This window comes from Notamacropus eugenii, chromosome 1, assembly GCF_028372415.1.
Source record: "Notamacropus eugenii isolate mMacEug1 chromosome 1, mMacEug1.pri_v2, whole genome shotgun sequence".
Classification (NCBI taxonomy): domain Eukaryota; kingdom Metazoa; phylum Chordata; class Mammalia; order Diprotodontia; family Macropodidae; genus Notamacropus; species Notamacropus eugenii.
The window spans coordinates 383,169,303-383,305,246 of NC_092872.1; the positions used below are offsets into that span (position 1 = coordinate 383,169,303).

Consider the following 135,944-nt stretch of genomic DNA (forward strand, 5'->3'; position numbering starts at 1 on the left):
TGCCCTCTTTGGTCTCCCTAACTCCTGACAAGGGACTTCCTAAAAGAATGTTCTCTGGGTGGGTATGTCAGCACTACATCTCAGCTCACAGGTGGGAGGGTGGGGGGAATTTTTTTTTAATGTTTTAGGGATTAATGTTTCAAAGAGTAGTTTACATCTAAACTTTCTGAAGACACTTGAATCTAGGACCGACTTATCTGTGACAAGCATGCCAGGGTGGGCTAGGACCTCCAGGCCTGCCCTTCTGTCTCCCTTCAAGGACCCCCAGACCTGAGTCACAAAGCAGCTCTTCGTTTCCTTCACAGCCCCCACCTGCCCCATCCTCCACCCTATACAAAACAAAGAGTCGTTCCACGTCCTGGATGGTTTCACTTTTCCCTGGGTTGGCTTGTTCCAGTCAGAACTTCGGTATTAGCCTCTGAGTAGTGCCTCTTGTCCACTCCCGCCCTCTGCTCTAGTCCTGGTTTGTCTCGGCAGGAAGATGCACTACCAATTCAGATATTCCCCCATCCCCAGCCTGGGCAACTGTGACTCAGACATGGATTGGTGCTGAGCCCTCTTGGGAAAATTTTGTTTCATTACATTATAACTTTCCCTCTTTTGAAATTTTGCTTTTGCAACAGGAAAAAAAGCCCTGGCTGCTCAGAGAAGGGGAAGCCAGCCCACCTGAGGCCAGGGACATAGGGGTAGAGGGGATGAGCAGGGGCCAATGATAGAGCTACACATGTATAATACCAAAACTTGGGCAAGAGCTTCAATAGTCTGGCTCCTCCCAAATTGGAATCCATTGTCCCAGGTCAGAAGGGGATTACTCGGCTTCCCCCTTAAAAAAAAAACTGCACCCCTCTTCAGCCATGTTGATGGTGAAAGGCATAACTTAATAGCCTGTTTCCCCACCAGAGAGGAAAACGTTGTCCAGCTTTGCTGTAAAGGACCCACCTTTCCCTGATAGGACATAATCTTACCATGTGCTAGAACATCACATTTAAAAGGACAAAAAAAATGTAAGATACTTGAATGAGCTTGTATTATAACATTAATATTATTCAGAGTATCTGCTTTCCAGGCTGATGTGATTCATTCATTATTCTAGTAACGCTTTAGTCCTTTGTAATTTGTGGTAATTATGCTTTTTCCTTTTTAATACAAAAAAATGTATAAAAATAAAAATTTCAAAAGACCATCATGGTGGCTGCTTTCTCCCACCCCAGAATGGGAGCAGGGATTGGATTGGGGTTGATAGAAAGGATGGAGAACTGTTCCTAAGTTGGAGAAAGCTAACCACAGAGCAGGAGCTAGGAAAATTGTTAAAGCAGAGACTTGAATACAAAAGATGGGTTTTGCAGGCAGCTTGAGTATACCTTTGACAGCAGGGGTCAGGGAAGTGTCCCGATGTTTTATATGGTCATGTAAGATGCTCTGTAATGTGCAGTGGCTGAGTTGGGGGAGTGAAACACTGGGGAAAAGGGTGTTTCTGCCCTCACATCCACTTTCTTCAGTACCCTTTGGTTCTGACATCCAAGCATCTTAAACCTGCCTGTGCCTTTATTTCTGTGCCATGAGAGTTGGGTTGGCTAATGTACCTGTTAGAGTAACAGTAACCCCAGAAGGGATATTCGTGATTACTTCTGTAGTCTGTTTGAATTAGTTGGCATAGTAGAATGGGTACCCTTTTTCTTTCATAACATGGACCCATTGACTTTTCAAAGGCTCCAGTGATAACCTTATGGCAGTAATCCAGGAGCTAGAAGGACATTTAGACGTTCTATCCAGCCTCCCTACCTTCTGACCAATTAGTGCCCAAACCACAGGTCAGCGATTTCACTGGTGTTACTGGCAGCCTTGAGTGAGGGCAGAGAAGAATCAAGCCAGGGAGAGGGGTTACAAGACATATCAGACAGTCTCATTCGTGTTTAGAAGATGGAAAAAGGTGAGCAAAGTGACAGTACAGTTAGATGAGTTAGCACCTGGATGGATAATCAGTGTTAGAATAGGTTTTATTTCAACTCATGGGAGACCTTCAGAAGTGTCCCAGTGGACTTTTTTTGGTGGTTGTCTTTAATATTGTTGATCAGTGACAACAATGAAGTACAGGTGTTTATCAAACAGGAATGATGGAAGGATAGCTACAGTGCTGGATGACAGAATCAAGATCCAAAGTAATCTTGATATGCTAGATGGGTAGGCAAAATCTGATATAGGGACGGGTAAATGTAAAGTTGGTTTAAAAATAACAAGTTGGTAGTGGCATGTAAGCTTCTTGAGGGCAGGAATGGTTTTATTTTTGCTCCCCACCCCACCATGTACTATATGGTACCTTCCTTAATTTTTTGTTGTTGAATGGAGGGGGGAGGGGGGAAAGACCATGGAGTCTTAGTGGACCTGAGAGTATTGTATTCCCTTCTTAGTGCCATATATTAGGAAAGGCATTGATTGGTGCAAGAGATCCAGGCTGGTGAAGGCTTGAAATAGAACTGTTCAAATACTATTCAAATTCAAAAATGAATGAACTGGGAACTGCCTTAGCTTGGAGAATGATTTTGGTTTATAGCTATCTTCACATATTGAAAAGACTGGGAATGAAACTTGTTTTAGGTGGGTTCATAGAGTAAAACTAGGAACAGGTGAAAATTACTCAAACTACCTAACCACTATGGTTGTTCAAAGGGGCATGGACTGTTTAGAAAGATAATGAGCTGCCTGTTAATGTGAAATTCTCAAAAAGAGGCTAAGTGGTTATTTTAGGAGAGGATATGATAGAGGGGAGGCAACTAGGTAGCTCGCTGAGCTTGGAATCAGGAAGACTCATCTTCATAAGTTCAAATCTAGCCTCAGACACATTGGCTATGAAACCTTGTTTGCCTCAGTTCCTCATCGGTAAAATGAACCAGAAAAGGAAATTGCAAACCGCTCCGGTATCTTTGCCAAAAAAAATTCAAATAGGGTCACCTAGAGTTGGATGCAACTGAACAACAACACAGAGAGGATTCCTGTAGTTAGGGTTTGGAATGAATGATTTAGAAGGGACAAGAAGAGAGAGCCACATATTGGATAATCTGCTGACAAGGCCATAGTTGGCCTGCTCCCTGATGGTCTACATCAGTGGTGTCAAACTCAAATAGAAAACAGGGGCCACTAAACTGTACAAAGCCCCTGCCAGTGCGTGTTGACTTAGAAAACCACATATTAACATTTGTGTTCTTTTGTATCTATTTTGTTAAAACATTTCCCAATTTAATTTTAATCTGCTGCCAGCAACATTGAGTATTTTCCACAGTTTAACATACCTGATCCACATCGGTCTTTTTCTTAGCATGGTTCAGAAGGGAATTAAAATGTGGGGCGAATAATACGACATCTGAACTTTGGTTTCTAGTATGAACAATGGCTACCCCTGAGCCTCACTCCGTATACCAGATAAATTTTTCAAAAAAAATTTTAAGACATTACTTTGAAAGTATTTTAATGGAAATAAGATTTATATCCCGATCACTCTCTTTTGATGTGAGTTTAACATCATTGCAGGCATCTCTCAGGTTTTACTAAAGGCAGATTTTGGGAATGGGGAACAGTCTGTGGTAGGTTTCAGGTGGTGTTAAAATTCAGTAGTTCTGATTTAAGTGCATTGTCTTGTAAAGTTCAATGTGGCATACTGGAAGACACTTGAATTTGGAGTTAGAAGAGGTGGATCTGAGTCCCAGCTCTGCCACTTCTTAAATGTATGACAAGCAATGTCCTTCCCTTTTCTGATTCTGTTTCATCATCTGTAAAATGAACATACTACCACTTACCAGAGGGCTGGGGCCTACTGTGAGGAAAACTTATCATCTGTGATCTAAAATTAGGTCAGTCTTGCTGGTCATCGTAGAGAGAGAGGCTGAGTGTTCTGTGGGTGTGGTGTATCAGAGTAATCAATAGGAAAAAAAAGTTTGTCAACTTGGTTGAAACCACTGCAAGCTAAACTGAACTTTGGGGATGCCTAGGTGTAATGTATTATGTATTGAAGCATGTTCTTAGTGGCCTGGATTTCTTCTCTTCCCATGCCAGTTTGTAGCCTTGATAATGGAGTATAATTTCAGGGGCTTATAGGGGAGAGGACAGGAAGATGTGGGCTAGGGTTGGGGAATTTCCTGGCTTTCCTCCCATCTTATCTATGGGCTTCTGAACTCATTAAGGCTATTATGTGGAGTGAGGATAGCACCATACCTATGTAGTCATGGGTGGCTAGCATAATAACCCTGCAAGTCATTAACACCACACTGACATCTAGGTAAGGGGCAGCAAGGGGAGGGAAAAGGAGGGAGCCTCCATAGTACCTTCTCCCCTTTTTTCATTAAGGTGTTGAGGTTTACCTTAGAAATCCAAGAAACTGGGCTGGGCTAGGAAGTAGGGTAGGGGTGGAAATTCTCTATGTACTCACCCCTATGTATTCGCTTTCCCTCACACTTCAACCACCACCTCTATTATGTATTTTGAAGGCCAGGATTGGTATAATTTAAAAGAATAAAAATACTGGTCTTAAGAATCACTAGACCTAGCTTTCAGTTATAGCTTTTACATTTTGTGACCCTGTGCAAGTCACTTTTTACCCGAGCCTCAGTTACTCCAGTTATAAAATGGGGATAATTCTTGTATTGCAACTCACAGGTTTGTTGTGAGGAAGGAAGGCACTTTGTAAACATTAATGCACTAACTATTTAAATGTGAACTTTTTTGCACACAGGTGCTTAATAAATGTTGGTTGAATTCTTGAACTGAACTGAAAGTACCTCTGAATTTTTTTTTAATTGTTTTTATTTGCAGGCATAGATTACAGGGGAAGGAAGCCAGTAGAACCAAGCTCAGAGCTTTTAGCTGAGGGTACTTTGAGATGTTCTTGAAAGGGTCCTTGGGAGACAGCTGAAGAGAACTTTCTCTAACCATGATAAGCAAAGGACTTAGGACAGTGGGAGAATAGAAAAGGCAATGAACTTTTGAGAAATTTGAAACAGCATGGTACAGTGTAATGAGCCCTGGATTTGGAGTTAGAGCACCTGGGTTCAAATCCCAGCTCTGCCAATTACCACTCTTAAGACTTTGGGCAACTCATTTTTTCTGGATCTGTTTTTTTTATCTGTAAAATGAGGGAACTGGGCTCAATAATATCTAAGCCCTTCCAACTCAATCTTACCATTGCATAGGGTCCCCCTGCTAATGACCCACCTATAGTGTGAGAGGCAAGAGACCTGGGTGTCAAGCTGGTTCCTATATTAAGTTCACTTCAGCAGCTGCAGGGTGCTCTGGGGCTGGTGCAGGGGCCCCTTTTTGGATCCTTTTGGGCCTATAGGGAAGGCGATGAGAGGGGTTTCTGCTTAGGATTTAAGCTACTTCCTTCCTGTTCTAGGGGTTCAGTGAAATGCCTCCAGGAACTAAGGGGAAACAACATAGTATTTAGGGCCCTGGCTGCCTGTGCATCAAGGACTAAAACCTTTGGATACTATCCCCTTCAAAGTATCATATCAGGGGCACTATGACCAGGGCATATTTGGGGCTCTCTTCTGTTACTCAGCTGGGCAGCCAGGGCTTAATGCCGGGGTTTACTGAAGTTTCTTTGCTATTTTGGGTCAAGAACCCAGGGGGTGCTCTTTGGGTCAGAGTTTTGAGATTGCTCAGGACCTGAACTAGAGGCTTTGTTCTCCTAAATGAGAGAATATCTTAGCCAGCAGGTTGGGGGAAAGAATCTTTGGCAAGAACCTGATCTCTTGGCATCCATCCTTGATGTAGTGGCTCTCCCATTTACTTAACCTGTGGGATCTTGGCCAAGTACTTCTCTCTAGGCCATAGTTTATTTATAAAATGAGGGAGCTGGACTAATGTCCTTTCTCTAAATCCCATGTGTTTGAGTCTATTGAGGGCTAAGAGAGAAGAGGTAAAAATCAGTCACGTCACTGACTTAGAACCTGGAGAATAAGAAGGCATGATGGCCATCTCTTTTCCCCCCTTTTCCTCCCTTCCCCCTTTCCTGTCTTCTACCATACCAGTGGAAAGGCTTCCCATGGCAGTTTCTGGCAGCTAAGAGTAATTGCTGTAATATCTGACTGCAATAAGCCTTTCATCCAGTCTTGATGAAAACTGTTAGGTTAACAAAATTTCCCCATAAATTGGAGTTTAGGGGCATACCTTCTTCTCCCTCCTCAGCTCTGCTCTCAGAATCTGAAGGAAACTCTTGAGGGCATCTAGGCCATATGTAAGCAAAAGTTGTTCCCCGCGTAGTTACCTAGCCTACACCTGAAGACTTTAGGGCTGAGGAATTAACTAGTTCCTAAGGCAGTTTATTCCACTTTTGAATAGCTCTAATTGTTAGGAAGCATTTCCTTACATTAAGCCTGAATCTGCCTCTCTGCATCTTCCATCCACTGCTCCTGATTCTAGCATGACAAACCTAATCTAATCACTCTTTCATATGATAGCCCTTAAAATATAACTAGGACATCTTTTCTCATCTTCTCTCCTCTGGACTCAATATTCCTTGTTCCTTCAACCAGTTCTCATCCAACATGGCCTATAGTCCTCTAATACTCCACTCCAGTCAATTCATAGCTGAACCCCATCAATGGGGTTGGGAGCCCAATCCATTGCCTTTTCGCTCTCCAGACTCTAGTGTTTCTCCTACATGATAGTACTTCATGTCCTTCACCCCATCATACTATGGCTGATAGAGGATGTTCACTATGGCACAGCTCTGGGAAGAGAATTGGGGTTGGTACTGTCTCTGGCCCCTTTCTTCTGTTTCTCTAGGAAGCCATGTTCCTTTCCCCCACTCTATCAGGCAGTCATCAGGGAATCTATCTGTCTCATTAGAATGTCGTTTGGCAGAATTATTAGCTCTGGTTTGTCAAGGGAGATATCCTAGGTCTAATGGGGACTGCCCCTGCTGGGAGCAGTTGGGATGGGGGTTTGTGGCCTGTGTCACCTCACTCTATCTTCTTGGGTGGGTCGGGGATGCTTTCAGAAAGAGGAGTAAGGTTCAGCAGCAGCACATGTCTTTCATAGGCCTTCGTCTGCTTGAACATGGTATCAGTCCCATGAAGATGGTCAAGGACACCCAGCACTCCATAGCACTGGTTGAATCTGCCAAGGGAACAGAAACAGGGCTGCAGTTCCTATATCCAAATAATAATAGCTCTCATTCTATAACATCTTATGGCTTATAAAGCACTTTCCTCAAAGTAACTGTAAAAGATAGGGAACACAATTCTTGTCCTCATTTTATAGAAGAGGCTCAAAAAATGAAGTGACCTCTCCAAAGGCACAAGGCTGGTAAAGTCACAGAATTCAAGAATTGAAAGGGTCTCCAGCAGGCGTCTCATACAATCTTGTGCAATCTTCAGCGAAGTTCCTTCTGTGTTGGAAGAGACCTCAGAGAGTATCTAGTCCAGTGCATACCCAAAGCATGAATCTCCTCTTGCTGAAAACCTCCAGGAAGTTAGGGGACTCATTCATTCACTCCCAAAGCAGTGCCATTTTTGGACAGGCTTGCATTGTGAGGATTTCATGAGATAACAGAACTTTGTCAGTGTTATCACTCTTATTTACCTTAATACTTCTCTGAAGAGTCAAAATTGTGGGTAACCCATGATGGGAGATAGCTTATGAATAGGATATTGCATATTTTTAAAAATGACTTGCACCAAAGGAGTGCCATAAAAGACGTTAGCTCATATAGACATGGCTGGAATAAAAGTGAGCCAGAGTAAGGACTGGACAGTCTAGGTTTCTCATTGATGCCTATGAAATGTGTAAAAAGACCTTGAAGGATGATGCTGGCTTGTTAGTGGATCTTGCTATGAGTGAAGTACTTAGGAAAATACAAAGATGAGTTGTTGATATCCAATTAAACCATTGGTATTTAACAACCACTTACTCAATGCAAGGTACTGTGCTGGGCACCAGGGAATCTTGTGATACATACAGCTTTCCCAGCTCTGATTGTCTGCCACTTGGATGGTAAACAGCATGATTTAGTGGAAACAGTAATAGGGTCCTAGTCCTGGCTCTGACACAAAATAATTTTCTGTCTTTGGGCAAATTACTTGACCTCTCTATATTTCAATTTCCACAAGCTGGGGGTTAGATTAGGTGGTTATCTAAGGTTCCTCTCTCCTCCAAATAAATCATATGCTATTTTTCTTCTTCTTTTCCTGTTTCAAATCAAAACTCCATTTTGTGCCCCAATTAGTGCCATGTTGCCAGCCATTCAGGCTGGCTGCACAAGGTAAGGGAGTAGAAAGTTCATATAGTTCAGATCTGACCCCCAGATCATGACGAGGGCTGATCCTGAGGAGGACCTTACTTGAGGTGATGGTAGTCATGGAATTCTGGTGAAGGCAGAAAAGGCAGGTGGTAACCGCAGTGAGATATGGTGGTGATGATGAGAGCCAAGGAAAACCACATGGTGATGGAAGACAGGTGAGAGCCCATTACCATTGGACCCACCATGGCTGGCAGCATGTTGGAGACCTGTAGTTAGGAGACAGCTTTTTTTTGAGGTGCAAGGAAGATGATGCAGTGGGCTGCCATTATGAGAGGGGATAGTGGGGGCTAAAAGGAGGGACTTAAAGAGGTCTATGTGAGGAATATTTGAAGGCCAGTGGTGTGGAGGGTGTATGCTGGGGAAGCTAGGCACTGACTCTTTCCTCTCTCTTCAATCAGCCCCTTAGGACTATGATGGGCCTATGTTGTTCATAAGAGGATCCTAGGACACCAGTGGATCTTCAGAGACTTAGGGTCTGCTTGGATGATAATTCTGGAGGAGGAGGGAGGGTGGTTTAGAAATGAAGTGGTTTTCTGATGCATCCTGGACTAAGGAACAAAACAAGACTAAAGTCAGTCTGCCTGAGAAGTAAATAAGGGTTTCTGTCTCTGTCCCTCCCCTAGGCTAGGTGGGAAAGGAGTAACAGCCTGAGTCTCTGCTTACCGCATGCTCTATCGGGTGAGCATAGAGAGAGACCACACCGATGGGGGCAGTCCACTCATGGTGTTTCTTGTGAAATCGCTTATAAAACATGGGGTGATGAAGAAGCCTGTAGCGAAAAGCAAAAAAAAAATCATCATTCCCCTGCTTGATAAATAGCTTGGAGGGATAGTAATAAGCCAAAGGATGAGAACTATTTCTGGAGGCACACTTGATCTTTGTTTCATAATTCACAAGTGAGGGACTCAAGAATGTTCCTGAAGCCAATGTAGGTCAGTGAGTTGAAGGTGGTGGGGTCCTCATCTAGCATATAACAATAACCTGTACCTCTTTATTCTTAAGGTTTACAAATACTCTTGGATTAGTAGCCCCAATTTTATGGATGGGGAAACAGACTCAGATAGGTGAAGTAACTTTCCCAGGATCAATATGAAGTGTGAGAGATGAGATTCAAATCTAGGTCCTTCTTGGTCCAAATTCCAGAACTCTTTCTAGTCACAGTGATCCCAAGATGCTTAGATCAGAGAGAGGTTGGTCCTAGACATTTGGTCTCCTGAGTTTTGGCCTTGAGTTCTGAATTTTAGTTTCTTAATGTGTGAAATGTGGCCCAGACCATGTTGAAGAAGTCTGCTCTTCTCCCTTCCCAACCCAGCTCACCGGTGTGAATAGTAGAACATGACTTCTTCTATCAGTATGAAGACAGACAGCTCCAAGAGGAACCAGTGAAACGTGGGCAGCTCAGGGTGGCAGGGATCTTCTCGCCACTTGAGGAAGAGATAGAAGAATACCAGCATAGGGGAGGAGATGATGTACTGGTTGTAGAAGACTGTAACAAGGGCCTGGCGGAGTTTCATGGGGTCCACCTGTACCAGGAAAGGAATACTAATAAGCCAAAGGAGGTTGTGATTTTTGGGGTTGGGCCAGTCCAGTCTGGCATAAGGCAGTGGGGACCCTGTCCTACCCTGCTAACATAGCACACAATACCCTACAGATACTAAGCACTCATTAACTATTTGGTGGTGGTAATAATAATACTAGTTTATGTATGTGTATCTTTATAGTCTGAGGATTACAAAATGCTTTTTTCATTACAACTCTGTGACAGAGGGTAAGCATTCCTGGCCCTTTTTGAGGGCAGAGATGCAGACAGGCAGAGTGACTTGCCCAGACTGATCATAAGGTTCATCTGTAAGTGCTAGAGCTGGGACTCAAAGCCTCGTCTTCTGACTACTACTATTTTGCCATGAAAATCATGAAGATCCAAAAACATCACTTCCAGATCTATGGTTCTATGATGGTTTCACCTAGGAACTTGCTGGCATATATTTAACAACTGGTTCTCCAGGGGGAAAAAAAGTAGGCATAAAACATTTTTTAAGTTTAATCTGCATTATTAATCTTTTTTCCATTACTTACTTAAGTCTAAACCAGAGATGTCAAACTCAAATAGAAAGGATTCCCGGCAGTCACTTACTGAATTAGAAAATCACAAATTAACCTCATCTATGTTGTAATGCATTTTAATTTTGTTAAACATTTCCCAATTACATTGTAGGTAGGGTATTCTATTGGTCCCTTGCTGTCTGCAGGCCACAAGTTTGATACCTTTGGGACTATAGGCCAACAACAAAACAATATATTGAGTCCTGACTTGTAGCAGTGTAAATACTCACACGGAAAATTTAACAGTTTGCCTACACATGTATAACCTATATCAAATTGCTTGCCTTCCCAGTGGGGGGTGGGGGGAGGGCAAAAGGGAATTTGGAACTCAAAGTTTTAAAAACAAATGTTAAAAAGTGTTTTTTTATGCAGCTGGGGAAAAAATAAAATACTAAATTTATATTTTAAAAAATTAACAGTCTGCTCTCAAAAGCAGCTGGCTCCAGCACAACCCTGGTTTCACTCATGGATGTACATATAACTGATAGGCTTCTCATAGCCTCAGCCTGCTTTCCCCTATCAATGCCACCAAGGCTTAAACAGCTGGCAGTATACTGCCAGGATGGTTTACTGGTAAGACTCCTTTCCCTGACTAGAAGCTAGTACACCCAAAAAACTTCTAATATCTTCAGTCCCTGTACAAACCTAGTTTTCCCCAAGCAGACCTTTTTTGGTCTGAGAACTCTCTGGATTTCAGACTATATCTTTGTCAAAGAGGAGGAGAAACAGGTATGTAGCACCCCACCTAGAAGGGAAGACAGATCTGAGGAGGCCCCAACTAGCTCCCTCCTGCCAGCAGTTCTCACCATAACATTCTACTGAGAAAAGACTCAAGGTCCCAGAGCAATGCTTCTTCTTTACCTCTGTGAGCCTCACCTCTGGTGGCCCAGTAGGGTCTTTGCCCTCTATATCCAGGGGCTGTGTTCTTGGTGGAGTCCAAAATAGGTTAAAAAGAAAGTCAGGGGATGTCTTGTCCAAATGAGGATGAATCACTCTAGAAACTAGATTCTCATCACAGCTGTACTATCAAGCAAAAGGCACTGGACTATTTTCTTTCACTTAGAGCCTCATATGTTTTATTAGTCTGACACCACACACTCCCCGTGTTCTTGCTCTTCCCCTGGCACTAGGGAACTAAGTAACTGTGGAATTTGCTTAAAGTCCAGAGGCCACCAGCTTTTCAACCCCCAACTAGTAAATATTGTTTATTCTGATTCCTATGTTCTATCTGGGGATAAGAGTCAGGAGGGCTGAAGCATTGTGGAAAAACCAATGGTCTGGGAGTCAGTGGACCTAGCTTCAAATCCTACCACTCCTGTTTTCTGCCTGTGTGACCTTTGGCAAGTCATTTCTTTCTGATCCTCAGTTTCCTCATCTATAAAATAAGGAGTTGTATTAAATAACCTTTAACATCCCTTCTAACTCTAAATCTTATGATCCAATCCTGTTTTGAAACAAAAGGTCTGGTCATTAACAATTTATGGTAGTTGTATGGTAGTTGTTTATATGTGGGTCTCAGCTTGTCTTTTTTTTGCAACTCCACCATGCTTCTATCCTGTCCTGCCTCTCCCCACCCCCAAAATGACATGAAGACTTCAAATAGTCAAAGTGCTACTAGAAAGACTTACGGGATCATTCTTGCCATCTTGAATTCGGTAGCGGGAGATAAAATGTGGCTTCCCAGTGGTGTCCACCACCAGAAGAAAGGCATTAAAACTCCAAAATATTATGGTAGGAATAAGAACTGTACCTATAGGGAGGGAGACAAAATAAGTGCTAGTCAAAGCCAGCCCTACCTTATCTATCTCTCCACTCCCTCCCGCCCAACTCTGGCCCTTACGGAGTTGGAGTATCTTTGAAGAAATGGGCTGAATTTTCTGACTAACCAAAGAGGACAAGAGGCCTTTTAAGCCTATTAGACTAACACAGGGTCTGTAATGATTGAAGGAAGTTGTACTTCAGTTCCTTTGGGAAATATATCACTAAAGAGCTCTCCAGAAAGATTCTGACATGAAGGAATGAAATGTCCCTTTTCTTGGAAAATGTCTTCATCTGTAAACTAAACTGCTGAACTCAGTGCTTCCCTTTTTAGCCCACATTAAGAGATGTGGTGGCATAGAGAAAAAGAATACTTGGCCAGGAAAATTTGGACAAATCATTCTACATCTGAGCCTTTTTTTCCCTATCTGTTAAGTGAGGACCCAACTAAACTTCCTAAGATTTTTGAGGATCATGTGGGATAATATATCACATGTGAAAGTAATTTAATTCAACTCAACAATCATTTATTGAGTCATATGTGTAAGGATTTAAAGTGTAAATAAAGCATGATGTGACTCTAACAGGTTATCACAAATGGCTTTTTTTGCAGTCTGCAAATCCTACACCCATTGTCCAAGAGTGCCTTCAAGGTCATACCAATAATTGATAGCAGAGCTGGATTAGAAATAATTTGCTTCTCTAAAGAGGCCTTCTACAGTCTTCTACAAGGCTGTCCTGTTCTACCCAAAGACACAATGATTTCTCCTTTTTCTGAATATGGGCCTGCAGGTTTAAGAGAGGCACATGAGTACTGTCTTTCTCCTGCCAACTGACAGTGATCCTAGTGCCATGCAGTGTGGTCTAGCAGAAAAACTCTGGGAAACCTGTGTTCTAATCCACACTGCTCCATTTCCTTTGTATTACCAAGGAAAAGTCACTTGAATCTCTGGTAAGTATTGGTTTCCTCATTTGTAAAATGGGGGGAGTAAACTATTACATGACCTACTTCAACTGAACTCTTGTATGAAAAATGTTTTCTAAATGAAAGTACTTAGAAATGTGAGCTCTGAATCTCAGTTTCCTCTTTTATCAAATGGGGATAATCTCTCACTGTGCTCTTAAGACTCACTAACATAATAAGTGTGAGTACACTTAAGTGATACATTTCTGAGTGGCTATGAAGTACAGTTTCTATCTTCATGTAATTTCCATTTGAAATTTCCTAATTTGCTTTGGCCCTTACATGTGTCCACCTTATAATTATAAGAGTTCACAAGAGTTCTACAGTTTACAAAGCTTATATCTCACAACAGTCCCAGAAAGTAGGTAGGAAATATCTTATTATCCTCCTTTTTCAGATAAGGAAATTGAGACTCTGTACTTGCCCCAAGGTCCTGTAGCTGATAAGTGAAGGAGTCTAGGACTCAAACCTAGATATCTTGAGTTCAATACCAGTGGTTTTTCCACTCCAACAAGTGGTCCCTCACTCTAATGATTTCTGTATTCCTTTAAACTCCAGGCCTTGAACACAAGAGATATTCAATAAACATTTGTTGGGCAGATAGGCAACACTTAGTGGGATTTTTATTTCCCTCCTTTGAGCCACTTATTTCTCCATGTTCCTCATCTTTCCCTGTTCAATATATCAGTTTCCTCCTAAGTATCACTATTTTTTTAAGTTGCTGAGCCTTTGAGGCACAAAGTAGAAGGAAAAACCGAGGTCATATCCCCACACCCAGGAGACTGCCCTGTGGAATGGGACCACTGGGTAAGGACTGTACCTAGAGAGAAGAGGATCCACTCCTTTCCTGCAAAAGTAGAAAGTAGCTTCTCCCACTGAGCTTGCCAGAAGTAGCCTGAGGCACCCCAAAATTTCTGTAAATGCCTTCAAAGAGAGAACCCCCCCCCGTAGGGAAGAAAGAGAGTTTGGGGTATGGAGGAAGGTTTCATTTTACCTCTCCATCCCCATACACACACAGATACACAGACACACACAGACACACAGACACACAGACACACACACACACACACACACACACACACACACACACACACACACACACACATCCTGGTTAAGTTCAAGCTAACTTACCAGGTGACAGAGTTCCAAAAAGCCACAAACAAAAGCAGACCAGAGCCCAGAATGAAGGCTGTCCTCTTCATGGAGCCCCAGATATGACCCTCCTGCAGATGGGATAGGAAAATCAAGCAGAGAAAGGATGGGATCCCTCTTAGCTCAGTCACTACTGAGGGGTATGATAGATAGTAGGGAGAGGTAATGATTAGTTCCTGTGTGCTCTTGTACTTCCCCAAGTAGAATTTGACAGCATGAGTTCTGGGGGGAGCGGGTGGGGACATCAGAATGTCCTAGCTCCAGGGGTGGACTGCATTGTCATCCAGTCAGAGGCATCCCCTACTCTGCCCTCCTGCTTTCCCGTCAATTCAAACTTGCTCTTCAGCTGATCTTTCTCAATATCAAAAAAAAAAAAAAAAAAGCTTAAGGAATCAATAGAGTTGCCATGTTTTGTTATCTCTCTACCTATCCTTTCTCTGGGGTAATAAGCCTGAGTAAGGAGAACCAGCTGATTCCAGAAAATAAAGGTGTTGACTGAAGAGCAGAATGCTAGAGGAGGAAAGCCCAGGACGCTGAAAGTTCTAAGTTGAAATAATCTCTGAACAAAGTCTATCAAGGTGGAAAGAATTCTATTGAGTTCAGAATTGTGTTCTTTTACTGAAATGTAAATTAAGGCCCAAAAGTGTGAAATGAGTTGTCAGTGTTGTCCAATTAGCTAGTGGGTGGCAGAGGGGGTTTCCTGTGCTGATGCTATTATTATACTTCAATGCCTTTTGCTCTGGTATGGTTTCAGTTTTTGTACAGGAAAGATGGGATGGGGAATTAAAGATCCTGTCCAGGAGACAGCCTGATTCAGGGGGAACTGACCAAAAGCTGACACTCACGTCACACTGAAGCTCATCCAGTTGGCACAAGTTCAGATGAGTTTGTATCCTTCTCTATACTTCAATTCTATTCTCTGAGATCTAAAGCTGGTGGCCACTGTAGTTTTATGATTCCACAGCTATGTTTGTCATCACCATCAAGCTAAAGAGGTATGTGACTGATTACTAATTGTCTTATAGAGCCACTGGTTGCTTAAGAAAGAGCTATATGTAATTCTGGTGCCATGGCCCAAGTACTAATCACAGATCTCTGTATCATTTCAGTCTTAGGCTGCCCTTGCACTCAATTCTGTGATATCCTCCACTCCACAATTAACTCCATTATTGATGGAGAGGTGTTTTGCTGTATGCATGTCTCTTTCTCCTTCTGTTTTTTTGTGTCTGCCTGCCTGCATGTTCATCTCTCTGTCTCTTAAAAACTGCAAAATCAATATGAGTTGACAAAAGGATATGATAACCAAAAGACTTAATATGATTTTAGGCTACATTAACAAAAGTCTAGTGTCTTGAGCAAGGGATGTGATACTCCTACTGTGCTCTGCCCTAGTCATACCACATCTGGAGGGATGCTGACAAACTAGAATACAAATGGAGAAAATAGTCAGGATGGCTAAGGGACTATATAAGCTTAGATGAAGGAACTTGGATTTTTTACCTGGAGAGAAGACTTAAGAGATACATGAGCATTGCCTGCAAAATATACAAAAAATATGTGATGTAGAAGGGAGAATACACTTATTCTGCTCCTCCCTAAAGGGCAGAACCAGAAGAAATGGGAGAAAATTTAAGAAAATCTTCTAAACAGGTCATACCAAGTGAAATGACCTGCCAAAGGTAACAAGTCATTTAGGCTTTGGCTCCTGACATGATAGGCTTGGTTCCAATTTTGGAGGCCTTTTACAAAATCTCCTTCATACCAACACCTAGGGAACCAGTAGGAGCTGAGGCAAAATCTTTCTGGTGGCTGCCTTAGCCAACAGGAGGCTAGGAAGGGGGTGAGAACTTCCATCAACAATCCGCTTTTTTCTGGAGCAGTAAACAGGCTCTCAGCTCTCTCGCATCACGCAGGTTAACAAGACAAAGAATCCAGCCAAGCGTTTATTTACATTACAAAAACACAAAGTACCTGTCACAGGAAGGGCTCATGCATGGGCTGTTTGCCTGTTGGGAACTCTGTAACACTATTTCAGGTATGGGGTGGCCTAGATGAAATCTGAAATCCTTTTTGAGTCTAACATTGGGAGTACATGCTGCTTCTTGTTTTCATTAACAGGGTGGCACAATGGTTGGAGCTTACTTTTTAAATGGGCCAGTTAAAAGGCAGCCCCAAGCTTGTTGAACTGGTTGGTTTGGGCTTTGATAATTACGCATTTTTCAGGGACTATGAAACAGAGGAAGGCTACTCTTTTCAAATTGTTTCTTCTTGGCTGCTGACCTCACCTTTAATTCATAACCTTCCAGCTTTCAATCCTGGGGTGGTTAATAAAATAGCTATGGACTGATGTTTGTCAATATGCTTTGAGAACTCCGTAAAGAAGATATATGAATTGGAGGGAAGGGTGTTTTGTGGCTGGCATTATTTGGAGCTGAGGTAAAATCTTGCTGGTGGCTGTCTTAGCCAAGAGAAGACTAAGGAGAAGGTGAAAACTAACTTCCATCCCCACTCTGTTTGTTCCAAGAGGCCTCTTACAGTAGGAGAAGAGTATATGGTATGGAATTTGACACTTGGTTACTGAAAAGACAGCAGGTGCTTTACCATATAGTAGTCGCACAGCCTACTGTCAGTCAATAAATATCAAGCACCTACTGTGCTAAGCACTGGAGATACAAATAAAGGCAAAAGACAATCCTTGTGCTCAAAGAGCTCACAAATGAATGTTGTGGTGATGCTCAATTGCTATGAACAGGTAATAAGGGTGGTAACATAGGCATCCCACTTTCCAAGTACAAATTTCATTTTGCAAACTTGTGTGAGAGACAGCAAAGTTTCCACATAACTTATTAGTTGATGGAGTCATTGAGAATAAGTCAGATAATAAGAAAGCTAGCTGACTGCAGGTGGACTTAACCAATCAGGAGACAGAAAATGGCCTTCAGAAAGTTACAAAATTTTTTATAAGAAGGTCCACAACTGAAACTGGTCTGAACCAGTCGGGAAAAATGACCTAGAATAACCTGGAGAAGGCTTTTCTTCACTGTGCTTGCTTAATGAGCCTCATGCATATATGCAGACACACCCCACGTAAAATTATCCCTCCATTTTCTGATCATGGGTCCTATGTTAAAGCATGTTTGGGAGGGGCGAATCCCCTCCCATCCACCAAGGATGGTTACATTATGGGCATGTAGAGAAGATGGTGACCTAATGGAGAATGGACCAATCCGTTTCCTGGTGGGAGGATCTGTCTTGGACTAACAGTATATATAGCTCATCCTGCTTCTGTATCCAGTGCTCTTCCTTCCTAAGGGGGGTAGGGGTTGAGCCTACTTTTGGCCAAAGGTGTTCAATTCCTCTGAACTCTACTGTAATAAATTTCCCTTGACACCTTATTAGTGTCAAGCATGTCTCTAATGTGTACTGGTGGATGATGTGTTACTTCATCTTTATGCTGGAGGTCCTGGGTGAATGAAGCTGGTCTTATCTCAGTTATTATAACACGTTAGGTCAACATGTGTTGTCCATATCCCTAAACTAAGTGCCCCATCTTAAAGGAAAAATTTCCATTGTCTGAATTCTTGCTAGTTGTACCTCTTTTTATATCTTCAGTCAGATTGGAGATATAGCGCAGTGTAGGAGAGAAAAAAGCAACAGGTTGAGAGTCAAGGAGATCTAAGTTCCAGGCCCAGCTCTGTCACTATCTACCTAACAAGGTTCTCATCAAAAAAGCAATTTGTAATCGGTAAAGTGCTATAAAAATATGAGCAGCTCTGATGGGATCTTGTTCTTACCTGCTTTGGCCTCTCACATGGTAGTGGGTCCCCAACTTTTCCCTTCATCTAGAAGAAAACACAAATGAATGTTTCTTGTAATTATTCTCTCAGGTAACACACAGAATGGATAAAGGCAAGAGAATAGCTAAATGATAGTCATAGAACACAGAAATCTGGAGTTGGCAAGGGAGCTTCAAATATAAAATATTAGAATGAGAACGTGCTTTAAAATATAACATAGACTGTCAGAGCTAGAAGAGACCAGAAAAGCAAAGTGACACACTTTACTCAAGGTCACACAACTAGTCTAGTCTGTGGCAGAACTAGGACTCCAACTCAAGTTTACTGACCCAGTGTTCTTTTGACAATATAGAGCCTATGCTGAACTAGACTTTTTACCCCCAAAGGAACTGATTACCTAAGGTGGCCTGTGGTCCTGTGATCATGGTGGACTAACTGAATAAGCAGCCAAGACGACTTTTTTTTTAGTTTTTTTTGTTAAGATTATTTAGTATTTTATTTTTCCCTAGTACATGTAAAAACAATTTTTAACATTAGTTTTTAAAACTTTGAGTTCCAAATTTTTTCTCTTCTTCTCTCCCCACATCCTCTCATTAAGAAGGCAAATAATTCAATAAAGGCACATACATGTGTAGTCATGCAATATATATACATAGTAGTCATGTTATGAAAGAAAACAGACCAAAAACCTCAAGAAAGATAAAGCAAAAAAAGTATGCTTCAATCTATACTCAGATATCAGTTCTTTCTCTGAGGATAAATAATATTTTTCATCATAAGTCCTTCAGAATTGTCTTAGATCACTGTATTGCTGAGAACAGCAAAGTCATTCACAGCTGATCATCTTACAATATTGCTGTTACTTTGTATAGAGTACATTTTACTCTGCATCAGCCCATGCAAGTCTTTTAGGTTTTTCTGAGAGCATGCTGCTCATCATTTCTTATAATAATATTCCATCATAATCACATACCACAACTTGTTCAGCCATTCCCCAATTGATGGGCTTCCCCTCAACTTCTAATTCTTTACCCTCAGAAAAGGGCTGCTATAAATATTTTTGTCAATTACCTTTTCTGTCCTATTAACCAATCTAAATGGTATGAGGTAGTACCTCAAAATTGTTGTAATTTGCATTTCTCCAATCAATGGTGAGTTAGAGTATTTTTTTCATATGCCTTTAGAGGGTTTTGATTATTTCATGTGAGAACTAATCATATCTTTTGATCATTTATCAACTGGGGAATGGCTCTTATTTTTCTAAATTTAACTCAGTTCTCTGAGTTTGAGAAATGAGGCCTTTATCAGAGAAACTTGCTTCAAAGTTCTTTTTCACAGTTTCTAATGCTAGCTGTATTTTCCTCCATCCTATTCCCCTCCACTTGTTTTATTCTCTCAAAGAGTTCTGCTTCTGACTACCCCCTTCCCCAATCTGCCCTTTCTTCTAACACACACCTCCTTTCTCTTATCCCATTCCTGTAGGGTAAGACAGATTTCTATACCCATTTGAGTGTGTATGTTATTCCCTCTTTCAGCCAATTCTGATGAGAGTAAGGTTCACTCACTTCCCCTCACATCCCTCCTCTTCCCCTCCACTGTAAAAGCTTTTTCTTGTTTCTTTTATGAGAGATAACTTACCCCATTCTACCTCTCTCTTTCTCTTTCTCCCAGTATACTCCTCTCTCATTCCTTAATTTTATTTTTTAAGATACTTCTTTATATTCAACTCACACTTGTGCCCTCTATCTCTATATGTTCTAACTACTCTAATAATGAGAAAGGTCTTATGAGTTACAAATTATCATCTTCCCATGTAGGAATGAATATAAACAGTTTAACCTTGTTAACTCCCTTATGATTTTCCTTTCCTGTTCGCCTTTTTATGCTTCCCTTGAATATTGCATTTGAAAGTCTCATTTTCTATTCACTCTGGTCTTTTCATCAAGAATTCTTAGAAGTCCTCTATCTTTGAACGTCCATTTTTTTTTCCCACAGAAGGACTATACTCAGTTTTGCTGGATAGGTGATTCTTGGCTATAATCCTAGCTCCTTTGCCCTCTAGAATATCTCATATTCCAAGTCCCTTCTCCAATCCTTTAATGTAGAAGTTGCTAAATCTTGTGTTATCCTGACTGTGGCTCTACCACACTTGAAATGTTTCCTTCCAGCTACTTGAAATATTTTCTCCTTGACCAGGAAACTCTGGAATTTGGCTATAATATTCCTGGCAGTTTTCATTTTGATATTTCTTTCAGGAGGTGATTGGTGGATTTTTTCAATTTCTATTTTACCCTCTGGTTTTAGACTATTGGGGCAGTTTTCCTTGTTAATTTCTTGAAAGATGATGTCTAGGTTCTGTTTTTGATGATGGCTGTCAGGTAGTCTAATAATTTTAAAATTATTTCTCCTGGATCTGTTTTCCAGGTCAATTGTTTTTCCAATGAGCTATTTCATATTGTCTTCTATTTTTTCATTCTTTTGGTTTTGTTTTATTGTTTTTATTTGATTTCTCATAAAGTCATTAGCTTCCATTTGCACCATTTTAAGTTTCAAAGATTTATTTTATTGAGTGAGCTTCTCGACCTCCTTTTCCCTTTGGCCAATTCTGGTTTTCAGGGCATTCTTCTCCTCATTGGCTTTATAAACCTCTTTTGTCATTTGGGTTAGTCTATTTTTTAAAGTGTTATTTTCTTCAGCATTTTTTTGGGTCTCCTTTAGCAAGCAGTTGACTCGTTTTTCATGATTTTCTTGCATCACTCTCATTTCTCTTCCCAATTTTCTTCTATGTCTCTTACTTGATTTTCAAAATCCTTTTTTGAGCTCTTCCATGATCTGAGACCAATTCATATTTTTCTTGGAGGCTTTGAATGTAGGAACTTTGACTTTGTTGTCTTCTTCTGAATGTGTTTTGATCTTCCTTGTCACCACAGTAATTGTCAATATTTTTTTCTATTGTTTGCTCATTTTCCCAGCTTATTTGAACTCTTTGCTAAAGTAGGGCTCTGCTTCCAGGGTGGAAGGCACATTGTCCCAAGCTTCAGGGGTTTTGTGCAGTTATTTTTAGAGATAATTCTAGGGACCTATAAATTTTCAGTTCTTCTAGGGTGGTATAATTTAAGGAGAGAGGTTTACTAATCTTCTGACCTGTGCTCTTGTCTGTGAGCAACCACAAATTCTTTTCTGTCCTGGAACTGTGAGAAAGGTACTGCCTTCCACTGCTGCTGCAAGCTCTGCTATGCTAGTACTCCTCCTTGCCCCAGGACTGCCACCCAGGACTGTGGTCCAAATCTGAGCATGGGCAAAGCAACAGAGTCGTGCCTCAGTACTAGCAAAAGAGCCTTATAATCTCCTTTTGATCAGTTTGACTCCCTTACTGTCTAGAGGCTGAGAGTTCCAGAAGCAGCCACTGCACTGCTACTGATTCAGTCAGTTCCAAGTCTGCTCCTGGTTTGCCGGGGTTGGGGCTGTGCTAGTGTGGCTTGCAATGGACTGCACTCCACTCTCATTCAGGTGTGATAGACCTTTCCTGCGGACCTTTCAAGTTGTCTTTGATGTCTGTGGGCTAGTGATTCAGTTGCCCTGAGGCCTGCTCTGGGTTTTCTGGGGCTAGTCTGGGCTAGCATGGCCTGCGCTGGGCTGGGCTGAATTCCTTTCTCATCTTGGTGCAACAGAGTTTTCCTGCTGCTCTTCCAAATTGTCTTGGGCTGGAAATTTGTTTCACTTGGTCTTTTTGTGGGTTTTGCTGCTCTCTGTTTAGGACCATTTTTAAAAGGTATTTGGAGAGATTTGGGGGAACAGCTCAGGTGAGTCCCTGCCTTTACTCAGACATCTTTGCTCTGCCTCTCCCCAAAAGCACTATATACCTGAAGCACAATTTTAGCTTATAGTCTACTGACCGCAAACAACAGAATGGTTTTGTCAGGAAAGAAACAACATTGGGTAGGTAGGACCGTGACAAGCCTAGGCTGTTTTGTGAGTTGGTAGGAGATAAATAAAAATATAGATTGGCCAAAGCGAACACAGAAGAAGAGAGTGTCATCTAAAATATAAAATATTTGTATTGTCATCTTCTACTATCCACGTGCCAAACCTCAATGAGAAGGCTGTTCATAGGAAGGCAGTTCATAGGAACTTCCTATCAGTTCATAGGAAGGCAGTGTTTTTCCTGAGGCCCAGATAGCTTATGGGTTCCCCAAAGTCATATAGGTAGCAAGTGGCAAAGCTAGTATTTGAACCCATGTCTTCTAACTCACAAATCCAGAACTCTTTCCACTGTACTCTATTACATTTTCCTAAACAGAAAGGTCCTTTAAAGTAGAGACTATGCCATTTTTTATCTGTATTTATATGCATATATATGTATTTATATATGTATATATGTATACATACACATACACACATACATGTGTGTACATGTGCATACTGCTGCTTGCTAGCTATGTGATTTTGGGTATGTTACTTCTCTGCTCTGAGTCTGATGTTCTTCAACCTGTAAAACTGGGATGATTCTACTTGTTTTATCCCCTTCATACAATTATTGTGAAGATCAGAGGGACTTCAAAGACCCTTGGAAATATCTAATTCTCTTAGAGAAATACATTTTTCTGAGTAAGTTTTTTTTCTATTTTGTTTTTCCATTTTTTTAAAAAGTACAAACTTAACAAATATCAAATAGTCATTTTGATACATATGTTATTGCTGTTGAGTCATTTTCTGTGTCTGACCTCATTTGGGATTTTCTTGGCAAAGATACTGGAATGGTTTGCCATTTCTTTCTCTAGCTCGTTTTACAGATAAGGAAACTGAAGCAAACAGGGTTAAGTGACTTGCCCAGAGTCACACTGCTAGCATCTGAGGTCAGATTTGAACTCAGGAGGATAAGCCTTCCTGACTTCAGGACTGGCACTCTATCCACTATATCACCTAGTTGCCTATTGTGTGTGTGTGTGTGTGTGTGTGTGTGTGTATGTACACATATATATATGTATGTATATAGGCATATAAATGTGTGTGTATATATATATATACTATAAAGTTTTATAAATGTGTATTTGAATACATATACATATATGTACACACATACAACATTATACATGAAACCTGAAATCTCTATTATGCAGAGTTTTCTTTTTATCATGAAATCAACATGGAAGTTTCAAAGTTTTCCTGCTTCTCTGTGATTCCTTATGACCTTCCTGTTCTCATTTTGAGGGAGAGGGAAGGTGGTTGACCATTATCATTAGTCCACTTTTCTTTCCTTCCCACTTTTTCCATCAATTGAAAAAATAACAGACAACCAAAACTCTTGGAATATTCAAGTCCTTAAAACAAAGTTGTACGTTGACCATGTCCAAATATGTATCTCATGATGTATTTTAAGTCCATTACCTTTGTCAAGATATGGGCAACATACTTTATCACTGGTACTGAGGAATCATGGTTGGTCATTACTTTCATCAGTTTTTAAGACTCAAAGTATTGTTTTTCTTTATAATGTTGTCCATGTATAAATTATCCCCCTGAATCATACTTTACTCTGTATAAGTTCATACAAGTCTTCCCAGATTTCTCCAAAAGTATCCCATCATTTCTTATGGTTCAATAATATTCTATTACATTTACATACCATAATTTGTTCACCTATTTCCCAATTGATGGGCACCCCTTTAATTACCATTTCTTCACCACTACAAAAAATCACTAAAAATATTTTTGTAATTTTTTTTTTTTTTGGCCTTTTCTCTTTGACCTCTGGAGCATAGGCCTAGTAGTAGTATTTCTGGATCAGAGTGTATGAGCTGTTTAGTGACTTTCAAGGGATAGCTCCAAATTGCTTTCTAAAATGGATGGAGCAATTTCACAACTCCACCAACAATATATCGATGTGCCAATTTTCCTGCAACTCATCAAGCATTTGCCATTTTCTTTTTTGGTCATCTTCAACAATTTTACTGGTTGTTTACTGAGTAGAATCTCAGAAGCTGCTTTAATTTCTATTTCTCTGAATATTCAAGATTGAGTTTTTTTTGCATATAATTATCAAAAACTTGGATTTCTTCCTTTGAAAACTGCTCATTAATGTCCTTTCATAGATCTTACAAATCTTGAAAGGAGACTTTTTAGCAGAGAAATTTGCTACACATTTTTTTTCAATGAATTCATTTTGCCACCTGGTACAATCAAGTGTGGGACCCTACACTTCCAGGGCTCTAGCCCAAGCTTTAGTAATGAGGGGGGACTTCAAAGTTGCCTTGAAAGCCAGAAAGTGCAGATAGAGAAATGTAGAAATTAGAGCTGGAGGTGATAGAGGCCCTGATTGGGATTGGTAGACTTCTCAAGGTGCCCTCTTGGCCCATTCTTCTGCTCTGTGGGGTTGCTGCACTGGTATGCATCCCCAGGTTGGCCTTGTACCTCCTCGTTGTATTTACAGCGTGTGTAACCTCTCAGATGAGGGCATTACCTGGTTGGGGTGATCAACTGTTTTGTTTTGGACAAAGTCCAAGTACATTGTTCCCTTTTGGAAAGAAGATTAGTTGGAGGCTTTATATGATGGGCAGTTTTAACCCAAACTTCTTTAGTCCACAAGAGAACAGCATTTGGTATAGCACTGCCCCGTCTTTCCTTCCTCTCACCCCTAATGAGCTGAAGGGGTATGTTGTTACTCATTTTTCAGTCATGTCTGATTCTTTGTGACCCCATTTGGATTTTCTTGGCAGAGATACTGGAGTGGTCTGCCATTTCCTTCTCTAGTTCATTTTACAGATGAGGAAACTGAGGCAGAGACAGTTAAGTGATTTGCCCAGGGTCACACAGCTAGTTAAGTGTCTGAGGCCACATTTGAACTCCAGTCTTCTCCAGGCCCAGCACTCTTTCCATTGCCCTTAAGGAATAACTCTGTTAAACAGATCTGATTGGTCTTAGCTTCAGGGGATAATAAATCCAAGTAGGCTTTCCCCAAGTAGACTTGGATTTTCTTAGACCATATAAATCAACATATCTTTTATCATGCCAGCCCTAATGACCAGGCTAGTTTCCCCAAGTGAATGAAGGGAGTGTGTCCAGAGAAGCTAAGTGTCACTGTATCCTAATTTCATACACTTGCTGTGTGAGAACAAAACAAACTTTCTTTTGTCAACTATTTAATGATTTCCCAGTGAGTCCCCACATTGAAACGGAAACTCTTGTTAGAGCTGTTAGAGCTGCCTCTAACAGGGGATACAATAATACAGTGCCTTCATGGAATGTAATAAGTATCTAAATTAAATGGGTTTTCTGATAAACAGTGGAGTGAAGGAGGTTAGGTTGTTTCTAAAGTTAAGATAGAAGGTGGAAATTAGGTGCACTCAAAATTACCATGTCTTCTGAATCTCTTCATTTGCTCACAACGAACAGGGTATGGAGCTAGCTGGGTAAACGTAGCTAGATAAAGTGCCTTCTATGAGTAGCACCCCAGGGCTACCACTGCCTCTCTCCCCCAAAGGAAGTGGGGGGTAGCAGGTCCACTACCAAGGGACAGTGATGTCAGGGGCTATGAAGCTGGTCACTGAGGGTCAAGAGCCAGCATGGGGATATGGAAGAATGACTATACAAAGCAAGACCCCTCCATGTGAGTTGTTTCAACTGGGGCCTGGTGACTATTCAAAAGACCCATTCTCCAGTGCTCAGTGGTTTTGGGCATCTAACTCCATACCTTTGAATAATAGTTCTCATTTAGTAGAATGTGGATAATTAAATTTATGTAAATTGTCTATATGATGTAACTACTGTACTCAATTCTTATCACTTATAGTCTTCAGCTGCATACTTGTTATAATTATGCAACTTGGCCGATGAGATGGGAAAATCTCATTCAAGCATTTCCCTGCTCCTCCTCTTTGGCTGGTGCCTGTCACTGGCCTGGTCTTTAATTCCAACCTATCTAAAGCTGACTGTGCCTCTTGAGACAGACAGAAGGAAGTCCAGGAGGCCACCAGCTCACATGGAAAAAGGGTATTTACCTTATGAGCAGTATCAACATCCTCAAATTATTTCAACATTTCATTTTTAAGATGTAAATAAATGTCTTGGAGATTCAAAGACAAATTTACTAATTTTCTTCTTAAAACTTTTGAAAAGTGAGTTTTATTTATGGTTTTTATTTTTATATCACAGTCATTTCTAGATATTCAACTTCACCTACCTAAATTGAGCTTTCTCTTGTAAGAAAGAATGAGATAAGTGGCACCTTTCCCCAGTGAATGCTCAAAGGATGTGAACATAATTACCAAAAGAAGAGTCAGAAATTATCATCAACCAAATGAAAGAATAATCCATATCACAAATAATAAGAGATGCAGTATGGTATGTAGTCAGAAAGCCTCAAAGTTAGGAAGAGCTGAGTTAGAGTCCCACCTAACACATCCTGAATTGGTAATTTTGGGCAAATCACAAGGCAAGTAAATGCCTGCACAACTCTAAGATTCTAAGTTGCAGAGCAGGTACAGATAGACTAGAGAATTCTTTTTTTTTTTTTTTAATCGCAGATCCCATCCAAAATAAAAAGAGAAATAAAATCAAAATGCTTGTAAAAACAAAAGACAACTAAAATTGTTCAGAACAGCAGTGTGTGTGTATGTTTATACATACACACACACATTATTTGTATGTATGTGTGTGTATAGCAAAAATTCAGAAACAAAATAAGTGCCCATTGATTGGAGGATGACTAAAAAGTTGTGGTATATGAATAGAATATTACTATTCCATAAGAAGCCACAAATCTGAAGAATTCAGAGCAGCATGGGAAGTCTTTCATGAAGTAATACTAATTAAGTAGAAACAGGAAAACAATTTACACAGTGATGCCAATAATGTAAACAGAACAATAAACCAAAATCAAACACTATAATTACTGTTTTAATTATTATTATATTAATTAATTCTAATTAGGACTAGAAAAGAGATGAGAAAATGTACCACTTTTTGAAAATTGGAAAATATTTAACAAAATTTTTTAAAAAGGCAAGGAGAACTCCCTATACTAATGCAGCTTCACAACAGTTCTTCAGTTTAGTCTTAAAGTTGCTTAAAGGTGCTAAGAATAAGAAGTGACTTGCCTAGGGTCAAACTGCCAGTGTGTATCAGAACTTGAAAGCAGGCCTTCCTTACTTTGAGCCTGGCTCATTTTTTATTGTACAATAACATTTCGTTACATTTATATGCCATAATCTGGTCATCCTTTTCTCAGTTCATAGGCACTTACTTTGTTTCCAGTTCTTCACTACCACAAGAAATACTATGAAAATTTTTATATTTATATCTTTTTTAAACAAACAAATCTCCTAAGGGTTATATGCTTAGTAGTGGAATCACTGGATCATTAGGTATAAGCAGTTTAGTCATTTCTCTTACTTAATTCCAAACTATTTTCCATGCATTTGACTGATTCACAGCTTCACCAACAGTCTTATTAGTGTACCTGTTTTCCCATAGCCCTTCCAACATTACGTCTTTCCATTTTTTTGGTCATCTTGGTTGATTTTCAGGGTATGAGGTAAAACCTCAAAGTTGTTTTGATTTGCATTTTTGTTTTTTAGTGATTTGGAGCATGTTTTCATATGCCACTCATTACTTTTCTGTATCAGAAATCTAAGTAAAAATTAATGAAATGGGGCAGCTAAGTGGCATAGTGAATAGAGCACTGGCCCCGGAGTCAGGAGAACCTGAGTTCAAATGCAGCCTCAGGCACTTGACACTTACTAGCTGTGTGACCTTGAGCAAGTCACTTAACCCTAACTGTCCTGCCTTCCCCCCTCCAAAAACAAAATTAATGAACTAAGGCAAATTTGTCCTTGGAGGAGGATTTCTGAAATTGAAAACAGCCAAGAATATGATGTAAGATTATGGGTGTGGCATAAGGTTTGGATAGGTAGGGAAAAGGTTTTATAGCCTCTCAGTCTCAGATCAGTGGGACCATTCCCCAAATTTTCAATTGACTTGGAATCTTGTCTACCACTCCTCTATGGTCCTATGGAATCACAACAGATGCTCCCATAGATGAGGAGGAATTTGGCAGATTTGGCCATGGCATTTGAATAGTATGTAATTGGAATACTATGAATATAACTATGCATTCCCAGTATAAATACAAGCTGGTTATAGTGTACAGTTTTTGTAATATGTTGTATTTGCCTCTTTGCTAATATTTTATTTAAAATTTTTGCATCCATGTCCAGGGAAACTGATCTACAGTTTTCTTTTTCTGCTTTGACTCTCCCCGGTTTATATATCTGGACCACATCTATGTCACAGAAGGGATCTGGCAGGATCCTTTCTTTTGTTATTTTTGCAAATAATTTATGTAATGCTGTAATTAACTTTTCTTTGAATTTTTATGAATCTATCAGGTCCTGGAATTTTTTTTTACTTATGACTTTTTTCAACTTCTTCCTCTGAAATTGGGTCACTTAAAATTTCTATTTCTTATTCTGTTAATTTGGGTATCTGTATTTTTTATAAATATTCATTTATTTGTTAAGAGAAACCTCACATGGAATGGGGAGGGGATTTGTAAATATTTGTGATGTAAAAATAACATGTCACTAAAACTTTTTAAAAAAAAGAAATACTAAGATGGAGTCTAGGAATAGGGTAGTCTGGTTATTGCTCATCATTCTCAGAAAACTGCAGAGAGCACAGGACTACATGAGAAGAAACAAAGGAACATAACTTTGCAAGAATCCTTGGGATGATGCCAAAAATGAGCTCAGATAACAAATCAAATGAAAATGAACCAGGCTCATGCCTTAACTTAACACTGCAAAGAAATCGAAGTCATATTAGGTCTCTATTTTTCAAGGTACAGACCCTGACTGGAATACACCATGATCCTTAGTCATGGAATAGGGACATCCAGAAAGACTTTTAAAGGGCTAGACAAGTTGGAGATGCTTGACTTCCCAGACTGCTTCAACTTTAATTCCCCGCTGACCTACCACTAACTAGCAACCAGCTCTGTCACTCAATTATAAACATAAACAGGACAGGATGTCAGCTAGTCAGTGCAAATTCAAATTGACTGGACAAACAAATGCCTATTCTGTTTAAAGGAATATTCTTTAGCACTGTAGCTAAAAATAAAAAAAAGTTCTTGCCCTCAAGTAGCTTATATTCTAGTAGGAATGCAAACATGATGAGAGAAATTATGCCTAGAATGAAATTTCTTACAACAGTTCACATGGGTACTCTCCTAGATCTGGATGGACAGAAAGCCACAGAGGTAACAAGGGCCCCATCAATAAGACAAATAGATTGGCAGGCTGCATGCTCTTTACAACTTGTTTTTAGTCTGATAGTTAATTGAATTACTTGACCAAAAGTGGTCAGGACCTGTACCCATGTCATTGGGACTTGCAGTGATTTCTGTGCATTATCTTGCCTGAGGTCAAGGAAAATAACCAGATGTCTTAAGAGGCACTGAATAACTGATTCATAAGTGATACCAGTAGATCCAAACTGACACTACAGTTCCTTTGTTAGACCTCTGGGAGACAAGTTAACTGAGTGAACTGTCTGAACTGGTGAAGTGCCTAGCTTAACCAGATAGTAGTATTTGGTAGTGTTCTGATTTATTCCTGAATATATGATAGGAATAGATATATTGGAAAATTGGTATATATAGTGTATTAGTTTTCTAATCCAGAGTATTTGAGCCAACTAGATTGACTAGGCAGAATGGTGCTTCCAGTGTCCTCTACAATCATAAACCAAAAACATTACCACTTAGCACAGGGAACCAAAAGCAATAATAGTAGTCATTGAGAAATGGACATCAAAGGCTTTTTGCTCAATGACCACTTTGGTGATATGAGATGAAAAGAAAGGTAATCATCCCAAGGGCCTAAACTTGGAGTATTTTGCAGTATGATAATAAAGTACGTGGCTTTGGAGATGGTGCACATTTATCCTAATTCGTATCGTTAACAGCATAGCCAGACGGTGAGTACAGGAATAGGAGATCAGAAATAAAGAAATAAAGAAATCTGGGGCAGGAATCTGAATGGAGGTAGTCATATAAGTCTTTATTTGTTCCATGTTAATGCCCACCATTGAAGAACAGCACAACAAGATCAACTGAACCATGTAATCTATAACAGAAGCTTCTGAAATAGGCTGTCCAGGCTCCCGTGTCTGAGCAGAGTGGACATGGAGGATGTGTCTGGTAACATCATGGGATGCTATTACTACATTTGATCTCTCTTATGGGGCAGCCAATTATACCAGCTTATAATCAGTCTTGAACTTTAAAAATGACAAAATACCTCAAAAATGGCAGACTGGTTATAGGCAATCTGTTACAGTGGGGATCAAGTTAGAGGTTTGCTCTAAGTTGTATTAATACTCAGAAATTTGTCTTTGCATTCCCAAGCTGCTGAGTAATAGCAAATAACCAGCCAGTATGTGCCTAAACAGACTACCTCCTCCAAGACTGCTGTGAAATTCATGCTCTACAGCTTATAGTCAGAGATTCCATATTTGACCACTAAGAGAATCTAACAATGGGCCCAAGAACATGGACTTTCTTCATTTTATATCATTTTGAAGTAGCTGACATTACAGAATGCTGGAACAGGCTAATTAAATAAAATACCTTTTAGGGAACCAAACACTTGCATGTCTGAGGAGGCATGATAGCCTCTGCAGATAATAATGCGGCCTTAATCAACAACCGCTATTTGGCTTAGTCACTCCTTTCAGTAGGACAAAAAGGTCTAAGAATCAAGAAATGTTTAATAGAATAATTTTCACTATCACAAATATTAAAGTGAGGAGTTGTGGACTCCTCAATTCACACCCATGGTTTTCAGAGCCCTTGGCCCATTCATTCTTGAACCTCCAGTGGTTCCTGAGCTTAGACCTCTTATCACACTATCCATCTGGGGTAAGTGATATAGTCCAGTGACTCTTTAGGACTTAAACTTTCTCACCCTAAAAAACAGAAAGAAAGCTAGAAGTATGGGATGCCAGCCTTGAACCATAATGATACTTATACTATATGGTACTTACTGTTGGGAGTGATGGTCAGGAGGAAATGATTTCTTCATGAACTATAATTGCTAACATAGTTTTATTTTAAATTAAACCAGGATTTGATGTACCCACTCATATATTTGGCATTAACTAGCATGTGCCACTATATTATTATAAAATGTATCTGTTCCTTCCCGATGAATTATCTTTCAAGGTACAATACCTGAAATAAATTTGTTGTTGTTGTTGTTCTTATTCAATCATTTCTGACTCTTCATTACCTCAATTGGGATTTTCTTGGCAAAAATACTGGAGTGGTTTGCCATTTCCTTCTCCAGCTTATTTTACATATGAGGAAACTTGAGGCAATCAGGGTTAAGTGACCTGCCCAAGGTCTCATAGCTACTAAGTGTCTGAGGTCATATTTGAACTTAAGCCTTCCTAACTCCAGGCCCAATGGATGGATTAGCAGGCCACAAAATATATAGGTAGAATAATGTTTTTAAATACAGAGAATAAAGTACAATTGGAACCAATTATTGTGAAATATAGTTATCAGAATATATTTTAAAAAATAATTTCAAGGACCCCAGATTAAGGACTCTTGCTGTTTACAAATATATTCTCTCCCTTTTTCCCCCTGATTTGTTGTTGTTTAGTTGTTTCAGTTGTGTCTTATTCTTTGTGACTTTGTTGGGGGTTTTCTTGGCAAAGATATTGAAGTGATGTGCCACTTCTTTCTCTAGCTCATTTTACAAATGAGGAAATAGAGACAAAAAGGGATAAGTGATTTGCCCAGGCTCATACAGGGAGTATATATTTGAGGCTGGATTTGAATTCAGGTCTTTCTGACTTAAGTCCTGGCACTCTGTCCACTGTGTCATTTAGCTGCCTCCCCTTAATTATTAATCAGTCAACAAACATTTATCCTACTATCTTCCAGGGACTGTAGTAGGTGCTGCTTTCAAATAAATGTTGAGTTTGTCTCCATGGTGGAAATTTTCCCTCCCCCCAAAAAGACATCATCCTAAGCTAAGGCAGCCTCTTTTTTTCCATCTGGCAGGTAAGTTACCAGCTGAGGACTGAAAAACATAAACCATTAAGGGCTGAGGTATGGGTTACTCTGTGGGAGTTAACAGTATTGTCCTTTGCCTCACAGCCAAGGAACCGAGTGTCAAAGGGATATTGGGCCACTGGGACATACGTCAAGGTTTAAAAGACTTTAGCAAACAGGTATAGCCTCCATGTCAATGTTTAATGGGGAGCCCACCTGTTTAAGGATGATAGAGATAGACCTTAGAAATCTTTTGATTGTAGTCTAATTTCCCATTTTATAGTTAAGAATACCAAATCCCAGAGACAGAATATGATTGTTTAGGGGTGGCACTGAGAGATAATGACAAAGCTGGAAAGAGAAACCAGGCCTTCTGGCCTCCAAGAGTTCATTAACACTATATTGAGTAGTAACTTTTCCTGTCAGGAAAGCTAAGACTAGATTGTTTTTTGCTTATTTGTTAAATTTTCCGTGACTCTTCTGTTCTATCAAGCCCAAGGGGCTGAGAATTCAGTCTTGTCCCTTTCTCCTGCCACTATTCTCCTCATTAAATAGTTCCATATTTGTTCAAATATATATGTTCAACCTTTGCCAAATCACTTAATCTCTTAGTGTTGTAGGCATCTCTCTAAAACTATATCTACATTGCAGAGAAGGTGCTGACTTGTATTGGTCAAAGGAACTTCCTCAGCATCACAGGTCCATTCTATCTGCATCCTATCCTAACTCATTAAGTATTCATTTATGTTCAAACTATTCTGGGTTATGCAGGGCACTAATGCCATAATTAAATTCAAAATGCATATGCCCAATCCATGAAGGAACATGTAGAAAACAGATTTCTGTTGACAGGCAAGAGATCATCAAGATTTCTTTAAAGAGAAAAGTCACTTTGGGCCCAGATGCATCTGCAGAATTGAATCTTTCCTCCTGAATTGTTTCAGTACCCTAAGGTCTAAGGTTTTTGTTCAGAATTAAAAAAAAAAAAAGATCAACTTAACAGCTCTTTGTCCATGAGAGACAATGCTAGGAAAAATCACTGGACTTAGATTCAAAAGACAGGCCCTAGTTCTGGCTCCAACATATCCCAATGATGTGGGCAGGCCATTTTACATCTCTATGCCTTCTTTTATTGTCTGCAAAATGAGGTTAGTAATGTTAGTACTACTTATCTCAGAGGTTGTGAAAAAAATGCTTTGTAGATTATAAAGCACTATATCACTATTTGTTATTACTGCTAATCTCTAGTTATTATTATTGTTATTATTGCTATTAATCTCCATTTCCTTATTTGTAAAATGGGAATTATAAGGTTACTTGTTCAACTTCCCTCCCAGAGATACTAAAGGAAAACTTAGTTTTGTATAAAGTGCATTCTCCTTCCATATCTGTTGTTAGGTATACACACAAATCTTTCTATCCATGTTTTTAAAATGTGTCCATATCTGGTGGTAAAGCTTCTTCCTTTGGGCTCCACAGGGTCAGAGCCAGCCACTTATGCTATGAGACAGGTCTGAAGTCCACCACAATTGTTTTCATAAAGTTAATGGGCAAGCATAGGAGATTAGACAATGAATCTGCAGTCCAGTTGATTTTGGGTAGACAGGACCAATTCTGTTTCACTTAATCTTTCTGACCAAAGGGAAAATATTTATCTTTAATCCCTTTGGAAAGTGGCCATTTGACTGCTGCACCAGTAACATCTATCTGTCTTTACCGAAGGAAACATAGCCTTTCATAAGGGTTATTTAGGCTCCTGTAATGACAATATGCTCATTACTGAGCTATTTATCTCATCAGCTGCCTTCTATGAGCTGAGAAATTGTCTGCTGAATATGCTATGCCCAAACATGTTTCTTTTGGCATTTTCCCTCCCTGAATACAGATGCAGCTGAACCAAAGCTCTGTTTAGTGGCAACTGAGATCAGAATGAATTTAGGCCTTAAGTCCTGGCTCTGCCCCTAACTAGCTGTGGAACTTGGCCAAGTTACTATTTCCTCTCTCTGGGACTCAGTACCTTCATTTGAAATATGAGATGTTTGAACTAAACAATGTTCAAAGACTTTCTAGTTTTAACATTCTGTAATTCTGTGATCTCAAATTAGGGAGGGACAAGATACATCCTCACCCAAAGAGGATCCTTGAGGCTCAGTCTACAGTGCAGTTCAGTATAAGGATCTTGACAAATCAAATTAGCAAATATTTATTGAGTCTAATACTACATATAAGACATTAACCTATTTGTATAAATGTGTTTATGCACATAACATGAATTGTTGTATTATAAAGTGTCTATGTTTTCTTTTTTCCAACTAGATAACAAATACCTCAAAGAAAGGAAATAGCTTTCAAATTTTTTGAAATTCTCTCATGTCACAGAACCATAGAGGGTTACAGAATGAAGGGATCTCAGAACATCAAGTATTCTACCTCTTGTAGTCATGAGTTCTTTGAAGGCATGAACTGTCTTGTCTTTATCTTTATAAACATGGTACCTTGAATATACGTGTCTAATGTTTGTTGAATCTTGACTTTTAAATAGAATGCTGGAGTTGTAAGGAACTTTAGAAGAAAAAAATGTTAATGCTTAGAAAACAGCATATTAAATATGGAAGAAACTTGAGAGAAATTACCTAGTTCAGTCTCATTCTACAAAGGAGAAGACTCAGAACTAGATTGGGAATGTACGTATTTAAGGACACCACACTGGGAGACCCAAGACTACAACCAAGACTTCAGGTCTCCTTTCACTGTACCAAAAATTAAATTAAATTAAATTCACAAGTATCACATTCTCAAATTCTCTGTCCAACCTTGCCAACTCCATCCTCTCAGGCCTTATTAATCAACTCCTGTTGAGATAAAGCCCTGAAGTCTATTCTTTGACACTACCACCACTGAATTTCTTTGTGACCTGAAGAAAATGGATACAATTTCTTTTGATCTCAGATTTCTAAACCCATTCTATCTCTTGGGGACATGGTGGCAATGAATGAAATATCTGTCAAGTCTGAACTTCTTGAAGAAAAAATTTCCACTCTCAAGGAAAAGAAAGAAAATTGTTGATGAAGAAAAATTACAAGAGTATATACATTGTCTGGGAAAAATTCTAGAAAAGAGAACTGTACTTTGTGTACTTTGGCCACATTAAACTCCTGGTTTAATTTTAATCTGTGGGACCGAAGATAAGGTTCATATAGCTGTGGAGAATCATGAAAATGATAAGCTGTTTATGGATAGCCACTTTACGTTTTAGAAGCTTCTATTTTTACAATGCTTTTCAGTATTAGCACACCAATTTTACAGAAGGAAGAACTGAGGCTCCTATTAAATGGCTTGCTGAGAGCCACAAGGTTGGCAAGTAGCAGAGTTTCTATATTGCCTCAGTCCCTAGAGCAATGCCATGCCATCAAATGTTTTAGATGACAACTGATTCTAGGAATGAGGGAGGTAGACAGGAGAGATTAGATAAGAACTGTTCCTCAGTTTTTTATTGAAAGTTAAAAAAACAAATGAGTCAGTTCACTGAGCTCACTACCAATTTTCCACCTCTCCTAGCTTTATACCAACAGCAACAGATGTTTTTAAAAGTCCACTGTGCCTTAAAGGCTAAAAAGGGAAAAAAACAACAGTACCAATGACAGTGACATTGCACATGATGTTCCAGAAATAGCAAAATATAGTCTTGTGGCAAGAGCATTGAGCTAGGACTCAGGAAATCTAGGTTCTAGGTAAATTTTTATATTTAATTTGCTGTGTTTTCATGGGTAAATCATTCCTCTATATGCCTCAGTTTCTTCCTCTGAGAAGGAAAAGGTTATATTAAATGATCTTTAGTTAAGAATGTCATATCTGGAATATATACCCTAGAATATAGAATGTTAAAGTACTGGAAGTAGCCTTAGCAATAGACCATCAAGTCCACTTTCCTCATTTAACAGCAAAGGAAAGTGAAGTCCAGAGTCTCTTGACTAAATCCACACAAAAAGTTAGTGGCAAAGCCAAATCTAGAACGTGGTTCTCCTGACTCTTGTTCCAGTGCTCCTTCCATTATTTCACTTTATCATCAGAATGCATTTTGAGAGTTTTATTGTCACCAATAAGAAACAGAATACAAGAAGAGGAAGTCTTTGGCCTGAATTCCTCCCTAGGATTTGGACTCTTTACCTCTTCAGTATCTTGTTCCCGGAGATTAGCCTCCTAACTCATGCTGTTTAAATTTTATAGGTCTTTCACTTTGCCAAATTCATCTTGAAACTGATCCATTTAATTGGGACATCACCAGAAAGACCAGCAAAATCCAACAGACATAGTCAAAAGACTTAGGGACTTAAGAGATATGCTTGACTGAGATCCAAATAAAGTAATAAAGGTTTGCAAGAATTTGGAGCATGAAAACAGGAAGGATAGAAAAGTTATTAACTCTGCCGCAAGTAAATTATATTACAATTATATTACAAAAACTGGCAAAAAAAAACTTGCACCCTTTCTTAACCCTGAAATATTTTTGTGATAACACCCCTAAAGACAAAATAATATAGTACTTTCTTGTATCTTGCCTTATTTGTATTTAAAAAAAACTCTTATGGCACAAGTAATGCAAGTATGACCAATTCCTATTTTATAGATGAGGCCCAAGAGGGAAAGAGTCATAGAAATCATAGGATATCTTGGAAGAAAAGTTAGAGGTACGTTACATAATAGAGAAATTTTACAAGTAGAAAGGACCTAACAGAGCATTAAAATCAAAGCTGGAAATCATCTTGAATCCTCAATTCCAACACCTTATTTTATGGAAAAGCCAACTGAAGGTCAGAAAGAGGCAGTGACTTGCTCAAGGTCACACAGATAAGTGAAATTCCCAGACTCTGAGTCCAGGGTTTTTTCTACTGTGCCATGTTGCCTTATGTAAGAAATACGACTGGGTTTTAGAGAGCTTCCTTTCCCTTCTCATTTACTGGTAATTTTCACCTTAAAATCTCATATCAAGAAATTCCCTAAAATACAGGTTCTTTCTTGACCTTCAATGTTAACAATAATATCTTCAATTGCCACAGTACCCCCAGTTAATGTGCAAGCTCCTTTATAGCAGGAATTATTTCTAGTATCATAGTGTTTTCCAAGGTGTAGCACTTAATAAATACTTTTTGATTGAATTATTCAATATTTCAATTTCCTTTTGCAAATAGTAGCAGCTTATATTGATATAGTACTCTGAGTTAGAAAGGACTTTTCTCACTCTATGGAGTTGTTGGTTTTCCAGATGTGGAAATAGGCTCAGAAAATTATAAGTAATTTGCCTAAGCTGGTCAGTGGAAGAGCCAGTGGCATTTGATACAGTTCTTACATTACTTTCTGCTTCCACTATAGGGCATCTGTCACTGGAGAGGTAATCTTCAGTCCCCTTCTCTTAGATCAGAATGGAACACTGGTTACTTGGAAACAAATTGGAATGATGGGAGAAGTCACTTAATTGCTCATATACCCTCTGACTCAGAGAACCCACCATGGGGGGTTGCTGCAAGAAGGTCAACAACAGAGGGAAACAGCCCATATATAATTAAACATTCATAGAAGTCTGCTTATGACAGCAAAAAAAATTAGAAACAAAGTGGTACCTATAGATTGGAGAAATGGCTGAACAAATTATGGTACATAATCTTAATGTAATTGTACTACATCATAAGAAATGATAACTATGAGGAATTTAGAGAAACTTGGGAATGCTTAATGTGAATTGATGCTATAAAATATGCACAAGTAGAAGTAAAGGAAATCTGCATTAAAGGCAACCCAACTCTGATTGATTTTAATAGCCTACTTTGGTGTCACACATATAAAGAACAGATAATAAAATATACCTTTCCTATCTAGCTAGAGAGATGGGGATTACCAGTGGAGAACTACATCTGCTGTCATGGTGGTTGTCATTTGGTTTTGTTTAACTATTATTTGTTACAAGGTAGGGTTAAATTGTGTGTGTGTGTGTGTGTGTGTGTGTGTTTGTGAGTGTGTGTACCTGGGAGCAGATTATATATATATACATAAAACAAAAGGCATCGATACAACTTGTAAAAAAGGAGACAGTTGTAGTCTCCATTTTCCCAACAAGGGAGCTGAGGCCACAGAACAGAAGCTACTTTCTTTAAAATCCTCTCAGTAGTCTCCCCTTACCCACGGACTCCCAGAAGCACTGACTAACCAATATCTCTATCTCAACAGTACCACACCCTTCCTCCCCCTCCCCCAATAATACCTGATAGACAAATAGCTTCCAGATGTAATCAGTCAAGTTAAGATTCTGATATGTTACTCCAAAACAACCTTTGCTATCAAGCTTATACCCAAAGCTGACTACCTCATTCCTCAAATCTAAAGATTAAAGCCATTGTTATTGTAATTTTAATTAGTGGAAAGAATTTTGTATTCAGGAGACCTGGCTTCAGGTTCTGACTTGTGGCGCTAGGTAGATCACTTCTCCGAGTTTCAGTTTTCTCATCTGTATAGTAGGGTAAATCATATTTTTACTGCCTACCTCTCTCTGGTGGTTGGGAGGAAGGTGCTTTGTAAATCATTAGTCACAACAAATAAGGAAGCTACTATTATTCTCTCCTGCTGACCCTAAGCAGAATTTCTTCCTGAACACTGAATCCCTAAAAGCTTGGGTTTTCTCTTCCTTATTTTGTCTCATTCCAGTCCTTGATGGGGCTGGCTAACGTTGTCCTAACTTCAGAACCAGTAGCAACAGCCAGTCAGTTAGGAAAACAAAATGAAGGAGACTCTCAAGCTACTAAAGGACACAGGATGTAGAATGGAGAATGCAATGGAGAATAATGAAAGAAGATGGGGAGACTGAGGATGTACCCAAAGAATATGCCCCAGGGGGTGTCTCTGAAGTGGACTCCACTGTTATTTTACCTGGAGAATATATATGAAAATGTATTTTCCTTTTATATCCATATTTTAATATAATATATAATATAGTGATATATTATTGTTGTTGGGGGTTGCACTTATATAATTAAAGAAAGTTTTGATTAAGAACCTGAGCTGAAACTTTCTGACCAGGATTCCTAAATAAATTCCCCTCCCCCCACTACTCCCTTCCCCCCCTTTTGTCTCCTGTCCCACATCTGCTCACCTTTGCTCAATGCTGCAATCTTGGTTCCAAAAAAATCCCCTGGGCTCTTCCCCACCACAGTTTGATCTTCCCTTTCTTAGCCCCGACTTGTTGCTGCTGCTGTTGCTGCTGCTAACACTAAACTCGAGTCTGGAGGCTGGCTGGTATGTTAGTCACATTACTGAGCACTCAACTGGCTCTCAGCAGTCATGTGACACTAATGAGTTGGGTCACTCACTCATGACTGCAGACAAAAGTTCTCTTCTAATAGGGCAAAGGGGCTGTGGGATTGATATTCTCAGAGCCCAGGAGAAACTGGGTCATTCTGGTGGGAGCTGAGAAACCTTTGGAGTGAGTTGTGGAGTTTTATTTCTCTCCTTGAAAGGATACTTAAGTAAGGTAGCAACTGAAGCCATTAATTCTAGTTAGATCACTATAGAGTTTTTAAAGTATTTTCACAAAAACAGCCCTGGAAGAGGGAGGTAGTACATGGATTATCATCCCCATTTTACAGATAAGAAAACTGAGTTCCAAAAGAGGTAGTGTCTGGCTTGTCCAATGTCACACACCTAAGAAGTAGCAGAGCCAGAACACTAGTTCCCCTAAGTCAGGTCTTCGCACTCCTCAAGTCCAATGTTCTTTCTGTTACACTAGATTGTCTCCAACTATGTTAAAGATCAGATAACTCCTCTATAAGTTTAAACCACCTGTTGCTGTTTGAAAAGCACTAAAATGAGGGTTATTCAGACAAAAGTGAAGAGAGGAAGGAGAGCTACCAGGAATCACTAATGCACGAAGTTCCTAAGGTAACTGAGTTAAAAATCAACAGTGCCTTTTAAGTATTGGCTTTTTTTTCACCCAAGAAGGCTTTCTCTGTTTTATTAGCTTCTAACACCAATTACTACTCTGATGGTCTTCTTTTTGAAGAAATGGGGAAATGGTAGAAAGAACATTGTCCTTAGAATCAGGACAGGTGGATTTGAAACTCAATAATCGTGTGAATTCAAGCAAATCCTCGGTACAAGGATATACTTTGCTCTTTCCTCATGAGGTTTTTGTGAAAAGTAAATGGCAAAGTATTAAACAGTTACTATGTGCTTTATGGCACGAAATACTATGGCACTTACAGTGCCAAGCACGGTGCTGACTGCACATTCTAATGGGCAAGTGGGTGAAGAAACAATACATGGAGGAGAATTCTGCTCAGAGTGAATGGCTAGGCCTTGGGGTCCTTAGGGCATTTTTTTACATGGAAATCACTTTGTAAACTGCTTAAGGCCATAGAAATGGCTATTTTTTGAGGCAGAGGTGGTAGAAAATGAAGTTATTACTACAATCTCCCCAAAATTAAGGATATATGCTCACACATATATTGTGTGAATAATTATTTTTTTTAAGTAAAAAACTGAACTTCTTCCCCTCACCACCCAAGCTGGTTCCCCTCCCACTCTTCCCCCCCTCCCATGGTGCTGGTTTCTTAGTCTAGAAAATGTGAAGTTATCTTTGACCCTTCCCTCTCCATCTCCCCTTGTGCAGTAGAAATGTCCTTTGAAATGTGCCAGATTAATCTCTTCTTCATTCCCACAGCCACCTTATTAAATAAACTTAATACTAAAATGGATCTATGATCTTTATTGATATGAGTATTCTCTGCATTCATGCGGATTATGATCCATCTACATCTTCTTAAATGTGTGACTTTTGTCCTCAAATTGTATAAATCCTCCATGGGAAGACTATTCCATGTGCCTGCGACACTTACGCTTGATACATTGCTGGCCTACCTTTTTTTCATGTCAGATGTCACACTTTTGACATACTTCTGATATTTGTTATTATATTCTTGGTTAGTTATATGTTGTAGCCTATTCACATCCACCATGTTCTCCCCTTTGATTGATTTCAATCTTAATTTTTTAGAAATGAAAAACACTATTGCAGTAAAGATGGACCTTTTTTTCAAGTCAGTTCTCTTCACAGTGTGGAAGTGACCCTGGGTCCTCAAGGTTAGGCTGGCAGAGTGCAAGCTCCTGCAGTTCTCACCAAAATAAAAGGTTCTGGGACTGGTGCTGGACTGCATGCCTAGCTATATATCTGTAATCTGAGAACCAGTCTTACTAAGTTTGAACTTAGACTGATCTAGATAACCAGGCCCATCACCTGGTTGACTGATGGATGATGACTTTTGAGCCACAGACACTCTAAAAGACTATCTACTAAATTATGAGATTTTGATTTGCCTCATTTACCACCAAAACTGAAGACTCCTTGATATTATCTAACACATCAAATCCTGATTCCACTGCTGATTTTCAAGATTCTCTAAACTCTAGCTCTATTTTCCTCATCCAACCTCAATTCCCTAATACCTCCCTCACAGGTACCCTCCAGTCAACAAACATCCCTCTCCAACCTGTACTAGGGACCCCTGTTCTATTTTGCCCCAGCTCTTCATCCTGGAGCTTCACTCCAGCCCTGAAATTCTCACACAGGAAATGCCCTCCACCTCCACCTCTTCCTCTGATTGGTGCGGGACGGCTCCTCCCAGAACCTTCATTTAAAGTCATGAAAGTCAGCCAAAACTCATTCTTTTTCTGGCTGTGCTCTGAGCTTCCTCTACCATGGTCCTGCAGTACAGTATCTTTGTTCCTTCTCTCTATGTAGTGCCTGTTATGTGGTGCCTTTCCATATTAGAATGTCAGCTCCTTGAAGGCAGGAACTGTCTTTCTATTTCTACTAACAGTTCAGTACTGGACCTGGAACAACAGTGAGAGCTTGTTGCTTGTTGATGACCAACAGAGTATATATCTATGTAGCGACAGGGCCCAGCATCTAGCTCCTTTGGCATCTTCCTACATTTGTGCCTATTCATGTTGTTACTTCGATTGAAGTACCCTCCCACTTTCTGTGCACCTATCACCTTTCTCATCCTTCAAGGCAGGCCTAACTTGACTCCCACCCACTTTGTAAAGCCTTCTTTGGTTATGATGGCCCAGATCAACCTCCCTATTCTCTGAAAGTTGGTGGTACTTACAGTCAATATCACCTGGTTTAGCACTTAATTTCTGTTTAACGTTAGGAAATAGAAGATATTATTCTATTTTCCTCTAAGCCAATTATTCCACAGACAGTCATTTTAAGGAACCTATCCAAAACTGAACTCATCACTCCTTTCCCCTCAAACTGCCTTGTCAGTAATCTTATATCTCTCTCACTAATTGGAAGTTCCCTAAGTACAGAGACCAAGGCTTTTACTTTTCTATATCCCTCATGGTCCCAGTTACATACAAAGTGTTCAATAAATATTTGACTTGTTCATTCTTTCTGCAAAGTGAAACTGTCCTACAATTATTAAACACCTACTCTATGCAAACACTTTGCCAGATGCTAGGAGAGATGCATAGATAACTAAGGTTGTTCCCTGACCTGACTGTGCAAGACTGGCAGAAAAGACTCTGTATCATCATTGTTAGTACTTCTATTTAATACAATGTATTTATTCATACCTTAGATATAACATAATATATAACTATTATTAACTTCTTGATAGAGTTTTCTATGTCAGATGTTTCTATTTCCTCAACCTTTCAGTTCTTTCACAACTCCTTGTATTCTTATCTTTCTGTACCAGAGTTTAGCACAGCATGGTATCTAGGTGTCAGTGGCTAGAGTGCTAGGCCTGGAGTCTGGAAGGGCTGAGTTCAAATCCAGCCTCAGACACTTACTTCAGAAAATTACCAAGTTTTTGATAATGGAACCAAATCTACTTAATGAACCTCATGTACATAAGCAGATATACCCTGTATCATGGGTCCTATGTTAAAGCATGTTTGGGAGGGGGAATCAAACTAAGGGGGGGGTTACATAATGGGCATGTGAGAAGATGGTGACCTAATGGAGAATGGAGCAATCCATCTGGTAGGAGGATCTGTCTTGAACTAACAGTACATAGCTCATCTTGCTTCTATATTCAGTTCTCTCTCCTTCTGAAAAGAGAGGGGGGGACCCACTTTGGCCAGTGTTCAATTCCTCTGAACTTTGCTGTAATAAATTTTCCTTGATACCTTTTTAGTGTCAAGAGTGTTTCCAACAATACTGAATGGCCTCCTCATTTTTCTTTATCTTTCTTTAGGCATTTGGCATTTTTAACACACCTCCCCTTTAACTTCCTCCCCTTTCTAGAGATGAGGCCCTTTGCCTTCAGAGTTACCCTACTGCTTCTCCTCTACCTGTTCCATGCTCTATCAGCTTCACTGAGCCTCTGTTATTTTCCTGACCCTATAGCATATGTGTTCCCTACAGTTCTGCCTTTAGTGCTCTTCTCTTTTCTCATTATACTTCCTCCAGTGTCACCATCACTTCATTCACTTCCACAGCTTCATCTATCATCTCTACCCAGAACTTAATTTTTATTTTCAATATACAAGGTCTCATGACCTTCAGACTCAACATCTCAAGCTACTAACAGGATATCTTTGTCCCATAACAACTCAAACTCATCATATCAAAAATTGAGTTTACTACTTCCCTTAAAATCACTTCTTTCTTCTATTTTGTCAGTGGTACTACATTAACTCACTTGGTCAAGTTTGAGGCCTACTCCCTCTCACCCATCTTTAGTTACTGCGTTCAGTAAGTTCTACCTCTGTAAAATTCCTGGTGGGGCCTATCATCCTCCTCCCCCCATTTCCACAGCCATTCTGGCATAGGCCTCCATTACAAATAGTACAAACATTTGCAATAACCTCCTAACAAGCTTTCCTACTTCCACGTTCTCCCTATTTTACAATCGTTCCTTTGCTAGACTAATATTACTAATGCATAGATTTAGTCACCCTTGCTCAAGAAATTTACAAGTAATTCCTACTTCTCATGAGTAAAGTTAAACTCCTTTGATTTGCCATTTGAGGTACTCCATAGTCTGATGCCACATTTCTAGCTTTATTTTGTAAGGAAGTCTTTCATGTATTCTATACCCTAAGCAAACCTGGCTGCTATTTCTCCCTGCACTCTTCCAACTCCACATCTTGTTCCCACTATTTGCTACCTGGGATATCCTCCCTCCCCGTCTTTTTCTGTTGAATTTCTACCCATTCTCTAACAAGTTCAATTTAAATACTGCTTCCCTCAGGAAGCTTTCCTTGATTCCTGTCCTAGTCCATTACAGCTGTTTTAGGGGGATTTCACAAAAGACTATAGATTGGCCAGTGACGCTGAGAACAAGATGGCTTTATTTGCTGCGCTTGAACTCACACATGGAAAGGCTTGAAGTTTAAGAGATATTCGAAAGTGGTTATACTGAGGGGGTGGCAAGGTCAGCAAGGGAAAGTCTTAAACACCAGAGGGGTCACTAGCCTTTGGACAAGAGATGTCTGTGTCAGGTAGGAAGAGAAGGGAAATCCCTCTTCATCTTCTCCACCAAGCTAGCATGCTGACCCTAGGATCTAAAAGCAAAACTAGGCCAACACATATACTGGGGCAATCCTCACACCTACAAACACAAAGGCAGCCTACCTTTTAAATCAAAAACAAAGAAGGCAAAACCATGGATTTTTAGAGGAACAGGGTCCTCCTCAAGTTCATCTGATTGATTTTATATCTCTGATGTCACAGGCAGGAAAATGTCAGCAACTGGCTAGCAAACATGGGGAATGGAAGTTTAGAGGATGGAAGATTCCAAATATGGAAGATTCCAGAAAGGGGTAGGGCTGAGGTGCTAGGCAAGAAGAAATGGGTCTAGAGCACTTTCCTTACAACCCCCTATGGGCAAAGGAATGCAAGCATTATTTGTCCACACTTCATGGATGAGGAAGTTGATTCCTGTCTAAGGTCTTAAGTAACTTTTCCATGGGGTCATACCATTTAGCATATATCTAAGGGAGGATTCAAACCCAGGGCTCTCGACTCCCAAGTTATTGAACTTTTAGTGTATCATGTGGCTTCTCATATTTCTATAAAGTTTTTCGGTATAGAAAATATTTTTCTCACAAATACCCTGGGAGGTAAGCAACATAAATATGACTATACTTTGTCACCTTAGTATTATAATCCTTGATTCCTCACTCCATATATTCAGAGTTGACAAAGCTCTTCCTTTCCACTCCCCCAACATTGCAAGCATGCCTCTCTCCCTTTCTCTTTCTCACCTGGAGTTTAAGTATTCATCTCCTGGGGCAGCTAGGTGGTGTAGCAGATAAGAGTGCTAAGCCTGGAGTCAAGATGACTCATTTTCCTGTGTTGTGTAATAGTAATTTAAAATGGAAAGATCTTTCTCATTAAGTAATAGGCTCATATGATCTGCTTGGATGGCCTGGAAGCCTGGGTCACATGTGGTGGGAGGAGCTTGCTGAAGAGGAGGAATAGGAAGGATGGAGTGGAACCTGGAGGAAGTGAGTGGGGTCAGGTCAGAGGGGAAAGAACACAGGCCAACTGACACACTGTGACACTTGACAGCTGAGAAGGCCCTGGCTGAGGGAGGGGAGGTTTGAGACTGAAATGTTGTGACACTTGATAGTGAGAAGGCCCTGGCTGAGGGAGGGGAGGTTTGAGAATGCCTTTGCCTCCTGCTGTGATCATGTTTATTAACTTCTTGGTCACCATGACAGATTTTACTTTCTGGTTCTGGGATTTGGCTTTCTGGTGTTTAAATAAATGTTCTTCTTCTGCCTTCTGTATGGAGAATCTTTTATATTTTGCGACTGAAAACTACACTGGCATATTCATAGTCACCCCCCCTGTTGTGAATATTGTCTTGGCAATACATTTGGTGTCACGAACAGGATCGCAAAGTGAAAAAAATCTCTATTTGGAGGCAGAAATGATTTAGAGGAAGACATTAATATCACAGGATGGGAGAATTTACCGTTTTCCTCACCAGCAAGAGAATGGGCTAAAAGCACTAGACCCTGTGAAAACTGGGAAGAAAGGTTACAGGAGGGGGAACCTGGAGATTTGGAAAGGTGTTTGCAAGGAATACCAATAAGATCAGGGAAGGAGTTGGCAGGGGTAAGTAGGAAGGGCTGGATTTTACCAGCAGCTATTCTACACTATTATGTGTAGAAACAGAGATGAACTGCTTAAGGAAAAAATTCAGATGGAAAAAGAGTACATGAGCAATCTGAGTGGTGGGGGGTGGTGTCAGGGTCTCAGGTGGAAAGAAAGGCTGTTCATTTAGCTCAGAAGAAGCTGAAGGCTAACACAAGAAATGTGCTTCTGACCTTTGTACAGATCCAACCTAGTTGCCACAGTGACAAAGAAAGTGAAATATTTTAGGGGAAGAAGTTTCTCAGTCAGAAGCATGCTCAATAGTGAGGTGGAAACAGGAGAACCAAGGAGGTAACTCAGTGTTTAGGGAAGTAACTGAGGATTTTACTCAGCAGGAGGTCACAGAAATTTTGAGTCAGTTTTCAAAGGATAGGAGAATTGTTAATATCTTGGATGATGAGAATCAGTGATGATGGAGCTGGAGGAATAGCTACTGATCCCATCAACTGCTTGAAGTTTATAGGTATTAATGAGAATTCTTTTGTACAGAAAACTTTTAGAGATTACGATATGCAAGAAGGGTAATCATACAACTAATCTGTTAGTTTTGGCTGCAGAAGGCTGCAGTAGGCAGTATCAGTAGGCAGTATCCTACTGATGCTATGTGACCTAGTGGAGAAAGACCTTGGTAATTATTCACTTAGGGACTAAATAAGAAGTTAAAGGAAGAGGTAATGAAGACTGCCATGAAAACTGGAAATGTAGATGTATACTATGATACTCCCTTTGAAGTTTACCATAGGAATATAATAGTGAAGATGGCTCTTCCTACTTATAAGCACTTGATTTTGACTCTAATAACTGAGGAAATAGGGCACCCTCTTTCAGAGGTGCTGGACAAGATTTCACAGTTAGGTGACTTAGGAGACTGGGGAAAAGATAACACGGTTAGAGAGAGAGAGGAGTAAATAGCCAGAGAATTAAAAATCAGAATAAACTGATAAGGAGGAATTGTTTAGTGCTCTATTGAGGTTAGGGGTAGATTTTGGAAGCATAGATGGTATTCCAACTAATGAACTATACTGAATGTACCAAGAAAAGGGACTTGATACGAGACAAAACAGAGAAGTAAGAACTGCTCCTACAGATCCTGCTGAACCCTTGTATTCAAGTTTGTCGCACCTGCAGGGAGAATAGGAAATTGGCCGAGCCCCAGCTCAGATTAAAGAAATACACAGACGGGATTACAGACCTCAAATCTGCAAATTAGAAAACAACAAACACATAAAATCACAAATGTTGACTACTGGACTGTGAGGCCAGATGTTCCAGCACCATATCCAGGGACACCTGGTTCGGTAGGATATGATTTACATTGTTTAGAGGACTTTTGGTTGGATAGGAAAGAAATAAGAACAATCTCTACTAGAATATGTATGAGAATCCCAAAAAATCATTTTGGAGGGTTATTACCTAAATCAGAATTAGCAGCTTGAGGAATATATGTGTTGGATGGAGTGATAGATTCTAAATGTAAAGGAGAAATTATTGTAACATGCCAAAATTTAGGTGATGGACCCATACAGTTTTGTAAAAATGACAGAATAATTCAAGTGATTGTTATTCCTTGTGAAACAAGACCACTTGATTTCTGGTTCTGGGAGCCAAGATGGCTGAGTGATTGGTAATTGCTATCTCACTCCCCTTGTTGACCTTGCTTTGGGCTCTTGGCCAGAGAATATCTTCCCAGGAAAAATTCTGGAATAGTGGGAGCAGCAGAAGGGGTAAACAATCTCTTAGCCTGTGAGGCCAGGAAAATCACTAAAGAGGGTCCCGCTTACTGTAGAGGACCACAGCTGTCCCAGACAGCCCCACCTCAGCAAACTGGGAGAAGATCCTGAGCCCTAGGGGGGAGAAGCCCACAACCTCCAACACCAGGACCCCAGGTGTGCCTCAGCACCCCAGGGGAATCAGGAAAACACTAGCGTAGATGGGATCACCAAGTGCTGAGCTTGCCTATACTCTAGCTCAGCTGAGAAGACCTCCTATGACCAGACCACCTGTCCCCTACACTTAACACAGTTAGCTCCAGGGTAACTCCAGGGAAACCCAAATAGACTTCACCTGGCCTCTGCTTTCCAACACCAGTCAGCTTAGCACCAGGTAAACTACACCATTTTAGCTTCTAGCTGAAAGAACCAGAGGCCACAACACACAAAGCCTCAAGTTTTAGGCACAAGAACAGTGAGACAGAGCCCTCTGTGCCCCAGACATAGAGATCTACTTTAAAAGCCAGGAAAAGCGTGATCATCATGAGTAAGGAGCCAAGCAGAAAAGACCACAGAATCTTTCTATGAGGATAAGGATCAAAACACGAATACCAAAGAGGTCAGCATTGAGACCGTACTCCCATCTGAAACTTCAGAAGTGTGGAGGACAAAGAACATTCTTGGAAGAGCTCAGGAAGGATTTTAAAATCCATATTTGAGAAACAGAAGAAAAACTGACCAATGATTTTAAAAATATGAAAATAAATCACAGAAGAATTTAAAAGGAAAATTGGACAAATGGAAAAGGAAGTACAAAACCTAACTGGAGAAAATAACTCCTTAAAAGGAACAATTGGACAGATGGTAAAGGAGATGCAAAAGTTAACTGAAAACAATTTGATAAAAATTAGAATCGGGCAAGTACAAGCTAATGACTCTATGAGACATCAAGAATCAGTCAAACAGAATCTAAAGAATGAAAAGATAGAAGAAAATGTAAAATATCTAATTGGAAAAACTGACCTGGAAAATAATCCAGGACAGAAAATCTAAGGATTATTGGCCTACTAGAAAGCCACGATGAAAGAAAGGGCCTAGACAATATCTTCCAAGATATCATCAAGGAAAAATGCCCAGAAGTCCTAGATTCAGAGGGCAAAATAGTCTTTGAAAGAATTGACCATTCACTTCCTGAAAAGGATCCCAAACTAAAAACACCAAGGAATATCATTGCCAATTTCCAGAACTATCAAGTAAAGGAGAAAATACTGCAGGCAGCCAGAAAGAAACAATTCACATATCTAGGAGCTACAGTCAGGATCACACAAGACCTTGCAGCTTCTACATTAAAAGACTGAAGGAACTGGAACATAATATTCCATAAGGCAAAAGAGCTGGGACTACAACCAAGGATCAATTACCCAGCAAAGTTGAGCATAACATTTCAGGCAAGGAGATGGACATTCAATGAAATAAGGGATTTCCAGACCTTCCTGATGAAAACGTCAGAGCTCAATGGACAATTCGATCTTCAAATACAGGTCTCAAACGAGGCATGTAAAGGTAAACACAGGGAAAAAACTTGATATTCAATATGGGCAAACACTGTTTACATCTCTATAATGGAAGATGATACTTGTTAATCTTGAGAATTGTTTATTATGATATATTAAAAGGATATACATAGATAGAGGGAGCGGTATAAAGTAAATGATGTCATGAAAAAATGTGATTAAAAAGTGCGAAGGGATTGTAATGGGAGATGTGAAAAGGAGGAGTCAGGAAAAGGTAAATTACATCACAGGAAGAGGCACAAGAATACATTACAGTGGAGGGAAAAAGGGAAGGGAGATGAGCATTTGTTTGAGAGTTACTCTCATCTGATTGGGTTCAAGGAGGGAACAACAAACTCAGTTAAGTATAGAAATACAACTAGTTCTATAGGCAGTAGGAGAGGTAGGCTGAAATAAAGAAGGGAAGACTGAGGGAGGTGGTGGTCAAAAATTAAAACTACTGTGGAGGAGAATGGAGGACTAAAAGTATAAATGGGGGTGGGGGGTGGTAAAGGGGATGGAAGGAAAGACACAGAAAGTAATCATAATTATGAATGTGAAAGGGATGAACTCTCCCATAAAATGGAGATGGATAGTAGGTTGGATTAAAAACCATAATCCAACAATATGTTGTTTACAAGAAACACATTTGAAATGGGGGGATACACAGCAGGTAAAGGTAAAGGGTTGGAGCAGAATATATTGTGCTTCAGCTGATATAAAAAATGCAGAGGTAGCAACCCTAATCTCAGACAAAGTAAAAGTAGAAATAGATCTAATCAAATGAGATAAGGAAGGAAACTATATCTGGCTAAAAGGCACCATAGACAACAAAGTAATTTCATTACTAAACATATATGCTCCAAGTGGTATAGCATCCAGATTCTTAGAGGAGAAGTTAAGGGAGCTACAGGAAGAAATAGAGAGCAAAACTATACTAGTAGGGGACCTCAACCTTTCCCTCTCTGAACTTGATAAATCTAACCTCAAAATAAACAAGAGAGAAGTTAAGGAGGTGAATAAAACTCTGGATAACTCTCTGGAGAAAACTGAATGGGGACAGAAAGGAATTTACTTTTTTCTCAGTGGTACATGGCACATATACAAAAACTGAACATGTACTAGGGCATAAAAACCTCACAATCCACTGCAGAAAGGCAGAGATAGTCAATGCATCCTTCTCAGATCATAATGCAATAAAAATTATATGTAATCAGAGACTATAGAAATATAAACCAAAAATTAATTGAAAACTAAACAATCTGAGCCTAAAGAATGAGTGAGTTAAACAACAAATTACAGAAACTTCGTTCAAGAGAATGCCAATAATGAGACAACCTACCAAATGTTATGGGATACTGCAAAAGTAGTTCTTAGGGGAAGTTTATATCTTTGAATGCCTACATGAATAAAATGGAGAAAGACGAGATCAATGAATTGGGCATGCAGCTGAAAAAGCTAGAAAAAGAACAAATTGAAAATCCCGAAGTAAATTCCAGACTAGAAATACTGAAAACCAAAGGAGAGATTAATAAAATTGAAATTAAGAAAACTATTGAACTAATAAACAAAACTAAGAGTTGGTTTTATGAAAAAAACAATGAAATTCATAAACCTTTGGTCAATTTGATTAAAAAAAAGAAAGAAGAAAACCAAATTACCAATATCAAAAATGAAAAGGGTGCACTAACCTCCAATGAAGAGGAAGTTAAAACAATAATTAGAAATGACTTTGCCCAACTGTATGTCCATAAATTTGACAATCTAAATGAGATGGATGATTATTTTAAAAAATATAAATTGCCTAGATTAACAGAAGAGGAAGTTGAATACTTAAATAACCACATCTCAGAAAAAGAAATTGAATAAGCCATCAATGAACTCCCTAGGAAAAAATCTCCAGGGTCAGACGGATTTACAAGTGAATTCTATCAAACATTTAAAGAACAGTTAATTGCCAAAGAAGGAGTCTTACCAAATTCTTTTTATGATACAAATACGGTTCTGATACCTAAACCAGAAAGAGCCAAAACAGAGAAAGAAAATTATAGACCAATTTCTCTAATGAATATAGATGCAAAAATTTTAAATAAGATATTAGCAAAAAGAATACAGCAACTTATCATAAATATAATACATTATGATCCGGTAGGATTTATACTGAGAATGCAGGAATGGTTCAGTATTAGGAAAACTATTAGCATTATTGATCATATCAACAACAAAACTAACAGAAACCACATGATTATCTCAATAGATGCAGAAAAAGGATTTGAGAAAATACAACACCCATTCTTATTGAAAACACTGGAAAGCATAGGAATAAATGGAACTTTTCATAAAATAATGAGCAGCATCTACCTAAAACCGTCAGCAAGCATTACATGCAATGAGGACAAGCTAGATGAATCTCCAATAAGATCAGGACAAGGATGTCCATTATCACCACTGTTATTCAATATGGTATTAGACATGCTAGCTATAGCAATAAGAGAAGAAAAAGAAATTGAAGGAATTAGAATAGGCAAAGAAAAAACTATCACTCTTTGCAGATGATCTGATGAAAACTTAGAGAATCCCAGAGAATCAAGTAAAAAACTACTTGAAATAATAAATAACTTTGGCAAAACTGCAGGTTACAAAATAAACCTAGATGAATCATCTGCATTTCTGTATATTACTAACAAAGCCCAACAGCAAGAGACAGAAAGAGCAATCCCATTTAAAGGTATGGTAGATACTATAAAATATCTGGGAGTATATTTGCCAAAACAAACCCAGGGACTATACGAACACAATTACAAAACACTTTTTGCGCAAACAAAGTCAGATGTAAGTAAGTGGAAAAACATCAGTTGCTCATAGGTAGGCCAAGCTAATATAATAAAAATGACAATTCTACCTAAATTTACTTATTCAGTACCATACCAATCAAACTACCAGAAAATTATTTTCTAGAGCTAGGAAAAATAGCATCAAAATTCATCTGGAAGAACAAAACGTCCAGAATATCAAGGGAACTAATGAAAAGAAATGCTAGGGAAAATGGCCTAGCCCTAACAGATCTCAAATTGTATTATAAAGCAGCAATCATCAAAACCACTTGGTATTGGTTAAGAAATAGAGGGGTAGACCAGTGGAATAGGTTAGATACTCAAGACACAGCAGTCAATGAATATAGCAACCTACTGTTTGATAAACCCAAGGATTCCAGTTTCTGGGATAAGAACTCACTATCTGACAAAAATTGCTGGGAAAACTGGATAACAGTGTGGCAGAAACTGGGCATAGTCCAATACTTGATCCCATACACAAGAATAAAGTCCAAATGTATACATGATCTAGGTATAAAAACTGACACTATAAACAAATTAGGGGAGCAAGGAATAGTGTATTTGTCAGATTTATGGAGAATGGAGAAATTTTTTACCAAACAAGAAATAGAGAATATTATGAAATGCAAAATGGATAATTTTGATTACATTAAATTGAAAAGTTTTTGCACAAACTCAATGCAACCAAGATTAGGAGGGAAGCAGAAAACTGGGAAAAAATGTTTGCAACCAGTGTCTGTCATAAAGGTCTCATTTCTAAAATATACAGAGAACTGAGTCAAATGAACAAGAATACAAGTCATTTCCCAATTGATAAACGGCCAAAGGATATGAACAGAGAGTTTTCAGAGGAAGAAATTAAAGCTATCTATAATCATATGAGAAAATGCTCTAAATCACTACTGATTAGAGAGACGCAAATCAAAACAACTCTGAGGTACCACATCACACCTATCAGATTGGCTGACATAACGAAACAGGAAGATGATAAATGTTGGAGATATGGGAGAGCTGAAACACTAATTCATTGTTGGTGGAGCTGTGAGCTGATCCAACCATTCTGGAGAGCAATTTGGGACTATGCCCAAAGGGCTACAAAAATGTGCATACCAGGGCGGAGCCAAGATGGCGGAGTAGAAAGACACACATACGCTAGCTCCGAACCCACAGCCCATAAAATATCTGTAAAAAAGAACTCCCAATAAATTCTGGAGCAGCAGAAGCCACAGAACAACAGAGTGGAGGAGATTTCTGTTCCAGAGAGCCCTGCAAACCTCTCGCAAAAGGTCCATAGCACCACGGACCCGGAGCCGAGCCCAGCCCTGCCTTGGCCGCGCAGCACTGAGAGGAATGGATCCGAGCAGGCTTCAGGGATGGAATCTCCAGCGGCTGGGCGGGTCCCTCCACCCACGGGCCCCAAAGGTTGGTGAGAGGGTCTTCTCGGCTTGCCGAGAGGGGAGTGGGGTGCCCCCATAACTCAGGCCCCCTTGGGAGGCAGCAGCGGAGACGGGAGCAGACCGGGGGCTCGCCAAGCAGGCAGGAGCTTGGATCCATTGTTGAAGGTCTCTGCATAAACCCCCTGAGGGAACTGAGCCCGTGAGGCGGCCCTGCCCCCACCTGAGCACCTGAACTTAATCTCACACTGAATAGCAGCCCTGCCCCCGCCAAAAGCCCTAAGGCTGCAAAGCAGCATTTGAATCTCAGACCCCAAGCGCTAGTTGGGAGGATCTGGAGGCCAAGTGGGTGTGAAGAAAATATTCAGAAGTCAAGTTACTGGCTAGGAAAATGACCAGAAAAGGGAAAAAAATAAGACTATAGAAGGTTACTTTCTTGGTGAACAGGTATTTTCTCCCTTCCTTTCTGATGAGGAAGAACAATGCTTACCATCAGGGAAAGACACAGAAGTCAAGGCTTCTGTATCCCAGCCCACCCAATGGGCTCAGGCCATGGAAGAGCCCAAAAAGGATTTTGAAAATCAAGTTAGAGAGGTGGAGGAAAAACTGGGAAGAGAAATGAGAGACATGCAGGTAAAACATGAAAAGCAAGTAGACACCCTGCTAAAGGAGACCCAAAAAAATGCTGAGGAAAATAACACCTTGAAAAATAGGCTAACTCAATTGGCAAAAGAGGTTCAAAAAGCCAATGAGGAGAAGAATGCTTTCAAAAGCAGAATTAGCCAAATGGAAAAGGAGGTTCAAAAGCTCACTGAAGAAAATAGTTCTTTCAAAATTAGAATGGAACAGATGGAGGCCAATGACTTTATGAAAAACCAAGAAATCACAAAACAAAACCAAAAGAATGAAAAAATGGAAGATAATGTGAAATATCTCATTGGAAAAACAACTGACCTGGAAAACAGATCCAGGAGAGACATTTTAAAAATTATGGGCCTACCTGAAAGCCATGATCAAAAAAAGAGCCTAGACATCTTCTTTCATGAAATCATCAAGGAAAACTGCCCTGAGATTCTAGAACCAGAGGCCAAAATAAATATTGAAAGAATCCACCGATCACCGCCTGAAAGAGATCCAAAAAGAGAAACTCCTAGGAACATTGTGGCCAAATTCCAGAGTTCCCTGGTCAAGGAGAAAATATTGCAAGCAGCTAGAAAGAAACAATTCAAGTATTGTGGAAATACAATCAGGATAACACAAAATCTAGCAGCTTCTATATTAAGGGATCGAAGGGCGTGGAATAGGATATTCCAGAAGTCAAAGGAACTAGGACTAAAACCAAGAATCACCTACCCAGCAAAACTGAGTATAATACTTCAGGGGAAAAATGGTCTTTCAGTGAAATAAAGGACTTTCAAGCATTCTTGATGAAAAGACAAGAGCTGAAAAGAAAATGTGACTTTCAAACATAAGAATCAAAAGAAGTATGAAAAGGTAAACAGGAAAGAGAAATCATAAGGGACTTAGTAAAGTTGAACTGTTTACATTCCTACATGGAAAAACAATATTTGTAACTCTTGAAACTTTTTTCGGTATCTGGGTAGTTGGTGGGATTACACACACACACACACACACACACACACACACACACACACACACACAGACAGAGAGCACAGGGTGAGTTGAATAGGATGGGGTCATATCTAAAAAAATGAAATTAAGGAGTGAAAGAGAAATGCATTGGGAGGAGAAAGGGAGAAATGGAATGGGGCAAATTTTCTCTCATAAAAGAGGTAAGTAAAAGACTTTTCCGTGGAGGGAAAAAGGGGGGAGGTGAGAGAGAAAACATGAAGTTTACTCTTATCACATTTGACTCAAGGAAGGAGTAAAATGCACATTCATTTTGGTATGAAAACCTACCTTAAAATACAGGAAAGTGGGGGAGAAGGGGATAAGCAGGGTTGGGGTGATGATGGAAGGGAGGGTAATGGGAGGAGGGAGCAATTAGAAGTCAACACTCTTGGGGAAGGACAAGGTCAAAAGAGAGAATAGAGGAAATGGGGGGGCAGGATAGGATGGAGGGAAATATAGTCTTGCACAACATGACGGTTATGGAAGTCATTTGCAAAACTACACATATATGGCCTATATTGAATTGCTTGCCTTCCCAATGGGGATGGGTGGGGAGGGAGAAAAGGAAGTTGGAACTCAAAGTTTTAGGAACAACTGCTGAGTATTGTTCTTGCATACAACTGGGAAATAAGAAATACAGGTAATGGGGTATAGAAACTTATCTTGCCCTATAGGACAAAAGAGAAGATGTGGATAAGGAAAGGGAGGGATGTTAGAAGGGAGGGCTGATTGGTGATAGGGGTAATTAGAATGCTTGGAGTTTTAAAGTGGGGAGAAGGGAGAGATGGGGAAAATATGAAACTCAAAATTTTATGGAAATGAATGTTGAAAACTTAAATAAAAAAATTATATATAAACAAAATACAGACAGGATAAATTGAGTAAAGTCTCAGAGAAAAGGTATTAAGATTAAGGAGGATTGAGAAAGACTTCTTCCTAAAGGTTGGATTTTAGATGATACTTGAGGGAAGCCAGGAGGTGGTGATAAGGAGGAAGAGCATTCTAGGCATTGGGAACAATCAGTGAAAACATTCAGAGTCAGGAGATGGAGTGTTTTGTTTGAGTAACAGTAAGAAGAGCAATGTCACTTCATTAAAAGATGTGCTGAGGGGAGTAAGACATATAATGACTGAAAAGACAGGAAAGTGTCAGGTTATCAAGAGTTTTAAAAGTCAAATGGAAGACTCTGCAATTGATAGAGGAGGTAAAACAAAGTTATTGGAGTTTATTGAATATGGTGATATGATCAAAGCCCGTTTTAGGAAGATCAATTTGATACTAGAGTGGAGGATGGATTGGAGAGGGGAAGACGAGGCAGGGACACCAACCAGAGCTAGCTAATAGTCCACATGTAAGGTGATAAGGGTTCGAACCAAGGTACTGGCCATGTTAGAGGAGAGAAGGGGAGATGTTACATGAGAGATATTACAAAGACAGAAATAACAGGACTTGACAACTGATTTGAAATTGTGAGGGAAGGATGAGAGTGAAAAATCAAGGATGACATCCAAGTTGTGAGCCTGGGTGACTAAAGGATGGAGGTGCCCTCAATAGTAATAAAAAAGTAGGAAGAGGGGAAGGTTTTAGGTAAAATATAATGAGTTCTATTTTGGATATGTGAGTTTAAGATATCTATAGCACATCTAGTTCGAAATGTCTAATAGGCAGTAGGAGATATGAAACTGGAGGGCAGCAGAGAGATTCAGTCATTTTTATCATGTCTGATTCTCTATAACCTTATTTGGAATTTCTTGGCAAAAATATTGGAATGGTTTGCCATTTCCTTTCCAACTCATTTTACAGATAAGGAAAATGGGGTAAACAGGGTAAGTGACTTTCCTAGAGTCATACAACTAATATCTGAGGCCAAATTTGAACTCAGAGAGTCTTCCTGATTCTAGGTCCAGCATTCTATCCACAGTGCCACCTACCTGCCTTTTATCCTCCTAGTGTTAGATGATCATTGAAACCATGGGAACAGATGAGATTACCAAGTGAAATAGTATGGAGGAGAAAGAGAAGAAGGCCTTGGACAAAGCCTAGACACTATTCTCAGCTTTTCATGACACTGTTCTTTCCTGATTCTCTTCCTACTTGTCCGATGGATCCTTCTTAGACTCTTCTGCTTTATCCCTCTCCCTTCTGTCTTTTTAACATGAATGTTTCCCAGGATTGACTTCTTACTACATGTACTCTCTTCAATCTTATCACTACCTCTCCCAAGGAAGCAATTATTATCTCTCTGCAGATGACTCCCAAATCTATATATTCAGTCCTAATAAGTTCACTCCTGAGTTCTATTCATGTATTATCACCTTTGCGCTGGATATTTTCACTGGATGTCCATTATTAATTTAATTTTATCATTATCTTTAATCTTCTCTTAAACCTATTTTTCTACCAAATTTCCCTATTTCTATTGAGGGCACCATTATTCTCAGAGTCATCCAGCTTTCCCACCATGGAATCATTTTTGCTTTTTTTTCTCTTATCTCTCCACCACTACCCTATATCCAATGTTTCCAAATCTCGTCAATATTAACTTCATAACACTTTGCATATCTGTCTCCCTTTCTCTGCTGAGGCCTTCATTGTTTGTACTTTATTGCAATGGCTTTCTTTCTAGTTGGTCCCCTTGCTTCCAATTTCTCTTCTCTTCAATCCATCCTCCATACAGTTGCCAAAATAATCTTCCTAAACTATAAATCTAACTGCATCACTCTTCTACTCAAACTTTTAGTGGCTCAATGCCTATGGAATAAATTACACACTCCTTAGTCTAGTATTTAAAGCTTTCCACAATTGGACTCCCACCTACCTTTTCAACTATATTTCATAAATACTTCTTCTTATTAACTAATTAAAGCTGAAATACACTGTCAGCAGATCTGGGTACTTGATGCCCTAACTCTTACTTCCATACATTTGTACAAGCTATTTCCTATGATTGGTATGTACTCCCACCTCATCTTTGACTCTCACAATCTCTCTCTCTCCTCAATTTGCCTTGTACTATAGTTGTTTGTCTATATGTTACATCTGCTCCAGTAGATTGGATGTAAACGCCTTTAGGGTAGGGCCAATTTTGTTTTTGTCTTTGTACGCCCAATGTCCATGACAATGTAGGCATTTAAGAAAACATGTTCAGAAATTTAATTGAATTATACTCTTTCTATAGATGAGAAAACTGAGGTTCTGAGAGACTAAGCCACATATTCAAGGTCAGAGAAGCAGAATTAGGTGTTCTGATTTCAAATCTAGTGCTTTTTTCCAATATATCATTACAAATACTTTTCTAAAAAGAAACATTGGCTTGTACAGAGGGATCTAACTCTTAACACTTAAGTTGTTAGTACCTATTCTAACCAATAATGGAGAAAAGAGGAAAACTTAGAGATTCTTTAGGGGTCTCCTGGGGGAGAGGGATTTTCTATCATGTTTAATTACAAAAGATGGTATAAAATGGGCCCCTCCTGGCAAATTTACCTTAGTAAAGGGACTTGTAGGCATGGCTTGAGCTGCAACTTTTCTTCCCCATTTCTTTTTTTTTTGCCTAATGGTTCCTGTGCCTACTTGGGAAACCCGCAGAAAATCTTGAAGTACTTTGTGTCTTGGTGCCTCTGACATTATTCCTACGGCTGATGTTAACTTGTAAAATGCTTGAAGGAAACTTTCATAGGTACCAATTGTTGCCCAGTTTTGAGAAGTTAATAGATTATTAAATGAATGTGGTCAGAGCAGAACAGAACAGGAGAAGAGTGTAGACTCACCAAAGGAGCCTACTTTTAGGCAGTTAGGATAGTCATAGAGAAAAGCTTTATCTTTATCTTTAGATGATCTCATAAATTATCTTTTATTACGAGTTCCTTCTTGGAAAAGAGACTCTTTTCTCTCTTTCATGAATTGCCATGTACTAAGAACTTACTACTAAAGTTTTGTATAAAATCATTAGTAGGACCAGGTTTGGTGATGAATGGAATACAGCAACTGACTAAGCAGACAATTATCTTTACTCATGTTCCCCTCTCATTGAAAACCTGGTCAAAGTACCAAAAAAGCTATAGGCTAAACCGGGGGTGGGTAACTTGGGGCCTCAAAACCACATGTGGCCCTCTAGGTCCTCAAGGATGAAACTTTGACTGAATCCAAACTTCTCATAACAAATTCTGTTAAGTCTGAATTCAGTCAAAGGACGACACTTGAGGCCCTAGAAGGCCACATGTTGCTTCAAGGCCACAGGTACCCCACGACTAGATGTTTAACTCATGCCAGGATTAATGAATTTATTTCATAATCATATAAATATAGTCTGATTTTTCTCTTTAAGTATTAGATGATTACTAGACTGGAAGTCAGAAAATTTAGGTCTTAAATCTTGTCATTGTGAGCTTGGTCAAGTTACCCTTTTTTCTTATACCTCCCTTTCTTCCTTTGTAAAATAGTAGAAAAGGAGGGAGGTTATATTAAATGATTTAAGACCCCTTCCCACATTGATATTCTATGTTCTAATGTCCCTTGAAGCTTTAACATTCTATGTTTTAAGGTCTGTTCCAGCTCTGCTGTACTACAGTTTTAAGAATCATTTTATTAAATCTTTAAGATCTTGTCAGTTCAATAACTTTGAGAGGGAAAAGGTGACAAGAAGAAAAAAAATTATCTACCGTCCACCTTAAGATGAAAATACTCTCAGCGTAGAAAATGACACATATCCAAGTTTCCCCCTTTCTACTGAGAACATTACCATCCTTCTGGTCACATAAGGTTCTCTGGTTATCCTCAACTTTTCTCTCTTCTTCAATTCTTATATCTAAAAAGCTACCAAGTTGTATAGATTCCATTTCCATAGCATCTCTCACATCTGTTCCCTTCTTTCTATTCACATAACTACCATTGTAGTTTAGATTTTTATCACCTATTGCCTGGACTACTGTAATGATACTTCCAAACTGATTTCTCTGCTTCCAGCAATTCTTCCCTACAATCTCCCCCACAAAATTGCCAAAATCATCTTAGGGGACAGATCTGACTATGCCATTCATTCCCCTTTTCAAAAACTTCTAGCTCCCTATTATCTCTAGAATACAAATATAAACTCCTGGCATTTAAAGTCTTGGATAACCTGTCTCCAATCTGATTTTTCTAGTCATTTCTTGTTATACCCTTTCATTCTGTCAACATTGGACTACTGGTTTCTCACTCAGTATTCTACCTCCTGAATCCAGGCCTTCACAAAGGCTTTCTCATACCCAGAACATCCTTTCTCCTCACCTCTGCTTTTTAGCATCTTTGTCTTGGGCTCAATTCAGATAACATTCACTCTGTGAAACTTTCCTTGATCCCCAACAATTATTATGTTTTCTCCCTCTTGAAATTAACTTATTTCTGGTAATTTCTAAATTACTCATCTGTGAACATGCTGTATTCCTCCACTAGAATATAAGGTTCCTGCATAACTAGGGGAGTACATTCCACATAGGAAGTATTTAATAAATGTTTGTCTGATTGAAATTTGAAATGATCAGAGCACGTAGTGTTTGTTTGAAAAAAATCACAAAGTCAACCATAAAAAATGATCCTCACATTCCATTCTATGAGAATCCACTGATTTACTACTGTTGATAATTTCCTGGTACCAGATGAAGGTTTTTCCATTCTTTAGGAGAATCAAGTCTTTTAAAAGTTATTATTTATATACAGTAAGATGAAAGGACAGATAATGGAATTTTCTGTATTTTGTTATCCTTTTAGAGTTTAGTTTCTCAGGATTCATGGCCATGGCAATGTCTAGGTTCCAGATGTTAGATAACAGCTCACAGAATAGCCCCAAGGATTCTAGATAGTAATTCCTAAAATCATAGTGATAGGCAGTCCTACCGAGGCTGTGCAGTGAGATATAGGGATGATATAAGCAATATTTACTATGACTGTGCATATGACATTTACTATGACTGTGCAGAATGATAACATTGCTAGAGTGAACCTGTGAGGCCATTGTTGGCAATATGCTTTCTTTGTCTGTTGCCCTATAAAACAAGTTGGCACTGGTCAGTGAGTGGGGAAACCATGGGGAACCCATAGGGGAATCTCTGTGTACCTTGACTGGCCCTCATCAAGATTTGAGGGGATTTTGGGGAGTGTACAAGCTGTGCTTGGTAGTTGCCCCCTCCCCTTTCTGCTGGCCCCTTTGAAAAGGTTTGTTAGGGAATATTGTAGTAACTCTCATTATCAGCAAACCTTCTGAGAAGACTAGACTAGAGTAAAGGTGATTATTAACCCCTCTGACAGTGTCTGCCATTTTGACTGGATCAAGAGGTTGGAGTCCCAAAACTCCAGTGCCTCCCGTGCATTATTTGTGAAACAGTTTAAGAATGCGAAAGGATGGACTTATAACTCAGATAAACATTACAGAATGCTGAAGCCAGAAAGAATTTGAGGACACAGTTGATCAAAGTGAAACAAAAAGCGACCTTAGAGATGCCCTGATTCAACCACTTCATTTCACAGGGGAGAGAGTTGAGACCCACAGAGTGGAAGTGATCTGGTTTACCCATGGCAACACAGAAAGTTGAAAACCTGGGACTAGAACTCAGGTCTCTTGATCCTTGATGCTCTATTATGTCTATCTTAACACATTGCTTCTAGTTTTATTTAAAGTAGATCCTTTAAAGAAGAGCATTCCTTATAATTGAGTAGTAAAGATACGTACTTAGAAGATGTGCTATTTATGATATTTGTAGTGGAAAGAACTTATGTAGCAGAAGATTTGGATTTGAGTCCCAGATCTGAAACTTAGTAGTTCGCAAATCTCTCTCAGCATCATTTTCCTCATCTATAAAATGAAGGTAATACATTACCTATGCTAAAGATTGCTGTGAGGAAAGCTCTTAGTAAATTTTAAAGTTATTACAGAAACATGAGCTATTAATATATTATATATATATATATATATATATACACATATATATACACACACATATATATACATGTATATATATATAATATTGTGGAATAATATTTTAAGGGTTCCCATCAAAGAGCTATTAGACTCATTTCTCCCAAGGATACATCTAAACCTTGGTAACCTGAGGTCTGTGAACTTATTTTAAAAAATATTTTGATAACTGTATTTAAATATCCTTGTTTCCTTTGTAATTTCATGTATTTAAAAACATTATTCTGAGTAGAGATCCAAGATTTCATTAGACTGTGAAATGGGTCTGTGACATACAAAAGTTAAGAATTTAAGATCTAAATAGTTGTTTTTATGTGTGCATCAAAATGACTGTAACAAAATCTACTGCCTAACTGAAAAGAAAAAAAAAGACACTCCCACACTTACCAAAGAACAAGATATTTGTGAGTTTGTTTTTAATGTATCTAAAAATGTACAAGTAGTTCTGAGTGATGGGGCTGTAATGGAGGACAGTGAATTTTCTGTTTGATTGTCTCCCAAAGAAGGCTGTTAAATTGAGATTGCTGCAGCCAGCAGCCCAAAACAAAATAAAAGTCATAAGAAAGGGCTTGTTCCTCCTTGTAAATAGCCCTTGGCTGGCACAGACTAATTCATCTACTGAATCTTATTAAAGGTGAGCAAAAGATAATGTAACATCTATAGACCTGACTGGGGAAAGGGGAATGTTTCTCTGCCTGACACTCTAAAAGTTAAATTTCTCATTAAAGAAGTCTTTTCTATTATCCCCATAGGGAAAAAAATATGCAGACAATGGTGTGTGTGTGTGTGTGGTGTGTGTGTGAAGATCCTAAGAGCAACTAAGTTGAACATAGCTCCCTGTTGGTAAGAACAGAAATAAGGGCATGATGGCAATATTTTATGGTCAAACTTCTTTGACATTACAATTGTACAGGCTTTTTTTATATTACCACTCATAAGGCAATATGTTCCTAGGCTTTAAGATTAGAAATTGCCATTTGCAGTCTACTTTTCACCACTTGCATACATAATGTGTACATAGACTTATACTTTTATATATGTACAAAAATGTCCATATATATTACATATATGTAGACTCCTTGTGATTTTATATATTTTGCAACTGACATTTTTTGTTATGTGTACTTGATTTATTCAGTTATTAATTGCTGAAATATTGGTTTATGGGGGAAAAATATTTGAAATCAGGACTAACCTGGAAGATCTGAGATGGATGATCACTTTTGTCAGGAGGAACAGATGTAGGACTGAAGGAACTGACGCATTTTGATGGCCCACAGCTCTAAATAAAATACTGATGATCTAGGTCTAGTGCATTGTTCCAACCATTGTGGAGGCTGTTCGGGATCTGCTGTAGGTGCTGTGGTTTGGGACCTGTTCAGAAAGTTCGATTTGGAGACCTTCAGGGGCTTTTTGGGGTGGTCTAAGCTGGAATTTCTATAGAGAACATGCCCAAGAAATAAAAACCAGCCAGTATAAGCACTTTTGGTTCAGTGATTGATTGGTATGGAATTTCTTTGCTCTTCTCTGGATAAGGGTCTGGGGTGGGGTGGATTACAGAGAAAGTAGGTGGTCACAAATAGCTGGCAACATGATTCTTGGACTGATCCCGGAGTTTCACTGATAGGAGGTAGCCCTTTGGGGATGTTTTTCAATGCTCTGCCCAGTCTTCAAGTGAGTTGATTTTATTAAAGCAATGTCAGTGCTGGCACCTGTTCTCCAAACTGAAATTTGAAAATCCTGGTTAAAAACTGCTTAGGGTCTAGAACAGGACTGCACAACATATGGTCAAAGGCCAGTTGCAACCTGCCAAAGGATTTCAGGTGGCCCACAAAAAATGTAGGGAATGTGAAAGATAAAGATGTAACAAGTACTTTGTCCATGTGCCCCACTTAACCTGACTTCCACTAGTCACTACTGTGCCCATTATGTAACTTGGAAAGTGGGTTGCCACTGCATACTCTCTTCTATTTGTCATGAGACCCAGGGTAACCAACCATCATCAGTCTGTCTAGTCTGAGAGAAAGGGAGTCGTACCTTTTCACTATGTTTTCAGTCATTACTGGTGATGGGACAAAATGAGTGCAGCCATGAGCCAATGCAGCTAATGCCTGCTATGCAACGAGCGGCAATAACAAGGCGTTCTTCCCCTCCCTTGCTGTGCAGTCGCCCTGCAAGTTACACAAGTGTCTGGCGCTCTCTCCAAAGTCAGACACTCAGGTCAGTATTTCTTCATATGTGAGCAGTTGTGAAGTTTTGGTTGTAACATTAAAGTTTTTGGGGTGACTTTGTAAAATGGGTGATAAAAAGAAATGGAAGATCGAATCAGAATACAGAATGTTAATGTGGAGTGGGCAAATAGATAGTTTATTTACACAAGACAAAATATTGTGCCTTGTTTTCTGAGAAGTAATTGCTGTTCCAAAGGAATACAGTCTTCCTAGCCATTTTGAATGAAAACATCCTGACTTAAGCAAATTGGACACCAATGGAAAAAAAAATGAAAGCATACAAATTGTTGAAAAATCTCAGCGAGGAACAACAGTTTTTCAAGAAAGTAAACTCAGAAAGTGAAGCGGCTACTAAGGTTAGTTTTCAGATTCTAAAGAAATTGCTGCTGCTAGGAAGTCTTTTACTGAAGGTGACTTCATGAAGAAGTGTTTGCTGACTAGTTTTTGGATTATGTCCCGATTAAAAAAAAGTTTTTGAGAAACAGTTTAATCATTAATTATACCTTTACTTGGAAAATGAGCTGTTAAAAGCCTATTTGTGACCTAATGAAATTCAGCCTGTTTTAATTTTGGCCCTTACACACTGCCAAGTTGTGCAGGTCTGGTCTAGAATTCTAGTGCTTAGAAGGAATGAGGATAGTCTTATGGCCCTAATTGACTTAGAGCTTTGTTTTCTGTCTGAGGGCCCACAGTACGCTGACAAGCGGAGTCAATCCAGAGAAGGATGCCCTGGTTGAGAGACCTGGACCTTAGAACCAAGGCCCAGTCACAGTTACATTGCTATGGTAAATGTGCAGCATCCTGATCAGGGTTAACGGAAGGAGCTGAGGATGTCTGGATAGTAGAAAAGCCTTAAGGGGGCCCATGATGACCATCTTCCATCAGGGGTAAGAGATGAAATGTATTCAGCTACACCCACCCTGGGGAACAGAACTAGGTCCTAGCAAACGCTGGCTCACCCTGACGACGCGCTTCCCGAGCTCTCCACCAGACCAAGGCAGGGGTGAACTGTCCCTGCTCTCCAAGTCTTCACGTAGAGTCAGTCTCCCAAAGTGCACGAGGCTGTTGAGCTCTGAGCTTGGGGGTGGGCTGGAGGAGGGGGCTCTCATCAGAAGGCCCTCTATCCACGTTGTCCGAGTCTGTCACTTTCTTCGATCCAAGAGGAGAAAAAGCCGGGGTGGGGGAATAGCGCCATCTCCGTTGTCAAGGTAACGCTGCTTCTGGGTCTCGGCCCGGTTGGAAAGGTGTTCCCCTCGGCCGGCCCGACTCCTCGCCCCAGAAGCGTTCGCTGGAGAGCCACAGAAACCGCGGGAAGGTAATGGGTTTTCTGCGGTGTTTTTTTTCTAGGTGGGGGGCACCGAACCGAGTCCAGGAATCTGTCTTCCTGTGCAGGGACTAGGACGTTACTGGAAGAGGTGTCCATTCCTTAGCATTGCAACGGCAATAACGGTCATTCAAGGCCAGTAAAGCCAGGCGGGAAAAGGACCACGAGGGGCTCCCGCCGGAGGTGCGAGGCCACGCCCCGCCGCAGCGTAGTGGGCTCAGAGCCACGCCCCTCTCTGTCCTCGAGCCGGACGCCGGCGCTAGGCGGGAAGAGCTTCGTGGGGGTGTGGAGGGGATTATGACGAAATCTCCGGTCCTCGCGGCGCTTCTTCGCTGAAGAGGCGTCGGGCCTTGTCCTCCGCCAGCGTGCTCCAATGCCTACCCCTGCCACCCCACGCCCCGTCTTCTTACTCGCCATAGTTCCAGCGCGCCGGCCTCGTGGCCCTGCGCCTGCGCACACCTCCCTCGGAGAGCACGGGCTCGGCGACCCCGCGAGAGGTCGCTGGGGCGCGCGAGGGGGCGGAGCTGACATGACCGATCAGGCGCGCTCGCGTCCAGCGTGACGCAGAGGGATCTGGGAGGAGGCGAGGTCGGAAGACTGAGCAGGCTAGAGTAGCCGGGTCAGGAAGCGTGGGTGGGTGGTGCATAAGGTCCCGGTGCTATCTCGTTGTTGCGCTCGGTGCTGGGAGCAGATCCGGGGCAAGGGCTGCCGGCGCGAGGAAGGAGGCAGGCCGGGGGCAGCCTCTTCCTCCTACGCCGCCGCCCCCCGGGGAATCTGTCCGCCTGTCTGCGCACCCCTACGTCCGCCCGCTGCGGGCCCTGCAGGCCTAGGTGAGCGGGGCCGGGTCCCCTGCGCCTGAGGAGTCTGGAAGGGAAAGTGTAAAGTTAAAGCCGGAGAGTTGGGGGAGAAGGGAGCATTCATTGTCCGGAGGAGGAACGGGGGATGAAAGTTTGAGGTGTAGACCCTGAGGAAGGAGAGCCGCCTTGTTTACGCCCCTCTCACTCTCCTTAATTGTTACCATTCTCCACCTTTTCTCCATCTACCTGCGGCCAAAGCTGAACCTTGCCGTGGAGAAGCAAGCTGGTTAGGTGCCCATGCCAGCTCTGAGAGGGGCAGGGTTGGGGCTGCCTGGCACGGAAGCGTTGGCAGAAACTTTGTGTACGTGGTGGAGAGAATACCGCGGGCGTCCCAGTAGCCCCTTCTTGTTTAACAAACATATTCAACCGGCGGATCTGTTTCTCCTCCCCCCCCCCCCCGCATTTTTTATTTAACGTCCGTATCTTGGATAGCCTTGTCCATCAGTGGATGATTCCGGAGCTTGTGGATAGTTGTTTGCGTTGTTTAACCAGTGCCCGAACATGACTCATTCCTTTCCTTCTGTAGAAGGCGCGGATGGGCTGCAGTCTGCAGTGATAGGAAAAGGACACCCTGTGGTCTTGGACCCTTTCGTGTACTTATGTACTTAAGCAATGTCTTGATGGATTTATGTTTTCTATTTTTAGGCATAGGAAGCCTTTTGAAGAATGAATTCAGTTTTTAGTAATAGGCTTAGGGTGAGACTTGATCCTTGATGTCTTTGCTTTAAGGAACCTTTTAAAACTCGCATACTACTGCATTTCATAGATGTTGGTGTAGTAAATTATTTTCTTGGGTAAGATGCAGGAAACACTAAATGTAATTAATGACTAGAGATAACATTGAAAACCTCAGAACTTTTTTTCCTGAACTGGAGTTATAAAACAATAAGGGGCTGAGAACCGCAGCTATTCCTTCTTCCCCAATGAGCAGACCCCATTGGACCCCTTTTAAGTAGGTATGTGAGAGAGCCTGGTGATGTGGCTTCAGACGAAATGCTTTCTACTCTTCCATTCTTAAGCTTCCTCCCGGATTTGAGCGTCGAAACAAAGGCATTTTTAGTTGGACTACCTTGTGTTGCCTCTGTCCTTAAGTGACTTGTTCCAGGCTGTTCCAGCTGGCCCAGACAGTAGTTTAACTGTAATCGTTGAAGTGGAGTGATTGTGTATTGTTTCAGTTACTCTGGAGAAATAAGGCAGTGGATTAGTTTCTGCAAACGTGAAACTTTAACCTTAACATAGTCCTAATACAGAGCTGGATGATTGTGATGGTAAACTCTGTATAAACTTCAGCTGTTATCAATTATTATCCTCAAACAGTTCTGTAAAATCAGGGCAGATTTTGCTACTTTATTTTTATAGTTTAGGAAATTTAAGTCTGAGAGATTGTTGATTTGCCCGAAGTTATACAGATGGTATGTAGCAAAGCTAGAATTCTAACCCAGGTCCCATCTCCAAATCCAGTGTTCTTTCGATTATGCCATAAACTACTTGTTTCATCACGAGCACTAGTTAGAATCTGAACCTCTGTGTTAATTGACCTTGATTCTAGCAATTTGGTGCATCTCTCAGCAAATCAGACTGACTCTTTTTATCTCGCTTCATTTGTTCATTCAAGCTGTCTTTATTGAGTTCATGTTTTGGTGTGGGTACTGTGTAGTACTAGTGGTATTGGCGGAGCGGCTTTACGCTAAAGGAAGTAGAAATATCACCACCCCTAAGTAAGAGTATAACTAAATGGGAAGTCAGCACCTGACCAGGGAATGATTTAAGAGTTCCTTAAGAACATACAAGTATAAGATATTGGATAGCCTGTGCATGTAAGTGTTAGAAGGTTTTGTGTGGGAAAGGGAAGGGGCTAGCTAATTAGAGTCCACTGGGGTTAATCCTTGTATTCTTGAAGATTAATCTTGAACATCCATCTGTGGTGCTTCACAATGCAAACTTTTATTCTGATTCAAATCTCTACTGGAACACCTATCTAATTTAAATTTATAGAGTAAAAAAATCTTCCTGGACTTATTTTGGGTTAGTACTAATATAAATTTGGATGTTACTAGGCTAGGGACTTTGCCTATACACTGAAAGTTCTTTATAATGCTGCACTTGGATATGTGTATAAATCAGCTTTACAATAAAATATTTTTAGTACTTCTAATAATTGAATTCTATTGTGGACCTACTTTCAGATGACTATTGCAGTATAGTGATTGCAATATGGTGAATAGTGTTAGGTGAGATAATTTTTTTTAAGTTTTACTTATGTGTTTTTACATTATAAATATTTACAGATTATCCCACTCTATTAGCTATCTCTTGTAACAAAATAAAAGTAAATTAAATAAATAGTGACCTCACCTTAAAATAAATAAATAATAAAATACGTCGGAAATTGTATCATCCCCCCATATTTTTAAGTTGTTTTTCAGTGACAAGAAATCTATCTTCTCTTCCTCCTATTCCCCCACCCCACTGGAAAAAATAAAAATTTCTTTTAATCATATGATCAAACAAAATAAATTCCCTCATCTCCATACTATATATGTGTGTGTATGTATGTGTGTGTATGTATACACACACACACACACATATATATGTATACACATATAAAGAGATATACGTATAGAGACAAACTCAATTTTTTGTACTCTAAACCCATGTCAGGAGGTAAATAGTAAGTTTTGTCATTGGTCCTCTGTTATCATGGATGATTATTGTGTTGATCATAGTTAAAGCTTCAAAGTTTTTTACAATATATAAATTCTCATTTTGCTCATTTCATTCTTCATCAGTGTATAATGATTATAATATAAATTGTTCTTCTGGTTCTTTACTTTGTATTTATATAAGTCTTTCCATCTCTTTGAAGTCATCTGTTTTCTCATTTCTTTCAGCACAGTGGTATTCTTTCACATTCATGACCACAACTTATTAAGCCATTCTGTAATTTATAGGCATCTCTTTAGTTTCCATTCTTTTTCTACAATAAATAGAGCTGGGTCTTCTTTTTTTTGATTTCTCTGGGGTAGAGGTCTAAGAGTAGTATTGTTGAGTCAAAAAGTAGGCACAGATTAGTGACTTTTGGGGCATGGTTCCAAATAGCTTCCCATAAACGCTGGACCAGTCACAGCTCCACTAAACAACAGTGTATTAGTGTGCCTGTTTTCTCATAGCTTATATGTTGAATTCTATAGTTTAAAATTCTTTTTCTCCCTCTAATAAATCTGGTTCCACAAAGCCTTTCAGTTCTGGTTTATTATTTTTGCCTTTAAACTTTTATAGTTTTATTTTTGGGTCATGTATGTTGCATACATGAATATATATGTATATGATAGTATCTTTAATGAGATATTTGTAAAGTGCTTAGCACAGTGCCTGGTACATAGCAGGTACTATGTAAAATGTTTAGTCCCTGCCTTGATGCATTTAGAAATGAAATGTTAGGCTTCAGTTTGGTTGAAGGAAGGTTCAAATGAACAATGGACAATTTTGGTGCTTAATGTTTCATCTTTTGCTTTTAGCTCTCCTTGTAAGAGAAGATGTTTTGTTAGGTGGCTCTAATTTTAGTTCACATTTGGATAGCAGGGAGATATCTTTTCTTAGCTTATCTTCATATTCCTATTATTTGATGCATGGTTTTAAAAACCATTAATTTTTTGCTCCCTTGGTGCAGCCTCTTTTGGGTTTGAATTCCTATGCCTCAATCATTTCTGGATCTATGCTAAGGTGTGTGAAATGATCCCTTTGTAAAAGATTTCTGAGTTTGGTTTCCATGGTTTAGCCATACAGGATGATGTGAGAATTGTACACACATTTGCTATTGTGGGTAACTTTTAACCATTGGTTTATGACAAGTTAGAAAGGACCAGAGAATCATTGGTTTAAGGTGATGGTTTGTTTTTTGTGGGGCCGGGGCCCCACAAAGTGGGTTTAAGGAGCCAGTTTAGTTTAGAAAACTTTATGTGGTATTTTTCTTGACAACAGTGATTAACATCCTTGTTTTTATCAGATTGAGGACATGTGTAATCTTATGTTTTGACTTAAATCAGTAAAGCACAGAGGAACATGTCTTATTTTAACTTTTTCTGTATGCTGTCTTAATATTTTGGACTATCTGATGACAGACTATGTTTTTTTTTAGGAACTAGCTTAGTGAAATTTGGCAAGGCTTGTTACTAGGTTGATAATAGGGGTGATGAGTGTTTTAGCCATAGCAGCTCTTGAAGAACATCTACTGAAGCATAATGGGGCTGTGATCTGGCATTGTTAGAGGAGTTGTAGCCACAAAATGAAATTATAGATCCTTGAAGCAGTGAAGTATATATAAACTCACCATTTTAGAGCGTATGTTTTTGTATTTAGATCAGAACTACAGCTCTCTGGCTTGTCCTATCATCCAGTCTTAGCTGAAGGTGTCTTCTTGGGTTTCTTCAGGATGCCTGCAGCACTTGTGGAGAACAGCCAGGTTATCTGTGAAGTCTGGGCCAGCAACCTAGAAGAAGAGATGAGGAAGATCCGAGAAATTGTGCTCAGTTACAGTTATATTGCTATGGTAAATGTGCTGCACTGTACTTGAATTATCTTTAGTTACGGAAATGAGGAAAATCAGATTTACTGTTATAGTTAGTAAATTTTACTGACCAGGGATTGATAAAACTACAGCCTTGGTAGCCCACTGCCTATTTTTATAGTCTGAGAATGGTTTTTACATTTTTAAATGCAGTAAAATTTATTTTAAAAGGTAAAAACCATTCTTAGCTGGCTATACAAAAACTGGCAGTGAACCCATTTGTCCAGATTGCTGTAGTTTGTTGAACCCTGCACAATATAAGCAAGGTATATGAAACTAGATGGCAAATTGTGCTGCTTTTATGAAACACATCAATTTAGCAGCCAGGAGTGCAGCAGGCTATGGCAAGTATATAGCCTCCTGTTTTGTCTCCTGCCTGGACTGCTTGTAATAACTCCCTGACTGACATTACTTTCTCTAGGGTCTCCTGTTCATTGTGTCCTACACATGCTCTCAGATTAAATTTTCTAAACACTGCTTTCATTCCCCAGTTTACAACTCTCAGTAACAATAGCTCCCATTTCTATAGTTATTTCTTCACAGTTTACAAAGTGCTTTCCCTACAACGACCCTGTGACACAAGTAGTACCAGTATTATTATCCCCATTTTACTGAGGAGGAAGCAGGCTTTTGATCAAATCGTGACTTGCCCAGGATCACAAAACTAATTAAGAGGCGGAGGTAAGACTTGAACTCAGGTCTTATATATCCATTGTTATTTCCACTACACAATTCTGCTTCTCCCTCAGGGACTTCTCATTACCAATAGGAATTAAAACCATACTCCTTTATATTAAAAACTACTTCATAGGTTGGCACCAACTTACTTCTAGACTTACTCCCCATGACTCTGTAAATTTTCACCTGGCTAAATTGGTTCTGTTTACTGTCCCCATAAAAACACCTTGTATTTTTCTAGTTTCCATTCCTTTTCTGATGCAGCTTTCCTGACCTGGAATACATTTAGCTTTATTGTGTGGTGTTTTTTTGGTGGTGTTGATCTATATCCACTATATCCATTCCTGAGTGATAGCTTTATATTTCCTCTTGTCCTTTCGACTAAATGTAAATTCAGAATGTTCAAAACTGAATTTATTGTCTTTTCTACAAAGTCTGTTTCTCCTTTTCCACTTGGCACTATCATCCACCTAATTTCTTAAGCTCTCATGTTTTCTTCTTTTGGTCATTCCCTCACATCTACTCAAATGTCAAGTTACAAAAAAATGCTTCCTGTAATATTTCTTTTATCTATTGCTTCCTTTGAACTTTTCCTGCCACCACCCTAGTTCTAATCCTTTTCACTTTTCATTTGAATTATAGTTGTGGCTTCTTGCCTTCTGTATCTTCTTTTTCTATCTATCCTTCGTATAGCCACATGAAATAATCTCTCACAATAGTCTTCCTAAAGCAGAAGTTTGACCAAGTCACTCCTATGCTCAAAAGCATGCAGAGGTTTCATATTACCTCTAGGTAAGGTACAAGCACCTATTCCTGTCATTTTGTCCTGTACTCTTCTGCCTCGTGTTCAAGCAGACCAACAATCTTTTTTTTCCCTCTTAAATCTGAAATTCCCTCCTAATATATTTTAAAAAATATTGTCTTTGATTTTTCCCTCCCTTTCCCACCCTTACCTCTTCTTCCCCACTTCGCTCTCAAGGTTCCTTTATCACATTTTATCTTTGTTGAATGTAAGCAGTCTCATTTTTTGTCTTTGTATCTCTAGTGTCCTGCTGTTCCTTAGCAGGCACTTGAGTTTGTGTTTAAATTTGTTGCCAAATAGGATCGTAGATTTAGAACTTACAGGGGCCTTTGTAAGTCTTCTAGTCTAGTTCCCTTATTTCTGAGATGAATATGAGGCACAGAGAACTTAGGTAACTTGTACAGAGTCAGAAGTATATTGAACACAGGTTCTGAGTCCAGGTCCAGTGCTTTTCCCCCTCTAACTAGACACCCAAATTCTGTGCATGTATAGTGGGTGTCTAGTCATTTCTGCCCACTTTTAGTATCGGAACTGTTTCACAATTTCTTGGAATCCTATAATAGACAAGGACTCTAGATTTGATGATGATGTTGATGCTTTATTTTAAGTGGTATTAGGTTGTCTAGTTAAAAGATTTCTTTATAAACTGAGGTCACAGTTTTATAAACCCTTGGGGAGATGGATAAATTATCAGTTTAGTAGCCTTTCATTCACAGAACTTTCCACTGAGAAATGCATTTCCCATCTCCTTTAGGACACAGAATTTCCAGGTGTTGTAGTGAGACCAATTGGGGAATTTCGAAGCTCCATAGACTACCAGTATCAGCTTCTTCGGTGTAATGTTGACCTCCTTAAAATTATACAGCTGGGCCTCACATTCACAAATGAGAAAGGAGAATATCCTTCTGGCATCAACACCTGGCAGTTCAATTTCAAATTCAATCTTACGTAAGTTGTCTGTGCTTTTTTTTTCTCAGCATATTTGTGATTGCTAGTGATTTTATTAGGTTCTTTCTTGATTTTTGAGCCAGTTTTTTATTTTGAACTTCATATAATTTATTGAATGTAACATTTGAACTTAAAATATTCTTGGACTTACAGGGATCAGTATTAAAATCTTAACACTTCCAGAAACCATGAATTTGTTGGTGTGGGTTGTTCTTTCTACCAGTGCCAGATTATAACTTTGTATCCTTTAGTGTAAATGATCTTCATGAATTGTGCAGCCACAAAATTCATTATCTTGCAACCAACCTGATTTCTCTGGATTTAGGATGATACTTGAATAATAATAATACGTGAATACCATACGTACTGTTTGTCATTGGGCTGGTACTTGAAACCTTTCCAGAGAGGTAAAGCATGATAGAGCTTGTGCTCTGCTAGCATATTCTTTGAAGTCCCACGTTTATCTATGTGCCAGGATGAAGTGGTAGAGTAGTAGGCCTGCATAGAGGAACTTTTTTTCATCATATTTTTTCCATTCTTGATATTTAATTTCACTGTATTCTATTGTTTGAACCATTCCTTAACCATGACAGATAAAGGGGTATAGAGCCTCAGAAAAGGCTGAAATTATGACTTCTTTCCTAGGAAATTTACGATTCAGTTTTTAAAAGTAGACAACTTGACAGATTATTGAAATAGTCTGGTTTATTTTAGAGGGACATTAGGATCATAGTCTTATTCAAAGCTATATTATTGAAATGGGGAAAAGGACTTGATGAATAAGTTCTTAAAAGCACTTGGTGGTTTCCTTGAAGATGAAGAGGATTTTGAATAACTTAGGGATAAAAAGGTTATAATTTTCTGACAAGTTGAAAATTGTAAAGAGAAAAAGAGAGTAGAATTTGTGTTTTAACAGTTACTTAAATAAGATTGTAGAGTTTAGAGCTGGAAAGGGGGTTTAGAGATTTGGAGCTAGAAGAGACTTCAGAGGTCTTCCAGCACACAGTTGTCAAACTCATGCAAAATCCCTTGATTTTGCCAGAATGAGATTTTAAATGTAATTGGGAAATTTGGACAAAATAAATAAAAATAGAGTACAATATAGATAATCTAATTTGTGGTTTTCTAAGTCAATATACACCTGCAGAGATCTGTTTCTATTTGTTTGATACCACTCATCTAGTCCAGCACCCTCCCATTTTTCAAACGTATATACTAAAATCTACCTGGGTTAAATGACTTTTGTCCAATTTTGTGTAGGTGCTGATACAGCTAGGATACGAACCCAAATCTCCTGAATCCAAATCCAGTGCTTTTTCCATTACAACACAGCTACATTGGTGGAACAACTGATTGCAGTGCAGTATTAATTTTAGGTAGATGAGGGGAAAACTATAAATCCTTTTTGTAGTATCCATGGTTAATCTGAAGACTTTATTTTTTTGTTAGTCTAGTCTGAGGTTTTGTTTTTTTTCTTTTTTTGAGGGGTCAACAATCACTTTAATCAAACACATATATCATTCGTTTAGTTCACAGGAAAAAGTCAGCACTCTGAACTTCAGAGGAAAAACAAACAGAGAAATAAAAATCAACAGATGGGGCTTTCAACTGTCTGACCATAAACAATACATACATCACATATCAACAGACAGATCCAAATGTCTGACCATTACATACATACATAGTTACCAGAGAGAGAAGCACCAACATCTGGGTTTTCCAAGCTGGGAGGCTCTTAGTGGCTGCCCAGAGTCTCATCTGGCCAAATAAACATTTCCAATGAGTAAGCCCCCTAGTCTGAATTTTAAAGGCAGTATGGCATAATGGTCAGTGAACTTACTAAACCCTGGCAAGATCTTAATTCTGATCTTTCTGATCCATATATTGACTGTGACCTTGGGCCAGTTAACCTCTGCTACCCCACAGCCACTCTCCAAGACTATAAATTGAAGAGCAGGTGCTGATTCATATAGGTAGAGGGAATTTTCTTTCTAGGAGTTCCCTGTACCAGTGTATTCTGAGGTCCAATGTAAATCTGAGTGTAAGTATACGAACTTAATAAAAGGAAGAGGGTAGTATATTGGAGTGAGAGTCAGAAACTTAATTCCATGGCTTATTTCATGACTGCTCTATCTAGATTAACAAACTGTTTCTGAAGTATATTTTTTGTCTTAGAGAGAATTATTGTTATGTACTTCAGGACTGTTGGGGTTGATTTCACCTTTAAAAAAACACAAGTACCCCAAAGCAGCCTTCCAGAAATCATTTTAGAAAAAATTTCTTCTGTACATGTGATACTGTTGATGTTTTAAAATTACAACTGTAATGTTACATCTCTTATAAGTGAATGCCTTACTTTTTTAGAGAGGACATGTATTCCCAGGACTCCATAGATCTCCTTGCTAACTCAGGGTTACAGTTCCATAAGCATGAAGAGGAAGGTATTGACACTTTGCACTTCGCAGAACTGCTCATGACCTCAGGGGTGGTTCTCTCTGACAGTGTCAAATGGCTTTCATTTCACAGGTTAGTCCTAAAAAGTCTAAATAACGAGCTCACTAAGTCTTAGCATAATAGTGAATTTGACTTGCGGTGTTCTTTATTTCAGTCAGCAGTAACAATGATTAGAATATTGACTTGTTGCATATTATAGACTATTGTGTTTAAAGAAAAAACTGGGCCGATGATAGGTGATTTCCCAAGACATTTGGTAATCATCAGTTTGTAGAATTCTAGGGTAGTGAGAAAGTCAGGGCATTGCCATGTTAAGGTAGCACATTATGTCTTGTTTGCCATTATGCTAATTGAACGGTGAAGTTCTTTGTCCCTTTGTTAGAGGGTATTTTTTAATTTTACATAAAATCTAGATTTAGACATGTTTTAGTATTTTGCTGTAATTTTATCTGATGATCTATTATGTGAATACTCACTTTTGAGTTCAGTTAGTTTAACTGAAAACATTGGAAACTTTTGGAAATTTGGAAAAATAGGTCTTAGCTTTTTATATTATAAATTGTGAGAGGCAGAGTAGCAGGTTGTGATCTCTGCTATTTGTTTAACTTCAATGATTGATTCCTTCCATATAGTGGTTATGATTTTGGCTACATGGTAAAGCTGTTAACTGATTCCCGATTACCAGAAGAAGAGCACGAATTCTTCCATATTTTGAACCTCTTCTTCCCATCTATCTATGATGTGAAATACTTGATGAAGAGTTGTAAAAACCTTAAGGTAAAAGTGATTTTTCATAATATCAATAGTAGCTGAGTAACACCAGCTACTATTTACTCACAAAAGTATAAAGTATCATGTCTAAAGGTAGCTGATAGCTAGACTAGGAAAGGATAGTTAAAATATTTGTAAAGTAGCCTTTACTTGGCACTTGAGAACACTAATTAACAATAACTCATTTCTGTACTTCTTTATAATTTATAAAGCATCTTTCCTTAGAGTACCCTTTGAGGTATATATTACAAGTTATTATTTTCATTTTGCAAATGAAAAAAGTGATTCTCAGAGGTGGAATAAGAACCCAGGTCTTTCAGACCATTGCTTTTCTAATTATTAGTTTAACTCTTTAAACAGCTTAGAAAACAGCATTGGCATCTGGTAAATTACCATTATAGGGGACAGTTCCATAGGAATTATAAATGAGCTGTGAACCAAATGATTACCCCCTGGTGGAGTTTCATGATATTGCTGTAGGGTGTGGTTATAACTTGATGCCATATAATAACCTCAGGCCCTCATCACTGTTCTGTAGTCCTACTCTCATTTATTTCTTTCATTTTATATAGTAACTGTTTCAAACTTTTTTCTTTCTTCAGATCCCTATTTCCCTGTTCCCCACATACATAAAGCACATGCTTTATCCTTTTACTTCTCTAGTAAGATTGAAGTCATCCCATTTGAGCCCCCCTTCAGCCTTCATAACACTTCCTACCATAATTTCCCATTCTTTTCTTTCCTCCTGTCTCAAAGGAGGTATCCTTACTCCTTATTAAGTCAATTACTCTATGTATATCCTTGAACTTGTCCCCTTCTGCTTTCTCCAAGTATCTGCTTAAGCAATAATGTCTCATGCATCTTTAATTTTTTTCCTTATCACTGACTTCTGTTTGTTTGTAAAAATGCTAATCTCAATCCTTAAAAAAAGAAATTCCCTTAATTTTCCTGTATAACTCCTGTTCAGTAGCTAGCTTCTGCACTTTGACAGCTAAACTTAACACAAATAAACAAAGTCAAGTTTTCTATATCCAGTGTATCTATTCCTGATCATCAAATATTCATCAGCTTATTGTACTCACTCTTCCTATTACCTTACTGAAGTTATTTGGCAGCCACTGTTGACCTTTTAATGATCGAATCTAGTGACTCTTTTTCAGTCCTGTAGAAGAAAACAATTTATACAAAACCTTTTCAGAGACAATTTTTAAAAATGCAATCATTTCTGCTTGGAGAGAGGTTAGATGAATTTCCGTGCTAAATCAGAGTACCCTCTCTTCCCCAAGCAACCTCCAACTTATATGTTGCATTTTTACATTACATAATACATTTTACAGTTACAAATTACATATAAATTGTGAAACATAAGATGAAACTCGACAGCAAAGTAAAACAAAGATATATAGTTTACACTTAGTAAGGGTTTTGATTGACTAAATGAAACAATATTGGCACACCCTTGGAGGAAATATCTTCTTGAAACAATTGCTCTCCCTTCAACTATTCCCACTAAGGATTCCCTTTTCATTCTGCTCAAAGGAGAACAAAAAAGATAAATGCTCTTGGTTGAATTAAGCAAAAAAGACATGAAACAACAAAATAAAATTTAGTTTGGTCACCATAAACAAGACTGATTTCTCTAATGATCTTATTTTCCCAAAATGGATTCAGGATTGTTGTCAAGTGACACTAAGGACTTCAGATTAAGAAAAGACATTGTTATAATATTATTTAATATTTTTCTTCAGCTTTTAAAATTCTGAATTTAAATACCAAAAAAGATCATTTCTATATGCAAAAAGAGAAGATTCTACATGAAATTTAATTTTCATTTCACACTGCTTGCTTTAAAAAAAGTATATAGTCACATTTTAAAAAATTGTCCTGCTTGTATGTGCTTCCTTCTGCATTTAAAAAAAAGGCAAATGACCCTTTTCTTTTTGGTATTGCTATTGCCACTTCTTCTTCCCCAGTTAACCCAGATAGAGAAAGAAAGAAGGAAAACCCTTTACTCCCTTTTTTTAAACAAGTATTTTGAAGAATCCACACAGTGGCCATGTCCAAAAATCTGTATCTGTCACTTCTCTGTTTAGAGGTGGGTAACATGCTTCAATATAGGTTCTTTGGAAGCATGGTTAGTGGACACATGGAAGTTTTTCAGGTTGTTTTTCTTTAGTCTTGTTCTTGTATAAATTCTTCTTCTGGTTTTGCTCACTTCCTCTGTATCTGTTCATTAAATTACTCAGCATTCTTCGAAATCATCTCTTTTGTTTGTACATTAATTTTGTTACATTCATGTACCTTTAGGATGCGGAAGTCTGTTTTGCTTGTTCTCCTCCCCAGTGTTATTTTTCTTTTTCTCCCCCATCCTGTTTACCTGTTGGAAGTATTTCTAACTCAAACTCTTTCGTATGTTCAACCCTTCTTTGTTCATTTTAGATAAGAGTGAGATTCATCCATTGTTGACTTCCTCACCCCTTTTTCAAGTTTTTATAACTTTTCTCCTATACCCAGTTATGAATATTAGCAATTTCACTCCCTTCTTCCTCCTTTCTTTACCGATATATTCCTTTTATGTTTCCTTCTCTTTCCTCTCTTAAAATTCTCAAAACAGAACCATTCTGTCCCCAAGATTTCTGTTTTCCTTATTCAGCTCACTCAGTATCATTTGAAGATGTATCGTTCTAAAGATACATCTGAAGATGTTTCGTTGTTTCTTCTATTAGAATATTAGCATTTGATTATTGTACAGCCTTTTCCAATTGCTCGGATAAATTTACTTTTCTAAGTTTATCTTGACTCTTCTGTGGCAGTCTTTTCATCAGAAATGCTAAGTCCCCTGTTTTTTAAAGTCCCCTATCCATTTATTTCCCTATAGGGTTAGGGCCAGCCTTTCAGGATAATTTTTTTGACACTTGCTAGTTACTTTCACTTTTTCATTTATCTATATTTATTTATTTAATATGTTTTTTATTGATATCTTCTTTTTCTTACGTAAGAAGTATCGGTCTTGAGGCCCCCAGCTCAGAACTTCACAGTGTGCTCCATGCAGATTAAAATTGGGAAATGTTTACAAAATAAGTAAAAATACAGCATAACCTAGTGTGTATGGTTTTCTGAGTCAATATGTAGCCTGCGGGGATCCCTTTCTATTTAATACCCCTGTCTACATTGTCATAGTTGGATTCCTCCACCTTCCCAGAGAGCTATTCTATATAACAAATAGTAATTTTTAAAGAGGGAAAAAACCTGGCACAACTAATTGATAACATTGAAAAAAGTCTGAAAACATGTACAGTGTGTAAAACATGGACCTCCCACCTCTACAGAAAGGGGGGTGGATTGAGGGTGTTTTCTCATATTCTTTATTTGAGTCCTCTTTGATCTCTATGATTTTGTTACATTCACTTCTGATTTTTTTTAGTGTGTAATTAGTTGTTTTTTCCATTTGCATTGTTGTGCAGGATAATTTTTATTCTTGGTTTTAAGCCTCTTGCAGGGTTTCCTTTTATGTAAGTGGAAGCTGTCAGGTCTTCTGTTATCCTGACTGGTTTCTTGCTACTTGAATTACTTCTTTCTAGGTGCTTGCAATGTTTTTCTTTAATGTGAGAACTCTGGATTTTGGATATGACATTCCTGGGGTTTTCCCTTTTTTTTTCCCCAGGAGGGCAGGGCATCAGTACATTTTCTCATTCTTTTACTTCGGTCTCTGATGTAATAGATCTCAACAGTCTTTATGTATGATTTCTTGAAATACAGTGTCCAAACTTATTGTCATCTGTGCCTATATGTTGTTTTGAAGTGAATCTCAGAGATGAGTTGTTTTTGCATTTCTCTAATTATTAGTGATTGGGAACATTTTTTCATATTGCTGTGATTTGACTGTTTATTGGAGTGTTTTTTGCTTTATACCTTGATGTCATCATTTGCACAGGTAGTAGACATCTTTCCATTTAAATTTTTGTCAGAGCATTCTTTTCTTTTATATCATGCATTAAAGCCTTGGGCAGTAAAATTAAGGGTAGGGGGACTGGTGAGATGTATTGATATTAATTTTAACCTGGCTGTCTTTGGAACCACTTGCTTCTTTCACCCTAATCTCTATGTTCCATAAAGTTTGATGTTGAGATACTGATTAGTTTGTATTGTTTTTATGCTAGTATCTTTAGCAGTCTGAATTTTAGGTTAAGAAGGGCTCTACTAGGCAGGCAAAGTAACTACATAAAGAGAGAAGAAAAGGATGGAACATAATACTGTTTTGGGAAGAAAAGAGCTTTAATAACTTTGGGAAGGAGATGCCCCCTGGGGCAAAGCCAAGGACAGATCAAAGGTTAGACAGGTTCCAAATCTGTGTTTTTCAAAGAATAGAATTAGTTTATTCAGATATAAAAGATTTGATTCTATAATATGTTTTTCTTCTTCCAACCACAGGGAGGTCTTCAGGAAGTTGCTGATCAGTTGGATTTGCAACGAATTGGCAGGCAACACCAGGCAGGGTCAGACTCACTGCTCACTGGAATGGCATTCTTCAGGATGAAAGAGGTGGGGCTCTGCTCAGGTGACCAATGCTGCCCTCACAAACTTCTGATGAGGATTTTGGTGAATTGTTTCAGTTGTGTCTGACTCTCTGTGACCCCATTTGGGGTTTTCTTCGCAAGGATACTAGAATGGTTTGCTGTTTCCTTCTCTGGTTCATTTTTACAGGGGAAGAGCTGAGGCAGCTGAGGTTAAGTGACTTGCTCAGGGTCTCCTAGCTAGTATGTGTCTGAGACCAGATTTGAATTCGCAGAGAGGAGTCTTCCTGACTTCTGGCCTGGCACTTTTTCCATTTTGCCCATATCTGTATGGTTGCCCTGATGATGATTATAAAAGTTAAAAAAAAGTCAGATACAAAATACCACCCAGCTTTTAAAAAATAAGATGGAACCAAAAGAATTAACAAACAACAAGTAAATGATAGTCTTTTATGTTTCTTTCTAGGCCTGTTCGAAGTTTAAAGGGGTCATGATTATTGACATTCATGGTTTCCATTAGAACTTGAAGGCAGTTTGGGAATAATAGTAAGAGTAATAACGTTTCACATTTTGCCTAATTTTTCGTATTTCACGTTGCTATAGTCTTTTTTAGCTTTATAAAGCACTTTTCCCAACAACCATGTGATGTTGATGGTTCAAATATATATTCCCACTTTACAGGGTAGAAACTAAATTTCAGAGAAGTATCTTGTCCTCAGTCTTAGGAATGGGAAGTGAGAGTGATAAGATGTGATTTTTTTTTTCCAAGTTTTTTTCTCCATAACAAGATATTCTGGAACTCAAATAGTTTATTTCAGTCTGAGGGACAAATGAACCATATAACATTGTGATGGCAGCCCCAGTGTTTTTTACTGTGAAAATTGTAGATGGTTAGACAAGTTGTAATCCATTCAGTGTTTTGCTTCTTTCCTAAGACTGCCAAAAGAAACTGATTGCTGTGATTTAAAAAAAAAAAATCTCTTAGATCACCAGCTTTTTTATTTATGCAGAAACCTTTTAATTGCAAAATATATTGAGAGTCCTCTGCAACCACATAATTAAGAACCTGAAAATAGCTTGGAACCCCCAGTTTAGGTTCCTTATTTATCTACTCTCAATTATTTTTTGAAGTAGAAGCTGAGAAAGTTAGAGCTGGAAAAGACTAGATATAATCTAGTCCAACCCCATTTTACAAATGGAAAACGTGTGGTAAGATGATTCATCTAAGATCTCAGTCTGAGGTGGCCTAGAATATAGAAGTCTTGATTCTCCAGCAAAATATTCTTTCTTCTAAACCACATTGCTTTCTGAAGTGTTGGTATTTACCTTGGAAATTGAAATGTTAATGACATTGATGCCTTTGAGGCATTGACTTTATGACCTGTTAGGGAAGCGATGCCTCATGTGTTACATTAAGTCAGAAGTGGATGCTACTGAGCTACAAGTACGACAAAGGGGATAAGAGGAGAGGTGGAAAAAGTCTGGTGGGAATAAGTAACATCTGTTTGCGAAGTTTGCAAAAGTTTTTTACATATATTATCTTGTTTGATCCTTACAAGAATGCTGTGAGTATAAAGGACTCACTTTAGTAATAGGAATATAGCACCCCCTTTTTTCCAATGAAGCACCTGAAGCTTAGAGAGACTTTGAAGTAATGTGTTTCTGAGCTTCTCCCAGCCCTGAGACATTCCAGTTAGGAAGAGTTACTAGAAAACATGATGTACTGCAAAGAGCCCTGGCGATAAGAGGTGAAACTCTGTGTCAAGCTTACCACATCATTTCTCTAGAATGATGATTCTATGTCCACCCCCCTTCTTTAGAGTTGTTTTGTGCAGATGTTTTGTAAACAAAATATTTTCAAACTCTGCAGAAGCTTTTTTTAGTTAGGAAGCAGTTTTACTCAATGAAGTGAATATTAAAGGAATGGAAAGTTCCTAAGGGTGTATATATGGATATTTGAAATTATTCAGAGGGATTGAAATTATTCAGAGTTGTGGGCCATTGTGCTTTAGCCGTATGCTGACATCAGGTTTGCAATGTTGTGAGGAATATAAGAATGGTGGGTGGTAGAGTGCTTTATTCTTTTAAAAGGCACTGTCTTACTATAATTCTCATAATGGTCTTTTTGTCCTTTCTCCAGTTATTTTTTGAGGACAGTATTGATGATGCTAAGTACTGTGGACGGCTCTACGGCCTTGGCACAGGAGTGGCACAGAAACAGAATGAGGACGTGGACTCCGCTCAGGAGAAAATGAGCATACTGGCTATTATTAATAACATGCAACAGTGATGACACGGTATTGCTCTGCAGGATGGGCCCAATTCAGTACTGGTGCTTGCTGTCCTGACTGGTCTCTGTATGTGTGTATCTCTCTCTCTCCTTTCCCCACAGAAAGAGCTTCTGTTGAGTGAATTGTTCCCATAGTCTGCATTGAGCAGAAGGACTTTTGTTTTACTGAAGACAAGTGATGTCTTCATTTTAGATCAGATGAAAGTTCACTCTGAATTTGTAAACAAGTCTTCCCCCAGTCCTCATCCCTAATCCTTTCCTTTCCACTTGTCATCTATCACCAGCATCTATGGCTCACTCAACACCTTTTTAATATCAGGGACAAGTCAGAAACAAACAAGTAAAATGTATATAACTCTTAACTGTTGTCACTCTTTTCATTTTAAAATTTGTTGCTAATCTCTGAGAATGAAGACTTACCTCTGATACTCAGCTGAGCTGAGAGCGGCCAGTGAAAACAGAACAAGATGGTGTACTTGTGGACTGGTTCGTAAATGCTTGGTTTTTAAAATTCTGCTTGCTCACTGCTAGAATGGAAACTTTTATCTTCTTAAAAGTAAAAAATTCTACCCTTCAGTTACGGCAATCTCTATAACTCAGTATCTGGCCATTCTAAGATGTCTTAAGTGCATTATTCCATCATGCCAGAGATTTGCTGTATCAAGTGTGCTTCATCTTTTTAGGTATTACTTTGATAAAACATCTTGTACTAGATGGAGAGAAAAGTCTCCCAATTTCTATTTCCTAAACAGTAACTTTGGACCAAGTCTTCCATTTCAGGAAAGTAATTTCAGATGGGCATTCGGGATTCTATCACTTCTCTTCCTATTCGTTCTCCCTTATTTCTTCTTTTCAGTGAGTCTGAGGATAAGGTGACGAGCTAGATTAATGTGAACATAGAGGTTAAATGTAAGAAGGGCAGCAAAGGGATTCAGTTTTTGTTTATTGGAGTTCTCTTGAAAGTGATATTCCCACATATGGGGTGTAAAGCTCAGGACAATCACTTTTCTTTTTGTGGTAAAGTCTAGTCATTCAAGAATTAAGTTTTCTATTTCTTGAATGACTGCAGTGTGGGCTCTTTGAAGATCAAAATCCCTCTTGTACTGGAAGGAATGAAAATGGTTGGTTACTCACTGAAGTAGATAGCCTTGAATTTTAACAAACTTATGGAACATGATTCAATTTGTGATACTTTAAACATGTCTTAGGTATTATAAAAGCTGGTATTTAAAATGATTGTAAATATTTGTTTTTAATTTTGTAAAATAAAAACTTTTTTAACCACTGGTATGAAGGTTTTGTCTTTTCCAGCTGTAAATTTCTGGCTGTGGAACATTACACCCAGCCTTTGTTGATATGGGAACAATTCCAGTACCCTTTGCCAGGGCCCACATATCTCTGTTTTCATAAACTGTGATTGTATACACATCTGCTTGTTTATATTTGGACCTTCTGCCAATTGTGAAGCCTTTGTTTCCTTGGCAAATTGTTGATATACTTGCTACAAGGAGTTATGGTGATACTCTTTTAAGACTGGCTGTGAACTCGTTTATTGTATTCTGACCTTGATTCTAAAGCAGGTCTGCACAATCTGCGGCCAGCCAAAGGATTTCAGGCAGCCTGTGAAAAATGGAGAGGAAAGCATCCTTTGTATGTAGAGGAAAACCTTTGGTGTGCTGCAGTGCACAGGTGCCAGGCCTGTTCTAAGGTAATAGTTTTCTTAGCCTGTTTAGGGGCAGAATTTCACAGCCAGAAGGGACCTTCTCACCCTCATTTTAGAAATGTAGAAACTGAGTAAGTACTCAGAGATAAGGAGTATTGACAAAGAGGATAAGAGGAAAAATACTCTGAAATCTTCTCTATAAGTGATGTGGTCAAAGTCACATAGTTGCTATAGTTGGCTGAACTGGGGCTGGGATACAGATTTTCCTATTTAATCTTAACCCTTAAGTATTTCCTAAAAAAAAAAAACAAAACAGGTATAATAGGGGCATTTGTTCCATAGGAATGATGGCAGAAAAGGGCAGGATTTTACTTTAAAGATTAGTTTTGGTTATGTTTCTGTCAGTATTGGTAAGGATGGTTTTATGCAGGGCATACTTATGTTGTTGGCAAAGTAAAGTTGAGAGCCATAAGATTAGATAATTATTTCTAGGATTCAAACTCTTGGTGAGCTTGCAAGGAAGATGGGTAACCCTAAAAACCTGTGTTCACATCAGTATGCTAGTGGTCAAGGCATCTGGTATCTGTGTGCAATTACTTCAGTTAAGCTTGTGCTGTGCAAACATGTGTGTGTGGTTTTTTTACATTCAATTTACTATTTTCTGTAATTATGCTGAATTGCACTTTGATATAGTAATACAATGACTACACAGTTACATAAAAGGATCCATTTATACACAGAATTGAATTAGTCAAAATTTAAAGAAACAAAGCAATTGATTATTAAGAATTGTGCTACTGGCAACCTGGGTAACCTTTGTTAATAAGTCACTTCTCTTTGAACCAAAACGAGAGGATAGGACTAGATGACTGAAGAATTCTCCAACTCTAAATCCTTGATCCTCATTCATTGGTCTGGCATGAAAACCCCTACCTGACCAAACTGGTTTTTGATAACTAGCCAACCAACTAAGGGGCTAAAGAAGCACATGACAACTGATCTTTTAGATTAGAATACCAATTATGTTCACCAAGTATGCAGGAAAGAATTGGAATTATTCTATTATGGTATGCCAAATCTTGTTAGAATTCTTCTTAGAGGTCTCAGTGTTTGTTATACTACAGTACATGATTCCTTTATCCCCAGGCAAATTATTATAACATTTAGGACAATCACTGAAGACTTATTAGAAATGTAATTTTTAAATGTTTTAGTAAGAGTAGCCTTCACCAGAATCTCAGAATATAACTGGGTTAAGGTGGGTCGGGACTCAATTCCCTTGTAGCTTAGCAACAGTCCTTTTGAACCCACTGCTGCAAAAGGGGCTTTCTTTCTATATGAGCATTCTTAAGTTTAATAAGGTTTGCTGTGTAATTTACTTATTACAAGTCCTCGGATCTTCACATCTTTTTAACAACTATTGTAAGAATGTCTCAAGTTCCACTACAACAGGACTTTCTTTCCAATTTGGAAATAATTCTAGTAGCGGTGTTCCAGCTGTGGCCATCTTGCTGCAATTTAAGATTATCCTTTCTTTTCACAGGAGTATGGTGTCACTTAAGCACAAGGTAAAACTTAAATGGTCTTAAGATATCTTCTGCACCCAAATAAGACCATTTATTTTAACACAGAAAACTTAAGTCCTACTCTCAACCTTAAAAACACACATAGTCAAAATAGTTGTATTTGTTCTCTTTCCTCTCCCATATCTGTCATTGACATAAAGTGTTACCTTGATTGTATCCATCTGCACCTAGGTGATTTTTATTTTTAAAAAGGACTAACAACAAAAAAGAAAATCTCAGCAGGAAGGCACCTCATGAGCCACAGGATTTATGTGCAGTGATGGTAAACTCCCTTCCTTCTAAGGTAGTTCATTTCTTTGTTGGGCAGTTCTCATTTGGGGGACTGTTTTTTCTTTTTGTTGAGTTGAAATCTGCCTCTCTAGAACTTATGTTCATCAAGACCTTCTAGCTCTTCCTTCAAGAGCAAAAGGAATGGAACTCTAATGGGTGAATGACACACGTTAGCACTGGCATCCTTATACACTGGGTTCTTCCAGTAACCAATTTAGATGGCTGAACTTGTTTAAATTTTAAAACCATTTTTAGATTGCAACCAAAACAAATATTTTGTAGAATGACAATAGTTTATAAAAAGCAGGAGTAAAAACAGAAATGCTGTTACAAATGTAAACTATAAAGACATTGAGGTGTCTTTCCTCAGGGTGGCTGCCTTTATGGTCATAAGGCATTTTGTACCTTTAACAACTGAACTGTTTAAACAAACTTGTGCTATCTTGGTCTTATGAACAGAGGCCATTTCTAAAAATATCTTTGAAAGGGGAAAAAAACCCCTACCTACTGTTGTATGAGTTGCATTTCTACGTCATGAGACTTTAACCTTCCATAATGAGATACCAAATGCCAATTCTCTGCAACTGGAAATGTTGATTTTACAGTTTGTTTTTTTCCTGGAGGGGTGTGGGGGAGGTTATGTGAAACACTTATACTGACAGCATTTAGGAGTAATCTGTGTTTTGACTTTCCTTGTCAAACCTGGATACTGAGAAAAAGAAGAGATCAGATAACAGACTATGGATTATGCAGGTTGGCAATAACTCCCATCTTCACAGAAGCATATGGTTTAAAATTTTACTTAAAGGCAGCCTGTGTATTTAAGAATGTAACACGTTTATCACAATAGAAAAAAATACAAGTTTCTCCTATTTGGGTAAAACCTATAGGTTCTGAAGGTCACTGAGATTGCTATGCTGGGTAATTTCTGAGCAACGGCTGCTAGCCTGCCATCATTCTTCACTCAACAGAAAATGATAGTTGAGGTGAAAGTCCTTTTTAATTTCACAAGCAAAATTGGGGTCCATTATGGACCAGTTAGTTTGACCACATCTGGCCCCTTATTTTATGGACCAGCTTTCAGAAATGTCCACAGCTCAGGGAAAAAGGGCTGGGAGGAGCAAACTGCAGAAGTTGAAAAGATGTCCTGTGTCAGCCTAGGTACGTTAACAGTCTTCAGTTGAAGGGCTTCAAATTCACGTGCAGAAAATCTGAGAACTTCTTTTGTAAACTCTGCTTTTGCCATATTTCTGAAGGAGTTCTAAGGCTTGTTGCTGCATGTCCAGACTCAAATACCCAGAACACTGGGATCCAATATGAAGCATTACAAGACAACATTCTAACACATCAGGAAAGGGAAAGGTCTGAAAGAAAAGAGGTTAATATAAATCAGGACGGCCACTGAATATGTAATGCTTCTCAAAGGGTAAAACTCAAAACACGGATTTCAAAAACAACAGTTAAGACTACTGTTCTTAATGAGGGAATTTAAAATTTAGGATACTGTTCAGATCAAGTTTTATACTTTACACAGACAGTTGAGTCTTATGTAGTAATTCACAAGTCTCATTATAAATAACCTTGTGAGTCTGGTAATGCAAAAACCTCTGCTGTCATTTTAGAGTTGGGGAAATAAAGTTTTAGTGAGAACTAAAGGTTCAAGTCTCACAGGAAATAAACTGTTGGTAGATCTAAGACTCTGACACAAGACTTTTGATTACAAATCCAGGGTCTTTCCCTATTAAATAATCTTAACAACATCTGGCCTTCTCCCATCTTGATTTGTGACTAGTATGTCTATCCACAATTGCCAAATTACTCTAGCCATTCACCAGTAGATAGGTTTAGAATGACATAGTTTTTTACATATCTGTTAACAGAGCAAAATTTTATCCAGAATAATGGCATTTAAGACTACATAATAATGAAAAAGCTCAGAAAATGAATGGGACTACACTATACATGAGTGTCTTAACTTGGCAGAATGAAATGAAAAAATTTAGTGTTTAGCAAAGAATATAGTTATAAACCTTACCTTAATATTCTCAGGAAATCCAGCCATTTTCTTATTTGCTTCTGAAAGTCGTTTTGTCAGTTCAGCCAGAGAAACTGGTTCCTTTATTTGTTCTTTGCTGTTAACAGAATACAGAACCATTCTCATATTTTCCTCAAGTAACTGCACACTTTTTCCATTATCCTAAATTTCTTTGAAATCTCATTTCTTACCTCTTGTGCATATGAAGATCAAGGAGAAATATCTAATATACAACAATTTACAAAACCAAATAATGAACACAATTTTTTAAGGTAAAAAAAATTGACGATCAATAATTTTCAACAAGTTGGGCATTTAACTATGATTTGAGACTCCTGTGACATTTCTAATATCTATTTTTAAAATAAGGATTTTCTTTCCCCTTATGGACAAATTCTAGTTTCCTCCTCCTCCTTAGCCTAAAAATATACAATGATGCTTTTCGTGACAAAAAAATTATAATCAATTTCCAGCAATCTCTTATGTGGGACTGCTTCCTCCGTTATGCCTATTCAAGAGGCAGCTTAATGTTTTGTTTTGTTTTTTTAAATAAAGGATATGCATAAAGAGCTGAACGCAATAGGTGTCCAAAAAAATATTTCATTAAATTTTTGAACTTAAATATATGATATAAAATATAATATATGATAATTTATCTAAAATATTTACCTTGGATTTGTGATTTCTTCAACGTAAGGAAATTGTGAAGAAATTCTGTCCATTACAGATGGGCAACTATTCTGCAGCTCACCATCTTTAAGGAGTTGCCCACAACACAGATGAAGTGACTTGTCCAGGGTCACATGACCAATCTGTGTACAGGGTTTGTTCTGACTTGAGACTGGTCCTCTACATCTATCATGCCACACTGCGCCTTTTTATACTGACTCACAATTTAGCCATTCCATAACTATCTGTGGGAAATTCCAGGTATTTGCACTTTTGTTTACATGTGAGAATATATTGTTAATGTTATCTCTGACCATTTGGTGGCAAATCCCTCTTTTCCTACATGTAGGAACTGACTGGCTTCAGGGAGGAATCTGCAACTAGCAGGACGAGTTAGTTATAAATGGCTTCCTGGAGGCATTTTAAACTTTAAAATTTCAAATGTCAGTATGTAAGCATTTAAAATTTTTATGTTTTGCTCTAACTCCAAAGCCTAAAATTTAAAAATTAACAAAGAAAGCCCTCGGCCTCTATCTAGCACTCTTCCACTTTGTTTTAGATGATTTCATACCTTTGACTATCAGGATTTTCTGAAAACAACTGAGACTTCAGGGAAGGATCTTCTTCAGCACTGTTCATTGTAGCTTTACAGAGCTGATTTCTCTGATGCTGGCGGATCATTTCTGCTAATGTTTCTTGGACCTCTGTGATAGCTTTCTGGGTACTCTGGAGATCTGCATGCATTTGAGAAATGAGAACCTCACATGCACTTAGTGTAGGTTGTTTTTTCTCTGTGCTTCTTTGGTCTTGCTCCAAAGCTGTACTTAATATGGCTACCTGGGGAAGAACATCGCTCAGCTGGGTAAGAGCTTCAGGCTCAGTTACTTCTGGACTGGAGGCATCAGACACACAATTCTGCTCACCACTAGAGGCAGTGCCATTAAAAGGCACTGGATCTGCCACACACTGTATTTGGATGAGAGGAGTCCTGGGCAGGTTCCACCAGAGGTCATAGAGCTGTCCATATGAGAAAAAGGCCTCTAAACTTTTAAAAGCTGGTTCTTCACCCAGCTTCTCTCTTAAATGATCACAGCCTAAGGGAGAAAAGTGAGATATGACTTTCCCAACTGCTTATTTGTCTGAAATGTCCTATTGCCCCTGAAGCCTTGTTTCCCTGTATAATGTTTATATGTTGATCTCCCATTTTCACCCTTACAACCCTACTACAAAGGAGACAACACAGTTTCCAATGGGACTGTAAAGATATTCCAAGTAAAGACAGATTGCTATGATTCTTGTTAAGACTAAGACTCAAAGGAAAAGGGGATGACAGGATGTTATCTACCAAAGTACACACCTAAGGTCAGTGGCCAAAGAAAGCCAAGCATTTCCTAGTCTTAGCAAGGAGCTGGTCTACTATGGGGGATGGGGACACATACGTGTTAAAAGCAGGAGAAAAGAAGTGTTTTACAACTCTCTAGGGATTTCCATCTTTGCTCTGAAGTGATGGCGCTAGGCAAGCAAGCAATTTCTAAACTATATCTGCAGAACCATGGCACTCTGATCAGATCTCCATTCTTCAGTAGCTAATTATGAAGTCTGGAGACTAAGACATTTCTTTTTTTTGGTTCTGTGGAATTTTTCCCTTTGTGGAACATATAAGAAGAAAAACATTCAAGTCAGTACTTTTTGGTATCTTTCAACCTTGGTGGAGAATATGAAGTTATTGATGAAAATGGAATGTTTGGATTATTTATGGCTCTCAATGACTTTTGTCCCTCCCTGCCTCCCATCAACTATTAACTACTAAGAACACAATCAGAAGGCTCTTCTGTGTTACGGAGAAAAAGTTAATGTGAAACAGAAACTAAATGCTCATAATTTGGCCCTGAAGAGAGGAAAGCTACTTGCCTTTGGGAAGAAAGAGAGTACAGATTTCTTGCATTAGAGTGAAGTTCCCCGAGTCATAGCTCCGTGTCACAGCTGCAAGGAGAGCTCTGACAGCTTCAGGCCAGGAGGTGGTCTGCTGGCTCAGCACTGCTAAGGTCAGATCATGGGAGATGTGGAATAGGAGCTAGGGCAAGAAGCCAAAGACTCAGTTAATTATCTTTCTACTTCAGGGACAAAGAATGCTATCAGCAACATTTAGCTGGAATATCCTGCCAACAGGGCTTACTTATGGATAATTTGGGATCAGGAATTTCCCAATGTATAACGCTTATCAACATGGGCCCATCTTGGTTTCAAGAGAAACTTTCATAGTTCCATGTCAATTCACATGCACAGCGAATGGAAGCAAAGGTCTAAGGAGAACACTTTGGTATTTTAACTGACTAGAATTTCTGAAACAGAAAGTCAGTTTCTAAGTCTTTTTCCACCTACTTAACAGATCACTTCTGATTTCTCAAAATTTATTATCAAATGAATGGGAACACAAACTGATCTGAAAATGACTTGGCTTTAACGAACTGAAAAAGATACCTTTGGTACTGGCTGGTCTGTTTGTTTTAAATTGAAAATTCCAAGTGAACTACTAATTCTTTGGTCAAGAACTGCAGAACATTAGCACATTAGAACTGGAAGGGACAACAGCGATCATTTAATTCAACCTACTCATTTTATAAATGAAGCAACTGAAGCTCAGAGGACACCTAACTAAAAGTGGTGGAACTGGAATCCAGGTCTTTTAATTCCAACCTCAGAGTTCTTTAAAGAAAATACATGTTTCCACTTAAGAGAAATGAATTGTGGAATTCAGAAGTAGATAAACTGCTATTCTATTCATTTACATATAGAATAGAGAGATTCTTATTCCTGAGTGGAAACAGTAATTATGAATGCCACATTTGTTACCTGTTTGGAAAGAGTATGACCTGTGGCAGATGGGTACTCAATACCACGTAGCTGCTGAAATGCTGCTTGGTACTGTTCAGTGGTCTCCAAGCCAAATGTGCTCTTCCATACTGTGATCACCCTTTCCATGAAAGAACTCTCAGTCCTGATGGCCCAGCTGTGGTAGGAAGGGAAGGAGGAACTTTTCCATTCTGATGGCTGTCTTTCCTCCAGGTGCTTGGACAACAATTCATGAAGGCAAAACACCAAACACTGACCCTAGAGCAAAACCAAACAGAAAGGAACTTTTGTTCAAGAGCCAAGGGGAAAAGTCAAGAAAAGAACCTGCCTCATTGGCTGGAGATCATCCCCTAGAAACTGTATCCCCATATCTTCTCACTTTCACTTGTAGTGAATTAATCTGGGGTCTGTACTGGTAATTCCCTCCTGGTGTTTCTAGATGTATCATTGGCCGTGTGATGGAGGAGAGGAAAAGTAGGCATTTAATGATTATAGCCTACAGGTAATGGTGTTGAAGGCTTTTTGCTCACTGCAGCTGATGCTTGTAAGAATGAGTGAACTGCTAAAAGATATTTCAGAAGGTTCAAACTAGCTGGGACCCTGTTTCCAAAAAGGGGCAGAGAGAGGAACAGATAGGCTTTCAGGTAAATCACAGCTAGGCCAGGGTTATGATTGCAGTAAAAAGTCAACTTGTCATCAGTGGAATAAAATGGACCAGAAATGAGAACAATTATTAAACAGAACAGGTAAAATTCTAACATAGGTGTCCCTTTAGCAGCTAAAGGCCTGGGCTGGAGGGGTGGGTCCTGGACTCCAAAGCTATGGATAAATTATGAGGCACCTTCATAAATTAAAAATTTAATTATAAAAATCCACAAAGCAGCTCATTCTACTTCATAGCTTACCCACAGCTAGGAATAAATGGCCAAGAACATAGTACAGTTCATCAAGAACTAGGATGGGCTTAATGAAATTTGGATATTTAGTTGCATTAGGCACAAGAACCTTATTTTCTATTTCAATAGGAAAGAATTCCAGGTCTAAGGTTTGGCCTTCTCTGTACTCTGTGAAGAGTGAAGTGCAGACTCACTAGCAGACATTCTTGTTGCTGGAGGACTTCTTGAGCTCCCACCCAGTTCCTGACTGACAGCAGCTCTTGGGCACATCTGAAAGAGAACGATGAAGACAGCTCCTTCTCTTCGGCGATCAGTGCCAATTCTGCAGCTGTTCTAAGAGAAGCCACATCTCCCTTTTTGGCGAGCACTTTAGCTGCATCGTAGGCAGAGGTAGCCCCTAAGTAGCTACAATATGTGAATAGAAAAAAGGAGTACTAATGTAGAAATGATAAAAACAGTGAACTTTCAGAGTGATATATTATCAAACAGATTTCTACATTCCCAATTCTGCCCCCCAATAACTTATTTTTCCTTCACTGTAGTCTCAAATACAGATTTTTTTTCAATTGTTTCTCAGATTCAATGTAGCTTAGGAAATGGAAAATAAGAGCACAGAAGAAAAGCTCAATAAATATCAATATAAGATGTACTCAAAACAGACTTTTCCCTTTCCTCCCAAATCTACCTCATATAAAACCTTAGTGCCAGAATAGGTGTCTTTCCCCACTCCTTCACAAGAGAATCTGACTTTAAGGGTTCTAAATAGCCTATTTTTTAGCCAACAATGTAACTGCTGAACTGAACTTTAAAGAGGGAATTCCTTCCCATTTTGCCCACTTGTTGGCACAATGTCACTAGGATAGCATTTCCTTGGCTGCACTTGCTGACTGTCTTCAATGGCTTGTAGTACAAATGCTGTAAGAAGAGAGGCTGGTTTTGCCATCAAGCCTGAGTGGACAATTCTAGGAAGACATCTCCTTATGGCTGCTCTTCTTTCCTTATGAAATGTTCCTCTTTATTGGTGCTTATAGAAGGCTTTGGACTCCGAATTCTCTCTAGTGTCCCTGGTGCCTACCATTTGGCTGCCATGGCGTAATGGCCATCTCTTTCTAGGATTGCTCCCCAACTGCTGTACAGGTCTTTCAATATTGGGTCCTCTGGTCGTAGCCGGGCCTTGGCAATTGCAATGGCTTCCCTAGGGGAGGAAGAGAAACAAAACTCAATATCTGCTATGTTTAACAGACTGTAGGGAGAAAAAAACAGTCCCCCAAAGTTAAACCTAGGTAAGGACAATACAGATACACATAATGGAATATCCCACACTGCCTACTTATGAAGAGAAAGCAGTATGGCATCTTCTTTCAAATGATGTTCATTCATGGCATTGATGAATAACAAAAAGGCTTCTGGTCATCTTTGTTCCTCATTCCTCCTCCCTCCATCCTCCATCCTCCCAGCTGAGAACCTTGCTTTATATTCCACTAAAAAAATGGAGGCCATTTGCTCCCTCATATAACTTCTGTCAACATCTCCTTCACCCTTGTCTTAAATGAAGAAGTAGCCCTTCTTGTCAAGGAAAACCCCTCTATGTACACAAGTGATCCCTGCCATCCTTCTTCTCCCTCTGAATCCTCCTTCCATCGTCCTACCCTTTACTTAACATCATTTTCTGTCTACTGGTTCCTTCCACTGCCTGAAGAGGAGACTGCCATGTCTCCTCACCCTCAACAAGGCTCATCATTACTTCAGCTGTCCCTGCGAGTTTTGGTCCCATAACTCCTCCCTTTTGTGGCTGAACTCCTTGAGAAGGCTGGCTATAATTGGTGAATCTTTGTTCTATGCACTTCTGGAGGGAATGTTTGGGCTAGTCCTGAATACTGAAAGCTGTGCTATTCCAGGATCACAGGTACATCTCAAGACTGGGTACCTGCAAGTTTTCATTGATGCCAAAGTGTTCCAATCCAGGGCAAGATCTGATTACCTCCCTGGTAATCCCTCCCTGGCTGGAGCCCTTTCCTGCGTTTGGTTGGGTCTGAGCTTGCCTTTTGTGTGGTTTAAGTCAACTGCTGCTAGTCTCAGCCTCTGACAGCCAGCTGGGAGGCTCTACTGGTTCGGAGCAGTAAACTGCGGATTTCCCTCTGACTTGGGATTTCTGTTCTGGTTATACTTCTGCAGGCTTCAGACTGGGCTAGAAGCTGGAACTGAGCCCCTGTTCTACTCCTGGGGGCATCAGAGTCACACTACTTTTATTTGATTCTGAACTCATTCTACTCTCAGTACACAGCCTAGGGACTATGACTACTCTTCACCCTGGAATGCCACTTCTGGGTGCAAGGTACTTCCTCTATCTACCCGGGATCTCTGATTCTCAACTAGATAGTGAGAGCTGCCAGTTGGCACATGTTCCTGTATTCTACCAAGTTTAGAATCTTCTTTGCTGGATCTGGGCCCTCTTCTTACCCTGGTACACACCCTTTCCCTATGCTAGAATGTTCTGTTCACACACTCCTAGCCAGGTGCAGTCCTCAGGGTCTGCAGCTCCCTTTGCCTTATCTTCCTATGATGACCTGGGCTAGAAACATGATTTACTGTGCTTATTTCTTGGATGTCCTGATCAGGTTTAATTAAGTTAATAGATCTCTTTGTAGGTGTTGGGGGGTAGGGGAGGTAGAACTTCTGTACTTTACTCTGCCATTTTGGTTCCACCTCTTAAGTACCCAATCTAATGGTCTTTTTTCAGACTTCGTCTCTCTTAACTTCTTTGTAACCCTTAATACTGCTGATCACCCTCTTGATATTTTCTCTCTAGGTTTATGTGATACTGCTCTTTTGGTTTTCCTACCTGTCCTACTTCTCAGTTTCCTTATATTGATGCTGCTCTAACTGTAGGTGTTTCCCAATGCTCTGTCCTGAACTGCCTTCTCCTTTTTTGGTGATCTCACCAGCTCCACTTATCAAGCCCTAAACTCTCTCTTATCCCCCAGACTCCCATCTCAAACTACTTGTTGGATGCCTGAAACTGAATGTCTTATAAACACCTAAAACTCAACATGTCCCCAACTGACTCCATTATCTCCCACTTTCCCCATCCCTTTCTTTTTTTGTCATCTTTGCTATCACTATGGAAGGTACCACCTTCCTCCTGACACTAGGTGTCATCGTGTCTCTTCTTTGTTATCCCTCACATCCAGTCTGTAAGCCCTGTCAATTTTACCTTCATATCATCTCTTACATACTTTCTTCTTTCCTCTGACACTGCCACCACCCTAGTAATGGACCTCATCACTTCACACTCTGGACTACAGTAATAGCCTACTGGCTGGTCTCCCCACTTTAAGTCTCTCCCTATTCCAATCTATCCACCATCCAGCTGTTAACCTTATCTTCCCAAAGCATATGTCTGACTGTCACTCCCTTAATTCAATACTTTTTAATGGCTCCCTAGCACTTTCTGGACCAAATATAAAAATTTCTCCTTGGCATTCAAAGCCCTTGATAATCTGTAACTCCCCCACTTAACTTAATAATTTCAGTGATGCTGGCCACCTTGCTCTTCCTTACACAAGACACTCCATCTCCTTAATCTGGGCATTTCAATGGCTGCCCGCCAGGCATGGCATTCCCTCCTTCCTTCATCTCTACCTTCTGATTTCCTTCAAATCCCAGCTATAATATCACCTTCTTAAGAGGCCTTTCCCAATCCCACTTAATGGTAAGAGCAGGGATTGTCTTTTGCTTTTCTCTGTAGCTCTAGACCTTAGTGACATGCCTACTTATTTATTGCTATTTACCTCTTAGTTCACCTATCTATAAAATGCAAGTATCAGAGTTGTTACTACTACTTACTTTTGAGGGCTAAGAGGAAAATGTTTTATGATGATTCATTGAGTGCTTACAGAATTACGGGTCTTTTCTAAACTATTGTGGGTTCATTCAACAAACAAAAAAAGTGCCTGAAGTATGCATTCTTAAATATCAAATGATTAGTCAGTGATTGTTTAATACCAAATCTGACGACCTTTTTCTCAAAGCTTAGCCTTCCTGACTTCTCTGTACCATGTAAACTACCAATCATCTTTTTGGGTGTTTTTTTCTCTCTCAGTTTTCATAATATTGCTCTCTTGGTTCTCCTATCTGTCCAGCTGTTCTTTTGCTGAATCACCATCCATGTTCCCTACTAACTATATCCCCCAAGTGGAAATGTCTCTTTTCCCTCTCTTCCACTTCTCTTAGTAATTCCATCAGTTTTCATAGGTTCATTTAGGAACTCTACAGGAAAACTCCCAAACTATACAACTATCCCTACTCTCTCTTCCCCTGAGCTCCAGCTTTGCATTTCCAACTGCAAACTGGACATTTCTAAATGGATGACAAATTCAGTATGTTCAAAACAGAATTCATCCAAACTTAACCCTCTTTCTAACTTTCTTCAGTTTCATCTTTCCAGTTAAGAAGGTTTGCAATGTAGGAGTCAGTGTTGGTTTTTCACTTCCCCTCAACCTCTACATCTAAACAGGTGCCAAGTTTTGTTGATTTTACTTCCATAATATCTCTTCCATCCATGCCCTTCATTCCACTCCACAACCACTCTAGTTCAGGCTTCTTGGACTGAAATGAAAGAGATTCTTAGTTTACTGTCCTGCCTCAAGTCTCTCTCTTCTCCAAAACTTCAGCCAGTTTCCCTAAAGTATAGGCCTGACCACGTCACCAGCCTCCTCAAAGAAATCCAACATCTCCCCTACTTGTTCTAGAATTGGAGACAGATACAGCAGTAGAAGTTATCCTTGACTCTTCATAACCACCACTCCTTGACCTCCTTAGCTCTCATATCAAAATACCACACTTGCTCTTATTTCTAAAACATCTCTTCTTGTCTTCTTGTCTACTTGTCTTTTTTCCATCCATGTGGCCAGCACCACCTCATCACCTCTTGCCTAGACTAATTTTTTTTTGCTGGAATTAAACTTTTATTTATAGGATACTGCAAGACAGGAAATTCCACGTGAGGACAGAGGCTTCATACAGTATGTACACAGTCCAGACTGTTTAAGTATGCATTAGTGCTACATTAAAAGTCACATTTAAAAAAAGTTCTTAAAGTGGAGAGAAGACAGTAAGATAAAACTATACAAAAAACAAGGCATACAAGACTTGAAGGTTTGACTATAAAATCTTAAGTTAAAGGTCCCAGGTGTGCCATCTTGAATCTGGAAGGTATAGCCATCAGAGGTAGATTCTGGGACAACATTTTGATCTTCTTCCTTTGCAGCGAAATACTTTTCAGTTAAGCTCGAGGAAGCCTTATACACCATTTCATTTTCATGGGATTGAAGTGCTTCAATTCCATCTAGTCCTCCACATTCTTTAATTAGGATACAGAGTTTTTCATTTAGTTTTTCAACAGCCAGAAAAATATTTGAAACTGCATCCAAAATAACCAAGACAATTTTGCTGTCTTTTGCAGACAAGAGGTTGATTAAAAGTTCCAGAATTGCATTTTGGACAAGATACACAATCTGCTCAATTGTTCCACCACTTGTATAGTTTGTGACAGCCCATCCAGCTTCTTTCTGTGACTTAAAGTCTCCCTTTGACAGAATTCCAACCAAGTATGGAACTAATTCATGATTCACAACTTGCTGTACTTGGTCCTGATGGCCAGCTGTGATGTTTGACATGGTCCATGCAGCCTTCTTCTGGATATTGGTTTTAGGGTGCGTAAGTAGGCTAGGAAAGACAGCAAGTGCTCCTGAATCTATTACAATCTGAGTTTGTTCATCTATCCCAGTGACAATGTTTCCTATAGCCTGTAAGGAAGGAGTCACTGTGGGCAATTCACAGATCCTAGAAGTTTCACTAGCTGTGGGACAACTCCAGTTTTCACAACCACTTCAATCCTGTCGTTGGAGCCATCTGTGAGGTAGGAAATGTTCCAACAGGTATCTGCCAGAACTTCTTGATCATCATGATGCAAAAGATGAACTAAAGTAGGAAGAATATGCTCAATAGCTTCTATTGGGAGAGCAGGATTCTTGTTCCGACAAAGATTTGAAAGTGTCCAGGTAAGATTTCTTAAGTAACCACATGCTAATGATGATATATCAGGAACTGCAAGCAGAGCTAAAAGAGGGTGTATTGCACTGTACTTATATTGCACCAAGTCTCTGTAGGCTGAACCATCACCTGCAATGTTTCCCAGAGCCCACATTACCTGTTCACTGATGTGAGCCTGGAGAGATGCCAACAGGGCAATGAACGCAGGTATAGCCCCTCCATCTACCACAGCCTTGGTTTGGTCTGATGTTCCAGAAACAATGTTAGTTAAGTGCCCAAGCAGATTCAAACTGAATAGGATTACAGTCTGTCCTGACCAAGAAGCCTACAAGCTTTGGAATCATACCAGCCTCAATTATTTTGTCTATGGGAGGCTGTTTTTCCCTAGAAAGGAGTTTCCTAGCAGCTTGGGTAGCCTAAAGTTGAACCTCCAGATTATTACTATTTATGCTTTGACGATATCTTCAACAGACCAAAGTGCAGAGCCCTGGTCATTTTGGTTTTCTTGCAGAGGAGAAGTAGCATCATCAGGAATAGTGCTGACATTTCTTCTTTTCAGCATCTGGTCATCTTCTTTAGCTTTCCTCAGTTCTACGTTCACTTCAATACGCCGGCACCTCATTTCTGTGCTGTCTGTCCCTTTGTTCTTAAATCTATTAAGCCGGGCAGCTGGTGAATTAGCATTCCCGTTGGTGCACATGGTTGTGTTCAACACTGGGAGAAAAGGAGGGAAGTTGTAGGAGGTTGGTGGGCCCCGTAGCGGAAGCAGGAGGAGGTTGCAGCTGCGTCACAGTTAGGCTTCCAGCAACCACTACTGCTCAGCCCCAAAAGTCATGTCTCTTGCCTAGACTATTGCCAAAAACTCCACTGCTTCCAGTCTTTCTCCTCTTCCTTCCATCCTGCACGATGCCAAAACAAACTAATTTCACATTTGACATGATACTCCCTTGCTCAGAAATCTTTATAGGCTTCCTTTTACCAAACCTGTCAGCTTGGCATTTAAAGTTCTTAAATTTAAAGACTCTTACCTACTTATGGCACGCTGCTATGTCCCTTCCCAAATTCTATGCTGCAGTCAAACTGGCCTACCTGCTATGCCTAGACCTAAGCATTTTACATTCACCTTCACCAACATACAAGTTGACCCTTTGTGCCTGGAATGCATTCCCTCCTGATCCCTACCTTGGAATCCTGAACTTCCTTCAAAACTCAACTCTAGGACCAATTTCTATTTGCATCCCTACCTTTTCCTGATCCTCCAAGTTGTTATGCTTCCTCCCCTTCTCCTCAAATAACCTAATGTAAATGCTCTCCCCCTACCCCTCAAGTAGAATAGGAATTCACTAAAGGCAGAGGGCTCTTGTTTTGTCTTTGCATCCTCCCTGGCTAGCACAGCTGACAGAGAAATAATAAATACTTATACTGATTTGGTATGGATGTGAGTAGATCTGTGCCCGGATACAGAGTGCTCTGGAGCACTGGACCTGGAATTGTGCCATCAGATTTCAAATCCTAGTGCTGTCATTTATTAGCTATTTGACCTTGAACAAGGGATTTGCTTCACTTTCCTCATCTGCATTATGAAAATGCTGGAATAAGTGACCCATAAGGTCCCTTCCAGCTCTGAATTTTATGACTCTATGGCTAGAAGCTCCACCACAAGGAGGTCAAAGTCTCTTTGCTTACCTATAGAAGTGGTTTGACTTGAGCAGCTCCACAGCTTCATACACCTTATGGATAGAGAGGAGATGAGAAGCAGCTTTAACATACTGGTCCTGGAAACACAGCTGTTTAGCAAAGGCTTCTACTGTCCACAGCCACATCTGGTAGCCCGCTAGAAAGCAAAAGATGGTATGGTAAGCAAGCATTTAAGGACATGTTTAGGAATCTGCTCAGATTTTCCCTTTTACTGTATTATTCTAAAGCTCTACTAACCTAAGGACTCCCTGAAAAGAAAAATGGCATAGTAAGACCTTGAGGAATCAATTTTGATTCTCCCTTACTTGTCATATCCAATTGACTAAGTCAGGTCTGTTGCTTCTACTCCTACAACATCTCTCCTACCTAGTTCCTTTCTACCCATACTAAAATTCAATTCAATAAACATTTAATAAGTGACTTATGTGCAATGTATTATGTTTGACTCTGGCAATACAAAGAGAGATGTGACACTATTCCCTGCTCTCAAGGAACTTATCAAATAAGGGAGAAAATGATAAGCATGATGGTCAATGCAAAGTGCTATGCGGAATTTGAAGAGGGAAAGAAACATAAATTCCCTTAATTTATAGAAGAGAAAGTAAGGTATGGAGGACAAGTAATTTGCCCAAGTCACACAGCTGTAGCCAAGCTGAGATTTGAAACCAGGTCCATTGGCTACAAATTCACATTTCTACTATATCATGTTGCTGTTTTAGCAAAGGGAGGAAGAAGAGAGGGATTCAAGGAAGGTTTTAAGGAGAAGACAACTAATTATGAGTTGTGCTCAGACTTTATACAAACCTATTTGGGGAAAGGTCTAAAATGGAAACAATAAGTGTGGGCCTCTTCAGTTGTCCTATTTCTTTTATGTTCTATTTATGAGAAAGCCTAACACTGAAGGATGATATTAAATTTTGGTTTTTAAATTGATTTTGAGATCAGCTGATATTACAAATAGCTGATGCTTACAGATGGTATCCCGGATAAGATAAGCAATTTCTTATTTACATACCTACTGGTGCCATAGCTACCAGCTGATCAGTCAGTTCTCCCCTTTCTGCAGCAGCCTGGAGAACTCCCTTTAGATCTCCCTTCCATAGCATCAACTGGTGGAATAAATCAGGGTGTCCATTTTCCAAATGACTTTTTCCTATTTGAAAGAATATAAGAGAGTGGGAAATTGAATATTATTGAGAGAAATGGAGAGGACCAACCTCTCAGATATATTTAGCTATGTCTGCCAGAGCAATCACAATGGAGGCTGAAATCAGGGTTTGTGAAGTCTCACCTTCTACCTCAATCATCCTGTATAGGGCCGTCCTGTCTGTGAAGAGTCCCAAGTGAATCCGTTCATTTAGACTAGCAGCCAAATCCTCATTTAATTCTGTGAGTAGGAGGGGAAAAAAAATCATATGATGATTTGCTATATAGGTCATACTGATTTATATACTTGGTAGTGAACTAAGGATGCTAGGACAAGCTATTATCAGCTTCTCATTCTAGTGTCCCAGTTGCTTCTAAACAGGCATTCTCAAATGCCTGTTTCAAAATTCTCAGAAAGAGAGATCTCTACTCTGACTGGAACAGAGATTACCAGTTGTTTGTGTTAATAGAGGTAAGATTTGAAAATCTGGTATTAAAGTGGTAAAACCTTAGTTCTTGTACAAATTTGCTCCCCTCCCCATCCCATCCCCGGCCATTTTTGGTTTCTGGCAACCTCTAATGTGATAATTTTAGTACTAAGAGTTCAAAGTTGTATTTGGGAAAAATGAAATGACTCAAAAAAAGTTTGCTGAGTTGAAAATTAAATTTTTAAAAGCTCAATAAGTATTGCTAATGAAATATCTAAAGTTTAATTTTCAGCTAACTCACGCCATATAATGATTTGAATGTAGGCTATGCTTCTTTCCTTTGAATTAAGAAAAATTATAAAAACTGAAAATGGCCTATAACTAGTATTAAGTTTTCTGAGCATGTGTGTACATAGAGAGTGCCCCTATTAAGAACATCTCATATATTTAGGGGTCACTGATGTTTTGACCAATATTCCATTAAAAATTAGTCAAGAATCTAACATTAATCCAAATCCATTCATCCTGACTCACTTAAAAGGGTTTCATATGCTCATTTCAAAGGAAAGAAAAAGTAAGTATGTTCTATAGTTCCCCTATCTCCCAACTAAGTACACATGACTGAAAGCCATAGGAGCTAGCTGCCAAAGATAGAATTTAGCTCCTACTTCTGGTATGTTTGTTAGTGTCTTGGCATACGCACAAGAGTCAAAAGGGACAAAAGTAATCTTGATACATATGTCATACGTAAAGTGACTGATTTAAAAGTGCTACGTAGCAGTATTAAGTACAATAACCAGGTACTTCTGAAAGAGAAACTTGTGAATGGAAAACCAAAAGAGATTATTTAAAACCAATCCAACTTAATGGGTTTTGGGTCAGTACATCAGCAGAAGTAAAAAGAAAGGACAGCAGTTATGGAGTCAGAAGAATTGAGTGTGAATAAATATATATGATCTGAGGCAGCTAGAGGGCAAAGTAGACAAAGAACGCTGGGCCTGGAGTCATGAAGAGTTCAAATCCAGCCTCAGACACTTACTACCCATGTGACCCTGGGCAAGTCACAATCCTAGTTGTCACCTGACTCAGTTTCCACAACTGTAAAATGGGAATAATAATGGCACCTACATTCCAGGGTTGATGTGAATGAAGTACAATGAGGTAATAATTGTAAAGCATTTAGCACAGTGACTGGCACATGGTAAGCACTACATAAATGTTAGTTATTATATCACTTTGCTTCTCTGGGCCTTTGTTTTCTCATCTATAAAATGAGAACACTGGAAAAGATGACCTCTTAGATTCCTTCCAGCTCTAAAATGTCTCTAAGAACTCCAACAGGGCAATTCCATCCACCTGGTCCCTCAGGCTTGCAACCTAAGAGTCATCCTTGATTCCTCATTGTCTCTCACTCCCTATTATCTATGCTGTCGATTTCACCTTTGCAATATCTCTCCAATATGCCCTCTTCTTTCCTGATACTACCACCACTCTGGTTCGCTACGTCTGCCTGCCCCACACAATCCATCCTCCATGCAGCCACTAAAGTGATTTTCCTAAAGTGCATGTCTGACTATGTCACCCTCCTACTCAATAAACTCCAGTGGTTTCCTATGGCCCCCAGGATCAAATACAAAAGCCTGTTGTTTGGCTTTCAAATACCTTTATAACCCAACCCCTTCCTACCTTTCCAGTCTTCTTATACCTTACTCCCTGATATGTACTCTTTAATCCAATGACACTGGCCTCCTGGGTGTTGCATAAACAAGATACTTCATCTCTCAGAGCATTTTCTCTGGCTACCACTCCTGCTTGGGATGCTCAGATTACTAACTTTTCTGGCTTCCATTATACCTCAACTAAAATCCCATCTTTCACTGAAAGCTTTCCCCAACTCCTCATAATTCTGTTACCTTCCCTCTGTTAACTACTTTCTATTTATCTCATATATAGCTTGCTTTGTATGTATTTGTTTGCATGTTGTCTCACCCTAAGATTGAGGGGAGGGACTAACTTTTGCCTCTTTTTGTATCCCCAATGCTTAGCATAATGCTAAGCACATAGCAGGTACTTAATAAATATTTTCTGATTGACTGAACCATGGGTAATGATTAGCTGCTTATCTACTAACTATACTTTTATCTCTCCTCTAGAAAGAATGATGAAGCTTAGCACTTTCATCATGGATTCCTTGCTAAAAAATTTTCAAAACTATTCAGTCCAGACTAGAGTCTAAAACTTTGCGTGGTACTAAAGATCCTTTATTATACCATGCACTACTTTTTCTACATGGAATGCCTTCCTATTTGTCTTTGTCCATTTAATTCCTACCTATCTCACAGGACCTCAGCTGAGTTCCATCCTTTTGATATTCCTAGTCAGAAGTGGGAACTTAAGGGCATAGGGAGGGAAAGACAAGCTCTAGAGGACAGTCAACAGTTCCCTGAAGACTGTGAGTAGAGAAGATCTAAGAGGTTAGGAGGTTTCTTCTTGTACCTTTGGAATGTTTCACAGTTGCTAGCACCAAACAGTCCTGGTGGAGCTCCTCTTTGGACCTGTGGTCCAAGGCTGTGCTGACCGGTAGAATAGAACGTGCCTTTTTCTTCTTTGCAAGGGCTTCTGAAATAGAATGAAAACAGTTTTGCCTTGGCAGTGCTGCTTATTGAGCAAATGGTCACTGTGTGCTTTCTGTGCATAAGGTACTAATTAGATGATGCCCTACAGGAGTGGGGAATGGGGAGGGAGATGGGGAACAGAGAAGGAACAGAAGATGCTCTCTGTTCATACTGAGTTTACAGTTCAGGGTCGGGGATGGTATATAGAAATGAAGCAACTCTACTCCAATCACCCACAATAAACCAAAGCTGAGGTAGGACAAATTCCTCAATGTTTCATTGTAGCCATACTGATGAGTGTGTGCTCTGGCAAATTCTCCACTCTGCTGGGTGGGCCTACTGACTCACCCCATGGATATTGGTTCACAATTAGTCCCTAAGTTCTGAGAAGTTCATTGTCAGAAGGATGGCTGAAGGATGATAATTTTCTTTTGGCCATGGCAATTCAAGAAAAGGATATATTCTATCCTGTTCCTTGGTCATATTCTCATAAAGACCAAAATGCTACTAAGGCTGTTCTTTGCAAGTGTAGTAACTCTACTCTAGTTTGCAAGAAAATGTACAATTTGGTCCTTTCAGAAATAAAATACATTTTACTTTTTTTTTGACACAAACCTGACTTCTCTTTAGGTAGATCCTTTTTGGGTACAATCACTTTGGGATTAATCGGAATTTTGGGCTTTTCAAATCCAGAGGAAATGGGTGAGTATGAAGGTAGCTCTTTGGAAACTGCAACATAAAAAGAGAAGCACACAAAAATGAACCAATCTGGAATGGAAAAATATGCCAGGGTTTTTAAATCAATGACCAGATCATGAGAAATGAGAACTGGCCCACAAATCAAACAAACACTGTATGATTAAAATCCCTTTGGAAAAATGAAAACAAAATAAGCACAAATAAAGTAAGCAGTCTATATCTGCTAATATTTGGTTGTTTAGAATGTAGACTACATTTCTCCATAGCAACAGCATTATAAATGGTGGTTAGGTTCCTAGGCTAATTTATTTTGCTACAATAATTCATATTTAAGCATCCTTTTAAAGTTTACAAAGCATTTTTTTAAGACAACCCTGTGAGGTATTATATGTGTATTTGCACATATAAAATATAAAAATGATATAATAGTGAACCCGCCTAGCCCCCATTTAATATAATTTTTTCTAAGAGAGGATGAAATGCCTAGAATGCTTTGTCTTCTTCACATTCCTGGTCATGACTCTTTTCCTGGTTTTTACAATAGTAGCTTCAGTGGCAGGAAAAGGCCTGATATCTGGGGCTCTTGACAGTTGGGCAGTGGAGTCTGCTGTACTGATTATGGAAGGATTAGATCAATCAGTAACTACAGTTTTAATAATTTTTTCCATCAATTTTCCAATGCCCATCTCCATTGCCCTGGGGTATCCTTACCCATTACTTCATTGAGAAAAAGGAAAACTATCAGTATGAAATTCTTTCATTTTTCCTATTCCACACTTCAAAATCTCTCTATGCTTTTAAATATCCTCCCTTTCTCTAATATGGTTTTTGAGGAAGAAAGCCTTTTCCATGCCCAAATCAAGTTCTCTTTCTGTATCCTTGATTCCCTCCCCTTCTATCTCTTCCAAGAGTTTTAATCTCACCTTTCATTCCCTCCCTCATCTTCAATTTCTTTCTAATCACTGGTTCTTTCTCTACCACTTACAAAGGTACTCAGGTCAAGCCCTATCCTTTAAAATTCTTCTCTTGACCCTGCCCACCCCTTCAAGCCATCCATCCTACCTATACTTCTCCCTTTTACTGCCCAATTCCTTAGAAATCCTTATACTCACTGCCTCTACCACTCACTCATTTTCCAAATCCTTGCAAGCTTGTTTCCTACCCTACTACTTGAACAGAAACTGTACTTTCCAATACTAAATGGGATGGCATTTTCAAGCCTTAAGCAGCTCAACTTTTATGAAGTATGGGATCCTTTTGAGTAGCCTCTCATCTTAGATGAACTTTTCTTCCTCAGCTTCAGAGGTATGGCTCTCTCCTACTTCTCTTAACTGACACCTGGATCATTATCCAACTTCTGCCTTCTCCCCCAACTTCTCTTCCAGAGCTTTGTTCTGGGGCCTAGTTTCTCTTTACCTTTTCTCCTTTGGATACTAGTCCTAAAATAACAACTGCTGGCTAGATAAACCCTTCAGATTGTCCTTAGACATCTCAACCTCAATATGCCTGATACATAACTCATTATCTTTCCCCTTCTCACCCTCCAAAATCCAACCCTCTTCCAAACTTTCCCTTCTGTTAAAGGTGCCAACATCTATAGGATTACTCAGATTTGAAGCCACAAAGTTATCCTGGACTCTTTCCTCTTATCCTCATATCCAATTAATTTTCAAATCTCAACATCTTTTATCTGTCCCCATCTCTCAATGTATTACCATTCCACCTGTGCCACCTAATTGGTCTTCCTCCATCTAGTCTCTCCTCTTTCCAATCCAAGGTATCACAGATTTAGAGCTGGAATGGACCTTAGAATTCATCAAGTTGAGATTCATTTTCAGATGAGGAAACTGAGGCAAAGAGAAGTTAACTTGCTCTGGGTCTCGTAAGTGGCAAATGTTTGAGGTGGGATTTGAACCCAAGGTATTCCTAACTCCAAGCTCAGCACTCTACCAACTACTGCATGCTGCTATCCTTCATGAAGCTGTCAAAATAATCTGAGACACAGGTGAGGCTCCCCATTGTCCAGTTTGGTACAGAAGGCCCTTCCTAATCATATTTGCCTTTCCAGTCTTATTTCATACCACTTGCCCCTTCGTGAACTCTATACTCTAGAAATGAATACTCTATTGATTGCCTACATGTCTCTCCCCACCCTTCAAAATGCACTCTTTTCCATTCCTCTTTCTAATCTTAATCTTCCGTTAGCACTCAGTTCAAGCAGCATCACTTCCTTGATGCTTTTCCTACTATTTCCCTCAATTATTAGTGTGGTCTTCCACAATTTTTGTCTTTCTATGCTTATCTCACAGACACAAGTGTAAGGTCTCTGAGGGCAAGCACTGTTTCTTTATATCCCCAGTGTGGATGGATGACCCAAATATAAAAGATCATACCATAAACCAATGAGAGAGAATGCCATGATCTGCCTTTCATAGCTATGTTGGGCTAGGTTGGGCTGAACTGCTGGGTAGGGTGTGTGGTGTTCAGGAATTTCTTAACCAAATAAGGGATTAGAGGCAATTCACAAAAGACAAAAATTAAAAGATTCAGCATGAACAAAATTAATGTAAATGCTAAGTGGAGCCTTTTACTGAGAAAAAACTTTTGCATTATGTGTCTCTTATAGGGTCTGACATCAATTAATGAATAAATATTTATTAAATGCCTTCTACATGTCTGGCACTGTGCTAGATGCTGGAGATACAAGTACAAAGAGCTTATTTTGTAGGGTTAGCACAAAGATTCAAGAGCCATTCTCCAAAGGAAAAGATTCATTATCAAAGAATGATATACTAATAGTGACCGATTGAAAGACTATTTCCAATTACTAATAAGAGGAATACAAACTAAAATACATCACACCCAGCAAATTGGCAATGATGAAAAAATTTGAGATCAATCAATGCTGGAAAGGTTTGTGGAAAGACATAAATCATTACTGGGTGAGCCGGGAATGGATTCAAACTTTCTGGAAACTACTTTGGAATTCTCCTGAAAAGAAAGGAACAGTCTTTGACACAAGAGATCCCACCACTAGGCAGGTATATACTGAAAGGAGGCTGATGACAGAGAGGTCCCATTTATACCACAATAATCATAGCAGTTTTTTTTTTTTGGTAATAGCAAAGAACTGAAAACAAAGTAGGTGCCCATCAAATTAGGAAACAAATTGTGGCACATGAAGGTAATGGAATACTTACTATGCTCTAAGAAACAATGAATATGAAGAATCCAGAGAATGAATATATAGATATAGGAGTCATCTATGCAGAAATGACAATTTAACCCAATGGAGCAAATTAGTGAAGTAAGAACCCTTTATTTTAAGACCCAGGAAAATGCACCAGTACCCTTGTCTTCTTGTCTCTGGGATGCAGTGTAAACAAGAATGCTGGGTTGGGAAGGGAACATTCATGTCAATGAAATAACCAATCTATTTACATATCAAGGTACAAAACTTGAATACTACCATCTTTTTATAAAACTCCCCAACAAGTCTACATATTTCTATACCCAGTGCTATTCCTTCTTACCAATCTGATTAGATTCTATACCCTGCTACACATCTTTATTAATACAATATCAAATGTTTAAACAGATACTCCCCAAATCAAGATATCACTCAATGAAGATTAGAATTATTGCCATTAGCGGAATAAATAGTCCCCTGAAAGAGATGATGTTACCTTCCAAAAGTAAGTAAGGTACAGCTAAGGCTGAGGCACTAGGAAAATCAGGGTCATGTTGTGGGAGGCAGAATAACTTCTAGAATAGGTGTTTTTAACCTTTTTTGAATCATGGACTTGCCTTTGGCAATCTACAGACGCCTTTTCAGAATGATGTTTTAAAAAGCATAAAATAAAACATGTAGAATCACAAAGGAAAAACAATTATACTGAGATATAGTTATCAAAGTATTGAAAGCTTATGAGCATCTTCAAATCCATATTTAGAAAGGTAAAGCACTCTTATTCTAGAAGGTACATGGAAAATTAAATCTCTTGTAATTTTTATGACTCTGCCTGCTGTTTGAGAGATATGAAATAAAATTTATTATAGTCTATATTATGTTCCCTTTCACATCTTATCTATCATATCCAAGGAATCCCAGATGACCACTACTCACCGTCTGAAGAGATGCCATTGGGAATCTCTTGCTCTTGACCTTCTTCTTCACCTTCCTGGTCTGACAGCCCATTTTCAATGGGTAGAGAACTGTCCTTTGTGCAGTCCTCTCCCTCAACCACATCAATTACCTCCTGCTTTGTTGCCACTTTCCCTGTCAGTTTTTTCTTCTTCTTGATCTTGGGTTTAGGCTGAGACAGCCTTTTTTTCTCTAACTCAATACTTTTTTTACCTGAAGAAATCATAAATTAGAAAAAAAAATGAGCTGAAAAGTTGTTAGCACACAGGACTGAGATAGGCAGTCTCTCAAAATGGGACACTGACTTTGTAGGCATAATAAAAGGTGTTTCTCCTTGGTGTAGCTTGAATTATAACAGCAGCCTCAGAGACTGAGTTAAGATGCTAAAGCAAAGGAATTGGGATCCTCACACATTTCACAGAAAAAAAAGAGAAATACCAAAGAGAAAACAAATAGCCAAACACATGTGTACATAAGGGAAAAAACCAATAATTTAAAAATCCAGCAGAACTAAAGAAGCTGAAAACCTGAAAAGAATAAAAGTAAAAAAAGAAACCACGAAAAATAGACTAAAATCCCGAGGAGGAAGAATGATAGTCAAATGTGTTAAACAAGAAATGGTAAAGCTAAGAAAATCATAAGATTAGATAAATAAGAGATGCAAAAAGAAAATGAGAGGAACTAAGGAAGAAGAAAATTACTAATAAGGAGAGTATAATCCATAACAGCAACAAATAGCAGACCTTAGTACAATGCAAAGTGAAATGGATACACTGGAAAAACAGGCTCAACAAAAACTCACTGAATTATCACAACAACTGAAAAACAGCAGTAACCTTAACGAGTAAGTAAGCCAGTAAGTAAAGGTTTCAGTTCAAAAAAGACACTGGAAATAGGAGAGAAACACCTGGAAATGTTAGGTTTGTTATATATGTCCACAGAGGGAAAAGTAAAAAGAATACACACACACACACACAACAATTTTCCAACAGATATTTGCTTTGCACCACCCACCCACACAAAGGGTTCTTTAACACTCACCTTGAGGTGGCCGGGTATGATCCTGCATTGATATCAGCCATTTGTGTACACAAAAATCATCCGCCCCTGAAAAGACTGAATCTGGATCTAGTGGAGACCACTGAACACAAAGTAATCTTCCCCGGTGTCCTCGGTAATTGCAGAGAGGCTCTTCTCTGAGAATATCCCATACCTGAATGAAACCAATAGTAACCCACAAATAGAATCTTAGATCAGTATTTTTTAATTTCCTTCATTATATTAACTGTCCCTTCAATATATTCTTCCCTTTACTTGGAAGGTGAGTCAGGGAAATCAAACTGAAGTACCACTAAGACTCTCATAAAATATATAAATCTTTTGCCTTCCAGGGTCTATACTAGTCATCCACTGACTTGGGGGAGAATATTTTCTCATAATAACCACTGACACTTAGAAAGTGCTTTGTTGTTATTCAGTTGTTTCAGTCATGTCTAACTCTCCATGACCCCATATGGGATTTTTTTGGTAAAGATACAGGAATGGTTTGCTGTGTTCCTCTCCAGCTCATTTTATAGATGAGGAAACTGAGGCAAACAGGGTGAAGTGACGTCCCCAGGGTCACACAGCTAGGAAGTATTTGAGGCCAGACCTGAACTGAGGTATTCTTGACTCCTGGCTGGGTGCTTTTTCCATTCACTGTGTTAGCTAGCTGCCCTATACAGTGATTTGGGATTCGCTAAGCACTTTTACATACTTCCAGTTTGATTCTCAAAACAACCCTGTAAAGTTGGCACTACTGGTATTATTATTTGCACTGCACAGATAAGGAAACTAAGACGCAAAGTGGTTAAGTGACTTACCTACACACACAAAGCTAATAAATTTCTAGGAGTCAATTCTAGGACCTATGTGACTGTAAACTCAGGGCTTTCTTTTAAACCATGATGCTCAAAGGAAAAATAGTGAAGAACAGGGCAAGGCAAGGGAATATTATCATAGGGTTTCATTAAGTAGGCACAGATATAAGGCATTTTAAGTACCTGGGCTGTGCCATCATAGCAAGCAGATACTAATCTTCCATCGTGATGAGGGCTCCAAGCCAGACTAGTGATTTTAGCTGTGTGTCCAGAAAGGGTTCGAAATGGTTCTGTAATTGTCACCGGTGATTCTGGGGTGCTTTCTGTAAGACAAGTCATAGATAACACCATTATCATCAAAAGTAACTCAATGTACAGAGGGTGGAATATGCCAAAGTACAATAAAAATGCAATATTCTAAAAGCTACTGCAAATCTTTAATAAACACATTTGGAATGCCTAAAATAATAAGCATTTCTATCTGTACTTTGTCATTTATAGTGTTATGAAAGATGTGATCTCAGATGACTCTATGCTCACAACAAGTTACAGCAGGAAATAGAGGCTCAGATATTTTATCCAAGGTCATAAAGTTAGTAAACTGGCATACCTGGCACTCAAAGTTGGGTTTTCTGACTACAAATCAAGTTCTAGTTAGTTTTGCACAAACAAATCTAATACAGGTAAAATTATAAGGGAAATACAAAGTGAAAAATATCTTTGCAGCAATTTTCTTTGATAAAAGTCTCATTTCTAAGATACACAAATAAGTGATTCAAGTTCATAATAAGAGCCATTCCCCACCCAAATGAGTTTAAAGGCAGTTAAAGGCAGGCAGTTCTCAATATATGAAAAAAATGTTCAAAATCACTAGTAATTAAAGAAATGCAAATTAAAGCTATTCTGAGGTTCTACTTCATACTCACTGGATTGGCACAGATGATAAAAAGAGAAAATAACAAATGTTGGAAATACTATGGGAAAAGAGGCATATTGGTACACTGTTGATGAAGCTGTGAATGAATCTAACCATTCTGGAAAGCAATTTGAAAACATGCACAAAGCTACTAAACATGGATGTCTTTTGACCCAGATATGCCACTGCTGGGTCTATACTCCCAAAGAGACAGAGGAAAGAAGAATAAGTCTTTTACGTATAAAAACGACTCTTAGCTCTTTTTGTGGTGTCAAAAACTTGGAAACTAAGGAGATGCCCCCAAATTGGGGAACAGCTGAACAAATTATGCTGTAAGAAATGTATTAAATGTGGAATACTATTGTGCTGTAAGAAATGTGTTAAAAGACAATTTCAGAGACATGGAAAATTTTGTATGAATTGAAAAGTGAAATGAGCAGAGCAAGAAAAACCATTTCGACTACTAACTTCATTATTATAAAAATAAACAAAATTTGAAACAATAAATAAACAATTAAGAACTCTGATGAATTAAATGATCAACTACCATTCCAGAGTACCAATAAAGCCACATACTTTCCACTTCATAACAAGGATTAACATGAATAAGAAATTCATTTTTGGATGTGATCAACATGGAAATATGCTTTTTTGCTGGGCTGTGCTCATGTAATACAGGGTTCCTAGTATTTTTGTGTGTCTTCCTTCAGTGGGAAGATGGGAGGGAAAAAACCCAAATGCTTCATAATTAAAAATAAAAAGCTCTAGTTCCACTCTACCTCTTAAGTGATATAGTCAGAGGATACTATATTAAACACAAATATATTATCAGCAAGCAAAAAAATTCACTGCATTTACTAATTTATTCATGCGTCAATTTAAGTGCTTTAAAAAAATCTGACAATCATCCCCATGATCAGAAATCAGAATTGCTGGGACACAGACATAACTTTTCAAAATATTATTTCTTATATGCCAATTCCAAAGCCTCTCTATAGCTTGCTTTAGTGAGAAAGCTTCAGATCTACTTTTGGTTATTCTTTCTTTTTCTTTAAATACTGACAGATCCAGTTATGAACAACACTTGGAAACATGTTGGAAGGACTGTTGTGTGCAACAAAAAAGATAACACTTGTTTCCACCATAGCTATGGACAAAGAAATCAGTCAGGTATTTATTGCATATTCGCTAGGTATGCTTAGCACTGTACCATCTGGAGAGTGAAATATAAATCTAAGAAACATAATTTCACTGGGAAAATATTCAGTGATACCATTCAGTAAAATAAGTGCCAAATATAAGAGGTATGGACGCTAATAAGTACTGTAGGGATTCAGAGGAAAAAAGGATCCTTTCCTGTAGGAATGATAAAGGAACTTCACAGAAAGGGTGGAACATGAGATGACGTTGAAGGTAGGTAGTGAAAGTGAAGATGGCATGTCTTGGGAACAGTAAATATGTACGTTTAGTTGTAGTCAATGTTTTATATAGGTGAAAAATGAAAAATAAAGCTAGATAGGTAGGGTGACTGATTCTATAATGCAATTGGTTAGCAAGGAAAGTTTCTGGACAGAGAAGACATGACAAAAGTGATGTTTTTGGGAAATGCATCTGGTATGCAGTTTGTTTTATAAAACCAAGAAGTTAAAATGGTACAAAGCCTGAAAATTACTTCACTATCAATGGCTCATTCCTGTTAGGTTGGTAACAGAAGCTGAAATCCATTACCTATCACACTCTTCAAGTTATGCACATAAATAACAGCATTGTTGGATCCGGAGGCTATTAAACAGCTTAATTCTGGGTTGGTCCCATGCTCATGGTGCCATCGAATGGCATTCACTAACTTGTGGTGCTGCTGAATAGTACAGATCAATTTTAAGTTAGGAGCCTGAAATACTTCTATGGATCTGAAATGAAAAACATATCAAGACCAGAAAAATGAGTGATATTAAAATCCTACTCAAACAGTATTTCTCCTGTTCTACCAAACTGAGCAAAGAGGAGATAAATGGTCTCATGAATAAGACTTACTTATTTACTGTGCCAAAAGAAAAAAAGTTGAGTCTAACAACTAAGATTCTTAAACACATAATGAAAACTTTCTTAAACCTTAAATAACAGCTAACATTTAGACCGTATTAAGGTTTACAAAGACCTTTATATACCTAATTTTATAACTTTTTTGTTTAAGCCACAAAATCTAGAAAGTTTTGCTAACCCTCATAATAAAATAGGCAGGGCTAGTGATTGTTATGTAGCTTATACTACATATAATTAATAATTTTAATATATATAATAATGACAATAATTAATAATACATATTCTTAATAACTAATGTATCAAGTGCTTTATAGCTATCAGGGCCTGTCTAACAAATCTCATGCGATCCTCAAAACAACTGAAAGGTAGGTCATGCAAGTAAAGCCCTGTGTGACAGAGGAGGTTTAGCCTTATTCTCTGTAACCAGGGCTCATAACGATGGCCAGACTGCCCTTTCTATCATACCATTCTGCTTCTGTTGCTTTTAGATGAAGACTTTTTTTTAAAAAGTAAAAAGACATCAAATACTATTTTCCTGAAAGATAACATAGAAAGGAGGTTTACTGAAGTCTACAGAACAATTCTGCTTAACTTTTCTTTCTTTAAAGGTGTAGATGGATCTGCTCTCGATATCAGGTTCAATACAAGAAACAATTACTACTGCGGAACATGTCATGTACTATGGAAGGGTGGGCAATACAGCGGCATACTCTTCCTTTATTATCACAGAAGATGCTCAAATTATTCCTTGTGGTTTCCCCCATGTCAGATGCCTCTCATAGCAACAGCAGATCCAAAATAATACTGGGTTTCCCCAAACAATATTACAGATGGCATTCTCTAACTGGTAATGAAATATATATGAAAATGACAATTAACAAAAAACAAACACACACATACCCATCTTCATTGCCAAGAGCCATGACTGTGCCATCTGCTTTCCAGCTGATCTCTGTGTGTGCTGGCAGTTTGTACTAGAAAACAAAACAAAACCAAACCTTCTTTACTTTTAGCTACGCTACACCACAAACTCTGTAAACCTGTGATTAAGAAAGTATGAAGGGAAAACTCTTAAAAAAAACTCTAAAAAATTTTGCGTAGGTGATAGGTGTATTTGTAATTAATTCACAGTGAAAGGTTAAATGATTAATGCCAAGTTTCTGGGATATACTTTCTCCCAGTACAGATAAACAAGGAAAAACGTGACCTTATAAGAAAATGATGAGATTCCAGATATTTCTATTGTACAAAATCTCACGTATAAGATAAAAATCCCTGACAATATTAATCACTGATATTGAAATCAAAGGGCATCTGATGCCATTATCACATTTTCTAATGTACAATGTACACATCGTGTACAAATGTATTAGGTATTGTGGGATATACAAAGACATACTACCTGCTTCCAAGGAGTTTACAGTTTATAGATGTGTTTTAAAATAGCTGAAGATAGTGGAGGCTAAGTGCTCAATAACTGGTATGGGCAATAAGAAGGAAGAGTGGTTACTATGGATTCTGGAAAGCTTCTTGGAGGAGTTAGGACTTGAACTTGGCTTCAAAGGGGCATCTTTCCTTTCCAAAACCAACCTAATAGTCATTTCAGCTTGAATCCAAGGCCCCTTTGTCCTATTATCATTTCTCTCTTGTAAAACCTCAACCCCAGATTACTGCCGCTATGCTCTGCAGAATTCTACTTATGAGCTATGAAGAACAACTGAATGAAATCTCACAACCATGTAGTGTGGGTACAGTACAGATTCATGTTATGGCCCTTATGTTATGTTAGGCCCTTATGACAGGCAAGGCAGTTCTTTTACTCCTCCACGAACTGATTCCCTAGTTCACCCCAACAGAAGCTATTCTAAAACTTCTATTCTGCCCTCAAGTCTCACGCACTTCTCTCCTCTCCCCACTCTCAGCATCTGCCTCTTATTTTACTGAGAAAATTGAGGCAACTTCTCCCTTTCTTTTCTTTAAAAAACCTCCTGACATCACTTTGCACTCATCCCTCCCCCTTTTCTCTAGTTTCTGACAAAGAGATGGTTTTTCTTTTTGCCAAGACTAACTACCCCCTTCCATCTTCTCCAGCAGACTGGGCACCCCTCCTCTTGCCCCCCCCCCCCAAACACTTCCTAGTTGCTGATTTCTTCACTTTTGTCTAAAACCTTCCCTAGACCCATAACATCCGTTTAAGCTTCATCCTGTATTTCTCCTCTCTCTCTTATTCAAATTCATTGAAAAAAGTTTTTATAACTTGCTATCTCCACTTTCTCTTCTCTCAATTATCAACCTCTTGCAATCTATTTTTTGGCCACATCACTGGAATTAAACTGCTTGTTACCAATGATCTCTTAAGTACCAAATAAATCTTTCCTCAGTTTTCATTTTTCTTGACCTATAGATTGCATTTGACACTAGTGACCACGCTCTCCTCCAGGATAACTCTTTTCTTTAACCTTTCATGACCCCATTTACTACTTTTCTCCTCGTTCTCCTTCAGCCTCTCTGAATCCTCTCTAGTCTCCTTTGCTGGGTTATCACTGATATCACACCCACAATTTACGATATATCCTAAAAGGTTTTATCTTAGGTCCTCTTCTTTTTTCCCTCTATGTTTTCTCCCATGGTACTCTCATCAGTTCCCATGGGTTTAACTATCACCTCCAGAGATATATCTATATTTCTGGTCCAATGATAGGTATCTACAGAGATCAGCTATCCTCCGGTCACTGCCCCTTTCTTTTATCTTCAATTGCTCCTTAACCACTGGCTTCTTATCTCAGTTTTGCTCCATCTTTAAAAGACAAAAAAATAAAAAAATTTTTTATTTTACTCTGCCATGCCCTGAAGCTATCAAAAATTCCTCTTCTCCTTTTTACAGCTGAACTTGTAGACAAAAACAACCTACTTTTGTCTCCATTTTCTCACCTCTTACTCATTTCTCAACCCCTTGCAATCTGGTTTCTGAAGCAATTACTCCAACCGCTCCTTCTCAGGTTACCAACAATCTCTAAACTACTAAATTTTGTCACCTTTTCTCAGTCCTCATCCTCCCTTGGCTTCTGTCATGACACTTTCTTGGTTTTTTTCCTACATCTGGATATTCCCTTTCAGCTTCCTTTGATCCTAAGTTTATGACCAAGAAGTGATTTCTCATTCCTCCTTTCTCCTCCACATTTTATCCGATGCCAAGTTTCATCAGCTCCCCTACAATTCTCCTATTTCCTGCTTTCACTGCACTCACCTCCTACCAGCCTTTACAAAGGCCTTCTTTACCTCTTACCTGGATTACTGCAGCAGCCTCTTCATTTGCTTCTTTATTTTTAATCCCTGCACACTGCTACCCTTCCTAAGACACAGGCTTGACTTCTCTTATTCTTAGGCTTCAAATGGGATAAAGTACAAACCAGTCACCAAATTATTTAATGCTCCCCACGACCTTGCTCCCACTTTTACAGATTTTCCACATGATCTATTTTTGCTGAATCTTACTGCTAGTTGATCTAAACTCCTTATTCCATTCACTGTCTCTATATCTTCACACAGACTACTGTGACTGCAATGTGCTCCCTTCTCATTTCTATCAGAATCCTTGTTTTCAAGGTTTAGTTGAGGGTCTAGTTCCCATAACAAAGCTTTTGCTTAACTTCCCTTCCTCCCAAATGTTAGCTTCTCTCTTATTCAGTTCACTTAACCTGTTACATTTGCTGGCAGAATGTAAATGGAGGCAGCTATGTGGCACAACGGACACAGAAAGCCTAGACTCAGGATGTCCTGAGGTCAAATATGGCCTCAAACACTTACTAGCTGTATGACTCTGGACAAGTCACTTAACTGTTTGCCTCAGTTTCCTCCTCTGTAAAATGACCTGGAGAAGGAAATGGCAAACCACTCTAACATCTTTGACAAGAAAACCCCAAATGGGGTCACCAAGAGTAGGACATTACTTAACTACAACTTTCAGATAATGGGAGCCTAATAAATTTGTTGAATGAAAAGGTATCAGCAAAATGACAATTTAGCATACCATATATTCTAACATTTATGTTGTCCACATAAAAATTACAATTAAGCAATGTTGAAAGAAATTCTTTTGGAAGAATAGAGGATTCAAAGCTTACTTTTCAGAGACAGCAAACACTTGTCTAACACCAGCACATAGCAAACAGTAGGTGTTTAATAAATGTTTACTGACTGTCTAGTAGTTAAATTGCTTTCAGATGACATAAAAGCAGTGATTATTGCATTCTTTTCCTTTGTGTGCCCAGGTCAGTACATAGTAAAGAGTAGGTGCCTGTTCGTTGATGAACAGACTGAAATGACTGTGACACTGGATGAAAAATATTTTTACCTTTCTTGGCCTCATTTGTAAAATGGAGCAACTGACATATTAATTAGTCTAAATACAGAGACTGTACCATATGACCTTGAATTCTCACCTAGCTCTAAGAACTGTGATTTATGAAATGTTTCAGGAAATGAGTCAAAAAAACTACTTTTAAAAAAGCATAATGCAAGATGGACTTGGAAAAGAAACAAGTTAAAAAAAATTGTCCTAATAACATGAGTAGCATTTACCTCAAATGGCTTTCGTAAAGCTCAAACTGGATAATGGATGTTAGCACTTTGCAAACTTTAAAGCATTAGAAAATGTCACTTATTAAGATTCTAATTAAACATCACAACTGAGACCAACTGACTTTGGAACACAATTTAGTGCCTATTAGAAAATAAAGAATTGTTTTAGATGTTGACATCTGAAAAAATATATATAACTTTCAATAGTCTCATCCATGATATAAGGCTAGAAACCCAAGAAAAATCTCCATTAGTAGGAATAAAAAAGCTTTGGCTTGCAAAACTCACTTTTATTGTATTGGTGTCTCTGATGACTTTATTGATGTCATAGGCCTCCCCGTTGAGTTTCCAAGGATTGTGTTGCAAGATGATCCCTTCTCCTGCACAACTATATAAAGTGACAGCAGGCTTGTCACCATCTCTGCCTAAGTAAGAAAGATGAAAGGGGTTTCACTGAACATGATTTTATTGCACAAAAACAATCACAACAAAACTATATGTTTCAAAAGGCTTAAGTACTGGGTATTAAAAAAAAAAAACAAAACCACATAACTTTCTTCTGTGGGGGCAATGTTGTTTTTATAACCTTGCTACTATCCAATTACTTTTTGGTATATGAAATTGTGAAGCTCTATTGCATATAGCTTCCTTTTAAAAAGTCTATAATAAATTCAAGAGATGATTTTCAAAAGTTCCTGTTTCCTTCTGAACTTAACATAGTGCCTGGCACATAGTAGGTGCTTAATACATTTTTGCTGATTGCTTTATTGATTTAATTTCCTGCAATGACCCTCTTTCCATTTGTTTTTTGGCAGTACCATCATTAGTTTTCTTCTTTGCCCTCTCAAGTGAAGAAAAGTAAAAGCAAAACTCTTATAAATAGAAAGAATAGTCAAGCAAAAGAAATCCATACACAGACCATCACTAAAAATGTACTTCTCATTCTGTACTATCAGAAGAGGTCTCCAGTGGACATCACAATTCAGACTCCAAAATGGATCTTAATATCGTTCCCTTAAATCTCTCTCCGGGTCTCATGTAAGACACTATGGTGGAGAATCTGAACAAAATACAGTACTTGTCCTTCTGGAGTTTAAAGTCAAGAGACTGCATACAAACAACTATGGGGAAAGAATTAAAAAAACCAAGTATTTGAACAATGGGCAGAAATTGGACAAGTAAAATGTTACTGGAAGAGAAAGGTATTCCAAAGAGAAAGAATGGGAGAGAGAGGAATGTAATTAAGAAAGCCAGGTTATTTGTGGAGAATTTTAAGTAGTTCAATTTGACTGGAAAATAGGTAACTGACAAATAACAGTAGTAGATAAAAGTAGAGGGGTTGGAGGAGACTGTTCAAGGTTTGACTGTGGAGTATGGGCTTAAATTGTAATGTAAACCTTTGGGTCACTGAAGGTTTCTGGTCAAGGATAACAAGGACATGACTGAAAAATTTATTGTAGTAAGACTAATCTGGTAGTCCTGCCAACTGCTAGCTCTCTCCCTACCAAACCACTTTGTATTTAATTATTTTGTGTATATGTATAGACATGTGCATTTATTAACTTTCTATTGTCTAAAATTTTATATATACTTTAGAATGTAAGTTTGTTATTACTACAGGGACTGTTTAACTCTTAATATTTGTATCCCCAGTGCCTAGAATACTGGCTGGCACATAGGTGATATTTTAAAAATACTTGGAAATGATTTAAGAGAATGGTTTGCCATTTCCTTCTCCAGTTTATTTTACAGATGAGGAAACTGAGGCAGGCAGGGTTAAGTGACATGCCCAGGGTCACACAGCTAGTAAGCGTCTGAAGCCAGATCTGAACTTGGGGAAAGGAAGTCTTCCTGACTCGAGGCCCCTAACTCTATTCATTTTGCTGCAATAGCTACTTTGCTAGCTCTCACCTTTTTCTAAACAGTTCATTCATTCACCTTTTACTCTCCCAAACTGTAACAGAACTTAACTGAAATGCTCTGGTCTTCAGTACCCCGAGTAGAGGACATTATTGTGACAGAGAAGAAATGAAAGAGGTAGGGACAGAAATGAAATAAGAGATTTGGGGAACATGATTTTTAAAAATTCTTTAAAAATGTGTATATCTTAATTAACAAATACTTATGTTCTTTCCCTTCCATTCTTCCATCCCTGGGGGATGAAGTGGAAGAACAATGAAACAAAACCCTTGCAATAAAACACGCACCGAAGCAGAATAAATCCCTTCATCGGCTACGACAAGAATATATGTATTATTCTGCATCTTAAGCTGGGAGGAGTAATTGGCTGTAGATTTAAAGACGCCCTTGAAATTTTGAGTCTGAGTAGCAATTAAGATAATGGTACCATTAACAGAAACAGGGAAATTTAAGAAGTAGGTTTAATAGGGAAAATGATACTTTTGGTTTTAGACAAGTAATGGGGAGATATTCAAGTAGAAATGTCTAGTAAACAGTTGGAAATATGAGCTGGAGCAAAGAAAAGAGATGAGTAGGGATATATGAATCATCTGCACAGAGACAACAGGTGAAATATTCCAAGTGCATCATGACAGAAAGAGGACACCTAGGAAGTATTAGTTGTCAAAGACTTACGATTTCCTCAGGAGTTGCTTGCAGTAGTAGTTTTTGTTGTTAACAAACGTGAAAAATTAAGGGTGTTGATTTTTTTTTTACATGTAGAGCTTTATGTTGTTAGAATTCTGTTATGTTGTTATTCATTCTCCCCAGATACAGTAACTGAATTCCTGACCAAGGTAGTGCTAATGGAAGGAACTGATGCAAGCCAATACTTTGTCGAATACTACTGTTCAACATATTACTTTCTCTGCATATTAATATAAATAAAAGCAGACACTATTGGGTAGTTATAAAAAAATCAATACATAACAACTCCTGTACCCAAGCTACTCTCTCAACCCCAAAGAAATCATACCAACATCATTTTTTGTTTAGCACTCAATTTAGCCTCCTTAATTGAAGGCTATATCTGCATATATTTTGACAGAAAAAAACCAAAACTTGAGTTTTCAAGAATTTCAAGAAATTATCATTACCTGCGATGAAGTGTTTAGCTGCAGGTACTTTAGAGTCAAACACCAGTGGGGATTCCTTTAGATTGCTTAGATTCAATTTATTAAAGGAGAAATTGATTTTGGATTTTTAGGGGCAAACCAAAAATGGACAGATGCTTTTCAAGTAGCATAGTGAAAGTTTTAAATATCTCATGTATCTAGTATATTGTTACAGAGAAGACAGGTAGCACAGAAGAGCCTAGACAAGTACTGGAATCAGATGATCTACCTTCAACCTTTCCACTAATCACCTACTTGAGCAACTTACAAACCATTAAGACAGTACAAAACCAAGCTTGATACACAGTTCCACACCTTAACATGTTTATATTTGAGCAAATCACCTCCTCTTTGTACTTCTCTCTCAAATGACAGGGTAAAACTAGCTGATTTACAATATTCTAGGATTCCTGAAAATGAACAACTTTTGTATAATGCCTCCCAAACTTACCAAGTGAAATTGGGGGTACAGGAGGGCCCCAGGCCAAAGAGTACACTGTCTTCTTATGATAAGTACTAGAAATCTGTGGTGGTCTAGAAATAAGAATCAAAAGGGTTAAAATACAAACAAGTTCCCTTAAATAGTCTTTCTGTCTGAAATGGAGGAGCTCAAAATCACTATCACTATAATTAATACTAAAATCATTAAGTGCAAAATATATAACATGCAGATATAAATGTAATTCTTACTGACAAAGTTCATGAAAAAACAATCTATGGAATCATTTCACTCAAATTTTTCTTTATTTCACTCCCTCTCAATTGATTGCTAGAGTCAAGCAACTGTTTCTAGTCACGAGGTAAACATGGTGACACTACTGTAGCTATAAGGGAGAATGATCGAAACGTAAAATCTGTTCCTATTTGTTAAGAAAAAATAATTCTGACTGTTCAGCTCAGGAGCCACAGGAAACATCTAGGTTTTCTTGCTAAGCACTGATCATTAGTACACTAATAGGTTTTTTCCTAGAAAATAAGACAGTCTATTTTATTATAAAAGCAGGATTTTAATCATTAATAAAGGTAACTCAAAATAAATGGATTGGTTAAGTTTGGGATCTAGTGGTCACAAAAATGATCCATTATTCAAAGTAAGGAGAGATGGATTAGATAATCTTCAAGTTCTTTCCAGATCTAACAAAGCAGCAGTCTCTCAGAAGTGACCATGTCATTCTAAATCTGACACTTGGTCCCTAAATCACTTCTTTTGACAGCAGTTCATCAAAAACTGCTCAACTAACATTCATGTCTTACTTGTTGGAGTAGGTGTCATACATTCCCACTTTTCCATCATCAGTTCCAAAAGCCAAACAACCTTCCTTAGTTGGATGCCAAGATAGCTGCAAAAGAACCCCCAAATGAGGACAAGTGAGATGCAAATCATATAAATCCCAAGACATTCTCATCTCATTTTTCCATCTTAAGTATAATGCTGGATTACTGAACTCTGAATTTCAGAAATGACTGGTCTCATGTTAGATACTTTGATCTATTTCAGTTAAAATTTCTATAGAAAAAAATTCTTAGAATGATACCTAGACCAATTCACCTTAGGGTGTTTCAGAGGAAAAAATACCTATTTTTTAAAAGTATGAGGGAATGACATGGCTGGGGGAAAAAAGGTAAAAAGTAAGCTAAAAGCACACTTACCGATGTAACCTTGGATTTGATGCCCTGCCAAAAGGTTTTCACATCATGGTTGTTTTTTATGGATAGTGTATTCCACACTCGTATCATGCCATCTCCAACACCTATGGCTAAACAGCCCATGTCCACAGGGGAGAAAGCCAGACTATAGACAAATCCTCCAAGGGAAGGCAGTGTCCAACAGCATTCCAAGGTTGTCATGTCCCAACACTTCACCTGCAAAGGTTGAAGGAAAGGGGCACAGGTACCAGTTAAGGAAGTAAACTAGATAAGCAAAATTAAGAAACTGAAAGTTCAAGGTTGAGGGGAAGAGAAAGGAAAGGATAGGAGAAGAACATATCTGAGGGAACTGAGTACAGTCAAAAACTAGTTAAACTCTTCTATTAAGACTGTGGGAGGGGAGGGGGAAAATCTTTAAAATAAGATAGCTCCAAATTGCATAACCTTTTAGCTATAAGGGACCTTAGAGACCACCAAGTACAATCCTTTTATTTTTTAGATATGTAAATGGGAGGCCCAAAGATATCAAATAATTAGTAAAATCTACTTCTCCTTGACTCCCCAAGTATAGTATTCTTTTCACTTTACAGAACTATAGCATTTTCTACAGTAATCATAAAACTCCAGAAATCAGGAACACCTGAGAGAAATAATGCTGAAAGGGAAATACTTTAGAAAGTAATATTGTAACACTATAGAGAAAAGAGAGTAGATTTTTAAATAACAAGAAGTCCCTTATGGAAAAACGCATTTCATCTAATAAATAGAGCCTAACAGCAAGCTAAGAGGAAAGGCACAAAAATAGGGTCTTCTATTGTTTGCTCCCAGTTTGTTCCCAGAGCAATTTCATAAAAGTAAAAAAAAAAGCTCCATTAAAACTGAGAAACAAAGAAAATTTTAAAGTTAAGTGATGACAAGTTCCTGTGAAGAGAGGGGCCTTGGCACATCTGAAACAAGCTTTTTAGTCACCAACAAAATTCAAAAACCTTTCCCCCCCCAAATTCCATAAGTGCTGGTAGTAATGGTACAGAGAGGGTAAAAATCCTTTAAAGAAGCTTTTAGGGTTCAGCCGTAAAAGCTATTTCTAGCCTCAGGATCCTTACAAACATCCTTCCTCTTAGGAGAATGCTATGTTCACCACCCATTTTTCCTTACTGTATATTTATTCAACAAATACAACTTACATCCCTATCCATAGAAATGGAAAGCAGAAGTTCTTTATCTTCAGTCTGGACTGAACATAAATTAAACACGATCCTTGAGTGATTCTGCCCCTCTGATGAGGTGCTAAACAGGGTGCATTTTCGTTTCCCAGAGTGGGTGAGATCCCAGAGCAGCAATTCACCTCTGTAAAGGGAAAGATTGATTTAGTTCATTATTCATATGAGGAAAACAGTGCTTCAGTTATATAGTCAGGGTTCTTCAAAAAAAGTTTCTCTTTCTCCCTTATCACATTTCCCCTTTATGTCAAATTAATTAAAATACTTATACACAAATAATTTGCTAGAGGATTTGCCACATTCCATAATTCCTAACGTGACCAGAGTTGCTTTAAGCTTAGTTCAATTCTTTCTTTTCTTACCTTCCCTAGAAACAGAACCCCAGGAAATGACTCAAAAGACAAAATAAGAAAATGAAAGACATAATAAAGCCAATAAAGCCTACTCACCCAAAACAACTGGATACCAGCTGGGTGGGTTGGCCAGTGGGCCAGAAGATTGTCAACCAGAGTCGCTCTTTAACTGTGGGATCCACACCTCCCCCTCGTCTCTTCAGAAAGGGTAATTTCAAAGTCATCACTCCTATAGATAAGAAGTAATTCATGGTTGAGCACTAAAATATTACTATTGAATAGTTAATCAAAGCAGGTCAATAAACATTTATTAAGTGCTATGTGACAGATATTATACTAAGTGCTGGTAAATATAGTCACTGCTCTCAAGAAGTTGACATTCCAATGAGGGAGGCAACTTACAAATAATGAAATACAAACAAGGCATAGAGTAAATGGAAATCCACCTCAGAGGAAAAGCATTAGCAGTAGAGGGGAGTGGAAAAAGACCTTCTATGAGAAGTGGAATTTTAGATGAGTTTTAAAGGAATCCAGGGGAACTAAGAGTCAGAGATGAGACTACAGAGCCAGGGCAAAAGGCAGAGAGTGGAGAGATGGAAAGTAACAGATTAGATACAGAGTAAGCAGGCCAGTGCTGCTGGATCTCAAGTATGTAGAGGAGATTAAATTATAAGACTGGAAAAACCTTCAGTCTCGTGGTCACATGTGGCCTTCCTTGGTGCGGCTTTTTGACTGAGTCCAAGTTCTACAGAACAAATCCTTTTATGAAGGGGATTTGTTCTGTGAAGTTTGGATTCAGTCAAAGGGCTGCACCTATGGACTTAGAAGGTCCCATGCGGCCTCAGGGCAGCAGGTTTCCCACCTCTGAAATGGGGACATACAAGAAAGATGTTGCAAAGGCATAAATGATGGTATTTGGCAACAGATTGGATGTATGGGGTGACTGTGATCAAGAGGTCCAGTAGAACATGAAGGTAACCAGCCTGGGAAACTGGGAATAGGGGAAATACATTTACTACTAATGAACAGTGATATAAGTTCAACAAGTAACAGCAATTGTTTAAAACTACTTCCCATAGAAATGAATGTTACACAATATAGATAGTATCATTTTAACTAAACAGGATTGTTGTGGCTTAATCTGGGAATTTACATTCCATTTCTAACACTGCTTCTGGGGGAAGAGGGAAAGGTAGGAATGCATTTGAAGCAATGTTCAGCTGGAAGTAGATCTCCCACTGGAAGGCAGTTAAGCTTTGCGGAGGAAGGGTGGGAAGCCTCTCTTTCAGTAGACTTTTGGCCAATATAGTAGAAAACATTCATGCTCTGGGTTGGGGTGCATTTCTTCTGGTTCTAGGATTCCACATGAGATCAGAAAGTGATAACGCAGAAGTGGCAGCATTAAGATTGGGAAATAAAAGTATCTTTCTTCAGAGAATGACACAACCTCAGAGGTAGAAATGCTCAACTCTTATTTGCCTCTATTTTCTCTGCCAAAAGTCATCTTGAGACTGGAAAGAAAAGACAAAATTGGGATACTTTTAAGAAATAGTTAAATGTGCTGTCCTTCAACAGTCTCTGCTGAGCTATCCTCCAGGTGGTGCAAATACCTGGCAGTTGTGATATCTATAACCTGTCATAACAGATTGTGGTAAGTGGGAGAACGAAACCTACTGTAACAGTTGAAAGCCAAATGTTGCCCTGATTTTTAAAAATGGAAGACTGGAGTCTATAAATTTTAGGCCAGCGAAATTGACTTGAATTCGTTGAAAAAAAAAATCCAGTATGTGTTATTTAAAGGGATTACTTATTAATCAACATTTAGATATAGAAATATCAACCACAAAGAATTGATGTGACTTCATTAATAGGTCACTACAGAATAGTTTCATCTCCTTTTTTGGGGGAGTTTCTAGACTGGTACACAAGGGAGTGATGTAGATAGAGTTTATCAAAATTTTATTTTTCTATTATTTAAAACAATACTTTTCTTGATGCCTTTCTTCTGCCAGTTCAATCTTGATTTTACTCATTGCTCCTCTGCAACTGACCCCAAAACAACCAATCCTGCAAAACCTTATACAAACACTGTATGTGACATTTTATAATATATAATCCCTTCACTTGCCACTGGGATAAAGAAAGTGTATTTCTATAATCTGTTGTCTTATACCAAGTTTAATTTAACCTAAATGTTAATTTAAGCAAAGCATTTGACAAAATCACTCATTATTTTAATAGACAAGATGGAGATGTGTACTAAACAAGAGTAGTTTTGTGAATTTAGTAGAGAAAAGTCACTAATGGCTCAACTGTCAATTTCTTAGGTTTCCAGTGGAGTGCCCTAAGGATCTGTACTTGGCCTTGTGCTAATTTAAATGCTATCAATATCTTGGATAAAGGCATAGAGGAAATGCTTATCAAATCTTTATGTAAAAAAAAACCCAACAAAACGTTAGGGAAGAAAACAGGTTGAGTAACAAAATCTGGATCCAAAAAAGACCTTGACGGGCAAAACCTATTAATATGCTAAAATTTAATATTATCAATGTAAAGTCTTAAACTTGAATTTAAAAAAAAATCAACATCATAAAAATATAGGATGGGAAAGGCATGGTTAACGAGCAGTTTGTCTCAAAAAGTTCTAAAAGTTTCAGTGGACTACGAGGTCAATATTGATGCACTGTGTGATATGGAATCCAAAGCTCAAGTGAGTTTAAGAGGGGGAGTTTATGGAATTAGTGAGGTAATGCTGCAGAACTCTGCTCTGTTTAGAATATATCTGATGACATATTTGTAGAATAGGAGTTTGAAGCGACCTCAGGGAACCTCTAGTTCTATAATACTTAAGAAAGGGTACTGATACAGAAAGAGCATATAAATAAAGGAAAGTGTACCTAGGAGGTACTGAGATCGTATCATACAAAAACCAGGTGAAGCATACTGGATATTTAGTATGGAAAAGGGATGGATTGGGGTAAAAGTGGGATTGTCTAAAAGCTTTTGAAGGGCTATAATTTGGGTGATTAACTTTATTTTTTCTAGGCCACAGAGGGCAGAATGAGGAGCAAAAGATGGTAAAAAGGCAGATACTGGCTAAACTGATAAAACAAAGACTATTTCACAAACACACTGCAGCCTTACCTCGGCCTTTAGAGCAGCTCCAGATTCGTATAGTCTGATCTTTGCTTCCAGTAGCCAGGTAGCAGCCTTTTGTTACTGGGGTCTGTTGAACAACTTTTCCATTAGGAATCTCATGTTCATCTGGGAGGACATAATATCCTATTTTAAACTTTCATTTCAAGCAAAAGTCCATTTTGTTTCTTGGAAAATACTTTTCCCACAATATCTAGAGGTTTGCCATCTAAGCAACATGCAACCGTGTTTTCCCCCCACGCCTCATGCCTACCTGAGTTCTCTTCTGGACGTATGGTCAAGCACTCTTCACCAAGTAATGGACACCATGCTATGGAATGAATTTCATCATCATGACCTCTCAGCCTGTGAAGTATATCTCCTTTCCTACTGATGTCAATTATAATCACCATGCCATCTTTATAACTGGGAAATAAAGGATTTCACACAATGATCAAAGACAAGAAAAAACCTAATAATAAAATTCAGACCTGAAAAAATCCTTTTCTAACAACCTTATTTTTTTCCTTTTTGCTTAACAAAGAAGTTAAAATGTCAATTTTCTTGTCCCCCTCCTCATATTAATTTCCTGATTTCTTAGTAGAAACTATCCCACACAATCATGTGAAATTTCTTTTTTTAAAAATTGTAAATGAACAATGTTTGGCTGAGAACTGGAGAAAGAGTGTAGGTTAAACTGCACTTGGAAAACTTTGCAAAGCTTTCACTGATCCCAAGCTGCTGCTTCATATACAAACCCATTTAACACCAACATTATCCTAGGGTTACTATATGGATGTTAATTATGGAGCACCATGATCATGGAAAAATAAAAAACTACAGATGACCCAAAGAGAGACACACATGGTAGGTCTAAGTAGACTGTAGCATATCATTAACAATGACTTAAAGGCAAGAAGTGGCATAAAATCTTTATTATGATTAGAAAAGGAGATGGATTAGTAGTGTGGTAAAAGTGGGGTATGAGTGTTTTCCACCCTTCAGCTAAGCACATAAAAGCAAGGTTTCTCCTGGTAGTGTCTGTAAATGAGTCCCCTCTACTTTCTGGGAGAAAATGGCTGCATACATTGAAGAAAGAGGTAGACTAGTCTCAGGTCCCATAAGGGATCTAGGTGGTTGCTCTCAGTGCATTACTATACTCTGTGGGAGGGCTGGTTCAAATAAGGAAGCAGTCATAAGATCATGAACCTGTTTCCCCTCAGTGACTGTCTGCTAGTGATTAGGTTAAAATATTGCCTTAGGATATAAGCATAACAGTTCCTTTTATAATTTAGTGGTGATGGCTAACACACTGAGGTTCACCATCAGTGTACCTACTAATCCCTGTCTGAAACTACTCCCACTGCAGGAAGATAAGATGGTAGGAACCCAGTGTATGACATGAACTTCTGACTGGTTAAATCACAAGAGTCCCAGAATAGAACTGGAAGAGACCTTGGCAATCATGTCTTATGGAGGTAACTGAAACCCAGAGAGGTATGTGACCTGAAGCAAGTTACTTCATCTACTAAATGTTTTGTCTCCAAGACCAATGTTCTTTCCCTATGCCATGCTTAAATCTTCTAGTTTAAAAATATTCCAAACTCTGATATGGGTGAAAGGAATATAAATATGAAAGAACTTTCTAATAGCTAAAACTCTTCAATACTGCAACAGAAAGCTCCTTATTGCTAGAGCCTGTTTCCTAACCCAGAGTCTACAAATTTGTTTTTTAAAAAATTTTATTTCAATATCATTGGCTTCTTCGGGAATCTTATATATTTTATTTAATGTGTTCAAAAAATTCTGAGAATGAGTCCATAGGTTTCACCAGACTGTCAAAGAGGTCTATGATACAAAAAAAGGTTAAGCCAAGGATAGATGATCATGCTTCCAGCATGCTGTAGAAAGAACTCATTGACTGGGGCCAAAGGTTGGACCAGAGGACTGCCTCAAACATCTTTGAGATTCTTGAAAAAAAGAACACTCTTAACAAAGAATCAAAGCAAATATTTCAAATATTCCAAATAAAAACAAGTTACCACTCTCCCTACCCCCTTCCTCCAAAATGCAACAGTACATACCCAATGGCCACTAAATCTTCATGATGAGGTGAACAAGTAATGCAAAAGATCGTCCTGGGTTCTGGGAAGAAGTGCTGGCTGTCATTTCTGTTATTCCAATAACAAATGACTATTCCCTTTTCATCCCCTGATACAATCAGATCCTTTACTTTAGGTGACCAATGCAAAGCTGATATGGTATTCTTTAAAGGAAAAAAACCACAATTTTGAAGCTTATTAGCTAAATAACTTGGTAAAAGAAACTGAAAAGGTTACAGTGAACAAATAAAGGGATAGAGAAACTGGCCAGAAAAATCCAAGGAACAATTTTAACCACTGTTCAAATATTTTCTCCATATAACTTTACACACAAAGGGCCTGCTAAGTAAAATTTATTGGTCCCATCTTCCCTTCTTTGCTTTCTCAAAAGGAAAAGTACTTCTAAAGGAAGAAGAATCCTATGGCAGCATCTTTTACTACATCAGTGCATTAAAACTAGATAGGAACTACATTTTAATATGGTTTGGATACACTTGGAAGTGTTGTGGGTTATATGTGACCTATGGGCCACATATTTGACACCTCTGATTCAGGCAATCCTTTTCTTATAGTTGAAGAGGTATATGGTGTCATTTCTAAAAGGATAAAACAAATTCCTAAAATCCTGGAGCAAAGAAAATGAGGTCATAACACAATTAATAGTTAATGGTAATGTGATAAGAAAGTCAGTGGGAACAGACAAACGAGATAGTACAAGCACATATGACTTTCATTTCTATAATACTTTAAATTTAGTAAGTGCCTTACATGTATTCTCTTATTTGAACCTCACAATAAACCTGTGATAGTGACTACTATTACTCTTATTCCCCATTTTACAGATGAGGAAATAAGCTTAGAGCAAATAAGTGACTTACCCATGGTCTTACACAGCTAGTTAATTGTCAGAAACAGGATTTGAACTATGGCCTCAAAGGAACTGTAAATCTTCATTATGCAAAAGTCACACTGAGAAAACAGTGTTGGATTATATTACCTGATGGAGTGTATGTTCTGTCACAACTGTTCTATTTTCTACATCCCAGATTTTCACTGTTCCATCATCAGAGCTACTGGCACAGAAGTTGATTGGACCCACATGGTGAGAAAATGTGAAGCCAGAAACCCTTTCTGTGTGTCCTACCAACTCTCCTAGGACTATAAGAAAAAACAAATATCAGTTTAAAATGCCATATAAGAATTACTGCTATTGACCAAAATGAACATCCGGAGCAACCTTGATTAAACACCCTATTTTGCAACTTCACTGGAGAGAAGCTTTGTCATATAAGATATGCCTTATATGAGACATATCAACCAGATTATATGTATGTGGGCCTCAGATTTACTTTTCTAAGTTTCTAATCATCAGCTGGTAGTTACTTTTTCTTCTTCAAGCTGTCTTAAAATTTCAGATTGAAAGGACAAAAGGTCCTCAGAGGTGATCAAGTCCAGCATCCTTATTTTTCAGATGAGGAAACTCAAGCTCAGATGGGTTAAATGATTTGCCTAAGGTCACAAAGATGAAGTAATAATCAAGGTTTTAATTCAGGGCTTATTCCACTACACTACAGACCTTCAGCAAGCACAAGGAGAGGGTGGAGCAGTTACCCCAAGCAGATTCATTGTATCTCTTCACTGGGATGGATACTGATGATGATAAAATAATAATATGTACACATAACCTCAGGGCCCCCTATTATTTTCTCTCTTGGTAAAGAGTGCCTTCTTGTCTTTCTGGTTTGGCCCCATTGTCAATATAACCAGAAATAAATCAATTAGTAATAACAGTTTGTCATTATGTTTTATACTGTGTTACTGACAACCGCCAAGGAGGTTAGGTAGGTGCTTGTGGTGACTTTGCCAGCTCACTAGGAATCTGAGGTGAGTTTTCACCCAGGTTTTCTCATCTCAAATACATGGACTCTACCTGCTATGCCTCGCTGACTGTGTGTTTGACGGATTCATTTTTTCATTCAACAATATAGGGTGTTGCAAAAGTCTTAAAAATGCACTCAGACTTTTGGAATGCCTTTACAATGGACGCCTCCTCATGGGCAGGAATTGCTACTTTGTAAAGAGTTTCTCCCTCATCAGCTGCTTACCAAATGCCTCTTGACTGGCCATTCATTCATTCAACTTCAAATAATAAACATCAATAAAGATATCTAACATGGTATCTCACGAGCCTTACAACAACCCTCAGAGGTAGGTGCTACTGCTACCACCATTTTACAAACGAGGAAACTGAAGCCGAGAGAGGAAGTGACCTGTCCTGGGTATGGACAACGTACAAGCGTCGGAGGCAGGATTTGAATTCGGCTCCTCCTTCCTGACTCCCGGTGCTGCGTTCTATCTACTTGTCCTTAGGTTGACTTCCATCAGGGGGTTCTTAAACCGTGGCCGTGGCCGCCTGATGAAGCCTAAGCACCACTTTTTCGGGGTGTTTTTCAATGCAAAATAAAAAGGCACGCAGAATTACATGGGATTACACAGGAACGCAGGAAAACTGAAATAATTGTACAAAAAAGCTGCGGCACAAGTTCCTGACCTCGGGTTCAGGAGCCCGGCCGCACGGCAGTCCCCGGGGCAGGGGGTAGGGGCCAGGCCAGGCGGCCGGTAGATCTCGCCCCCCTGGGGCCGCAGGGGGCAGGCAGGGTCAGGTCGGGTCGGGCCGGGGCGGTTACCGTGGAAGGGGCTCTGGCCCAGGCCGATCTGGAGCAGGTAGACCGAGGTCCTCGCGGCGAACCCGAACAGCCCCCCCGGGCCGGCGTCGCTGGAGCGGGAGCAGTACCAGTTGGGGGAGGGCGTAAGCATCCGCGGCTCGGGGCCCATGGCTGCGCGGCCTGGCAGGAGGAAGGCGGCGGCGTGAACACCACGCTCTCCCAGGCCGTTAGCTCCGGCCGGCGGCGTCGCTCTGCGGCTCCTGTCGCAAAGAAAAGAGAGCAAGCTCCTCCAGCCCCGCCCCCTTCATGCTTCCCCCCGCCCAGGCCCGGCTTACCCCTTCTCCTACGGTTCGCCCTGAGGGTCAGGCCGCAGAGAACGCGTTCTCCTCTCGTGGGGGGGGGGGGGAGGGGGGGCGGGGGGGGGGCGGGGAGAAGAGGAGGCTTCCTACCTGTTTGTTGTCCGGTTCTTCTTGGTTTGAGAGAGGACTTTTTCCTTCCAAAGCTATTCCCGTAAGGCATCAGTAATTCACTCTAATTCTCTAGGACTTCGGCCTTTGTGCCCAGTGGCACCCCGAGTTAACCTTTCTTTTCTTTTTTTTTTATTTTTGGTTTTGAGGTTTTCTTTTTTTTTTAATTTAATTTTATTATTATTATTTTTTAATGTTTTACAATCACTGCCATAAAATTAAGATTTTATCCCCCCTACACCTACCCCCCACTACCCCCCTCCCTCCCCACGACAGCATGCAATTCTGTATAGGTTCTACATATACTTTCCTATTGAATACATTTTCACTATAGTCATGCAATGTAGTCGAACTAAAATAAATGGAAGAAATCATATAACAAATCAAAACATGATACGCAAAAACACACACACAGACATGATCTGCTACATTCTGCGAATGACTTCCATATTTCTTGGGATTTTTTTTTTAATAAGTTCTTGTGTTATTATGAAATTCCAAGTCTAGCAGAAAAAACTCTCGCACACTGTGGTCGTTGCTGTGCACAAAGTACTCCTGGTTCTGCTCCTTTTACTCAGCATCAGATCATATAAGTCCTTCCAGGCCTCTCTCCAAGTGAACCTTTCTTACCTCCCACAGCACTAATTAAAAGGTTGCCCAGGGCTCAGTCACCACCCTGTAGCACCTTGGTGTGGTCTCTCCGTTTTTCTGTAGCACAAATATCCCCTTGTAGTCAGAGCACAGATGGCATGCTTATAGAAGTCTTAGGTATTGGGGTTTAGGGATAGTTGTGAACAAAAAAAATCGAGAAACCCAGACTCTCCAGCTTAGTGTACATTCATAGTTAACATTCATTATCTCAGTTTATCCTCACAAAACCCTGGGAGACAGGTGTATAGGGTGGGTGGGAGGTAGATAAAATTTTTATGCTAATTTTACAGATGGGGAAACAGGAAAAAAGGGTTATATGACTTGTCCAGGGTCACACAGAGGCTGGATTGGAATTCACCTTCCTGACTCCTAAAGCCAGGGCATCATCCACTCCACTGCCTAATTACCTTAGCTTAGTGTACATCCATAGTTAACATTCATTATCTCAGTTTATCCTCACAAAACCCTCGGAGATAGGTGTATAGGGTGGGTGGGAGGTGCATCAGTGAAAGTTCCCCACACAATGAAATCACAAACCACTTCCGAGGGGAAAACATCCATGCATCATCTGCTAATACACATATATAAGCATATGGATAGATGGTATTAACAAAGGCCAGAAATGAAACAGAGGCCAATCACAGGTTACAGAAGCGTTTATTGTCTCAGTA

The 135,944-nt window shown here is 38.9% G+C and overlaps 3 protein-coding genes and 1 pseudogene across 12 annotated transcripts; 1 reads left to right on the forward strand and 3 right to left on the reverse strand.

The window, feature by feature from the left end:
- Nucleotides 1–3,446: 3,446 nt before the first annotated feature.
- Nucleotides 3,447–66,135, reverse strand: FAXDC2 (fatty acid hydroxylase domain containing 2). 4 transcript variants are annotated; one of them, XM_072630816.1, is made up of 10 exons: nt 65,558–66,135; nt 18,065–18,112; nt 14,250–14,341; nt 13,939–14,042; nt 12,025–12,146; nt 9,611–9,816; nt 8,957–9,062; nt 8,333–8,499; nt 6,953–7,110; nt 3,447–3,764 (listed from the first exon to the last, which is right to left on the reverse strand). In XM_072630816.1, exons 1-9 carry the CDS (start codon nt 65,705–65,707, stop codon nt 6,954–6,956), a joined length of 1,152 nt encoding a protein of 383 aa, XP_072486917.1. In that variant the 5' UTR covers nt 65,708–66,135; the 3' UTR covers nt 3,447–3,764; nt 6,953. The 4 variants fall into 4 exon arrangements, with proteins under 4 accessions (XP_072486917.1, XP_072486919.1, XP_072486918.1 ...); XM_072630818.1 differs by lacking the exon at nt 65,558–66,135 and adding an exon at nt 39,271–39,417; XM_072630819.1 differs by lacking the exon at nt 3,447–3,764 and adding an exon at nt 63,563–63,741 and having other exon boundaries at nt 6,843–7,110; nt 65,558–66,043.
- Nucleotides 66,136–66,408: 273 nt separating this feature from the next.
- CNOT8 (CCR4-NOT transcription complex subunit 8) lies at nt 66,409–85,093 on the forward strand. Of its 7 annotated transcripts, XM_072630822.1 has the most exons (8): nt 66,486–66,752; nt 71,211–71,328; nt 71,876–72,027; nt 73,581–73,774; nt 76,139–76,300; nt 76,861–77,005; nt 81,431–81,541; nt 83,654–85,093. In XM_072630822.1, the coding sequence occupies exons 5-8, from the start codon at nt 76,146–76,148 to the stop codon at nt 83,801–83,803; spliced, it is 561 nt and encodes a 186-aa protein (XP_072486923.1). In that variant the 5' UTR covers nt 66,486–66,752; nt 71,211–71,328; nt 71,876–72,027; nt 73,581–73,774; nt 76,139–76,145; the 3' UTR covers nt 83,804–85,093. The 7 variants fall into 7 exon arrangements, with proteins under 7 accessions (XP_072486926.1, XP_072486922.1, XP_072486923.1 ...); XM_072630821.1 differs by lacking the exon at nt 71,876–72,027 and having other exon boundaries at nt 66,422–66,510; XM_072630820.1 differs by lacking the exon at nt 71,876–72,027.
- A 3,013-nt stretch (nt 85,094–88,106) lies between these two features.
- GEMIN5 (gem nuclear organelle associated protein 5) lies at nt 88,107–134,427 on the reverse strand. Its single transcript, XM_072630802.1, has 28 exons — nt 134,177–134,427; nt 132,487–132,647; nt 131,472–131,653; nt 129,662–129,813; nt 129,397–129,516; nt 126,349–126,481; nt 125,864–126,026; nt 124,683–124,895; nt 124,287–124,372; nt 123,484–123,566; nt 120,247–120,383; nt 116,278–116,351; nt 115,063–115,244; nt 112,602–112,741; nt 111,601–111,772; nt 110,542–110,772; nt 106,332–106,445; nt 105,598–105,720; nt 102,819–102,914; nt 102,543–102,680; nt 101,516–101,663; nt 94,851–94,970; nt 93,970–94,180; nt 92,880–93,137; nt 91,938–92,100; nt 90,598–91,120; nt 89,358–89,454; nt 88,107–88,686 (listed from the first exon to the last, which is right to left on the reverse strand). The coding sequence occupies exons 1-28, from the start codon at nt 134,322–134,324 to the stop codon at nt 88,519–88,521; spliced, it is 4,536 nt and encodes a 1,511-aa protein (XP_072486903.1). The 5' UTR covers nt 134,325–134,427; the 3' UTR covers nt 88,107–88,518.
- Nucleotides 98,771–100,659, reverse strand: LOC140518549 (importin subunit alpha-1 pseudogene; annotated as a pseudogene).
- Nucleotides 134,428–135,944: the final 1,517 nt, after the last annotated feature.

Bases quoted from the DNA above. Each gene is read 5' to 3' on its own strand.
- FAXDC2 (XM_072630816.1), bottom strand. From the start codon at position 65,707: ATGAGAGCCCCCTCCTCCAGCCCACCCCCAAGCTCAGAGCTCAACAGC. The intron at 18,113-65,557 runs GTGAGCCAGCGT...GTTTTCTTCTAG, and splicing joins TCGGGAAGCGCGTCGTCAGG to ATGAAGGGAAAAGTTGGGGA. The intron at 7,111-8,332 runs GTAAGGTCCTCC...TTCCCTTGGCAG, and splicing joins CATGACTACCATCACCTCAA to ATTCAACCAGTGCTATGGAG.
- CNOT8 (XM_072630821.1), top strand. From the start codon at position 71,212: ATGCCTGCAGCACTTGTGGAGAACAGCCAGGTTATCTGTGAAGTCTGG. The intron at 76,301-76,860 runs GTTAGTCCTAAA...CCTTCCATATAG, and splicing joins AAATGGCTTTCATTTCACAG to TGGTTATGATTTTGGCTACA. The intron at 81,542-83,653 runs GTGGGGCTCTGC...TCCTTTCTCCAG, and splicing joins CATTCTTCAGGATGAAAGAG to TTATTTTTTGAGGACAGTAT.
- GEMIN5 (XM_072630802.1), bottom strand. From the start codon at position 134,324: ATGGGCCCCGAGCCGCGGATGCTTACGCCCTCCCCCAACTGGTACTGC. The intron at 102,915-105,597 runs GTACAAGAAGAA...TCCTACTCACAG, and splicing joins AACTGTGAAACATTCCAAAG to AATTAAATGAGGATTTGGCT. The intron at 89,455-90,597 runs GTATGAAATCAT...TTCTGTTAACAG, and splicing joins GAAAATCCTGATAGTCAAAG to CAAAGAACAAATAAAGGAAC.